The sequence below is a fragment of the Gymnoscopelus microlampas genome (assembly GCF_963454915.1).
Source record: "Gymnoscopelus microlampas genome assembly, chromosome: 1".
In the NCBI taxonomy this organism is placed as follows: domain Eukaryota; kingdom Metazoa; phylum Chordata; class Actinopteri; order Myctophiformes; family Myctophidae; genus Gymnoscopelus; species Gymnoscopelus microlampas.
Window position 1 is genome coordinate 30023098 of NC_139962.1, and position 144179 is coordinate 30167276.

The 144179-nt window shown below is 40.7% G+C and overlaps 5 protein-coding genes across 8 annotated transcripts; 3 read left to right on the forward strand and 2 right to left on the reverse strand.

Moving 5' to 3' along the window:
- The first annotated feature begins 876 nt into the window (after positions 1–876).
- Positions 877–77034, forward strand: myo1ea (myosin IEa). 2 transcript variants are annotated; one of them, XM_084063252.1, is made up of 29 exons: positions 877–1198; positions 21752–21895; positions 23498–23587; positions 25124–25218; positions 32903–32990; positions 37284–37373; positions 39457–39588; positions 41505–41639; positions 42634–42766; positions 45109–45305; positions 46156–46233; positions 47372–47458; positions 47559–47645; positions 49427–49594; positions 50935–51020; positions 56758–56839; positions 57114–57220; positions 58363–58461; positions 59903–60047; positions 64147–64261; positions 64406–64575; positions 64674–64819; positions 69040–69186; positions 70424–70581; positions 70712–70804; positions 71749–71998; positions 72685–72720; positions 74075–74244; positions 74825–77034. In XM_084063252.1, exons 1-29 carry the CDS (start codon positions 1196–1198, stop codon positions 74899–74901), a joined length of 3408 nt encoding a protein of 1135 aa, XP_083919378.1. In that variant the 5' UTR covers positions 877–1195; the 3' UTR covers positions 74902–77034. The 2 variants fall into 2 exon arrangements, with proteins under 2 accessions (XP_083919378.1, XP_083919379.1); XM_084063253.1 differs by lacking the exon at positions 72685–72720.
- A 729-nt stretch (positions 77035–77763) lies between these two features.
- LOC311048023 (zinc finger protein RFP-like) lies at positions 77764–80176 on the forward strand. Its single transcript, XM_084061016.1, has 2 exons — positions 77764–77865; positions 78371–80176. The coding sequence occupies exon 2, from the start codon at positions 78596–78598 to the stop codon at positions 80003–80005; it is 1410 nt and encodes a 469-aa protein (XP_083917142.1). The 5' UTR covers positions 77764–77865; positions 78371–78595; the 3' UTR covers positions 80006–80176.
- A 2856-nt stretch (positions 80177–83032) lies between these two features.
- Positions 83033–85308, reverse strand: LOC311050979 (UDP-glucuronosyltransferase 2A1-like). Its single transcript, XM_084065276.1, has one exon. The coding sequence runs from the start codon at positions 85304–85306 to the stop codon at positions 83729–83731; it is 1578 nt and encodes a 525-aa protein (XP_083921402.1). The 5' UTR covers positions 85307–85308; the 3' UTR covers positions 83033–83728.
- A 5764-nt stretch (positions 85309–91072) lies between these two features.
- LOC311050988 (UDP-glucuronosyltransferase 2C1-like) lies at positions 91073–92632 on the reverse strand (the record flags this gene model as incomplete). Its single annotated transcript, XM_084065287.1, has 1 exon — positions 91073–92632. Exon 1 carries the CDS (start codon positions 92615–92617, stop codon positions 91073–91075), a length of 1545 nt encoding a protein of 514 aa, XP_083921413.1. The 5' UTR covers positions 92618–92632.
- Positions 92633–99585: 6953 nt separating this feature from the next.
- Positions 99586–144140, forward strand: rnf111 (ring finger protein 111). 3 transcript variants are annotated; one of them, XM_084065234.1, is made up of 16 exons: positions 99586–99682; positions 104987–105990; positions 110535–110667; positions 124406–124560; positions 126712–126912; positions 127614–127765; positions 127886–128113; positions 131039–131303; positions 132984–133356; positions 133853–133978; positions 134798–134906; positions 137081–137161; positions 138001–138096; positions 138389–138481; positions 138934–139034; positions 141077–144140. In XM_084065234.1, exons 2-16 carry the CDS (start codon positions 105117–105119, stop codon positions 141195–141197), a joined length of 3108 nt encoding a protein of 1035 aa, XP_083921360.1. In that variant the 5' UTR covers positions 99586–99682; positions 104987–105116; the 3' UTR covers positions 141198–144140. The 3 variants fall into 3 exon arrangements, with proteins under 3 accessions (XP_083921360.1, XP_083921362.1, XP_083921361.1); XM_084065235.1 differs by lacking the exon at positions 99586–99682 and adding an exon at positions 100462–100650; XM_084065236.1 differs by lacking the exon at positions 138389–138481.
- The last annotated feature ends 39 nt before the right edge of the window (positions 144141–144179 follow it).

The window sequence follows — 144179 nt, forward strand, 5'->3', positions numbered from 1 at the left end:
CACACACAAACTACAAATGTACTAATATTTCTGTCCTCTATCTTTTTTTATGCTGTGTTTCCATGTTGTATATATGTTGTTAAATAATATAAATTTTTAATGTTTTTTTCTGATTACATTTGTATTTGTATTGTATTTTAGTTTTTAAATAGGTGAGATCAACTTTATAAACCCCAAATTCTTCTTTTTTTTTTTTAATCTCACCTGCACTATCTACTATTATTATTTGTAACATATTTTGTGGTCTCTTTTATCATTGTTTATTTGCTTCTGCAATAAACAATATTATATCATCATCATTTTCCAAGAGTGACCAGGCCTAGAGTCAGCATTATTACAACAATGGACAAACAATACAAAAACAATACATATATGTAACACACACAAATCAATATCCAGTTAAAGTGCAAAACAGTGCTAAGTGCACATTTAATGGGGGTCAATAGCCAATTTCAAACTGGAACAACCTGGCACTTAGAAGTGATCTAGTATAAGCCATTTAAAAAGACATACTGTACATCATAAATGTAGTTTTAAATACAATTGTGTATTTTTTTTAAACTTGCCACTTAGAAGTGTTTTAGTATGAGCCATTTAAAAGGCATACATCATAAATGTATTTTTAAATTAGATTTGTGTCTTTTAAAAAACATAAAAGATTTACGATCTTATTTTGAAGGCAACCGGAAACCTTATTTCTGCTAGCTCGAAAACCGGAAGTCCAATTTCTGCTCACGGAACGGAGCTGGGACTCGCTTCTTTTGGGCTTGTTTTCATAGACCCCGGTTGCTTGTTTCTCTCTCAAAACCTGGCAACGCAGAGCGAGAGGTCTAGACGAGTGCGATCATCAACCCCAGTGATAGTTGAACAGAGAACAGTCCTTTACCTTCTGTCACCAGTGTTCTTGTAGTTTCTATCGCCTCCAAGCCGAGGAGGAGCATCATCTGTGCGTTGTCCACTGTCCAGGGACAGGGAGACTACAAAGACATCTGCTTCTATGTGGATGATCTGTCCTTGTTTTTCGGGGGTAGTTTAGTTATACTACTGTGGCTTAGATGCTAAATAACGATACTTTTTCATGTAGTTGATAGGCTATATAACTATCATTCACACTGTTTTTTTTTAGGGGGGATAGAACGGGAGGACGAAAAAGGAATACTGTCTGCAACTGTTCTTTACAAAGAGGGGAGAGAGGATGGTAAGTGATGATGGGCTTTTATTCTTATTTTAAATTGTTCTCGTGTTCCTTGTTGTAGTCATTGAGTTATCACAAGTTGTCACATTTTAGATCATTCATCCTACCTTGTTTCCCCCTTTTTCTTCTTTCTCTCTCTCTCTCTGTGTTTCTCTCTCTATCTCTGTCTTTCTCTCTCTATCTCTCTGTTTCTCTCTCTCTCTCTCTCTCTCTCTCTCTCTCTCTCTCTCTCTCTCTCTCTCTCTCTCTCTCTCTCTCTCTGTTTTGTCAGTCCTGGATTTATGGACTTTTTGGATTTATGGACTTTTTACAGAGTAATTAGTAAATACTGACCCAAAAGGTCCTGGCTTTCACTTGCTTTCTGCCCTACAGAGATAATGAATGGCTTCCAGCCTCCAGGCAGATAGACATTTTGTCACCGAACATTATTATCAGACCCATGATGACATAAAGCCCTTTTTTAGAAGGAAAACCGGTTTGCCAGGACAGGAGACAGAATGTGCTGAGTGTGTGTGTATGTGTGCGTGTGTGTTACATGGAGACAGGTTTTCCTAGTTACTGAATACCATCCCTATAATGCAGACCTGCTTAGTTACGGAGGAGGCTGTGTGTCCTTATCCTTTTGTATTTTGCCAACAATTCCCCAAGCAAGTGTCTTTGTGCCAGAGTTCCCACCGTGGCTATCAGTTGCCATGTACAGTTGAATTGATTTGTATGAAAAATGGCCTAGAGCCTGTTAAGGTAAATTCCTTTTACATTTAATAAGGTGACTGGTTGAACAGTGACATATCTATTATTTATGGTTTTGAAGAGTTCATTTGATTTGTTTTTGTAAATTCAAAATGAAAAAGAAATTTCCTCATAAAAGAGGTTGTACTTTTAAAGATGGTGATGAGAATGTGAGCATCACATCACATCATTCCTTTTATGCTATAGTGATTCTATTTAATGTAGGCTACATCATCCCTTTCATTTCCGACCTATAAATATACAGGTAGGCCTAAAAACCTGCTATGCATTCTGGGTTCCTACTGTATGTGTGTCAGTAAACACTGTATGGAACCCATGGATCAGATTTCCCCCCCAGAGAACTTTAAGGAAGGTTTACATAATGCATAGTGCATTTACCATAACAGAGCACTTGAACTTCAGCTAATCTGAAATTCCGGCAACAGGGATGACCTAATCATATTGTACCTTGAAATGGCATCCATATATACTTTGCAACAGTGGTTCTCAAACGTTTTCATGTCAAGAACCCCCAAATGAATTAACGTTTTAGCAGTAGACCCCCATATGAAAGAAAAATGTGCCAGGGACCCTCATACAAGATTTGTGTGATAAAATCTTTCACATTCTTTCACGATTTAAAAAAAAAAACAGCAGGTCTATAAGCTCACAACACATCGAGCTTGTAGAAATAGCTGATGTATAGGGTTGAGGTGGTTAAACTGATTTTGATGCTATACTAAGTTAGCTGGGGATCCCCTGGGACCCCCTTGAGGACCCCTGTGGGTCCCTGGACCCCACTTTTAGAGTAACTGACTTAAATGTCAGTTTAGAAGATCACTGAGCAAGTCAACATTTTTGTTCATTACAGATATACAAAACTAGAATTAACTTGCTGTAAGATAAAACGCTTTAGTGGCAGGCACTACTTATTATGCTGCTCTAAGTCTGTTGAACTTGGGCATCTTATTATTTTGACTACTGCTTTGTAGGGGTATTTTCCTGACATGTGTGCCTAATTTCAGAGGATGTGACCAGGACTGGTTTTCTCCTTGTGAGGTAACTTTAATCACAGTAGAAAAACAGTCTAAAATCCTAGGCAATGACAGCGTTTTTGAACATAATAGTGTTTAAGGAGAAAATTAAATGTCTCAACTACGAAAGATGGACAGAGCCAGGTTTCAAGAACGGCTACGAGAACTCGAAGTGAAGTCAAAATAGTGTGGTCGTATTTCTCATAGGCTTTTTGAGGGCATGACCAAGCTCCATTACTACCCAGTGGTGGGAGAAGTAGTCAGATTGTTTTTCGTAAGTCAAAGTAGCAATACTACAATGTAGACATATTCTATTACAACTACTGTTTTACTTGAGAAAGAGTACAAAAGTATTGGCATCAAAATATGCTTAAAGTACCAAAAGTAAATACTCATACAGCACAAGTAGAATTGTCCCATTTCACAAGTTTTTCATAAGTTTTCAATATTTGTCAAATCTTTTGAAAATAGCATCGTGAGACGTTGTGAACTTGTAGATCTGCTATTTTCAAATAGCCTAAGTGTAAAATAGGGCTTAAGTGGTTAATATACTTTTTGAAATAATAATCTAAATCTAAAGTGACAGTTGTAAAGTTTTCAAATAATTCTAGTGGAGTAAAAAAAAATACAATATTTGCCTCGAGAGTTGTAGGGCAGTAGAAGGGTAAAGTATTGAAAAATGTAAATACTTAGTAGAGTACAGTAAAGTAAAAGTATATCAAAATTGTACTTGAGTACAGTACTTGAGTAAATGTACTTAGTGACTTCCCACCACTGCCATTAGTTGGCTAGAAAGGAAAAAAAAGAGCCGGTCGGTCTGTCACTCTTGACAGTCTAGAGTACCAGACAGTAGCGTTGCTCATAGGCTGCGTTTGTGCCAGATGCGGAATAGTAGGTCAGTATGACAGCATATGGTTTGCATTAGCTTCTCCTATGAGGAGGTGCATACTCGGTAACCCCCCCTCCCCTCATTTCAAAGCCTGTGTGTGCTCCATTTTCAAACCCATCACTGCTGAAGAGATCTGCTGTGGAATTCCAGCCCTCTCTCTCTCTTTCTCTCTCTCTCTCTCTCTCTCTCTCTCTCTCTCTCTCTCTCTCTCTCTCTCTCTCTCTCTCTCTCTCTCTCTCTCTCTGAAAACAGGGTGAACACCCATTCTGTGGGACCTGGGAAACTCGTTAAGCTTGTCACCGTGGTTCACTGAAACTCACACACTTCACTTGGTCAAACCCAACATGTCTTTTGGTCTCTATTGTAAAGCAGCATTTCTGCATTTTCACAAGTAGGCTTCTTGTAGGGCTGGGCAATTAACTGAAGATATTTTGAAAGTAACTGACATTTAGAACCAATAGACGACTTAATCTTACTCATGGAGGTTAATGAAATAATCGAGAAGCAAGTTTTTATATCTTACATATCAACAATTCGACACGAAAAAGTTCTAATAGACTTTTTTAAATAGATTAAATTGATTAGTCTGATTACTTAAGCCCTGTATTATACTTCATTGTACAATGACGGCGTTCAGAAATAGCTAAAATAACAAGCTCACAACGTGTCCAATCGTGATGCGTTGTTAGTTTATAGATCTGCTATTTGAAGAAAAACAAACCAAACTTTTATTAATTGTAATCGAGGCAAAAGTTATTAATATTTGTGATATTGATTTGAAGTCATATCGCCCAGCCCTAGCTTCTTGTGATTAAGGGATTTGTGAATGGTGAATCCTTCCACTGTTGCCTTGTACTAAATTCTGCCATTTAGTTACTTGAACTGTTTACTACTATCATTATACTTGAAAAACCTCCAAAATGTTCCAAATCATGATAATCTACAAACTCACAGTGCCTGACGATGTGACGCACTGTGAGCTTAGCTAGTAGATTGGCTATTTTCTCTATTTCTTAAGTGGTTAAAGCCTTTCTCTGATGAGGCTGCAAGTTCACTCTTGGTCTTTAGTCAGCAGTGTCCAGCTCCTCTGTCTAGACTCTTATCTCAACATTTTTGGGTCTGTATATATGTTTTAACCAGTCAACAAGCTCATAGTTTTAAGGTGTCATTTGGAACTCTATTTAATTACACGTCTTCCAGAAACATCAGCTGCAATTATGTTATGGCAGTAATCAAAATGTCCTTACATTTGTCTAAGAGTGCATGTACCGGTATGTGAATATCATAATATCACTTCTCTTAATAGACAAGTGGCTGTGCCATCAAGCAAAAAATTAACTTTCTTGTTTGTGTCTGGCTGTTTATTACCCAGCCATGGAAGTGCACTTCTGTTAGGTCACCACCATGCCCTGAATACCAGCAGTGATGAGAACTGCATTCCACTGCATGTTTTGCTATAAGTCCAGGTCTATAAAACTATTCATGGCATGAATTGCCAAGAGATGAAGCATCTTTGGCATGTTGGTGATGTCTTTGTCGAACGTAATTGTTACAGGTGCTGAAAAGCTGCAGGCTAATTTACCAGTTAAACTTTTAATTTATCTTTAGGGTTCGGCTTAGGGACAGGGTTAGGGTTTTTATGTTCTGTAGGTGAGGAGGCTGGTTGTCCATAAGACGGTCTGTCTGTGTGTTTGTCTGGAGCTAATCTCATAAACTGCTGGGACTGACCAGCGCCAAGTGTCTTGTGCATGATACCAATAGGCCAACTTACTACCTCCACTCATTTTGTTTTATATTCTTTTGAAATATTTAACTTACATTATTTATTTATTGGAACGTGTTGAAACTGTGCCCAAATTTGGATATGACTGATCTGATGTCATCAATACGCCAGAAAAGAACTATAAAAGCTTGGTGCATGTACCCTTATTCAAAAAGGGGTAGTGCATGCGCATTGCAATCCAAAGTCCAGGTGCTGGACAAACAACAGTTCAACAGAACAATAAATAAAGTCTGGAGCTGAGAACCGGTGTGCAGGCTTTATTTATTTTTGCACTGGCCCTACTATGGCCAGTGCCTAACAATGTCCCGCCGTTTCTCCAAATCTGGGCAAGACTGACGCCTTCATCAATATGATCATCAAAAATAAATAAATATATATGGTCCTTTCCCATTGTGGAGCCTGTCTTGTTCAATTATGCGTTATGCATAGGTTATGATGATACATTCTCATCTGTGGAAAGATCGCACAATATGCACTAATAAGCTAATGCCTTGTCAGACTTGTTTACTTTGCTTTACCTGTTCTCTCAGATCATGATGTAAAGGATTTCCTTTCATATTCATCTATTTACATGACTCCTTTCCTCCTCCACCAACATGGAAAGCTATTTAGGCTAGGCTGCTGCTGTGGAGTTCTCCTTATCTGTGTTAGTGTAATCTTGAGAGTGTACAAATGGAACCAGAGAGTCAATTTGATTCCATTTGTGAGTTCCATTAGAGTAAAATGAACACTCAGGATTTTATAGTGTAGTATCCCATCCTCATTCCACATCAGGTGATGGCACATCTGTGTCAATGGGACAGTGGGATCTCATTCTGTCCAGTGGAGGCCTCTCCTGTAGAGTCACTGTTGCTGTATCCTAGGTTACTATCGTCTTCTCACTGCTTCCCCTTCAGACAAACTCCGCTATTTTTAATGTCTGTCTTATGATTGTGTGACACTATTTTTTGAGTCATGATTATATTGACTCGTGCTCTTCTTTTAATAGCTGTCACCTGGGGGGAAAACACCTTTTTAGATGGTAAGCAATGAAAGTGGTCAAGCAGGCTTTACTACTTGAGAGACTGAAAGAGATAGGCCTGTATGGAGATATACTGTAACACCAATTTCAATTACTGTTGCCCAAAGACATGCTGTTTTTGCTGGACATTGCTACAGAGATAACACCCAGATCATCTCTGACATACTCTTCTGGTCTCGAGACTTCCATGTCCAAATAGAGGAAGAAGACCATTTTATCTTTATCTATTTTGATGCTATTGCCAGAGACACTGAACTCAAAGTGGAGGATCTGGCTAAAGCAATGTGAGATGAACCAGAGTGGCATGATTGTCTTTTTTATCTCGGCTGCGGTCGATGGATGATGATGATGAGAGGGCTTGTAATGGATTTCTGCTACTGCTGTGTGAAAGACATTTTTACCTGAGTACTTCATATCCACATCTTCCATGTGAATATTTGCTGTGATCTGTGGAAATGTAGGTTGTAGTTAGTATATTGGTTTTAATTCGCAACAGTCATTTTATGTTAGTCAGCCTATGCACAATGCTTTTTGGATCACCCAGTTGGAGACACCAGCAGAACCATGGCCATGTGTAGAGCAAGACCGATATATTGGTCTGTCCGAGATATCGGTCATTATTTGACTTTTTCGACAATTGGTATCTGCAATTATGCAGCCAAGTATCCCTATTTGTAACCACTTTCAACCTGGCGTCCTTATTTTAGGCAAAAATAATAAAATCTATAAAGCAAACTGCAGATCTACAAGCTCACAGCGATATGGCATGATGTGACGCGTTGTATGCTTTAGATCGGCTATTTTTTAATAAGGTTTCAGCGGTTAATTAAAGTTAAATGTTCTTTTCACATATTGAAGTTTAATATACTTAATATAAAGCTATCTATCAATAAGTCATTTGTGTTTATTTGTATTCATTTGATTGCTCATAAGTTAAATGTTATAAAATAACACTTTCTTTTCCTTTTAACAAAATATCAGTCAAAACATCAGTAATAAGTGGTCTAGCTAGGACTCTCCAAAATTGGGATCGGCGTCGTACCCAAAAATCAGTCTAACCATGTGCACAGCTCTGGACAACAACTGAGTCATTGGTATTTTCAAAGTCTTATCAGCTGCCCCCAGTTCTGTGTAGAAGACAGACATGAGCTGAATCACTGGAAACAAAAAGTAAAACACATGCTTTCGACAATGCCCATTAGTTTAATAGCCATGTCTTTGCTTTGCCGGCTGGCTTTGCATAAATGGACAAATCTCAGGCAGCACTGTGATGGATATGGCATGAGTTCATGCTTTATCACGGTAGAATAGATTCAAACTGCAATACGATTGTATTAAAAGTAGCCTATACTTGAATCCATATCACATGGAATAAACCGTAAAACCATAGTGCATTTTTTTTGTACATGCTCATTATTTCCCTATGCTGTACACTTAAAGGGATAGTTCACCCCCCCAAAAAATGCTAAGCCAATAATTTGATGACCAGCGGACCGGTAGGCTGCGGTTCCGGTAGGAGACACAAAGGAGACTCTTTGTATAGGAAAAGAATTTGGGGGTGAACTAAGGCTTAAGCTCTATGCTTCATTGTATGACGATTCATGAATAGCAAAAATAGCCGATATACAAGCTCACGAGTCGCGATGCAATGCATTGTAATGTTGTAGATCGGTTAATTTTGCCTGCCCGAAATAATCACAATCACAATCCCCGAAGAAAGTAACAAACCTTTTTGGAAAGTTTGATTTGTGTTATAGCAAAGACTTTTAGAGGTACAGTAGCTACTAGCTACTGTGCAACAGTGTTATTCACTCTGTCGGGATTGCATTTTCCATGAGCTTAGCAGCTGTACCGCCCCAAAACAAATATTGGCTTGTGTATAATCAGCAGGTTTGGTTGCCTCTGTTTGCCAGCTGATAGTGTTGTTAGAGGTAGTTACTATTTCACTGTGTCACAAGAATAGTGCCTTCTAATTCTTAATTCTTTCACTGGTCCCATACAGTATAGATTCTGTACATTCTAATGAAAGGGCTGGACGATATGGACAAAATTAAATATCACAATCTGACCAAATTCCTCAATATCGATATTATGACGATAATACAAATGCTTTTTTATTTTTGCATTTCTTTACATTGCGTTGTGATGCAGCATGTTATGAGCTTGTTGATTGGCTATACTTTAAAATAATACAAATTAAGGCATAAGTGATTAAAAACACTTATGCCATATCACGATAATTACGATATATTATTATTATATTATTGATATATTGCCCAGGCCTAGTACCATTCATGTTTTGAGGACATGCTGAAAACAAATCAGTCACTTTGATCAAAGTAAAAAAAAACTCCAAAAGTGAGTTAGTTGACCGTACATAAACTAACGGTGGCCCAATGTGTTCCTAGAGGTACATAACATGTCTAGCTACATTTCTAGTGGCCAATCAGTATTTACAGGGCTGTTAAACTGACTCCCATTAGGACTAATTGGTGCTCAATGTAAACTGTGGAGTGGGGTTTTATGGTTCCTCTCTTCCCAGGTATCTGAGCATGGAGGAGGGAACCTTGCATACCCTCAAAGATCTGTTTACATAAGGTGAAAGCAATGCTTTCTTTGCTGTACATCACATGCATTATGCTTTTTCCTCTACATTGTCAACCTACAAAATGAAGGCTATGCTTTTACCGGGTTGGCATTATTTCATTAACGTAATAGCAAAATGGCCACTGTGTAAATATGGTGGCGAATACCCGTACCCGTTGTACCCTTTGTCAGAGTACCCGTTGCACCACTCTGTCTGTCTGTGTCCCTTATATGACCACAGAGAGCTCTGTATATGTCTGTCTGTCAGTCTGCCATTGTCAGTTTTATGCCCATATATGGATATCTTTATTGGTCTGTCCTTGTCCCTTTTTTGTCCTTTATATGGAGATCCCTGATGTCAACTGGATCTCCATATATGCCCATATATGGGCACATGGGCCAGATCCGGGGTTCTGGACAATCGCCTATCCGACGGACCTCACGGCAGTCGGCAGGCACCACTTTTTGCTGGGTCTCGAGATACGCAGAGAACAGATATGCATGCAGATACACACGCAGATATTTTATAGATATAGATTCAGGTACTTACTGAATAAAAAATAAATTCATCCTTTTTCAAACTGTATCCTGAGGGTTTCAGGTAACATGAATAGGTTCAATGTCAACTTGTACTAAATCATTCATTGTCATAAACTAGTCTGCCTGTAACCACTTTCTTTTAAATCCACATCAGATTAAAGCCTGGCTATTTTTAGATCCTGGATGTTGCAAAGGTTCTTGGCGCATTCTCCTGAATTGGTCTTGCGCCAGTGTTTTCAGGCACTGCAGTGTATACAAAAGGCAATCTCCAATTAGTTTAAAGCAGAGGTTTTCAACAGGTGGTCCGTGGACCTGGATCCCTGAGAGTATTGCATGTGGTCCCTGAACATGTTGCAATTTGTTTTTTTCTTCTTGTTCCATGGAACAGTGCATATTATTGACCTGGTAATCTCTCAAGAACAGATTCTGCTCTGCGTTTGACCCATGATGACACGTCAATGTTGTCAGTTACTGGGAAGTCGGAGGTCAAGAAATTCAACAGAAAAGGGAGTCAGAATCTCAAGAAGGGGAAGTGTACCGGATTATTATTAGGAAATGTGGCCATATAATTGCATGTGTCTGTGTAGTCCATGGACCATTGGTTAAGAACAGTGGGATGTACAGTATAGACATGGGACTTGCAAGTGTTACCAAAGCACTAATCTTAGTTCATATCCCGATTCCCCACCCAACACAACAGTGGTCCCCAGGTTGATTCTTAGTCAGGGTGGTGGTCCCTGGTTCACAATCAGTTGAAAACCCCTGGTTTAAAGCACTTGTCTCAATTCCCACAATAAAAAAACTTGTCCCCCCCAAAAAAAACTTACGGCACTCCCTGTCCAAGTCTTCAGTGCATAGAAATGGTCCACCCCAGACTCCTTTAACACACTGTAAACCACTTCAGCCTGTATACTTTGTTGTATGGCCAATGGAGAAAATAACCTCTCTACAAGCTCACAACACGTCATGACACAACGTGTTGTGAGCCAGTAGATCTGATATTTTTACTATTTTAGAAAAAATTGACTTTTTATTTAATCTCTTAATCATTATTTTATTTATATTTGTATGCATTTTCGTTTCTATTAATTGCCTCTATTGTGCTGCATTGAGACCTGTTCTTTTTGGGGCTCTGAGTTCTGTTTTTCATAAAGTGTGTTTTAATGGGCCAATTAGTTCAGACCATAAGCCATGACTGCTGCTGGGACAAAAAAAAACCTCACTAATTCAGCTGGAAGTTGTCTAGGAAGTATATAGTCCTAGCTGTAGCCAGCCCTATAGGCTTGACTTTTGCGATTGACTTCTCCCGTGACCATGGGAGAAAGAGTTCCTACTCAAAACCTCTTGGTTTTGTAACCAGAGGTTTCTCACAGCCCTCAACAGGTAGACAACAAACCAATATGTTATAGTAGCATCATACAGATGGATGCTGATCAAGCCAAATCAATTTACTTTGGACAGAAGAACAAATGTTAATTTTTGTTTTGGAAAATTACACCTAGAATGACATGCCCGAAATATGGACGCCAAGTTGAAAGTGGTTTAAGGTTTTAGAATGAGAAATTTCCTTTTGAAAGACATATACTTTTGAATACAAAAGGACAATTTCAGACTGGATAAGTAATCTATAATTGACACCCTCATAAGAAGATTAAAGTATTTGTATTCACTTCAGACATCAAAGTCTGGTTATGATCTGAGTAATTTGAAACATGAGCCAACATCTCCTTTGTGGCACAGAACAACATAGATGAATGAATGAGCACCCAGTGCTGCATTTTGGTTTATTTACGTTTCAGTCAGCAAGAGAAATACTTGACCTTTAAATTACTGCCCATTGTGATGCCTTCCTGGTCTATAGGTGTCCATGTGTCTTTCACCTTAAACCCCGGTGAAGAACAGTCATTTATTTATTTTATTTATTTAATTTGATTATCCAGAAACCGTTTGAATTCAGTATTTGACAATTGTATTTTCATAAGGATTGCCTGTTATGTGTTACTGCTCAGAAAGGTCGAAGAATGCAGACTGAGATTGTTAAAACTCCCCCTTCTCAATTTACACAAGGCCATTATGTCCTCTGTCTCTCTGGGGAGTACATATGTGCCCTGCCCTGCCTTGAAGGCCCGGCACTACCTCACCAGGACCTCAGAACAGACACTAGTGGTAGTGCTTGTGGTGTAAAATCCTATGAAAACGATATCTCTATTCTCATTTGTATTACCATATGCCTTCAGCTGTCTATATCTCAAATATCTCAGATGAGTCACAGTGTAAGAAGCTGCATGGGCAGGTAACTGGATTACAATGCCTGCTTGCCATGCATTATTGATGACGGTGCCCCAATTACACAAGAGTGACCACAGTCAATTTATGAAAAGCAAGAGAGACGGAGTGAGACTTGAGTTGACAGAGTTGGTTCAGTGTCCATTTGCATTCAACACCGCCCTGTGCAGGTGTTTATGGCTCTCAGAAAAACAGTCAAAGGCTTTCGTCAATGCAACTCATATTTCCATTCCCATGATCTGACGGTAGCTAGCAAGCACTGTTTCCACTGGCTTTGACTCACTGTCTCTTCATTATTGGCAAGTTATTATTGCCTGGTTATGCAACGCAGGCCAGGTCAGAGCTGTTTTGACTGTGGTGAGACACTCATTAGTCTTGGTGAGTTTTCTGAGGCTTGGCGTTAGATGACTGGCACTGCTTCATGCTGCAGAGGTCCTAGGTGCCCATGCACCCAGGCCAGTGTATGGCCTGCCATGGTGGCCTGGTCTAGTGAGGGCCCAGTACCATCTGGAAGTTTCCAGAAGAGGTTGGTGTACGTATCTGTGACCCTAATGAATATCCCATTCCTCAGAAGTCTGATTCTGGCACAGTGTGGTGTTCACACTGTGGGTCAGCGTACCACCACCACCACCACCCACTCTCTGTAAGCTTCTGGGACACCTCTGGTCTGACTCATCTACTGAGATTGTTCTTTCTCTCTGTATCCCTCTGTCTCTTTCTGGTTGTTTTGCTTTCATGTTGACCTGCCAAGATGAAGGGCCAAGTATCACAGTCAGTCCTTTAGCTCTTTCTGGCTCAAATCTACTACTCGATGAGTGGTTTAAAGGACATTGCCAGTCTAATTCTTACTTCTAGCCATTTGCAGAGATTGCCCCTGTCTTCAGCAATTGTTTGTGGACATAAGCATAAGCAGTGTATGCTTTGGTAGATCCCAGCCTACATTTTTTTTTTTTTTTTTTAAACTTTGTCTTGAACTTTTGTTTTGTCACACAGACAAAACAAAAGTTCAAAAAGGACATTACAATAAGGAAAACAAAAAACAGAACGAAAGAAAAAGACATAACAGTAAAAAAGAAAAGCAATTCAAAAAAGAAAAGAAAGGGACAATACAGGGGGGGGGGGGGTATACACTATTCATTTACTCTTATACATATGCCATTTCTCCCAACGTTTCTCAAAAATCTCTGCCTTAATCCTTAAATTATAAGTCATTTTTTCCATAAGACATATTTCTTCAATAACATCACACCAATGTTCCTCTCTAGGAGGGTCTGTTTTCAGCCATTTCCTTGTGATGGCTTTTTTAGCTGCCAGTGTCAAGATTTTGAACAGGTAAACGTCCTCGTGTCCTATTATGTCATCTGGTGTCAAACCGAGATACAAAATCCGGGGATCACAGACAATCTTGTAGCCCATTACTGCCTCCAAAACCCGGAGAACACTGCCCCAGAATGACTGTATTTTCTTACATGACCAGAAAATGTGTGAATGATTGGCGTTCGGATGCCCACACTCTCTCCAACAAAACTGCTGTTTACTCAGTTGTTTGCTTTTGATTTTAGGTGTAATGAAAAAGCGTATTAAATTCTTCCACCCAAATTCCCTCCATTGCTTAGAGTTTGTTGAAGATTGTTGCGTGGAACACATGAAACGCCACTCACTCTCAGACACCTCAATATTAAATTCAGATTCCCATTTAGATTTCACATACATTGTATTTCTTCCATGTTGCTTCTGCAAGCCTCTATACAGTTTGGAAACAATCCTTGAAGGTGTTTGTTTATATGCACCTGTCAAAACACCAATCACTTCATTTCCTTCCACTGATATCTCCTTTTTAATTTCTGTGTCATAAAAATGTCTTAGCTGAAAAAATCTGAACATGTCACCATTTTCCAAGTCAAACTCCCTCTTGAGTTGATCAAACGATTTGTCCCAGCCTACATTTTAAATGTCATTCACTGCAATTCATGTTGAAACAGTGTGGGAAAACATGATAGTTTAAATAAGCTTAGTATAGGTAATTCACCCCTTTGAAAGTCAGTACACACTGTTTATATTATCTAATAATTACTGTATTACTCTTCTCTAATACAATGGCTGCCATTGCTATGTATCGTAGTACCCAACGCCTTTATTTCTACCTTGTCCACAGCAATGCCTGGCCGTCTGTCTGTTTGTCTGGTAGCAAAGTAAACTATAGTTAGACCGGATTGGCAGATTTTCATGAAACTGGTGGGAATGATCTGTAGGTGGTCCCAAACAGATGGTTACCTTTCAGGTCGAAAAGATTAAGGTAATAAGAACAGTGTAAGTAAAGGATGGGCCAAATGTTCATACAACTTATTTGGAATCCATGATGATCAATCCTCGACATGTTTTACTTTTATGTAAAAAATGTCAAGGTTACAACCAAGGTCAAGGTCAGAATGGCATAGTGGTCATAGCTTGGGATGAGAGAGATGTAGAACAAGAGAATTGGGGGCAGGCAGGGTTTGCACCTCCTGAGCCATATTTAAACTGCATATTATTGTTTATTTGACCACTAGTTGCTCATTCAGGGAGTAGAAGAGGAGCTAAATGCTAATCTTGGGATCTGGGCATCTTGAGTGAGACTGGGATGTCATCTGATTTGATAGAAAGCAGGGTGGTGTGGCAGTGAATAAACCCTCTATTGTTTTCCAGCATGATAATCATTTATCACCTTGAGGACAAACATGTTTGTTTTTGTTTTTATGGCATGGCTCTGCAAAAGGCTAGCTGTGTGTGTGTGTGTGTGTGTGTGTGTGTGTGTGTGTGTGTGTGTGTGTGTGTGTGTGTGTGTGTGTGTGTGTGTGTGTGTGTGTGTGTGTGTGTGTGTGTGTGTGTGTGTGTGTGTGTGTGTGTGTGTGTGTGTGTGTGTGTGTGTGCGTTTGTCCAGAGCTAATCTTGCAAAACGCTGGACCGGTCAACGTCAAACTTTGTATGTATGCTGCCAAAAGGCCACACACTCATTTTTAATATTTATTTAAATAGTATTCAATGGGGCTCTGATCGGGGTTGAAACCTTGGCCAAATTTGGAGTCATATACCTCATAGATATGTTATAGACGACTGGTGTTTTAGATGACTGACGTCAGCAGAGACTTGCCACATGAAGACTGAGATCCACATTGTTCCTTCATCTCTTTTTATGGAAGTGAAGTATATAGGGGTTAAGTGGGTAAACATAGTTGTAACAGCGTGAGTACTGAAGACTTGTGCTGCTGACTTATTACTGCTGCCTGCTACTCGTTTTGGAGGGAGAGGAATTCATTCTCATGGCTTCTATCCAGCTTTGCCACAGAGGACGGCCCAGAAACATAGTCTCAACACATGGTCGGCTGTGTGTCAAATCTAGGGTTGGAAAAGGAGAAACAGCATGAAAGAGAAATGGGGGGAAAAGTGCCGCTTATGATACTGAATCAAACCCAGCCATTTCCTGTGCCCAGATCTCAGCTCTGCGCAGCACTCTCCATATATGGTAATGGTATTTTCATGAAGGGAAAGCCTGGTCTTATGGATCCATGGACTGGGTGCACAAATTCCTCTGGATTCACTTCTGTGAATGTTTTGGTCACATTGCGTGATGGTAACATCGCGATTCTTTTTAACCTTTTTTCCTCAGAGGGAAAACAAAAGCAAAACAAATGTGTGCTCTATTCTTTAATGTGTCTTTCATGTCTCTAGTCGTGTTACTGGCGTTTGAAACTTAACCTTTTAACTTAAAATGTATTTTTTACGTAGCCTACATTGCATTTTTATGCGATAGAACATCAACTGTCTCTCGTTGCTTAGTCTTAGTCTCTGTAATGTTGCTAAACAGTGCTCATTGCTCAGAGAGGCAAGTCTTTGGTTCCATGGTGATGCTGCTATGATAACAGACTCCAGTCCTCCCATTTATCTCTCAGGGGAGTGCGTGTGTGTGCGAGAGAGAGAGAGAGAGAGAGAGAGAGAGAGAGAGACCGCGTGTGTGTTTTGCTTGTGTTTGCTTTTCTGTGCGCGTGTGTGTCTTTATGCTTGCACAGACATTAGTGTGCATTTTCAGAGACCAGGAGCATAGACCTAAGTCAGCCTTTCTTCCATTTTTCAAGACAATCACTTAGCATCTCCTTGTCGCTCCTTAATAACTGAGCATTATGTTCTCCTGGTGGAAACTCCTCGCTGCTGTCATTTGAAAAGAAGTCATTGGACACGCCATGTGAATCAGAGGAAGCACATGGGAGTCTACACCCTCCCCAGACCCAACAATAGGGCTGGTTGGCAGCGAAAGGGACTGCAGTGCAGTGAGTTCACACAGGGATTTTGGCAACGGCTAAATTGGGGAGAAGATGTCATTGAAAACTACTTGGACGTGCAGACCCTACCCACATAACATCTCTTGTTCTTATTCTCTCTGTTTCTGAGACATGCTGAATCGTTATTTAATTTCTACCGTGACCTTGATTGTGACCTTTTACACTTGACCCTTTCAACCCAAACAACCGAAACCTAATCATCTCTTTGGGCTAGCCTTCTGATAAGCAAATGTATTGAAAACCCAACCATCCTTTCTCAAGTTTTGTTGTTCACGGTCACTCTCAGACAGGACTGATTGCCACACATACAGTACATGCGGGCAGGGTCAAATTTGTCAGTCAGAGGCAGGATATTTTGCACTGACTGATGTCAAAGCTAAAGAAAGCATCGGTCTTAAAGGAGAAATGTGCCCCAAACTTTTTAAGACGATATTTCATTTCATTCATTCATCCACTTTCAGTTTAAAATGTTATTATTATTATTTGTTTGCAAAAACAGCAGATCTACAAGCTCACATTGCGTGCCATCGCGACCTGTTATGAGCTTGTAGATTGGTTATTTTTGCTACTTTTGGCCAACACTATTGTATGACAAAGTAGGGCATTCATTTACGAAACATAAAAAGGTGAAATATGGAGATGAAAGGTTTCTGCCCGACAGCGACGCTGTCTTAAACTTAAACATCTCTAACCTGCTGCCTAAACACCACCATTTTAACTTTATGCCTAAACTCATTAATATCTAACCTAATGCCTTTTTTTCCTTTTCTTTTAAAAAAATGTTTTAGTCGTTATGCCAATTGATTCCTCCCCACACACATGTGTGTGTTGTCACTGCTGTTGTATCCTACTGACTCACCTGCCAGTGAGGAGCCCTCACTGGGAGGACGTAGAGCCTTTGTGCTACTCCTCCCGCCTAACACTCCCCGCTGACAGGTGCTGTTCCAGCCCCTACGAGTGCCTGCAATGACCAATATCACGGATTCGAACACACAACCTCCGTGGTGGTGGGCATGGACTTTTTTCCACTGCACCACTCAAGCGCCCCCTAAACAACCCTTTTAACCACATACCTAAACATCTCTAACCTAATGCCTATACACAACCATTTTAATGTTGGGTTGACACTTCTCACCTCTGGTGAGAAGTATCATGGGAAGGAATGATTGCCGGTTCAGGAGCCACTACCTAATTATTAATGTAAGCTACTGTACCTAACAAGCATTCTGTACTGTAATGCCTTGTTATTAGGTAACTGTATACACATTACAATTCAATACTTTCAATACAATTCCACAGTATTATTACTGATCCAATACATTAATTTAGTCACTGTGAACGTGTATTGCATGTATTGTTTGGTTTTGAAACTCAATCATTTAAGGTTCGAGAAGGGAGTTTGTGACCAGAAGGTTGCCAGTTCCAGCCTCCTGGCTGACTGAACGGAGTATGGCATTTTACAATAATCAGTTATAATAAGGGGGGGGGGGGGAATATCCAATCTAAGCTTGTAGATCTGTTTTTGAAAAATGATAATTGTTTGCAAATGTTGAGAAAACAAAACAAAACAGAAGAAGACTGTGGTTGCATCAAGGCATCTCCCAGGCGTCAATGTGTATGTCACCCTCCCTGTCCCCTGCTGCTCCACCCCTAGGACATTGGTGTCAGTAATAAAGTGCTCTCCGGCTACTTGACTGGTTAAATAAGGGTTAAGACAAAACAAAACAACCTCCCATGTTTCCGGCTTACAACCTCTCCCTCTTGAATCACAAGCGGAGCAGGGAGAGGGTGTATTTAGCGTGCCCAAAATGTTTTCGTTTGGTAGTCGGCCCCGATGCTTGCTTCACTTTTGTTATTTGAATAAACGGTTTCATCCAAGAAAGGGCTGGCTGTAATAAGGAAGTGCCGGGGGATGGTATGAACTGTTAACCGCCTAAAAATAAAGAAAACACCAGAGAGAATTGGTGAAATATAGTACAGTTCTAGCTGTTTGTTGGTGGGATATAGGGTGCAGAATTCTGGCATAGTTAGATTAAGTCAGTTCCTCAGAGGATAAGTAAACATCAACCACTTAAAACCCCCCAGGGGTTTATACTAGGCCCTTCCTTTTTCCCACCAAAATATCAATGCTGATTAACGTGTCGCATTTTGTGATCATATGTTGTGTGCTTGTAGATCTGCTATTTTTGACAAAGGTTTGCCCCCAGTGAGACGCTAGGGTTCATGTGGTTAATTAACACAAAGCATTTCTGAAGGATTACATGGTAAGGATTTGTATGCTATTGGAATGGGGTTATTATTTTATATCCCTTCTACAGAATTCCAAGCATTGATGTAATGTAATCTAAGGCACATGGTGAAGCAACAACCTATAAAGTCAGAATTGTTGTTTTAATAATAGTATTTCATTGAAGGTTAAGATGTGAAACAAATAAAATAAAAAAAAATCGAATCATGTGGATCTCATGATCTGCATAAGAAGGATGAGGCTGCAATGTGGATCTTGGACTTCATGTGACCAGCCTGTGATGTCAGTCATCTATGACACATCTATGCCACATAGACTTCTAAAGTTAAATATTTCAAAAAGTATAAAACATGTGAAAAGAAAAACAAAGTTTGGTGCTGATTGGTCCAGCAGTTTGCGAGATTAGCTCTGGAAGCACTGCTTCAGAACCATGCCGTATGCATTGTAAATCCTCTAGTCAGAATTTTGTTTTAGCAAGACCTTCATCTTCTCACTACCTTATCACTTGGTATTTTAGTATATCTGTGTGTGGGTGTGTGGGGGTGTGTGGGGGTGGGTGGGTGTGGGGGTGTGTGTGTGTGCGCCTGCGTGCGTGTGTAACTACTGATTCTTGATATCCCTCCAAATGTTCTTCCATCGTCTTAATTCATTCATTGTATTGTAGGAGGTTGGAGTTTGAGAATGACATCAACTTGTAATGCACATTCACACTGACAAGTAAAAGGAAAAAAACATCCCTCATCTGGGCCAAAAAGAGTTGTACAACATAATGGGTTCCACCTGGAAAAATAAGTAAGCAATTATTGTCTGCTTGCCTCCTGAGTGAAAATGCCCATACAATTAGCCTGAGAAGCAATTAACATTCTTTACCATGTCACAGGCTATGACTGAGTCTATAAAGTGAGTGGTTTGTGAAGAAAACACACACACACACACGCTTGAGAATATTACGGCCTCATTGGTGGAGCAAATGGGACTCCTTGATTTTCTACACATTAATTACTGTTGGCTTGGCATCAACAGGGCTACTTTTGCACTGTAATATTGCTTAATGTTCCTACAATATCATTATGGTTTTGCCCTTTGCTGTTTTGGTTTACTGACTCATGTGTAAAGACTACTGTGTTCTTTGGTTTTAATCACACTTTTTAATTTGTGGAGTGATCGTTACCACTTAATGACTCACGGCTATGATAGCCTTTAGGAATTTGAGCTGTGGATAATTTCTAACGTTGCGATCTGTAAGACTTCTCCGGTCTCAGCATCTTCAAAAGCCTCTGTGGTAAAGTCCACACAGCTATTAAAACACATCATAGTCAAAAAAGTATTTCCATATATTTTTTGTTGTTGCTTTTGTTACAGGTCAATTTAGAACCCCAAGTTTTATTATTATTATTCAATACCGTAAGTCTGTTGTCTCTTGTTGTCCAGGCTTCTGTGGCTGTTCTGATTTTGAACTTAATGTAACACACAAACGTGAGCACCTACCAGCTTCTCATGGCTTTGCTTGCACCCCTGGTTCCGACACTTGTCTTTGTTTGCGACGCTGTGGTCGTCATTTGCTATTGGTTGAGCGTTCAAATATAACACAACAGAACAAAACAAAACCTTCATTTTGACCACAGAATCACAAATTGTCCAGTTTTATTGCAGCTGGTGGAGAAACCTGTAGTGTGTTTTAACCATCTCTGTGCACAGTTTCCTGTCTCTCTACTCTGTCCTGTCTAAATAAAGTGAAACAACACAAAACAAAACAAGAAGAGACTTAATGTAGTAGAAATGCCATACATTTTTATAGATTGTAGTTAAACAAGAAAGCAGGGAATGTAGCATACCTTTTGTGTAGAGGTGTTTTATTGAATTAATATGTTATACTTCGTTGTGCAATGGTGTTACGCAGCAAAATAGCTGATCACGATGCAGTAACATTTTTTAAAATCTTCACCTACTCAGTGTAATGCAGTGGTTCTCAAACTTTTTCATGTCAAGGACTCCCAAAATGATACAGCATGTATTTGGCCGCGGACCCCCATCTCAAAATATTTTGTTCCAGGGACCCCAGAAACAAAGATTTGAGTTTTACAAAGATATACATATTCAAAGATTTCACACATTTTTCACGATTTTTCAAAAATAGCAGAGAGCAATGTATTTTTGAACAGCCAAAGTATAAAATATGGTTAAAGTGGTTGAAAGGATTGTGACGCTGTATTAACACATTATGCTGGGGGTACCCCCCCCCCCCCCCCCCCCCCCCAAGGACCCCTGGGGGAGCCCAGACCCCACTTTGAGAACCAATGGTATAAAGACTTGCCCAACATAGCGAGGCCAGGTTGAAACAAGTGCTAAAAATAAACTCTCATCTTCCTGGCTTGCTCACAGTCAGAGTCAGGGTGTCGAGAGTTAAATGACGTCATGTTTTTGTGTCCAGTGTTGACTAATGCTTTGGACCGGCCCTGTGCCTTTGATTGGTTCTCCAGCCAGGAGAAAGAGACTCACACCTCATCAGAACATTGTGCTCCGTTTAACACAGTAGCCAGATGACGTTGACTCACAGCTCATGATGATGAGTGACCTCAGCCCTCTGGTGCAGTGGTTCCCAAACAATGGGTCGGGACCCACTTTCGGGTCGCAGACCCATTTTTGTTGGGTCGCGCGTAATCCCTTTTTGTTTACATTTCTAGCAACATTTTTAGTCAAACATTTTTTTCCAGAAGAATTTCAGAAATGTATAATAAACGTATAGGTAAACACAGCTCGGCATCTGCTTGGCTGAGAGAAACGTGGGACGTTAACATTTTGTGAAAAACAGATGTGTTGCACAGCGTTAATTAGATGTACTCACCAGTTTCTTCTTAATTTATTTGCATGTGTTTTTAAAAATATGACCCATTCTGAACTGATCGTGCCGTCTCTGTAAGAGTCTCGATTAAGGCTGATTAACCACTTTCAACCTGGCATGCCTGTTGTCTGCAAAATTAGAGTTGTAAAATAATGCAAATCTATCATACAACACTAAGGTGTTTGTGGTGAAGTATACGTTAGCCTTTAGGCCATGCCATTGTACCATTGTGTTTGCATGTGAACTCACAGTTGTGTGTTATTGTGTTGTGTGTGTTTGCAGGGGAGCCGGGGCCACTACCGGTACCACTGGCAGAGTCACAATGTCAAACACAGCGGCGTGGACGACATGGTGCTGCTCACCAAGATCAACGAGGACGCCATCGTGGAAAACCTCAAGAAGAGATACATGGATGACTACATCTTTGTATCCTTTTCCTCACATTCCCACTAGTTCACACCCTGGCGAGGAATAGCTGAGTCCCGCCGCACTCACTGCTATTCCCAGAATAGCTGAATGGTCATTCACAGTGTCATCGTAGCTCTTGAGTAATAGACTAGTGTTTGAGGGAGTCTGGGCCATGTGCTGAGAGAGAGGGGGGGAAAAAAGACCCTTCTGTGTCACTGGCCGGACCCCTGACTCCCGATCCCCTCAGTACAGGCTGGAATGAATGCTAATCCCATTCGCTCTGTTTTGAACTCAGTAGGGCTGGGCAATTAAACGAAAACATATCGAAACCGATATTTAGAACCAACAACCGACTAAATCTTGCTCATGCAGGTGAATGGATTAACCGTGAAGCTGTAAAACATTTTTAAATACAATATATATATATTTCTTATCTTACATATCAACGAACAACATTCTAATATATTTTTTATAATCAACTAAATCGATTAGTCTGATTAACCACTTAATCCTGTGTTATACTTTGTTGCACAATGGTGGCGTACATTCACCGATCTACAAGCTGTAGTGTTGTGACCTTGTAGATCAGCTATCTTTGCTATTTATTTATTTTTTATATAATCTTGACGTCGGATCGTCCCGTCCCTAGATTTCAGCATGGGGCCATATGTAAGACTGGAGCACTCATTTTCCTCAACAACAGTGAGGTTTTCTTTAAAATTACGTCACTGACTGTGTCTCTGTCATTCACACATACAATATCTCATGACTGGGTGATTGTAGAATAGACAGAGAAATGTATAGAGGTGTAGAGCATTGCCTCAATGCCATCTGTTTTCTTTCAGCATTTTTCTGAATTATGAGTTTAATGAACACAGGCAGCTTCAGACTTGAGCACTGACTGAGTCAATCCTTTGACTGCTGCGGGCAGCAAATTGCAATAACACCAGTCTCCCTCCAACCACAAATGTATTGGCCTGTGGGTCAATGCAGGGAACCCTCAATACCAGCTTTATTTGATGCGAGGAGCAGCTTTTCGGGCTGCAAGGACACAGGCCCTCCACTATTACGTACTGTGTCTGTGACACATAAACACTGGATCTTTATAAGGCTCTGGTCCAATCATGAAAACATTACACACATACTGTAGCCACTGCTGTGACGTCATGGTCCAAATGATCACGGCTTAGGTAATTTCTTTCCCCCCATCCACTGTAATCATTTCTACGGGAAACACAACACAGTCTTGTAGAAGTTATGAAACTGTAGAAGTTGGTCTCTCAGTTAAGTTAATTGTAGAAGGATTACAACATGGAAGGTATTTGTTTCGGTTGCCTTGATAATCATGGGTCTTTTTAGAGCACTGTTTCTCAGTGTGGGGTCCGGGGACCACCATGGGTCCAGATGGACCCATATGGGTCTGTAACTCTGTACAAACAGAACTTTTTTTACAGGATTTTACAGTGTTGATTGAGGTCCCAGAGTGTATTATATCATTATTGGGGGTTGTATTATATCAAATGGGAGTCCTTGAAATGAAAAAAAAAAAGCTTGTGATTTTACTTCTGTGGTGTTTTCTGTGTTCTTTGTGCTGTGGTCCTTAATATATAACTTCCTCAGACATACATCGGCCCTGTGCTCATCTCTGTCAATCCCTTCAAGCAGATGCCATACTTTGGTGACAAGGAAATTGAGATGTATCAAGGCGCGGTGAGTAGAAACCTTTCGTCTAAAGCCTAATTTAGAATTTAGATGTTGCACGACGCCGTCACTTGCCGAAAAAAAATAACTGATCTTCAAGCTAACAACACGTCGCACTGGAAGATCAGTTCTTGATTGCAAGTGACAGCAGAGTGCGATGGAGTTTAACCCATTCAATCCGGGAACGCATCTGTCAATTTAGATTTCTTTGGGCTATTGAAAAATAGCAGATCTACAAGCTCATAGCATGGCACCGATTGCCGCGCTATGAGCTTGTAGATCTGCTATTTTTGAAAAATCATGAACATTTTTGCAAATATTTGATTTTTTCTTGTTTTTAAGCGGACATTTTTAACTCAAATCTTTGCTTCTGGGAGTCCCTGGAACTAAATATTTGACAAATGTTTGCTTAAAAAAATATATGTTGAAAGATTTGCACACATTTTCAATATTTTTCTAAAATAGCAGATGCTGTGCTATGAGCTTGTATATCTGCTATTTTTGAATAGCCAAATAAATCTAAAATGGCACAGATACTTTCCCAGTCTAAATGGGTTAACCACTTTCAACCTGTTCACTATTTTGGGTATGTCACTATATGCGAACAGAAATATTAGTTAAACAAAGTGATGTTTCAGTTTGCTCTGCTGACCTTTGTCAGACAGTAAGCGAAACGGAAACTTTGTTGTTTTTAACGATTTACCAGATTAAGTATTTCTTAATTGGTAGGGAGTTGCACTTCTGCCATCATGGATCCATCTATACTTTTTTAAACAGCACCTCTAGTTTGGGTTATAGAGAGGGATGAAGATTTGAGATCGCAAAGGCTTTGAAAAAGCGAAATGCAAATACTTTCCAGTGGGGTGACGTAGATGTTGAGATGAGATGAGATGAGAAACTACAATAGCCTCACCCATTCAACAAACTTGGCAGTGCCTCCATGTGATGTGCTGTGTAACACCAGTGTTGCAAAGTAACTAAGTGTATATTTGAATACAGGACTTTTACTGAGAGTATTTGTACACTGTGGCATCGCTACTCTTACTTAAGAAAAGAGTACTTCTTCCATCACTCTTTAACAGTAAAGTAACTAATTACATTTACTCAAGTACTGTACTTAAGTACAATTTTGAGGTACTTTTACTTTACTGGAGTATTTCCAATTGTCTATACTTTTACTTTTACTCCACTACAATTATTTGAAAACTTTAGCCCTATTTTATACATAGGCTATTTGAAAATAGCCGATCTATAAGTATTGTAGATCTGCTATTTTCAAGCATTTTAGTACTTTTACTTTTGGTACTTTAAGTCAATTTTGAATTCCCGACTTTTACTTGTAACAGAGTACTTCTACATTGCAGTATTGATACTTTTACTTAAGTAAAAACATTTGAGTACTTTTTCCATCACTGCTGTTTAAATCTGTATTCAAACAGTTCTTGGCCTTACTGAGTCAGAGACTTTACAAGTCAGAGTTTTCCATACATGGTGACAGATTCAGCATTTGACTGTGTTCCCTCTTCTTTTTATATCATCCACCAGGCCCAATATGAAAACCCTCCACACATCTATGCTCTGGCGGATAACATGTACAGAAACATGATGATCGACCGTGAGAACCAGTGTGTGATCATCAGGTAAGCCCTCCTCCAATCCATGCTTTGCCTGCTACTCCTAATCACAGTACAACGTGACCTCCCACCGTGGCTGTCTTTGTGCTGAACTCAGAGTTTGTGTGTCGGCATGTCTGTCAGAATGCAGTGGTGGAAAGTAACTAAGTACATATACTCAAGTACAGTACCATTTTTAGATAAAGTACATTTACTTTACTTGAGTATTTCCATGTTTTGATACTTCAAACAGTACTTTACTTATACTTTAAACCCCACTACATCTCAGAGACAAATTTGGAAAAAAATACAAAACATGCATTAACCACATAAGCCCTATGTTATACTTCAGCTAAACAGCCGCGATGTGACACGTTGTGAGCTTGTCGATCAACTATTTTCGAATTGTTTGTACTTTTACTTTGGTACTGTAAGTATATTTAGATGCCAATACCTTTCTACTTTTTACTCAAGTCAAATTCTGAATACAGGACTTTTACTTGCAACAGAGTCTTTTTTTCATAGTGTAACCTATAACTTTTACTTGAGTAAAACATCCGAGTACTTCTTCCACCACTGTCAGAATGTGCAGTGCAGGAAAGAGAGAGACAGAGCCGCAGGCAGAGACAGAGATGAGATGGTAATCTGTGTGTGTGCTGTTGTTGTGACACAAGTGAACTGTTCCTGAACCAGTGAATGTGGTGATGACGGCCACAGGGGAGGGAGGGAGGGAGGACGACACACACCTAACAGGTTCCACCACATCTCCGGGTACAGCTGACTGGCCACAATGTGGGAATGCAAAAAATGTTACTTCCAAAAGTATTGGCATCAAAAGTAAAAGTGCTCACACACACTTTTTGAAGACATAAAAAAACAGATCTACAAGCCCAGTTATTCTTTTTTTTACGGGTCCATTAAGGCAGTGGTTTCCCAAAGTAGGGTCCTTGAAGGGGGTTCCACACATACAAAAAAAAGAAATCCTGGCACAAGATATTTTCTGATGGAGCTAAATACACACTCATTTGGGGGTCCTTGACCTAAGTTTGAGAACCACTGAATTGAATTGTTAACCCATTAAGACCGGGAACGCATCTGTGTAATTTTAAGATTTCTTTGGCTATTCAAAAATAGCAGATCTACAAGCTCATAGCCACGCTATGAGCTTGTAGATCTGCTATTTTTGAAAAATCATGAAAATATGAGCATATCTTTGAATATATATATATGTTTTTTAAATTAAACATTTTTAACTCAAATCTTTGCTTCTGGGGGATTCTACAAATGTATTCTAAATCCTAACCGTTTTTTTTAAAAACTTATGTTGCTATAATCAGAGAATCTCAAACCTTTTCATGTCAAGGACCCCCAAAATGATATGTATTTGGTCACGGACCCCCATCTCAAAATATGTTCTTCCAGGGACCCCAGAAGCAAAGATTTGAGTTAAAAACGGTCGCTTGAAAAAAATATATATTCAAAGATTTGCACTAATGTTCACTATTTTTTTTAAATAGCAGATCTACAAGGTAGATATATAGCGGGGCACTCGCTGCTATTTTTGAATAGCCAAAGACATCTAAAATGACTTAAATGGGTTAAATGAACACGCAGGATTGTACTGTGCATAGTGGCTGGTTGTGGACTCACTGTGTTGGGAGGATGTGAGGGGGAAACCAGTCCTAACTTCTATTTCTGAGATGCTTCCTGACTCCACAAAACAAACAGGAAGAACACCTGGAGATGGTCAAGAATCGTTTTTTCACTGGGTTTTTAGGGAGAGCTGGGTATTTGTTTTCTTTTCTTTAAGTCTACTTTTCCTCTTACCTCTCATTTTTATGAGCAGCGGTCATCAAGCAGTCTGGTCAGATGGGGCGAGGGAAAATGTCGATCCAGTGTTGATTTTTCTGCAGCTTATAGCTGACGCAATGCATTTCACGGGGCGAGCTTTGTAGGGAAAAGTGTGGAGTCATGTTCTGGGCTTTTATCCTATGGGCCAGTCACCTGAGCGTGATGGTTACTGTAATGCTTACCTCATGACGAATGACCCCTGGTTCAGCACTTTCCCCACTGTTGTTTGGCCCAGCGAGCAGTTGCTAGTTCAGTTTCCCACATAAAGGCATACAAGTGGATTTTGTGATCAAACCAGATCTGCAAACAAAGGCATGGAAGTGGTTTTGTGATGACCCAGATGAGCTGACAAAGGCCTCCATGAAATTGCTGTGCCAGCCAGTGTGGTCAACATCACACTGTGTTCGACCTCTACTAGTTATTAAGAAAACGTGTGAATCAAGATGCAGGTTAATGCAGCGTCCCCCTGAACTCAAAGGCTTGAACTCATTGGCACTGCTGCGTTTGCATGAACAGAAATGGGTGTTAAACCATAAGTAGACGCGGCATTGGCCATTGGATCGTAAGCCAACGTCTCCGCCATATTACTACGGGCCACGTGCCGTAATTCCACTACAAGAAATATTTCTCAGTCATATACTGTACCTGGAGAGTGCAGACTAAATATTTTCGTTGTTACTGTTACTATCGATGTAAGATAAGGTATTTTGGTATATGTATATATTTTAATTTAACCAAATATCCTTTTTTTTTTTTATCCCGCAATTTTGTAACCCATTTTTTTCACACAGTGCCAATTGCCTATGTAATCCTGGGCACTACTCTCCCTCTGCCAGCCTAGGGAGAGCCCAGAACTGAGCTCATGCCTCCTTCAATGCGTGAGGAGCTACAGTAGCAAGCCGCTTCTTATCACCCGACAGGGGGGAATATCCCCGGTTGGACGTAGCGTGTGGAAGGAACACGTTATTCCAACTAGTTCCTTTCCCCTCCACCAAGTATCCTGTATCACCACATACAGTAACTACTACGTGTCTGGCATTTGAAGTGCAGCTTGCCCTGTCCAATATGGCGGCCGTGTTGACCCATCTCTCCAATGCACTGCAGTGGCCAATGTAGTATCTACGTGTATACTGTGTATATCTATGTATGAAACGCTGGGCTACTACTGTAGTAGTACTGATGTATCAAGTAGTCGGGCCCCTTCTCCTATTGTATGTTATGCATCTGTTCTATGTAAAAGACAAGTTAAAAACAACACACACACTGAGGTAAAGGTTAGTACTGTTGCAATAAGGTCCTGGGTTTGAATCCCACAGGGAGCTGCCTGGGGCCTTTCTGTGAGGAGTTTGTGTGTTCAACATGGGTTTTGTCCCATGCACCAAAAGACATGTACATTAATAGGTATAGTAGTATATGCTCCTGGAAGTCCTGGCACTGTCTTTCACCAAAAGGCACTGGCAAAAGAGCTGGTCCCCGGCCGCTGGAGATTAGGATGGCTTAAATGCAGCGGACAATTTCCGGTTATGTGTGAATGTACTTGGCAAATAAATACACTTAACACTTATATAAACACTCTCTTCCAGGCTGAGGTGCCTTTGTTGTTTAGTTCTTTGTGCGGCCTGCCCTGCACTGATAAAATCGAGGAGGTCTTTGTACCTCTTTTATAGTTTTTAGTTGTGTCAGGAAATTTGACAATAATCAAGTATTCCCATTCTTATGTTCACATCTGTTTCTGCTTGGATTGTGAAATTGGACTTTAAACAAAGATGTTACCACATAACTCATAATATATAGCTCACGTGCAAAAATAAACACACTACAACTTTGTAGTGTGGAAGTCTTGGAAGGGAACTGTACATGTGAACATACATGCACATTTATATACTTCAATTTCCCTGGACCACATGATACCTCAGATTAGAAACTGCCAGTGCTGTAAGTCACTTTTCAACATACATGTCGCTCATATAGATGATGCAAGTAATGATTTATTGCAGTTAATTACACAACCTCTCTGTATTCCACACAATGTGGTTTAACTTATTACCATGTTTGGGCAATAAATCATTTGAGGAAGTTGACAATGTATTTAGCATCTGAATGCTACAATAATGGGACTAGCCCCCCCAGGAGACTCAAAATAGGATGTGATTCAAATTCCAGCCACAGCCTGAACAGAAAAACAAAACGAAACAATAACTTCATTCCAGCTGCATTGCCACTGTTTGCACATGGAACTCAGGAGGTTTCTCTGACAATGAAAGCCTGAGACAAAGATGAATAGAGAATAACCCATTGTGTCGACAGCTTCTACCTGGAAATGTTGCGTAATGAGATGTATGATGGTATAGGGAGACTCGCTGTATAACGCGCTGGTTCTCAATATCAGGTTTGGGTCCCAAATGGACCCTTTCGGGTCTGTAACTCTGGAGAGTACTCTCAGAGTTAAATTAATACTGAGGATTTTTCAGTGCAGATTGGGGGTTCCAGATGGAATGGGCTCTGGTAACCTTTAACAGTGCAGCTGTAGTTTCTCAGAATGACATTACCAACCTTACGCTCCTTCAGGACAGGATAAAAAAATTAGATCTGTAAGCTTCCAACGCTTTTAGATCAGCTATTTTTGTCTCTTCCAGGCCGAACGCGTGGCAGAGACAATGTTTTGCAGCCTGTCTGTCTGTCCGTCCGTGCGTCCGTCTGTGTGAGCAGCTAATCTCCGGCACCGTTGGCCCGATTGCAGCGAAACTGTGCACACACACTCCCTGGGTTTTTATATATAGCGCCACCAGGAGGCCGATTTTTGCACAAAACATTTTTTATATTACTCCTACAAATGTATCCATACATCACGCAAATCGGTACACAGTATCTCTATAGTCATGTGATCAAGACTGATCTGTCCGATTTTTCATATTCCATCCTGATTGGCTAAGACTGGCTTCCAAAGTTTCCAGGATTGGTCCGTTTTGAACAAAATACCTCAAATAATCAACACAGCATGCGATTTCCGTGAAATTTTGCACGCACAGGCCGAGGCCGAGAAAGAAATGACACTTGAACTTTTACAAATCAGCCTCATGGTGGCGCTATAACAGGCCGATTCGTGTTTTTACCTATAACTGCACTGATCTGCGTGAATCTTTGCACGCACACTCCCTAGAGGCCAAGGAAAACATCTTCACATCTGCCTTTAATAGCGCCACCAGCAGGCCGACCTTTGTAAAACACTAATTATATCTTCATTATGACCACGGATATGGTCTAAAAGTGTGGGAAAATATATTAATTTCAGCTTGTCTTTAAAACATCAGTCTGTCCAAAATCAGGATCGGCATTGGACCCAAAAATGTGGCATGGGTCGGGCTCTAGTGGTTTCTCAGAGAGGCATTACCAACCTGACGCCCATTCAAGACACAGAATAAAAACACACTGCACTGACATCCACTTCCAAACCACATTATGTGAAATTAACTAGCACCCTGGCAAAGTGAAAGGGAAGGAAGAAAAAGACATGTGTAGGCTGAGCAGAGACAGAAAAAGAAAAGAAACTAAATGTGACAAAGCATGTTGAATGTTATGACTGGCGTACAGCATCCCTCCTCCTAGATAGATTTAACTTGTTTTGTTTCTGAGGTGGGATTTGCTTACATGAGCCAAAAAAGACTTTAGCGTTGACACAGGAAGTGGAGTTTCTGCATATGCAGTCAGAAGCTGGGATTTCACCTAGTTTTGCAAAGAGCTTTTTCATCAAAGGGGAAATAAAGTGAATTATGATGAAGTCATGAGTGCGGTTTGTCTGCTGTAAAACACAACAGTGTGTGTTATTGGAAGTTGTTGTCATTGTACAAAATGCTAGTTCCAGCCTATTTCATTGTGTCACATTATCTTTCAGAAGAGTGGGCACCAATCATTACTGACTGTGATTGATATACCCTTAAAGGGAGAGTTCACCCCCCAAAAATAATATTTTGTTTTTGTCGCATTCCTAAGCCAATAATTTGATGACTAGTGGACCGGTAGGCAGCAGTACGGTAGGAGACACAAAGGAGACTCTTTGTGTCTCCTACCGTAACCGCTGTTAGGAAATTAGGAATGCGACAAAAAATAAATAAATCCATGAATTAAAGTCTCCATGGGGTGACTAATCGATAGAAAAAAAGTCATTTTAGGGGTGAACTATACCTACACTTTATCTATGGTGTCCTTATTTTGGGCGGGTCATTATAAATAAATAGCAGATCTTGTGGGCCTTTAGATCGGCTATAGGGTTTAAGTGGTTAAACAGTCATTTTTTCAAAAAATACTGGGTCTGTCTGGCATGCAAATGATGTTTAGCTTATGATGCCTTCTGAGGCTAAATAGTTTTAGTATAACAATAATACACAATGCAACTTGAGAGATCCTAGATTTTCTCAATGAATTTATTTTCTTTGTCAAAAGAAAAAAAAGATGTATACATTTTTGACATGTTTATGTTTGACTTCAGATGGGTCAGTGAGTGTAGAGAGATAGGAAACCAAGGGCAGAGAGATGGAGACATGCGAGACAAGACGGCGGTCGGATTCAAACTTATGTCCTCACACTCACTAGGAGCATAATATCCTTACTGTCGAACTGAAACCTTGTATCTCCATGTTTTCCGTCCCCTTTTCCCCTACTTCGACATACAACAGTGTCACTCAAAAGTAGTTCAAATAGATCTACAAGCTCACGACGGGTCGCTGTGTTGGGTCGTTGTGAACTTTTGGATCTGACATTTTCACTATTTCCAACAAGGGTGGGTTATACAAATATTTAACCAATGAAAAGTATTTAAAGAGCTTGTGACTAAATAAAAACTACATTGGCTCCATTGGGACACAGGTTATTGTTTTGTTTGTTTACACAAACTGACTTCTAGACCATATTATGGTCTGTTCCTGGCAGCTGGCAGGAACACCTCAAAATGAATTTCTAATATAGGTATGCAAATGTTACAAACAATACAACTGTGAACAAGCTATCTACTACAGTACTTCTTATGAACTGAACTCAGCCGTTAGATCACCTGCTGTACAAAGCATGCATGGAAGAAGTCAGTTCCTGTTCGGCTGAATGTTAAAATGGACAAAATAAGTGAATTAGCAATAGTACAGTAAGTGCAAGTTTGGGTGCCAGGCATGCTGGTTCCAGTGTTTTATAAACGTCCACCCTCATAGAGTTTTTACCCGCAACAGTGTAGCTGGTGTGCCCTGAATGTCACCACTACCACCACTACTAAGAAACATTGGGTCAATGGTGGAAAGTAACTGGTGGAAAGTACATTTACTGTATGTTCTTACTAGTGTAAGTACAATTTTGAGGTACTTTTCTTTTACTTGAGTATTTCCCTTTTCGATACTTTTTACTTCTCCGCTACATGCCTGACAATTTGTTTTTGACAGCTTTAGTTACTTTGCAGATTTGGATTATTATTACAAAACATACATTAACCACGTAAATCCTATTTTATACTTTGGCTATTCAAAGATAGCCGATCTACAACCTCACAACCTCGAGTCGCGAGTTTACTTAGGTACTGTATGCATATTGATGCCAATGCGTTTGTACTCTTACACAAGTAATAGTTTGTTTGTGTGTGTGTAAGGAAGAGGTCATATGTACTCCATCTAGGGCTGGACGATACGACTTCAAATCAATATTATTTCAACACATGGTAAACGTGTAGATAATGTATTTTCACCATTTGACCTACAAACTTAAGAAGTATGTACGGTTTAATCAGTTAAGCGAGCGTTGGCAAACAATGGTGTCGGATTGAACATCAAGGAGACCTCCTCTTAAAGGTCCTTTAAAGCTCTCTGGTCTGTTTGTGTTCCAGTGGGGAGAGTGGAGCAGGGAAGACTGTGGCAGCTAAATACATCATGGGCTACATCTCCAGAGTGTCTGGAGGAGGACCTCGAGTACAGGTGAGAAGAACTGTGTGTGTGTGTGTGTGTGTGTGTGTGTGTGTGTGTGTGTGTGTGTGTGTGTGTGTGTGTGTGTGTGTGTGTGTGTGTGTGTGTGTGTGTGTGTGTGTGGGTGTGGGTGGGTGTGGGTGTGTAATACTATAGTTCTGAGGAGCAAATGTATAAGTAGATTAGTACATGCCCAGAGGCAGATTTAGGCTTACTAAATCTGCCTCTTTACAATGAGGAAATGATCAGGTTAGGATTTGGCATTTAGAGGTGAGGTTTATTTTTGATTTGGAGTTATGTCTGATTTATACTTGTCACAGGCTGAAAATAGCCGATCTACAAGCTCTGAGCTTGTCTGACTATTTTCAGCTTTTGGCTTAGGGATAAAAAATAGAAAATTAAAAAAATGTCATTCATAAAATTGCCGTCCTAAAATGTTGAGTATAGTAATATTTACACGTCCGGATTCGGTCTTATCTGTCACAATGTGATCTTTCCTGATTCGCCACATCCCAATCACTTCAATAATTTCTTTTATATTATGCACAAATAATCAGACACGCAGAGACTACAGTATCTGGTTTAGGGAGCAGATATGTATGCAAATATTAAGTCTAAGATATGCCCACAGTTGTGTGAAAGACCCAGAGTTATTACAGGCCAAAATTATATTGAATGATAAAAAGTCAGTAGCCAAAGAGTTAGAGGAACCATCTATACTATAGATGGTTCCTCTAACTCTTTGGCTACTGACTTTTTATCATATAGTATTCAAATAGCCAAAGAGTTAGAGGAACCATCTATAGTATTCAAATAGCTAACTATGAATATTCTCTCATACAGTAGGTAAGTATCATAGAGCAGTGGTTCTCAAACTTTTTTGTGCCAAGGACCCCCAAATTGATATGTATTTGGCCGCGGACCCCCACCTGAAAATATGTTGTGCCAGGGACCCCCAGAAGCAAAGATTTGAGTTCAAAATGTTAGCCTTTTAAAAAGAAGATTGAAAGATTTGTGCACATTTTTGAGATTTTTCAAAAATATCAGATCTACAAGTGCTTGTAGATCTGATGTGACAGCTTGTAGATCTGCTATTTTTGAATAGCCAAAGTATAAAATATGGATAAAGTGGTTAAAAATGATTGTGTCGCTTTATTAACAAATTTAGCTGGGTACCCCCCCAAGGACCCCTGGGGGTCCCCGGACCCCACTTTGAGAACCAATTTCACAGAGGACAGAAAGCTTGAGTTTAGTAACAATTTGAGATGTAACAGTAATGAGGCGGCATTTAAAATGCTTATCAAAAACAACAGCTGCACCCCACCACGACCAATTTGTCTGGGCTGACTACCAGCATGTTTTAAACACGTTGCTGTCAAAAACATAAAATTAAGCTTGGTGGAAGCAATAACATCATTCATTTGAGAGTGATCAAACATTTAAAATACCCAATCACCTCATATAGGCCTACAACATTAAGCCTGTTGCTCCATCTTCTAATTATATTGACCTTATAATTACATTGACACCTGTTGTCAGGCTTAGGACAAACCGTTTTAACGCAATAACATTCAATAAACAGTCAGTAGTGGGACACATGGTTATAGCATAATAATTGTCTTTAAAAATGGGTCTTAAAACAGGAATATGGAACGTCACATTATGTCCATCTACACACACTGTCAAGGGCGCCGATAGTGTGGGTGCCTCGGGGCTAAAGCACCCACTGTGGGTGAGGAGCACTTTTTTTTTTTGACCAGCCCACTGGGTGCTGGTCAAAAAAAGAAAGATTTCTTAAATTTATTTTTTTACTTTTTTGCTTCGCGCGCGCAAACGGGGCACACATGCACGCGCGCGCAGTGCCAGGTTGGGCACCCGCTAGAGCTTATAAATATCGGCGCCCCTGCACACTGTCATGTGAAATGTTTTGTGACTTCTGGTGGATTTTGATTGGCTTACGTCAGTCACAGATTCATGGCCATGTGTGATGTGAGGACAGACCGGCATAAAGTCAGAGCGAGACTTGAAACAATCCCATTGTCTTAGCCAACCATTCTATTTCCCATTCACCAGTGGTGTAAAGTAACTAAGTACATTTACTCAAGTAGACCTACTGTACTTCAGTAAAATGTTGAGGTATTTTTTTACTTTACTGGAGTATTTCCAATCTCCACTACATCTCAGAGGCAAATATTGTACTTTTACTCCACTACAATTATTTGAAAACTTTAGTTACTTTGTAGATTTGGATTATTACCTCAAAACATACATTAACCACTTAAGCCCTATATACATTTCGGCCATTTGAAAATAGCTTATCTACAAGCTCACAATGCGTCGCAGCTTGTAGATCGGCTATTTTCAAAATCATTTTATACATTTTAAATCTTGAAATGGGACATTCTGCCTAATGAGTACTTTTTTACTTTTGGTACTTTAGGTACTCAAGTACATTTTGAATTCCGGACTTTTAACTTGTAACAGAGTATTTCTATATTGCCGTATTGATACTGTTACTTAAGCAAAACATTTGAGTACTTTTTCCACCACTGCCATTATTCACCTATTATAAGTCCATCAGAAGCCTCTTCTTGCACCCTACTCACCCAACCCCCTCAGCAGCCATCTGGCACCCTACCGATCAGCAGATGTCCCGGTGCAGAAGCCACCCCTCTCCTCCACATTCAGCCCATAACACTATATAGGCCTTACAGTTTCCAGTGTGTAAGGATCAGACGTGGATTAGGAAAAGGCCTCCAGACTGATGACTGTTAGTCATTGTCAGCTAGAGTTATTTTCCACCCGGAGAATATTACACATGGCTCATGGTTCAAAGTCAATATAGCTGCTTTTAGTCTAAATAGTTACTCTGGGATACTGGTATCACAATATGTTTCATCTCCACGTCCAGAAATCATATTCATATCCACCATTTAACCCATTAAGACCTGAGGCCAATTCTAAAAATGACAGTTTTTTGAAAAAAATATAAAACATATTTTCCCACAATTTTTCAAAAATAGCCAAAGAAACCTAAAGTGACACAGACGCGTTCCAGGTCTAAATGGGTTAAAGATTCCTCAGTGTGATAATAATACTGGGCTAAAGTAAATAATGTGTGTGTTTCTAAAGCACATTATCAAAATCTCCTTTTTAGTAAGAAATGGATGTCTATGGTTTGATTAAACGAAGGTGGCTATTGTATTATTCTGACCTTTTGTCTCTTCTTAAGACGGTATTAATAGTACCTAACACAAGTATGATGAACCGTGCCATTTTTGCCAGGGCTGTTTCTGGATAGTTTACTGCTATGCTATACTGTAAAAATAGTTCCTAAGTTGAACTGCGCTACTTCTGTTTTCCTTTCCTAAAGGACAAAAGTTCAGGAATGCAAAAGATTCCAGGAAATACTACCACCCCACTTCTGTGTACAATAATGCAAGGGAGAATAGAACATCACAGTCAGCGTGCTGATTTAAAACTCATGTGTTTCTGACATGCAGATGGCTCATGGGAAAGATAATGTTCTCCAGGCGTGTGTGTGTGTGTGTGTGTGTGTGTGTGTGTGTGTGTGTGTGTGTGTGTGTGTGTGTGTGTGTGTGTGTGTGTGTGTGTGTGTGTGTGTGTGTGTGTGTGTGTGTGTGTGTGTGTGTGTGTGTGTGTGTGTGTGTGTGTGTGTGTGTGTGTGTGTGTGTGTGTGTGTGTGTGTGTGCGTGTGCGTGTGTGCGTGTGTGTTGTTCATTCATGTCTGTTTGTGAGAAGTTCCAGACATGTTGTGTACACATGGACCTGCCGTGAAGGGTGTGGGGGTGTAGTGTGTATGTCTGCCTGTACATCACCTAATAGTAGGATAGTACTAATATCACAAGTAGTATTAGGATTATTTCTAATATTATTTACTTTTGCCTCGACTACGATAATTATTATAAAACAATTATAAAAAACGATTATCAAAGAATTGACAATAGCAGATATACAAGCTCACAACGTGTCACCTCGTGATGCTTTGTGAGCTTGTAGATCAGCTGTTTAAATTATTTTTGTATGCCACCATTGTACAACTAAATATAATATACTGGAGGCCTTAAGAGGTATATCAGACTAATACATTTAGTCAATTATGAAAAATCTATTTTTTGTCGATTCATTGGAAATAATAAAACAAACCTTGCTTCTCCATTATTTAATTGAGAAGCAAGGTTATTGGTTCTAAATATAGGTTTGATATATTTTGGGTGAATTGCTCAGCCCTGCCTAATAGACACTGAAGCTAACGTCTCACCTTCTACGTCTGTCCCCACACAGCATGTCAAAGACATCATCCTACAGTCCAACCCCTTGTTAGAGGCCTTCGGCAACGCCAAGACCGTGAGGAACAACAACTCCAGCAGATTTGTAAGGCTTTTTCTTTTCTTTTTTCACTTTTGTGCTGTTCTTCCTTTCTTATTTGTGTTTTTACTGTTTGGGAATTGGGCCTTGACTTTTGCCCTAGCCCGATTTGAAACGGTTTTGTCGTGAACCAAAACAAACATAAGAATGTTCACTTCAAATAGAATGCAGGGAGAGGGAAAGAAGGGGGAGAATACTGTAGTGAATTACAGACGTGGTTTTCCGACTGTTTCTCTCTGGGGATCCACATTTTGAACATTTTATCACAAAGCTTATTCAACTACTTTCAACCTGCCGTCCCTATTTTGGGCATGTCATTATAGGTTATAGGTACTTTTCTAAACTACGCACAAATAGCAGATCTACAACCTTGTATATCGGCTATTTTTACTGTTCGTCTTATGACAAGGAATGTCTGTCCAAAACTGTTACTTTTCAGGAAAGTTTCAATGGATCCAGTGCAGTTGATATTTAGTTGTGAATACTTGTCATTGGTTCAATATGTATACGACTCACAGACGTACTTGACCACTTTAACTTGAATACTCAATTTCTTTCCAAAATAGCGGATCTACAAGCTCACAACGCGTGGCATCGTGACACGTTGTGAGTTTGTAGATCGGCTATTTCTGCTACTTTTGCACGACACTTACGATTAAGTAGAGCATGAATTCACGGGAAAAAATACGTTGAAATACGGAGATACAAGGTTTCTGCCCGATAGTGACGATATACAGTAAAGTCTTAAGTGGTTAAACCAAGGGACCTGTAAAGACCATGTGCTATCAACACCGCCAGTAGCTTTCACGTTATATTATAAATATGAAGTCACATTGTATTGCTTCAGCTGCTTTACTCAAAGACAGATCTACAGCATTGCTACATACTTAACTCAAAAACAACTTTTGTGACCTAGCTTTGGCTTTGAGCCCAGACTTTTGGAAAAACAACATTTACGCTTAAAGCTTTTCCTTTTTTCTTATTTTCTTAGCTCAGGACTTTGTGAATGATGTGGGCCCTGGTTAACCAGAATAGTGCTGTAAGGACACGGTGTACACAAAGAGTGGGAAGCACACTCCAGAACCGCTGAGGCACATATACTACACTGCTTACAAAGGGAGTTGGTTAGCGCTGACATAGAATTAAGGGCAAACATTATATTGCTGAGAATTTACCTCGTCAGGACTTGCACAACAAATCTTAGTGAATGTTTTTTTTTGTCTTGTGTGGGGAAACAAATTAAGTTTGCCTCTGTTGGCGTGACAACATGACTATACTGTACTTTCAATAGAGTCTCTTTGGATTAAAAAAGTGCACTCACTGCAGTGGCAGCCCACAGTTTGACTGGGACTGGATTAGATATTCCTACATTACAGACTTATTTGGAGGGCAGACAGAAAACGGGGGCAGGTCTTCACGTGCACGCACACACGCACACGTGCACGCACACACGCACGCACGCACGCACGCACGCACGCACGCACACACGCACGCACGCACGCGTGGCCTGCAGGCGTACGCCCTTGGTACAGACCTTGACATTATTACCCCACACTTTTCTTTTTTTTCATTAATATTTTTATTGGAAGCCAGGTACAAGATCAGTTCACTTCAATATCCTATTGAAGTGAACTGATCTTGTACCTGGCTTCCAATAAAAATATTAATGAAAAAAAAAAAAAGTGTGGGGTATGATCACATATATCAAGCTTATTTTTAAGCTACATGAAAAGAAAACTGTCCATCTACAGCATATGAACATTCGTCTTGGTATAGGGCTGGGAAATTAACTGAAAATATATCAAAACTGATATTTAGAACCAATAACCGGCTTTCTCATGTAGGTTAATTGAATAATCGAGAAGTAGGTTTTTTTCTTCTTTTCTTTTTTTCTTAAATATCAACAAATCAACACGGGGGGAAAAAATGGAATACTTTTTTTATAATCAACAAAATATATTAATTGTACAATGGTGGCGTACAAAAATAAATAAAAATAACAGATCTACAGCCCACAACGCGTCGCAATGTGACGCGTTGTGGCCCAGCCCTAGTTTTGGGTTTCATCTTCCACACTCTCATCCTCCAGGGAAAATACTTTGAGATCCAGTTCAGCTCCGGTGGGGAAGTAGACGGAGGGAAGATCTCCAACTTTCTGCTGGAGAAGTCCCGCGTTGTCATGAGGAATCCAGGAGAGAGGAGTTTCCATATATTCTATCAGGTGAGGCATTGTGGCTGTAGGACGGTGGTGGAAGAAGTCATCTGATCATTTACTTCAGTAAATGTAGCAATACCACAATGTAGAAATGCTCTGTTACAATTAAAAGGCCTGTATTAAAAATGTATACTGGTGTAGGAACACGGATATCTGTGACATAATAACACATCCATGAACAATCTTAATCATGAACCCTAGCGTCCCTATTCTGGCGCAAGCATTCGGCCAAAATATCAGATCTACATGCTGACAATGCATCGTGATGAAGCGCTGTGAGCTTGCAGATCGGCTATTTTCGGCCATGAGATTTGGACTAGTGGAAAATAGTAGCGAACCAAAGTATCCCTTGGGGACACCGGTCGACAGTGTATTTAGGAGTTTCTGAGTTGGAATTTTCATGGACTGAAGGACAGTGGACCACAGATGGATCAGAGGCCATGTGAGAGACGTTGAGGACATCATGTCCTTGCTGTCAGTGGAAACCTTGTATTGTTTTCAGGAAATGGAAAAAAAGAACCCGCGTTCCAGTGATTCCGATGTAGTTATTATTATAGTCAGAAGCTCTTGTTAATGCTTTTCATTGGCTAAATATTTATAAAACCAACAGACACACTATAACCGCCTTCCTCTTCCTTCCCGAAATAATCCTTATCCTTGCTTCTATTATTAATGAAAGAAGGAGAGCGTGCTGAAGAACTGGTGATTTAATAACAAAAATAGATCCAATAAATTCACGTGAACAGCCAACAACCACCCGTAGTAACAACAAATATCACTCTTTTTAGCGTGACCGCTTTTCCTCTACACCAGCACAGAAAGTAAACAAGAGAACAATCCTATCACTCCTTGCCGGCGCGCTCAGCCCACCAACAACTTAAAGGAACATACCACCTGTGTACACAGCATAGGGTTACAACACTTAGCTACTTTCACTTACACAATTCATGAATACCAACACGCCTGCCCCAAAACACAGTTGCCCCGAGGCAAATCCGGCGGTATTCACCTGGTATTCCTAAACGTAACCTCAGTAAACTATGCCTAAGCAAACCTAACCTTATTCCTAAACGTAACCTCAGTAAAACGGTGTCAAAACCTAACCTTATTCCTAAACTTAACATCAGTAAAACTATGCCTAACCCTGAACTTGTTTCTAACCTTATCCTCAGTAAAACAAATATAAGAATACAAGAACCGCTGGTCTGCGAAAAAAATGGGGGCGAGTCTTCCGGTTAACCTATTCATGCATTGAGAGCTTATCGGCTATTTTTGCTACTTTTGTGTGACACTGTAGTATGACGAAGTAGGGCATTCATTTATGAACAAACATAAATATGGAGATACAAGGTTTCTACCTGACAGCATCGATTTGGCTACTGAAGTTCGGGAAGAACAGCTTGACCATCGTTTAAGAGCTGAATGATGGTCAAGCTGTTACTTTCTGAACAACTCTGTCCCTGGCTGGAAGGGATGCGATGGCTCATCCTTCCCATTACAGAACTTCCTTCACATGCAAAGTGGAATGTCTGGAATAGACATTTCACATTAGAATGGGACAAAATGGGTACAAATAGGGAAAGAATTTGAGTTTCAGTGGCTTTTATTATTATCATTATTTTATTTGATAAATGTTTTCCAGATTGGCTATTTTCGCTAGTATGAATACATGCGTGCCTTCAGATTTTTACTTGCCCATTGGTGGACAAAATGGGTACAAATGGGGAAAGAATTTGAGTTTCAGTGGCTTTTATTATTATCATTATTACATTTAATAAATGTTTTCCATATTGGCTTTTTTCGCTATGAATACAGGCATGCCTTGAGATTTTTACTTGCCCATTGGTGTGCCACACAAAGTTTGAAAGCCACTGGCCTCACTCCTGCTCTTCAGGTGTGTAATAAAGTCTTCTTTGTTGCAGTTGATAGAAGGAGCCAGCAGTGAGCAGAAGAGCAGTTTAGGAATCACCAGCCTGGATTACTACACTTACCTCAATCAGTCTGGTTCCTACAAAGTGGACGACATCAACGACAAGAGTGACTTCCAGGAGACTGTGGTATGTTTGCTCCGTTTACACACAAACAAAAAAATGGTTTAATGCATGGCTCTTCAACAACAACGTTGAAGACCCTGGTTTTAACGCACATCCCCCTATCTTGGTGCTGAGCCCAAACTGCAAGAACAGTCAAATAATTTAGAATTTCTGTATTGCTTCCACTTTGTTAATCCATTAAGATTGGGAACGCAATTGTGTCATCTTAAGATTTCTTTGGCTATTTTTTGAAAAATCGTGTGTTATTTTGTGCAAATTGAATATATATGTTTTAAAGCAAACATTTTAACTCTGATCTGTGTGTGCTTCTGGGGCTTCCTGGAATAACATTTTGAGATGGGGGTCCACGGCCAAATACATATCATTTTGGGGGTCCTTGATATGGAAAAGTTGGAGCACCACTGATATAGCAACAGTTAGGATGTTGCTGTTAGGATTTAGAAAACACTTTTAGATACGTATTTGGCCGCGGACCCTCATCTCAAAATGTCTTGTTCCAGGGACCCCCAGAAGCAAAGATTTGAGTTACAAATGTTCGCTTTAAAAAATATATTTGCACAAATGTTCAAGATTTAAAAAAAAAATAGTAGATCTACAAGCTCATAGCGCGGCACAAGGTGCCGCACTATGAGCTATTTTTGAATAGCCAAAGAAATCTAAAATACACAGATGCATTCCCGGATTGAATGGGTTTCAATCCTATATGGATCTTCTTCAGGTTAGAAACCCTTTTAACCTTCCACTCAACTTCCCGTCTGCTCTCCTTATGTGGTTCTGCTCTCGCTCATGCATCAACAAAGCATTCTCTTGCCCGCACGCTGGTCTTTCTACCAATCCTCTTACATTTTCCACTTCAGACCACCTCCACCTGTTTTTGTTTACCAAGTAAAACCACAAGGGGAGTAATTAAAGGACGTCTTGGCTTGGTACTATGAGAGTAAGTAAACACATAATGTAGCCCCCGGTTTAATGTGTGCTTTTTCCTTTGTTTTGCCAGCATGCCATGGAAGTGATTGGCATCTCAGGGGCGGACCGCGCCCTGGTCCTGCAGATAGTGGCTGGAGTCCTCCACCTCGGAAACATCAACTTCAGGGAGGCAGGGAACTACGCTGCTGTGGAGAGCGAGGAGTGTAAGTGTCCTTTAGATACTCCCAGATGCACCAAGAGTCGGGCTGGGTGACATGGCTTCAAATCAATATCACGATTATTTAACCCACCCATTTGACCTGGAACGCATCTGTGTCATTTTTTTATTTGAGCTAAAAAGCATTATTTTACACTTTGGCTATTCAAGAATAGCAGACCTACAAGCTTGTAGCGTGGCACCAAGTGCCGCGCTATGAGCTTGTAGAGCTGCTATTTTTTAGAAATCGTGAAAATTTGTGCAAATCTTTAAATGTAGATATTTTTAAAGCGAGCATTTGTAACTCAAATCTTTGCTTCTGGGGGGTCCCTGGAACAACATATTTTAAGATGGGGGTCCACGGCCAAATGCATATCATTTTGGGGGTCCTTGACATGAAAAAGTTTGAGAACCACTGATATAGTAACATAGGTTTTTTCAAAAAACTGTTAGGACTTAGAAGACATTTTGTAGAATCGGTCTCAGGACGATTTTTTTTTTTCTTTTTCAGGCCGAGATTTCAAAATCTCGAGATTTCAAAATCTCGAGATTTCAAAATCTCGTGATTTCAAAATCTCGAGATTGAAATCGCGAGATTAGTGAAAATAGCAGATCTACACTGTAGAATCCTCAGTGTTTCTTTCACTCGGAGCGTGCACAAAAGGAACCAAATGGACAATTTGTGCTCTCTCTGAGTTACAGACCTGTAAGGGTCCGTCTGGACGGCCCGGCGGTCCCCGGACCAGACTTTTTTAAACCAGTGACGACACTACATGTGAGACTGTGGTTTGCCAGGCCACAAAGCCACATTCTGTTGTGTGCAGACGGAGTACCAGCGCTCTGTAATCTCTTCCTTTCCTGTTCCCTCCTGTCTAACTTCCTGTGTGCTTACCCTGCCGTGTGTTCTATGGCTCATTTATACTTGGCTGCACCGCCCTTTCTCTCAACAAAAATGACGTAATTTCAGTTGAATATTCATAATTTTCGTCAAGCGACATATCGTACGAAATGTTTTCCGCTGGCTAGACCGTTATGAGCTTCTTACACACATCCTATCCAGCAACGTGTTTCCCCCAAACAAAACTCAACACAAATCAATTCACACTCAGCAGAACAAAAACATGATTCATCTCCGCTTGAACGAAATGTTGAGTCTGCCACGTTGTACAAATACATGCGTTTGGAACAGCTACTGTACTTAGTGTCCAAATGAATTTGAGCTTGAACTTGTCTGTGATAGGGTATCAAATTGTGTTATTCTCTTTTTAGTTTTTTGTTTTCATTGTGGGGTGTATTGTCCATTTTTCTGTTGGGAATTTAATTAGGGTTTGTGTTTAAGGTGGTTTGATTCCAGTGCTTCTCCGATGTTGTGAGATTTTGAATAATTAATAATTAATAAAGAAGCCCTTATCTCCATTAAGCGTACACTGCAGCTCATATAATACTTATCACAATACATTTCTTATGCCATATCTTTGAAGAAATCTGACCCACAGAGTTGTTCATCTTCAGATCTGAGCATTGATTTTGTTCACTATGTGGTACTCAATAGCCTCCAGTCCATTTGCATCAGTCCATACCTTTATGCTTATGGCGGTATAGTAACACAAAGCCTCTGCCCCAGCTTCACAGCTGATAAATGGGTCCAGTCATATGCTATTCCTGCTAACTTCCCAAAAGTGGGCTACTGCACTATTGTGATGCATTCCCAGACACTGCTGGACTGCAGGCCTTAGAGCCATTTCCTTCAAGGGGAAGTGAGTCACTGTAATAATGCAGGGAGGCGCTCTCATGGGACAATGTCAATGCCAGGTTAGGACTAATGATCCTTGGCCTGCTCAAGCCTCTTTCAAGGGCCTAACCCAGTCGATGGAGTGTGCTGCATTCTCTGTAATACTAAACTTGTCTGGTCTGTATTCTTTCCAGAAGATATTTAGTTTGGACAGTGAGTGTATGATGGCTCACGTTTAGTGCCCTATTATAGACCACAAATATGAGTGAAGAGACTACACAATAGAAATGTGTCTGTTCATGAATGTGTGCCATTGATCAGTCCAATCCAATGAAAATGGCGCATTACTAACCACTTGAACTTGCTGGCCCTATTTTTGACATGTCATTGTAGGCGAACATTACCAAAATTGAAAAATCCTATATTAAAATTGCCTTGTGGGTCGATGTTTGGTTGACGGTGGGCTTTGACCGATATTATGTGGGCATATATTGATGACATCAGGATCTCCATATACAGCATACTGAGTAGTTTTTCCACCACGGAATATCAGGCTATTGACAAGTGTTTAATCCTCTCACCACTGTTGCTTTGTGGTCTTTGTGCTCTTTGTACAGTCCTGGCCTTCCCTGCCTTCCTGCTGGGAATCGACCAGAAACGTCTGAAGGAGAAGCTGACCAGTAGAAAGATGGACAGCAAGTGGGGCAATGCGCTGGAGTCCATTGACGTGACGCTGAATGTAGAGCAGGCGTGTTACACGCGTGACGCGCTCTCCAAGGCCCTACACTCACGTGTCTTTGACTACTTAGTAGAGGTATGACTGCATATGTGTACATCATGGAGATGTGGTTGATTTATAGATTATAATCTCTGTTATGCTAATAATGCTTCTTGGCCATAACTTTTATACCATTGAAAGGCCTGTTTCTTTTCCCCTTTTGAATGGTGGCCCATTTGTAGGGAACATACAAGAGTCAATAGCAACAGCAGAATAAGTTGTTTTGCATTTTTCATGGGCGCAAACCCACATACTCAGCTGTGCTGCTCACCCCACAAATCCATGTTCCCTACATCCGGCAACGCATCTCTGTCATTTTAGATTTCTTTGGCTATTCAAAAATAGCAGATATACAAGCTCATAGCGTGGCACCGAGTGCCACGCTATGAGCTTGTAGATCTGCTATTTTTGAAAAATCGTGAAAATTAAGTGGTGCTCAAACTTTTTCCTGTCAAGGATCACCAAAATGATATGTTTTTGGCCGCCGATCCCCAACAAAATATGCCCCCCGGAAGCAAAGATTTGAGTTAAAAATGTTGTTTAAAAAATATATATGTATTCAACACAAATGTTCACGATTTTTCAAAAATAGCAGATCTACAAGCTTGTAGCGTGGCACTCGGTGCAGCGCCATGAGCTTGTAGAGCTGCTATTTTTTAATAACCAAAGTATAAAAATAATAGCTATATAGGTTAAATAGCTCAAATCTAAAATGACAGAGATGCGTTCCCGGATTGAATGGGTTAAAAGGGAAATAAACATTCCAACGGTATAGAAGTTATTGCCAAGAAGCATTGTTACAACAGAGACATAATCTACCCAACACAAATTGTATTATGTTGAGCTTGATCAGGTCGTTATATCTACAATGTTCCTTGCGTTTCAGTCCATCAACAAAGCCATGAAGGACCAACAGGAGTTAAACATTGGAGTGCTGGACATTTATGGATTTGAAATATTCCAAGTAAGTTTCAGTGATAATTATATGTATATGTTTAAACCTTTATTTATCCAGGGTAGGTTTGCGGTTTGCTGTTTTTTCCAGCAACATCATGCTTCACACACACGCACACACACACACACACACACACACACACACACACACACACACACACACACACACACACACACACACACACACACACACACACACACACACACACGCACACACTCATTTTCTTAAGTAAAACATTTGAGTTCTTCTTCGCGCTACATGGAACAGTTTCTAAATCATTGCAAGAGCTCTTAATCCTCCCATCAGTCATCAAACTCAAAGCTACTGTGTATTGCATGTTTAGATAACATTCTCAAAATAATAGTGGGCTCTGTTTGGCTATAGGCTTACAGTTCACAGGTCTCCTGCTTAAATACACACAACTATTATTAACAAATCATAGATAAAAAGTCACCATCTGTGTTTTGGTGCCCCGATGTCCTTAAACAGGAAGCTGCAGAATGTTAAGACACAGTAACAGGCTTGTAGCCTCAGGCCTGAGGCGCTGTGTGTTGAATAGTACATTCCTTTCTGTAATACTACCAGAATAAAGATGACTAGGATTTGTCAGTGATGTCACAACGAATCATCATCTACCGGAATTGCTTAAAACACACTGTGCACTTGAACCACAAAACGCGTAATTATTGCGTCATCACAGTGGAGAGTGACAGGAAGCACGGAGAGAGTAGGGGGGTGACATGCAGCAAATGGTCTGGCCGGCTGGGAATCAAACCAGGGAGTCGTTGTCAGGCATTAGATTCCATGTGGTATGTGACCTAACCATTCTGCTACCCCCCCCCCCATTCAAAAGAAAAGGAAAAAATAATAATTACATATTTTCAACTGGTTAGGTTTAGTCCCATGAAACTGGGAGGTTTCCCACGAAGGCTACACACAGTTGTAATTGTTAGTGACATCACTGTCCTGTCCTTGGTGTCAATATCCTACACTAAGGCTGACTGTTGGGTAGCCTCGCTCTTTAAACAAAGCCCATTCAGAAAGGTCTGAGCATATCCCTGTGCTCTGAATAAATGACTGACAGTATTCCCTGTGCTGTGTTGTGCATGAAAGTGAACTGATCCCTGTATATTTGTCCCCATGTTAGAAAAACGGCTTTGAGCAGTTCTGCATCAACTTCGTCAATGAGAAGCTACAGCAGATTTTCATTGAGCTGACATTAAAAGCTGAGCAGGTACAGTAAACTCCGTCCCCTCCCTTCTTTTTCAACATTGTGTCGTTCCAGTACTCTCTTTACTTGTGTTATATTCTGACCAGAACATATGTGCCTGTAGGAGGAGTACGTACAGGAGGGGATCAAGTGGACTGCAATTGAGTACTTCAACAACAAGATTGTCTGTGACCTCATCGAGAGCAAAGTGGTAAACACAAAACATTTGACAGATAAGTCACACTACACACACAGTTTAGGCGAAATATGTCAAAAATGGTCAAATGTTGAAAAAATAGCTGATCTACAAACAAGCTCATAATGCGTTGCGTTTTGAGCTTGTAAATAGGTCATTTTCGCTTTTCATTGTCCAACGAAGTGTATTATATAGGGCTTAAATTGTTCTATTGATCTATAATATCTCTCATGATCGATGGTTTACTGTCCCACTGAGAGGTGTGCTACGAAACCCACAAGGGCTTAAAACAAGGGCCGTCTGAGGAAAGCGACATCTCTGTGTCACTGCCTGAAATTACATTTGTCTTTTACACAAGTCTAGACCCAATGTTAGACCAGCGGTTCCCAAATGTTCAGCTCGAGACCCGATATAAATAGCCAATCTACAAGCATGCGTCATATTTGTTTTAATTTATGTTACTTTTTTTTCCTTTTTAAAAAAAATATTTCTGAAATTCTTCTGAAAAATGTTTGACATTTGCTATTGTAAATTTCAGAAACATTTGTAGGAAACTTTAGAAACAAAGAAAAAAAGTTGTATTTACTCGCGACACGAGGGTCCGTGACCCATTGTTTGGGAAACTCTGAGCTAGACCAATGACAGGTTTCCATGTGCCTTTTCAACAGAGACTTGTGTTCTGTGAGTTAGGCCCACAACCACACACACACTGCAGCCACTGTGTCCTCTTTAGGGCACTTATCAGCCATGGACAGAGGCTAGCCAAACAGGGCAGCGTGTGCAGCTGTGCAGCGTGTGACTTCATCCTCTGTGTGGCCGTGGTGGGATGTTTTGAAGCTTGTCTGTTACATTTTTCATTGCTTGTTTTTTACATGCATTATTAAATAAAAGTCAAATAGAGATTTGTATCTCAGTCTTCATATCTGTGTATACAGTAACAGATTATATACTGTATCAGGAGACTCGTCCTTCACTTGGAATGGTTTAAGACTTAAACCATGACTTAAACTTTAAGCCATTCTATTTGACCAAAGTATGATAGTTTCACTTCATTGGTCTGCATGTTTGGTTTTCAATGATGAGTCAATCATTAACCACTGACATCACGTGACCATCACCATACCAGTGTGCAGATACCATTTGGCATCCAGTCTTTTCCCTGCATTTATATCAATAATTGTCAAATAGGACATTGCAGCTGTGAGTTGTTAATCTTTTGAAAAAGTGCCACTAGAAAACTCTAGAAAAGATTAACACCATTTGGGTTGATATGCTATAAGGTATATTCAAGGCATCCAGATTGAAACCGACATGGTTTCATGATTACTGATTAACTGGGCAGCCAGTGTTGGTCATTGATTAACTCTTGACTTGGGTACAACTTAATAGTACAAACTAGATGCTAAACCACTTTAAACCTGGCATCCCTATTTTGGACATGTCGGCATAGGCGAAGAGTGTGCATGCATTCTGATCTGTTGGATCGGCTATTTTCACTATTCTTGACCATTTCTGACAAGTTTCGACAACGGGGCTAGTGGTTAATCCCAAGTGATATATCGCTCTTAGACCAAGTGGTTCTCAAAGTGGGGTCCAGGGACCCTCAGTTCCTTGAGGGGGTTCCAAATGGACCATTACAGCTGTGTAACTCCGAGAGAGTACAAATGGAACCAGGTGGACCCTTACGGGTCCACCTGGCTCCATTTGTACTCTCTCAGAGTTATGAGGGGGGTCCCTGATATTAAAACGTTTGAGAACCACTGTCTTAGACTAATGACTTTTGATTGTGAACCCAGAACCCGCTTGGCATCATGAGCATCCTGGACGATGTATGTGCCACCATGCATGCAGTGGGCGAGGGAGCTGACCAGACCATGTTGCAGAAGCTTCGTGTCGGGATCAACAACCACGAACACTTCAACAGCTGGAACCAAGGCTTCATCATCCACCACTACGCCGGCAAGGTCTGTCTGTCTGTCTGTCTGTCTGTCTGTCTGTCTGTCTCCACACACACCAGTCCTGTATTCTTCTTTGTAACTGTCAATGCTCCCCCGGCCCCTCTCTCCCTCCCTCCCTCTCTCTTCCTGTTGCTATGTGGATACAGGCTAACAATCTGACATATTGTAAATCTTAAATTGCCTTGTGAAGTTGTGGGTGGACGACAGTGGGTGAGCGTCACAAACGTAAGATCCGCAACCAACTCATTGGCTTTGTGGGTTGGCCAATGGCCAAGCTTCGCGTAACGGAGCGGCCTGAAAATGTAATATTGTAAATAAGCGACGCGCCAATCATCCGTCTCCGTCTCTCCCTATCCGTCTCTCTCTCTCTCTCTCTCTCTCTCTCTCTCTCTCTCACTCTCACTCTCACTCTCACTCTCACTCTCTCTCTCTCTGATCGAGCTCTGGTCTGACATCACACACAGGACCAAAAACAGAAACCGTTGCCTAACAACACTGATTTGCGTTTACGTGGGGCATAATCCTAGCCTGACACTCTGAATTTTCATTTAGTTTCACTCCATTATTCAGTCTGAAAGCCCTCTACGTGCAGCCGTTTTCTGAGATGGGGGCGTGGCCAAAGTGGCTCTCTTTAGCGGCTGGTTAGATTTTCAATCGAAAAACCCTGACTTTCTACATCGTCACCAGACCCTGAATGCGAGGCCAGCGATTCAGGGACTGGAGCCAGGCTAGCATAATCCAGGCACACAGACAAACAGACAAACACAGACACCTTGAACTTTATATAGAATATACTGTAGTTGTTGTTGTTGCCTGTTTTCGTGGCTATGGGTCACTTTGTCCCATGTCATGGTCCAGATGTGTGCTAGTCTCGGCCTGGTACACATGCCACAGGCCTAATGGCTCGTGACCTAAAGGGACTGGGTGGGTGGGGGTCTGGAACATTCCTTGTCCATTGTCAGACTACAGAAGAAACAACATTGATCGATCTGTGCACTTAGTGTATATCCTCTGCTTCTTCGTGAGGAATATTGTTAACTGATGTTGGTTGTAGAGCTGTGATCTACAGCACCTGGGTTTGGAAAACGGACTCCTTTTCCGATAGTTATTAACCGCTTTCTACATGGCGCCCCTATTTTGGGCATGTCATCATAGGCAAAAAACTTTTCGTGGAAAATAGCAGACCTACAAGCTCACAAACGTGTCACGTTTGTGAGCTTGTAGATCTGCTGTTTTCGCTGTAGATCTGCTATTTTCGCTGTGCGACACATTCATAAGATGGTGTATAAATCAGGCGTTAGTGGTTAACCTTTGGTGACCTTTGCGTGGTTCCCTCCCTCCCGCAGGTGTCGTATGACGCAGAAGGCTTCTGTGAGAGGAACCGTGACGTTCTCTTCACTGACCTCATTGAGCTGATGCAGAGCAGTGAAATGTAAGTATCTATATTCCTTTGGCGTGTTAAACGGCAACACGTGAGTAGGCCTCTATCCCTCTATGTTACTAGTAACTACATATCTAATAGCCTGATCACAATTATTTGATATAATAATTATTTTGCATAATTGTCAGAATCTTTTCCATTCATCTGCTGAAAAAATGTGTCATGCATTTTCAAACATTTTCAGCAGATCTATAAGCTCGCCGACATGTTGTGAGATTGTAGATCTGCTGTTTCCACTATAAGATGGTTAAATATGGCCATATTTTGGCTATACTACGTTATTTATTTTGATTATTGGTAGAGGTCATTGACAATCATTGACAGTCATTTCTTTGTATTATATTGAAGTTATTTATCATATCTGCCCCGAACATTTTTTGTTTAACGTTTGACTTATATGTTCCAATGTTCAATGTCAAAAACTCAATTACATTTTGCATGACAATGAATCCTCCAGTAAAATGTCATGCTAGTGACAGCCCCACGCGTTGGGAGAGAGTTCTGCGTCACGCATGTGAAAAAAGGCTCTTCCGTTATGATGCATGTGGATACAATTGAGCGTGTCTGATTGACCCTGTCAGGCGTCCAAAGGGCAGCTGCAGACCACTGGTTTACAATAGAAGTGTGCCGAGTCGGGCTGTACCCTACCCCTTGCCCCCTCCGGACTCACGTCCGGCCCCTCTCTCCAGATAATGTGTTTTTGGCAGTGGTGTAAAGTAACTAAGTACATTTACTCAATTACTGTGCTTAAGTACAATTTTGAGGTATTCTTTTTACTTTAGTGGAGTATTGCCAATTTTCAATACTTTTACTTCTACTCCACTACATCTCTATAAGGAAAATATTGTGCTTTTACTCTACACTCTACACTACAATTATTGGAAAACCTCAGTTACTAGTTACTTTGCAGATATAAATTATTTAGCCCTATTTTATACATAGGCTATTTGAAAATAGCCGATCTACAAGCTCACAACGCGTCGCATCGCAAGCTTGTAGATCTGCTATTTTCAAACATTTTAGTACTTTTACTTTTGGTACTTTAATTATATTTTGATGCCAATACTTTTTTACTTTTACTCAAGTAACAGTAACAGAGTATTTCTACATTGTGGTATTGATACTTCTACTCAAGTAAAAAATGTGAGTACTTTTAACACCACTGATTTTTGGTGCCTGCTTTAATAGTCAAGACTTGCAAGCTGGGTCTTCTCCCTGGGGAGCCACCGTGTTGAGGAGTCTGGTCTTGTGGTCTCTTCAATGTAGCCATCTGTCCCCAACACCCAGGACGCCCCGAAACACTTTTGTGTGAATGTTTTGTCGGGGCTTCAAAGGCACGTGCTCAGGGACGTAACGGACATAATCGCACAGACACACGTGCACGCACATACACACACACACACACACACACACACACACACACACACACACACACACACACACACACACACACACACACACACACACACACACACACACACACACACACACACACACACACACGCACAAAGGCGTTTGCATCGGCCACATACAAAGGGAGCAGTGGGGAGGAAGGAAGCAGGCCTCATTCCTTAGAGCCTCACATCTAAACAGAAGAAAAGAACGAATGACCAGTGTTATCAGCTGGAGGTTATTAGTAGTAGCATTCTGCTCCATTTGCCCGTGTGCCGGCTGAGCTTTTATTATGTCTCTGGATGTTTTTTATTAAGCGCTTCAAGACTAAACAAATACCATTGTTACTGAAAACTAGAAACATTATGGTACTGTGATTCTGTTTGCAATGCAAAGTAATAGTTGTCTGATGATGATTAAGTACTTAACGCCAATTTTCATCGGTAGGCAGGTTTGGTCATTTCTTTATTTTATTTTATTATTAATGCGAGAACAATGGCTTCTATTGTAGCAGGTTAACTTTCCAGGAAGAGAAAGGCTGTAGTTTCTATTAGTTTGGATTCCCCATCAATGATGTCACTGATAGGCAGGTTTCTGAAGTGTTCATAGCCCTCCTCCGAGACACGGACCGAGTAGACAGAGATGGTAACATAATATAACTAGAAAATATTGTTCCTTGAAGAAACAACGTGGGCTCGCTTTAAAGCCAAAAAATAGTAGTTATAAAAAGTACAAATTCAGTTGGACTTGGTATATCTGTCTTTGTGTTGTGTGTGGGCGTAGACTTGCCTCCGGTTGATCAGATCGGGAGCACCCGTTATCATTCTCCTAATTGTCATCAGTTACACACCTGCTTGCATAGCTGATGGTAGCAAGGGGGTGGAGGGGTATAGGGGGCGCGAGTGATGGGTGCGGGGTGCTCTGCGATTTCAGATGGTTTACAGTGTGTGTGTGTGTGTGTGTGTGTGTGGGGGGGGGGGGGGGAGAGTTGTGTGAGGTTATGTTGACCGATACACACCATTAGTGTTAAGTTGGAGCTTTTTTTTTTAGTTAAATTGGAGCTTTACAAAATTATTGCCATTAAAATTTCACCCATTTACACCGATGCCGGAGAAAACCATCTAAGGCACCTGCCCCCATCGGAAGCAATTAGGGGTTCAGTGTCTTGCTCAAGGACACTTCGACACTAAAGGCCTTTGCAGACTTTTTTTCAATCGAACCCAGTTCGATTTGTGCGTCTTTTCGCATGCGGTAAAAACTGATTGACTAATTGCGCCCTGTCTGCAAAGGCCTTAACTCTGGGGGAGCCTGGGATCGAACTGGGAACCTCACAGTTGCCATCCGGCCGCTCTACCGGCCACTCTACCCCTGAGCCACTGCTGCTCCCTGTACTCACACTTTCCAAACCACTGCCAAGATTTTTCCAAAATAGCAGATCTACAAGCTCATCACGCATCACATTGTAGATCGGCTTTTCTTTTGTATAGTTTGCATGACAGAGGGGGGTATGTGACGTGGTGGGAGGTGGAGTATGGGGTGTATGTGTGTCTCTCTGTGTGTGTGTGTGTGTGTGTGTGTGTGTGTGTGGGGGGGGTGGGGGGGGAGTTTGGAGCTTACAGTGTACAAACGTTTTAGCATCCAAAATATACTTTGAGTACCAAAGTAAAAGTACTCAAATTTTCAGCCGATCTACAAGCTCATAACGCGGCACATTGTAGATCGGCTGTATGTGGTTACTGTGTGTTTGGTCTTAATAATAAAATCTGCAAAGTAACAAGTAACTAAAGCTGTCAAATGCTGTCATTGTAGTGGAGTAGAAGTAACAAAAATGGAAAGGAACGTAAAAGGACCTCAAAATTAAACTGCGCATGGTAAGCACTTGCATAGTACTTGAGTAAATATATACTGTGACTTTGCCACAGTGACTTTACGAAAACACGGGCCATTTCTCCTCTGTCCTTCTCTCTCTAGGGGTTTTCAGTTGGAATAACATTGACTTTCCCATTGACTTTTTGGGGTGTTTAAAGTTAAATCTTTCAAAAACTACAAATTAATAAAGAAAAGTACAAGCATAGATGTCCACAGTAAGCTGGATTTTTTACAGTTTGAATGGAGTTTCTAAGTGAAAGTATGTAGGAGTAGTTAGGTGCCATACTTTTGGGAGAGAAAGAAATAGTGACAACAGCTATAATGCTCACAATGAGCATTAGTGTGTAGTGAGTACCAATTATATGAAGATTAGGTTGAAAATGGTGCTCCTCTAAGGCCTATGTATTTCGTATTGTATTTTTTAGATTTTTTTTTTTAGCCCTTAATATTAATAACATGCCCAAAATAGGGATGCCAGGTTGAAAGTTGAAAGCAGGGGTATTTCTTAAGCAATAGACAACTTCTAGTTAGGAGATGACATTACTTCAAGTATCATATGAACTAAGTGTTTGCGTTAAACCCTCATCATGACAGAGGCCTACAGGCATTTGTGTGTAAATACAGCAAAGGAAGTCCTTTTGAAACTCAAAATCAGTGCAGCAAAATCAGTTTTCCTTTTGCACTACTGCCGATTCTCTGCATTGGATTGAGCAAAACCTGAGGTCATGGAATACTTGCAAGTATCTGTTACATGCTGACCAGCACAAAGGAATGAGGGGACAGTACTAGAGAGTGTTATATGTACATGCTAAAAATAACAGAATTGAGACAAATATATCCCCCTTTAAGATCTAATTAAGAGGCACGGGAATGAAAATCAGCCAGCCTTGACATTTTTTATTTGACTACATGTGTTGTGTTGTGTTGTTTGACAGTCAGTAGCCTGAGGGAAATGAGTTTTACGTGCGTTATTACAGTACACACACTCTTCTCATTCACTTTCATTGGCCAGGTTGTCCCACTTGGTCTGTTTATTCAAACCAGCCAACTCTGTGTAACGACTGTGTTGGTACACAATAGTCTGATGCTGCTTGGGAAACTAAGGGAAAAAACTATTCTTGGTCTACAGCCTTTACTAATAATCCTTACTTTTACCTGTATTACCATTTCCATTCACTCATTCAGAGATCCAGTGCAGATATTCTTTACAAGGCGCAACAGCATGGCTGTTATTGTTTTTAGTTCACCATGTGAGTTTTTATGTGGTGTTTATGTCTGTGAACCAGACTTGGAATTTCACGTTTTTTTTATAGGCAAGAGCACTTGGCCTTTGGTTGGTTGTCTAATTCTGGATGGCACAAAGGCCAAATGACAGGGCAACAAGGCCATCAAATAAAACAATGATTTTAAGCCCACGGAAATAATACATTTAACTTGTTTTTGTCATTGAACGTTGGAACATGTAAATAAAATTGGCATTTGAAAAGTTTGTCTTTTACGCTTTGTAAACAAAAATACAGGGCAGATGTGACAAATATCTTAAATATACATTGACTGACAATGGCCGTTACTAATAATCAAAATAAATAATGTGCTATAGTTGAAACAAGACATCTGTTTAATAATGTTAAATAATGTTCAAAAATAGCGGAAGTACAAGCTCACAACCCACGGGCTTAGATTGGCTATTTTGCAATTCCTCAACAGATGAATTTACATGTCGTCTCTGTTGGGTTGAAACCTCATTATGTCCAAAACAGTTACTTTTCAGGATTGAAATTCAAAAATAGCAAAAGTAGCAGATCTATAAATTCAAAACGCATCGCTTCGCACCACATTTTGAGCTTGCAGATCTGCAACTTTTTATGCTTTTGTGTGACGCTGTAGTATGATATGATAAGATATGATATGAAGTAGGCCATTAATTTACGAAAAAACACCAAAAAATATCGAGATAAGGGGTTTCTGCCTGACAGCAACGATGTAAATAGATCTCAAATAATTGCCATCAGGGGATTTTGTAATAATTGTATAATTTTTTAGGCACCAAACTGAGGGGGCACGGCGGCCATAGCCTTCATGGCCTTCATTACATTTCTGCCCTGCTGGGGACAGATTTCTGTCATTGCGATAAGCGTGATGCAGTCACAAAACTTTAGAGTGTTGTTCAGATCATAACGACGAAGATCAAGTTCAATGCTAACCCTTTAGCATTGCTACAGCATGCTAATAGCAAGGTGGACACGTGAACTTCTCACTAATACTATGCTGATTAAAAAAAGGGTATTTACTATTGCACTATTTGACCATTACATCATAAAAATGAAAAAAATCACCATACACAGCGATCTGGCGTCACGGCTGATGTGATCCCATTACAAAATGGTCTCTAGTTATTTCTATTATGTATCTTGGTTTGGTTCTTGACTCACCAGCCTTGGTTGTGATCACTCCTTTGCTCTACCAGCCCTTTCATTAGAGCACTGTTCGCTGAAAACCTCAACGCTGAAAAGAAGGGTCGGCCCACAACGGCAGGCAGCAAAATAAAGGTAAGTTCAACCAAGTGTGTGCATGCATGTGTCTATTAGCAGCTAATAGATTATTATATATATATTACCTGCACGTCTCGGTCGAAAACAAATCACTTTCATTGTAACTCAAAGTAACTGTAATATTGTTTACTGTTTTGGTAATTGTAATAATTACACTACTAGTTACTGGGGGAAGTAATACTATTATAGTAATATATTACTTAGTAAATAGTTACTGCCCAAGCCAGCACTGACAGCATCTCTTTTGATCTCTGACTCGGCTCTCTTTCAGAAACAAGCCAATGACTTGGTGAGCACGCTGATGAAATGTACTCCACACTACATCCGATGTATCAAACCAAACGAGACCAAGAAGCCCAAAGACTGGGAGGAGAGTCGGTGAGTGTCTGATTCTAGAAATTACTTTTCTGTTTGCCTTTTACCTTTGTAAACACATTTGCACAGGGCAGATAACTTAAATATACACAGAACATGACCGACAATGACCAGTACCAATAATCTAAATAAATAATCTACTATGGCTAAAATAGGCCATATATAATAATAAAACAATTCTTATAGTGGAAATAGCCGATCTGCAAGCTCACAACGCATCGTAATTGCAGATCTGCTATTTTCAAATAGCTGAAATGATTAATGTTTGTTTTGTAATAATGATAATCTAAATCTTCTGGCGTAGCAGTATACTTTTTCAAAAATACTGTAGCAAAAGTAGCAGATCGACAAGTTCAAAACGAGCTGCGTTTCGAGCCGCGTTTCGAGCTTGCAGATCTGCTACTTTTGCCACTTATCTGTGACACTGTAGTATGCTGAAGCAGGGCTTTCATTTGTGAAAAAACACGAAAAGTTAGAATATATGGAGATAAGAGGTTTCTGCGCAACAGCAACGAAATGTACTGGGTTGCTTTCCACCACCGTGCTGACCCAGACTGGCGTTGTATTGTTCAGGGCCTAATGGCCTTCCTGTTGTGAGCTGGACTCAGCTTGCCTTGTTTAATTAACAGCGGAACCGCTGCCTTCGCAGGAAGCCTGGCTGCATTAAGGAAAAGATAGAGTAACACAACATCTTTTACATACAATAACCTGGAATATCCCTCTCTTCCAGAGGAAGTGAGAGCTTCATGTGCAGTGTATGCTCAAACCTTTTCATGTCAAGGACTCCCAAATGAATATGTATTTGGCTGCAGACCCCCATCCGAAAAGGTTTTGTGCCAAGTGCCAAATTTGATACTACAGTATATTATGAATTAATTAATGGCTCAATTCCACACCATTTGCTTTGCTTTTAAATTTCAGTAATAGTATAATTCTTTTCCCTTTTTTGAGGTATTAAAAAAGGTCTTAAAAGTAATTAAATTTGTACTTTAAAACTGCCTATCGCTCACCTACTCTCTCTCCACTGTACCTATCAAATATGGCCAAAAAGACCCCAAAAATAGGGTGGTGGGGGGGAGTGGTTAACAACACCCATCCTGCAACACCCTCTGACACAGTCTATCTGCTCCTTCATTTCTCTTTAGAGTAAAGCACCAAGTGGAATACCTGGGTCTGAAGGAAAACATCCGAGTGAGGCGTGCTGGTTACGCCTACCGCAGAATCTTCAGGAAGGTCCTCAACAGGTACCGTACCTTTCAAACGTTTTCATGTCAAGGACATTAGATTTCTGTAATGATATGTCCACGCCCCACCATTGCCATGGCGATGACCTTGAGTAGTGATCCTCAGCACCTGAGCTAATCTAGAGCCCTATAAAAGCAACCTGTTTGTCTGTGATCCACTCATATAGCACTGACGAAGGTCCCAGGACTGAAACGTTTGCTAATTTTATGCACCCCTCACTATGAGCACAGAGCACTTTATGAGCATATCAAAATAAAATAAATACTATTTTCTTTGTGTCTGTCGAAGGAGTCTTCCTTAATATTTTATGCAGCAAGCAAGTCTTTTTCTTCCAGTTTTCATGTCAAGGACCCCCTCAATTAGTGTTGTCGCAAATTAATGCATTTGGCCACGGACCCCCATTTGAAAATGTTCTGTGCCAAGGACTCTCATGAAAATAGCCAATGTACAGTGTATATAGGGTTAAAGTGGTTAAACTAATTTTGCCGCTGATGATTTTGGTCCGCAGTCCGCTCATTAAGAACTACTGTCATTCCTTACATCTGACGAATCTCTCTGTAGAGACAGAGGACACACTGGATGTGAACTTTTATAGACCTTCAAAGTGACAGTAGCTGCTAGCAAGCCCATTGTCCCAGTCAGCAGGGCAGAGGGGGGCCAAGTGACTCTATCCTCTCTCTTTCAGGGTTGGCCTTTGAAGGCAATCAGGAAACGCTTTGTGAATGTTAGTGTTGGCAACAGTGACAGGACAGGCTGTGTGTTTGAAACCACTGACGAGAGACCCTTCTCCATGCACACAACACAATGGGCTCAATGCTGCTGTTGTCGGTTTTACTGTAGTAAATTCCTCAGCATATGAGAGATTTGACTTTAAAAAGCATAACTAACAGGGCGCTCGGGTGGTAAAGTGCCTGCCCACCAGTGTCCAGCACGGAGCTTGTGGGTTTGAATCCAGCCTGGTGCATCCGGCTTTGTCGAGCGTCTATATGAACACAGTTGGCCCGTGTTTGGGGGAGGGAAGCCGGGTGGGGAGGGTGATATTGGTCATTGCACGTACTCCTACAAGCTGGGACGGCACCTGTCAGCAGGGAGTGTTGGGCAGGAGGAGTAGTCCTCCCGGTTGGGGTCTCCTCACTGGCAAGTGAGTCAGTAGGATACAACAGCAGTGACAACACACAAATGTATGTGGGGAGGAATTAATTGGCATAACAATTAAATTGGGGGAGAAAAAGGGCAAAAAAATATATAAATAAATATATATATGTACACACACAGTATAAAGCATAACTACCACAGAAGTTAGTTTTTGGTTTGACTAATATAACCTTAGGGCTTAGGCCTTTGCTGATGATCTCCAGCCAAGTCCAACATAGTTATCCAAAAAGGATTTTGTATTCATGTATAAAGACCTCTTGTTTGGCTGCTCCTTCCGCTCCTCAGGTACGCCATCCTAACCAAAGAGACCTGGCCGACGTGGCGGGGAGACGAGAAACAAGGAGTGATTCATCTCCTGCGCTCCGTCAACATGGACAGCGATCAGTACCAGCTAGGGCGCACCAAGCTTTTCGTCAAAGCACCCGAGTCGGTAAGCTTACCCCTCTGTCCTCCTCTCAACCACTTAACCACAACATTATTAACAACGATCTTAAAGCTAACCGTGTTGCCATGATAAGTTCTTATCGGCAAGCGACACTACAGAGTATAAATCAGGCTTCAGGCCGTCCACATCCTTTGTACTTCATGCAGGAGTTGCCCTGCACACTGTGTGCCTCCAGAAGAAAGCTCTTAGGGAAAACGTAGCACAAGTTTGCCACCTCGTAGCAAAATTACCACTTAACTCGCAACCTCCTCAAAGGCTCGTATGGGCCGTGAATTCAAATTACACGTCCAAATGGCTGCTGGGACGCAGAAGCCTATTTCTGTCAGGGTGGGGATGTACTGTAGAATGGGGGTTGAGAGGGGGCGGGGACAGGGAGGGAACGGGGGTCTCCACATTTTCACATTAAACACCATAAAAGGCACTAGTGTCCCAGAAACTAGTCCCAATCCCTATTCTACAGGAGGAGGGTTTTTATACGTCACATCAGCACTGAGTCAACACCGCTCTGGAACTGAAGCACAAGTGCGAAGTTGTGGTCACAGAGTTGGTGGGACATTGTAAGAGCTCGAAGTTTTCCACCATAACTGCACTTTTTTCATGACTCCTATGAAAGCTGCGCTTGTGAGAAGTCTATGAGGTCACTTATTAACATTTTGTACACACCGTGCGCGCGCACCCACACACACACTCTCTCTCCCTCTCTCAGAGAGATTCATGTCCATATCCTAACACACAGACATCTTAGTTGGTTTAGGTAGTAGTTGAATCAGGTTGATGGGTCGTCCTCAATGGCTGCACTTATTCCTCTGTGTGTGTGTGTGTGTGTGTGTGTGTGTGTGTGTGTGTGTGTGTGTGTGTGTGTGTGTGTGTGTGTGTGTGTGTGTGTGTGTGTGTGTGTGTGTGTGTGTGTGTGTGTGTGTGTGTGTGTGCGCACACGCGTGCGTGCGTGCGTGCGTGCGTGCGTGTGCGGCTGCCCCAGGTTGACTCCTGTGATTGAGGTTTTGCTTATGAAACACAAATATCACACGTCTAGCTGCTGAAATGAGCTGCCATGCTTCTAAAAACAAAACCGGTCTCTCTGATAAGGCCCTGACACCAAGTCATTAGTTCAGGACTGCAGTGTTTTTTTTCACTGTGTCGCTAATTAAATAACATGTGTTTGACTGCGAGCCAGATGTGAGCCCAGTCACTATTCTCAAGATGAGCCTGTCTTCCCGAGTGCTGATGGATGGACTGCCAGTGTTGGAAAATAACTAATTTACTCAAGTACTGTACTAAAGTACAACTTTTACTTTACTTGAGCGTGTACATTTTTCAATACTTTATACTTTTTACTCCACTGCAATTATTTGAAAACTTAAGTTACTAGATACATTGTAGAACAAACATTAACCACTTAAGCCCTATTTTATACATTGTTTGTTTCAAAATAGCCGATCTACAAGTTCACAAGCTTACTTCAGTAATTTGGTAATGTAGGTATACTTTGATGCCAAAACATTTGGACTTTTACTCACGCAAAATTTAGAATACGGGGCTTTTTACTTCTAACATTTCTACTTTGTGGACTTTTTAGGGTCTCTAAGTGTCTCAGAAATGTCACAAGTGAGGAGTCACAGTACAGGAGACTCCTTGTTTTACTGATGTCTCATCACTCACTACCGCCCTCTAGCTGAAATCTCCTATCAGTGTTGATACGGAAATTGTATTGACTGAATTCCTCATAATGTGTATTATTGTTGTCTTTGTTCATGTGTAATTTACAATTGCTAAAAACTGCAGCCAAAGCAACTTTGGCTGTTGGTTGGGAATGTATTTGTTGTATAACAATCCAATATTTGATTATGTGTTTGTGTATCTGGGATAGACAAAAAGTAAAAAGCAATGTTCAAGAAATGTACAAGCTCACAAGGCGGGGTGAGCTTCTGAATCTGCTCATTTCACTATCTTTGCATGACACAGGTGTGCGACGAAATATATTGTTGATATATAAAAACTTTAAAAATAAAAACACGCTTCTCGATTATTCAATTAATCCCAAAAAGTGATCGACAGAATAATCACGAAGAAAATCATCGATAGTTGCAGCCCCTAAATCAAGCCTAAATGTAATCCTCAAAACGGACCAGAAAAAACCCAACATGTAGCACTGTTTTGTCAGGTCTTTCTCTATAGGTTGTGTGTCCTGTGCCAAGCAGAAGGCTGCGTGCCAAGAGGCTGCGTGGGCAGGATGTTTAGTCTGAGTGGGCACAGGGCACAGAGACGGTTGCATGTCTAGAGGCCCGTCAGGAAATGACGGTCACTGGTGAAAAGCCGCTGGTCTCATGAAGCTCATTCAGCTCAGGAAGTAGGGATGTATTCTGGGAAGCAACAAATCAATACTTTACATCATAGACCTGATGACACATTGCTCCGCTTTGTAAGGATTAAGATATGCTACGGAAAATGACAGGCCCCCCCAAAAAAAACACGAATGAATGAATGAATAAACTTACTTGAGAATTTGCAGTCCACACCAATAAGAATGCAGTTATAGTTATTACTTTGTAGCAGACTTTGAATGCACAAACTGAATTTGAACTAGAATTGGTATTTGGGTTTTTTTGTTTCGATTTTTTATTTGAATGATAATTGGAGCTTGATTTGGAATTAGAACAAATTAGCACAAAGAGACCCCCCCCCCCCCCCCCCAAAGAAAAGAGAGCAAAAACGGAAATGAAATAAGAGACAATAAAATAAATAAACAGAAGATAAAAGCAATGAAACACTGTTATAAAAGATAAAAGGAGAGGAAAAAGTCTTAAAAACGAAATACTAAACACCAAGAGCCATCAGACATATGAAAAGACTATAAAATGAGAACAGTTAAAGACTGAGCAGATGTAAGCCTTAGTAGAGGTTTACATAAGTCTACATGGTCTGCTTACCAATCACCTGCAAAAAGAACCTACATTATGTCAGTGTTAGAAGTTATTATTACATAACATTTGAATTGATCTGTTCTTTGGCAGTGCTCTGACATTGGTAAAATGGCATTTAGCAAGCTTGTTTGAACAAAAAGACAAAAGCAATAGGACGTTGGTTCAGCTGTTGTTGATATTGTGGTTCTACTGTATACCAGTGTTTCCCAAACAGCGGGTCAGGACCCATTTTTGCATCAATTAATCTTTTGGGTCTTGAGCTAAAAGGTTTGAGAACCCCTGCTCTTATACAAAACAAAGTCCAAAAAAACAGGTGATGTAATGAGAACTATAGAATGCTTTTACTCATGGCAAGTTATTTGAAGACACTCCACAGTAAATGTAGTGACAGTTGAAACAATTCTACTCCCTGCCTCTTATTACAACATTCCAGCCACACCTGTGACCTCGGAGTGGCCAGGTAAACACTGGGCTAGGTGAAAAAAACAAGCAAGAGCATCTGCTGCAGTGGTTCTCAAAGTGGGGTCCTTGTTTCCAAACAAAAATGTTTGGAAACTTTTGAATAATTTTGTAATTATAAATCTGCTCATCTGGAGTTCCCTGGCACAAAACGTTTTCAGATGGGGGTCCGTGGCCAAATACATATCAATTTGAGGGTCCTTGACACGAAAAACGTATCTACTGTACATGTGCACCAGCATTCTGGACGCACATTTTTGGACAACCAAATACAATCACAAGATCATCAGTGAAACTGACAGCCAAAGCATTGGGCTTGTGTATTGAACTGGATACAGGAATGTACAGTATGTATGCTCAGTCATCCCTGCATGACGCTGTTACTGTGTTTGGGTGTGTCCGTGGAAAGTAACTGAGTAACTGTACTCAAGTAATTTTTCTTTTACTTTTTCAATACTTCATACTTCTACTCCACTACATCTCAGAGACAAATAGTGTGCTTTTTTCCCCCCTCCACTACAGTTATTTGAAACCTTTAGTTACAAGTTACTTTGTAGATTTAGATTACAAAACATACATTTTGTCTATTCTAAAATAGCCGATCTACAAGCTCACAACACGCCACATCGTAATCCGTTGTGAGCTTGTACATGTTCGAAAGATTGTCACATTTTGAATGTGTGTGTGTGTGTGGTTCTCCACAGCTCTTTCTATTGGAAGAGACAAGGGAACGCAAGTTTGATGGCTACGCCAGGACCATCCAGAAGACTTGGAGGAAATATGTGGCGCGCAAGAAGTATGTCCAGATGAGAGAAGAGGGTGAGTGATTTTTATTTTATTTTATTTTCCTCTTTTCTCCTCTTTTCTCCTCTTTTCTACTCTTTTCTACTCTTTTCTTGTCTCGTCTCCTCTCCTCTCCTCCTCTCCTCTCTTCATGCAATATGTTTTGGGTCTCCTCCTCAGCCTCTGACCTGCTACTGAACCGAAAGGAGAGACGGAGACACAGCCTCAACAGAAACTTTGTGGGCGACTACCTGGGCATGGACGACAGGCCTGAGCTCCGACAGTTCCTGGCCAAGAGGGAAAAGATCGACTTTGCTGACAAAGTCACAAAATACGACCGCCGCTTCAAGGTGGGGCTTCACGCAGTGACTGACAGAACCCATATTTAAGTTTGAATGCAATAACAATGAGCCACACATCATATTTTGTTGTTTTCTGTTGTATTTAGGGGATCAAGAGGGACTTAATCCTCACGCCAAAGAGTGTGTACCTGATTGGGAGAGAGAAGGTGAAACAGGGACCAGAGAAAGGTCAGGTGACGGAGGTCTTGAAGAGGAGGATTGAAGTGGAGAAGATCTTGGCAGTGTCTCTCAGGTAAGAATCAAGTTATGCAAGCAATGGCCAAAACAGCTGACCGACAAGCTCAGAGTTGAAAGCATGTAGATTGTTGTTTTCAGCTAAGATATTGAGTGTAAAGGGGAAAAAGAAGGGGGCTTAGTATACACCCCTGGTGCACTCCGGTCAACAAAGTAAGGTTTAAAGTAGTTTTGGGTTTAAGCCTGATTTATACTTTGCTGTACAAAGGTGTTGCTCACAGAAAATAACCGATATATAAGCTGACAATGCGTCATGATGTGATGCGTTGTCTGCAAAGGTGGTTTTAAAATGACACAGGCAGCCTGTTAAAAGCTTTCACGTGGTCAGCAAGCAAATAAATGCATTTGTGTTGATGGTTTCTGCTATGAAAGCATATTTTTGCTATCAAATCATATTTTTATGCAACTTCCTGATCCCCCCCCTTTCCACAAAATGTAAAGTAACAGTTTTGGACATAATAAAAACCAAACAACAAACAAAAATAAGTGAAGAATAATGTCAATAATGGTTTAAGGAACAAAACACACATCACTACCAGATTTACCGGTATTTTAAAAGCATAATAATGTAATATATTTGTTATCTCCAATATTTCTCTATATCAAATCAGAGATATTCTGATATTGTTTAGACATGATTGCCCAAACAGGATATATGGTATATTTATATGATATATATTTATATTTATGTAATATATAAATATATACTGTACTTTACATCTACCCTGTTAGGGCTCTACTGGCTCTCATTTGCAACAAAGAAGAGCCAGTAGTGCCATCTGGTGGCCATATATCTACAGTACAAAGCTCAGGCTGTTTGCTGGTCCAGCTCTGTCTCCTGTCTGGCCATAGTTCAGTGCTTCTCAAACTGTTTAATGTCAAGGAACTCCGGTTTGGTACGCATTACATAAGCTTTATTTATATAGCACTTTTAAAAAACAGGTTTGCTTATGTATGTGAAGTGCTTCACATACATAAAAACAAACATGAAATATAAAGGCAATTCAAAAACAGAATTAAAAACAAAGGAACCAAACATTAAGAAACATTAAGAGTGAAAGCAAAAACTAGCAGTCCATTCCTTCCAGCTGACTTTTAAAGGCCAAGGACCCCCACAACTCTGAGAGTGTAAGGGTCTAATATTGCTAAGAATTTTTACTCGAGTAAAAAGTATCAATACCACGATGTAGAAATATCTCTTACAAGTAAAAGTCCTGTATTCAAATAAATTGTTAAAAATAAATAAATAATAATAATAATAATAAAAGCTGATCAACAAGCTCACGTAGATCATGTGCCACATCACTATGCATTATCAGCGGCTATTGTTGAATAGACAGTATAAAATAGGGGTTAAATAGAGTTGGAAGATTTGAAATGGAAACACAGAACCCCTTCATAATGTGTTTGCAATTCAAATCTGCTGCTGAGCCAATCAAATGAAGCTACTCTATGGGACACTGACCCGGAAGAGGAAGTGTTCATGCCACCTTCTGGAAAAGGGAACTACATCTCTATGCACATCACAGTCTATTGATTAATGTGTGTTTTGCAAGAATATTAATCAAAATCTACTTAATAACTTATAACATATAGGCCTAATAGTAGAGTAAAAAAGTACAATATTTGCCTCTGAGATGTAGTGGAGTAGAATTATAAAGTATCACAAAAGGCAAATACTAAAGTAAATGTACCTCAACATTGTGCTCAAGTACAGTACTTGAGTTAATGTACTTAGTTACTTTCCACCCCTGCATCATAGCTACCACATTGCTTCAACAAACTGACTGTATCAATCTCCTCCAGGATTGAATTAAAGAACCTTTCTCCTCCTGAATCAGAATCAGACCTTGAAAATCAGAATCAAATCAGAATCAGAATCAGGCATTGAAAGATGTACTTTTCAGTGCCTCCATGGAGTGCCATTGTTTATTTTTTTCATGCTCTTTTCCCTATATGTAGCATATGAATCCTACCGTCTGTATTCTGGGCATATCGTAATATGCAAACATTCGGTGAATTTGTATAGATTGGCTGTTTTCGCTATTTGACGTACAGTACAACAAAGTATCAACAGTTTAAGCAGTTAAGACGTACTAAATCTATGTGTACACAAGGTTTTGTATGAGGTCCTTTGTCTGTGATTATAGCCAGGAGGCAGTGGGGTGTTCCCCAAGCAAAACAGTATATTGTTGCTGTCAGGCAGAAACCTTGTATCTCCATATTCCATACTTTTTCCCTTCATAAATTAATTTACTTCTTCGTTGAGAAGTAGTAAAATAGCGGATCTACAAGCTCACAATGCGACACATTGTGAGCTTGTAGGTAAAAGAAAGTGGAAGTTGTTAGGTCTGTCTGTGGGTTTCATAAATATTTAACCAATGAAAAGTATCAACAACAAGAGCTTGTGACTAAATAACTGCATTGGCTCGGTTGGAACATGGGATGTTTTTTTTTTTTTACGGTTTAACGGTAACGGTGCCGGACATACAAGGTTTCCACCCGACAGCGACGATACAAAGGCCACTATATATCTAGCAGAGAGAGACTGGGTAGGCAGGGGCCCACCATGTAAAACGTGTGGGTTTTTTCAGAAAGGCAAGAAGCTACTTCAAAGCCCCCAGTCTGGATTTTCAATCACACAAGTCCCCATGTGCCTGTAAATGTCACACAAAGGGGTATTACAAACATATGGAACCGATTAAAACCACTTCTCGTGTGTGTGTGTGTGCGTGTGCGTGTGCGTGTGCGTGTGTGTGTGTGTGTGTGTGTGTGTGTGTGTGTGTGTGTGTGTGTGTGTGTGTGTGTGTGTGTGTGTGTGTGTGTGTGTGTGTGTGTTGCTTCAAATTAATTCAGTCTAAAACTGTTGTTGGTGTTTTTTTTTAGCTCAAAGAAATAGGAGATCTACAAGATCTACAACACATCAGCTGTCATTTGCTGTTTTTGGCACGGTCATGCGTCAACATATAAACAGTGGCGGACATCCTCAGTACTTGAGTCATAGTATAGCTCTGTCAAATGTGTACTTGAGTAAAAGTACTACTACTATACTGCTATTTTTTTTTTTACTTAAGTACAGTACTCAAGTAAATGTACTTAGTTACAGTCCACCACTGCGTATAAATCAGGCCTTTGTTGTTGATGGGAGCCGTGCAGCAGACATACAGATCATAATGCAGTTGTTAAGAAATACAGCAGACATACAGTACAGATCATAATGCTGTTGTTAAAGACATATAGCAGACGTACAGGTCATAATTCTGTTGGTAAAGACATGTGGCTTTTTGAGTGGCTGTGTGAACTGGGTTCATGGGTTAATTTGAACCAGGTGGTTGCAGAGAGAGAGAGAAGGAAAGCAGCGGTTGTAAAAAGCTCATCAGAGAAAACGTCTCTTGATTGTGGAAGAGCAAAACATGACCGTGAGTCACAGACACACTGTATGTATGCCAGTGGTTCAGTCACTTTAACCCTATAACCAACAAAGCATAAATTAGCCCTTAAAGGATCACTTCACCCATTTTCAAATCTTCATATAATTGGTACTCAATAATGCTCATTACAAGATGGTAAAATTTCAGTCTACTCACTCTGTGTCTCAGAGGACGGCTGCGTACAATTCAGGAACCTGCCTACCAGTGACATCAACGGTGTTTTTTAAATGAATGCAAGAACAATGGCGTCTAGTTCGGCATAGTTCACCATCAGTGATGTCAATGGTAGGCAGGTTTCTGAACGGTCCCCAGCCCACCAATGAAACGCAGAGTGACTATAGACGGAAATTGTGCTATCTTATAATGAGCATTAGTGAGGACTAATTATATGAAGATACGGTGGAAAATAGGTGAAGTGCTCCTAATGTCAACATAATGTATTTATTATTTTATTTATTGTCGGGTGGAAACTTTGTTACTTTTGAGGAAATGGAAAAAAAACAGCCTGTGTTCCAATGGATCCAATGCGGTTATTACTTAGTCACAAGCTCTTGTAAATACTTTTTATTGTCAATATTCATAAAACCCACAGACACACTTTCATTTTTCAAAAATAGCTAAATTGAGCAGATCAGATCGGCTATTTTCGCAACTTTAGCGTGACACTGTTGTACGATGAAGTAGGGCATTCATTACGAAAAGGGAAAAAAGAGAACAAAATTACGTTGAACTGGAGATACAAGGTTTCCGCCCGACAGTGATGATATATTATGTGCTCCTCTTTCAGCCCCATGCAGGATGACCTGTTGATCCTACATGAGCAGGAGTACGACAGCCTGTTGGAGTGTGTCTTCAAGACCGAGTTCCTCAGCTTATTGGCCCGGAGGTTTGAAGAGAAGACCCAGAGGAAGCTACCGCTCAAGTTTGGTACCACGTAAGTACAACAGTACACCTGTTTTTGTTTTTTGTTTTCTTCTTTTTTTAACCCATTGAGACCAGGAACGCCATCTGTGTCATTTTCAGATTTGAAAAAAGCATTATTTTACACTTTGGCTATTCAAAAAATAGCAGATATACAAGCTCATAGTGCGGCACGAGTGCTGCGATACAGACCCTCCTCCAAAATGAGGTGCTACATCTCAAGGGGCTATCCTTTCAATACATTTCTGAGTCATGTATGGTACACAGGTGTGTAAAGCAGCGGTTCTCACAGTGGGGTGGTTCCAGGGGGTCCTCAGCGAAGTGATTGATAGTTAGGAACCAAATGGACCCTTACAGGTCTGTAACTCTGAGAGTGTACTCTGAGAGTGTACAAATGGAGCCAAACGGACCCGCAAGGGTTGTACACTCTCAGAGTTAATGGGGACCCTTGCTGGTCCGTTTGGTTCCATTTGTACACTCTCAGAGTTATGGGGGTCCGTGGCCTAATGCATACCGTGCCAAACTGAGGGTCCTTGATATTCAGACGTTTAACCACTTAAACCTCATATGGGTAAACCGGAGCCCCACAGGGCTCAATGCTAGTACTATCTTTTCTGTTATTGTGGGGAAAGCTGTCGCTGAAAATAGCCGATCGACAAGCTCACAATGCCACACAACGTGTCCAGTTGTGAGCTTGTTGATCTGCTATTTTTCAGGGAAAGCTTTCCCCACAAATCAATACGGATGCTGGGGTTTAAGTGGTTAAGAAGCACTGAACTATGGCCAGACAGGAGAAAGAGCTGTACCAGCAAACAGCCTGAGCTTTGTGCTGTTTGTAGTTAGACCAGATGTGGCCACCTCTTCTTTGTAATTACAGGATAGATGCATGTATTCATATATCATGTCGTTGCTATCGGGCAGAAACCTCTCATCTCCATATTTTAACCTTATGTTTTTTTTCGTAAATGAATACCCTACTTGATCATACTACAGTGTCACACAAAAGTATAAAAAAGATCAGATGCGTGTTTGAGCTTGTAGATCTACTATTTTTGCTATTTTGGAATTTGGAATCCTAAAAGGTTACAGTTTTTGACATTATGAGGTTTCCACCCGACAGCGACGATAGACACAGTGTGTCTATCCTAGTTATGGGGGTCTAATTTGTACCAAATTGTACCAGGGGTCCTTGAAATTAAACCGTTTGAGAAGCCGCTGGTGTAAAGCAGGTGTTTTGCGCTGTTCCTCAGACTGGAGCTGAAGTTGAAGAAGGAGAACTGGGGCTTTCTGAGCGGCGGGGGGTCCAGGCAGGTGATGTTTGTCAGCGGACAGGGAGACGTGGTCGTCCTGAAGCCCTCCAGCAAAACACTGCAAGTCAGCATCGGCCCCGGACTCTCCAAGAATACACGTAAGCATCACAGACCATAGAAAAACAACACTTAACCAAGCCCTTCATGAATAGTGAAAATGTTTTCCTTTTAAAAAAAATCTCAGATAGAGTTGTTAGATGCTTACTTAATTAAGAATGTCATTCCCAGGTCCCACCAAGAAGAGCTTCAGTCACAGCCAGTCTCACAACACGTCCAGAACCCACCAGAACATCCCCTCCCGGGCTGCACCCGGACCCCCAGGTACCCATCCTTACCCCTCATTTGAACGTCTTATCTCGGGTCTAATTTAAGCCTAATTTATACTCTTTGACAGTACGACGGTTTCACTTGCCAAAAATAACTGATCTGCAAGTTGACGACGCACCACATCGTGGCGTGTTGTCAGCTTACAGATGGAGTATAAACAGGCTCCAACTTCAATGGAAAACCTGTTATTTTAATATTTTCACAGAGTGCCCTCTCCGACCGTCTTCCAGCACAACCTAACAAACACATTAGGGCTGCAGCTCTGTTATTATCTTAGCTATTATTCTATCAATTACTTTGTCCATTCATCGAATAATCGAGAAGCGCTTTACAAAATATATATCTCTGCTGTCAGGCAGAAACCAGCTAACTCTTTTTTTTAAGGGAATGGGGAAAAAAATGGAGTTAGGAGTTTTTGATCATCATTGGTAAGAACAGCTGAATGGACCTCCAAGCTCACTATGAGGTTGGAGGTCAAAAGGGGGTGGAGCCTGGAGTCAGCAAAACCAGCTAACTCCAGCTAACTCCCCACCCCCCTTTGGTGGAGTTAGCTGGTTTTGTCAGAAGCACTTTTTACTTTTTACGGGTTCAATATTTGTTTTACCAACACACAGACGTAAAGGGTGTTCAATAGCACTGATTTATGGAAAAAAATGCAAAAGAGTCAAAATCAAGCAACAAAATCGATGAACCACTTATACCTTATGTTATACGTACTTTGTCAGACAATGGTGTGGTGCGCAAACAGTTAAAATAGCAGGTCTACAAGCTCAGCTATGTTAATTATTTTGAAGATTTTTGAAGATTATTGCCTATAATGACCCAAAAAAGGAATCAATTATTAAATGATTATTTTATTGAATTTAACAACCAATTAAATGGATTAGCTTGATTAACTGCACCCCTAAAACACATCTCTCTGTCTTTGTCCTGCCCAGTGGCCCAGCACCAGAACGGGGGGTTGAAGAACACCAACCACATAGCCAACCAGAGGAACAGCTCGCAGCATTCCAACCAGAGGCCTCCTCCATCGTCAGGCCACCACCAGGCCAGCCGTCCCTTCCTCCCCACCAACGTCGCCCAGCTGAAAGAGCGAGGAGGAGGAGGCAGAGGAGGAGGAGGAGGAGGAGGCGACAAGCCGCAGCCCAATCTAGAATGCCTGAAGGTCCCCGAACAAGGAGCTGCCGGGTGAGCAAAACCATAGAACCATAGAGAGTGCAGTGGTTCTCAAACTGATTCATGTCCAGTGGTTTCAAGTACTGTACTTAAGTACAATTTTGAGGTACTTTTACTTTACTGGAGTGTTTCCAATTGTCTATACTTTCACATCTACTCCACTACATCTCAGAGGCAAATATTGTACTTTTTACTCCACTACAATTATTTGAAAACTTTAGTTAATGGTTATTTTAAAGATATAAATGATTACATTATAAAACATACATTAACCACTTTAGCCCTATTTTATACCTAGGCTATTTGAAAATAGCAGATCTACAAGCTCACAACGCGTCGCATCGCGAAAACATATTTTGTGTTAGGGTGTTTTGTGTACAAGATTTAAACTGCCTAAACTGAATTTGATGCTAGATTAACAAATTTAGCTGGGGACCCCCTCAAGGACCCCCGGGTCCCCAGACCCCATTTTGAGAACCACTGCCATAGACATTCATAGCCAGAAGAGTAACTTATTATGATTGATTAAATGGCACGTGTGCGTGCGAGAGTGCGTGTGTGTGTGTGTGTGTGTGGATTTGTTTTGATCAATATGGTAAACTGCCTCACTTCACGTACACTACCACATACGTTCGTCTGCACAGTAGAACCTTTACAAAGACATGCACATATAATTTGGATAATTTGTTCCTTTATAGCAATGGAGGCAGTCGATCAGCTTCAAATGGAGGAATGTGAGTTTGCATATTCAGTGTTTTTGGTGGTGGGTCAGGTCTAGGAAACGCTCTCATTAGCATGATGTGTCGTTTGCTTCTTCTAGTGGCTTGTAGATGTCTAACGGCAAGAGCTGTTCTACAATAAAGCTGCTTTTGGCCAGCGACACCCTTGTGCAATGCAGTATAAATGAACCACTTAAGCCCCATATCCTCACTGTCGGACAGAAACCTCTTATCTCCATATTCTAACTTTTGTGTTTCTTCGTAAATTAACGCTCTACTTGATCATACTACAGCGTCACACAAAAGTATCAGAAGTAGCAGATCTACAAGCTCGAAACGTGGCGCGAAGCGACTCGTTTCGATCTTGTCGATCTGCTACATTTGCTGTTTTTGAATTTGAATCCTGAAAAGTTACTGTTTTGGACATATGAGGTTTCCACCCGACAGAGACGATATACTTCATTGTACGACGAATAGCGAAAATAAGCGCTCTACAAGCTCACTATACGCGTTGCATTGTGAGCTTGGTAGATCAGCAATTTTCTCTGTTTTTGAAAATGTTGGAACATTGTTGAACATAAATAAACAATGTTGCCTCAAATTAGCCTCCTGGCTTTAGCTGTTCTTCTGGCTGGAGTACACTATTCCACTGGTACTGAACGTCGGGTCCTTTGGACCCCTGGGGTGGTCCCTGGACCGCCACGTTCAGAACCAGTGCTCTGCCTCTGGTCAGAAGAGACTGCATCATTAGACTCAAAATATTCAAAAGGTCTTTATTCAAGAAATAAGAACTTATGAATGAAGTCACTAACTATTCCACTGCTTATTACAAACTACTGGGATCCAAACTGGTGTGATATCACTTGTGGCAAAACTTGCTTGAGCTATCCTGAACTGGTTTGGTGTGTTAAACAAGTGCAATCCATTAGCTGACTTTCACACTGTGTGTAAAACTGAAGTCCTCTGGGTGTAAAAATAATCCTTTGTTTGTGGCAATGTGTTGGGCACATTTCATTAGAGCTGCACAGCAGTGGCTTGAGTTGACCAAGTCTGAGCTGGGATATTAACATAAGCATTAGTTTCCTCCTGTATGTGTCTCCCTTACGCTTGATGTACTCTATCGCCGTGCGATGAGTATAAATTGAGCTTTAGGCACACATCTTAATCCGTTGAGACGTTCAGTTTCATGCGTGTGTACACATTTTCTTCTCCATAAAACCATAAGTTTACACAAACTCACATGGACACAGCTGTTGCTCGCTGTAAAGTGGACAACACAGTAGTGAACTGAATGAGCGCCAGAACATTTTCCCCGCTGTTGCCAACAGTCCTGTGGTCTGCCTCTCTCTCTCCCTTGTCGTTCTCCCAGAGCCCACAGGCCGTCGGCCAGCCGTCCTACCCCAGGAGGAGGGCGGCCAAAGCCGGCGCCCAAACCCAAGCCCCAAGTGCCCCAGTGCAAAGCACTGTACGCCTACGACGCCCAGGACACAGACGAGCTGAGCTTCAACGCCGATGACGTCATTGACATCACCAAAGAAGGTGAGCCAGTCACAAAAACGACAACTGTCACTTGTGTTTCTTTTTACGCCAGTGGTTCTACAACATTTTCAAGATTAGCAAGTTGTTAACTCAGTGAGTGCCATTAACGTGTTTCACGTGTTTTACCGCTATGGTGCAACGTGTTTCATGTTAACGTGTTTCACATGTTTTTGAACGGAAAAAAAAGAAAAAGTATTATTATTTTTTTTTTAGAACCCAAGATATCATTATCTGAAGATTTGCAGCTCCATCCACTCCTTGTTTAACTTATAACTGAAAAAGGCTGTATCTCGCTTCCTAAGCACTTTTTTTTTACTTTGAAAAGAAATATATATATCAAAATCGTACTGGCCAGAAATAGCCAGAAATAATTTGGGCACTCAGTGAGTTAATAGCGCCCACTCTATTAGTTGCGCAATAGGCACATTTCAACTCTTGTCGCGGACGGGCACGTGCGCGAGACGAGCACAAACGTGTCAGTTTCACGGAAGTGGGAAAATGAAAATTAATGACAAGGCACGTCAATACCTTCCCGTGTGATAAGCCCTTTAAACAACCACTCTCTTTCTGTGTTGATCAGACGCGTCTGGATGGTGGACAGGAAGACTGCGGGGAAAGCAGGGTCTTTTCCCCAACAACTACGTCAGCAAGTTGTAGGACCTGCCCGGGGAAAGGACAGAGCACCAAGGAGAACAATGTGTGTCTCTGCAGACTCTCCCAAAGCCAGGGCTGGTGCTAAGAGTCAACCAGAGGAAAATGGCTCTTTTCGACTACAAGAACTATGCGAACCGTGCCATATCTCACGGGTTCTGGATGTGTTTCCATACGGCTGGGTTTCAGATTAGGTTCTCAGAACCACATTTTTGGCCCTGCTCAGGGGGGTAGTACTAACACTGAGTTCTTGGAACCCAGAACTCAGAACTTGTGCTTTAAAAATGTTTTCAAAAATAGCGAAAATAGCTGATCTACAAGCTCACAGCACATCGCAGAAGATGGTGACTGTGAGCTTGTAGATAAAGCTATTTTACCTTTTTTTTGGTTTATTTTTAATAAGGTACCCCCTGTTTATAATGGACACATGAACCAAAAACAAAACAACACAAAAAACATCACAAAACTTCACGGGTTTGTGGAACGTTTCAGATTATGGAAGGTTCTGGGTTACACTTCTAAGTCGAAAAGAGCCAAAAGAAGAGAGCAGGAGAGAGCCATTGTGAGAGTGTTTCTACACAACAGCTCACATGCTCTCCACTACGGCTGAATGTACATTTACTCTAGAAAAGAGCATCAGGTTTGAAAATAAGGTTCTGCTTTGAAGACGAGACTGTTTCACTCCAGGGACTGCTTTTTTTTTTTCTTTTTTTTTCTCTCGCAGCCCTCCTGAGGACTGAACAAAACTATTTATTGTATTTATAGCTTTCTACAGTCTCCTTAATGTCATTTTCACCATGCTGATGAGGTTTGGAGCTCAACCGTTTGAAGCTTTGAAATGAAGTCTTATACATCATTTGTGGGACCAGGCTGTGATTGTATTTTGATGTCCATTTTTAGGTGAATGTTTGATTACAAATCAATGGTGGTGTTCAAGAGAGTCACTGTCTCGTTTGAAATTTAATCAGTTCACATGCCAGATTGCTCAGTGTGTCGCGTTCTGTGCTGCTAAAATGAGCGTACAATATAGTATTGTATATTTATTTCATCACAAGTCAAAGACTAATTACAGGGAATGGACATTTTTAATAGTTCATTACACTGTGATTTTGTACTGTGCTGTGCTAACACTTTCAATTTGAAAATGTGTACCATTATGGAATGGCTTTTAATTACCAAAGCAATGTTAATTGTCATTGGTCGGTTTAGCAGACAGTAAAATCCTCAGTGTTGATTTAAATCTGAGAGTGTAATTTGTACACTCTCAAATTTAACTTAACACTCATGCTTTTACAGTGTATCAAAAGGAAGACAGCTTTTTGATTAGGAGACTTTTAGCTGGAAAAGGAGGAATCTAGCCCCCCTTCCCTTCACATTTTTATCATGTTTTTATGTCAGATTAGTTGTTAGCCCCAAAGTAAATGCCACATATATTCTGAGCATACTGTCAGTGGTTTATTAGCACTTTATTGGTATAGGTACTCCCTCTGACTCACACAGACTTCTAAAAGCCAGTAAACCATTATGAAGGAGTAGGACATATTGCCAAACTAGGAACAAGCCTAGTTACAGAAGAATAATTTGTTTACATAAAGATTATAATCCAGGTATTTTTTAGAACTATGTATGTATATCTGTTGACATGTACGAACACATTTGTTGCTGGTAAAACATTTAAATTAATTTTTAGTCTCCGCAGGACCTGTGTGGTATTTTCTCTCTGCTTTTGATATTCGTGGGGGTGTTTTAGATACAAATGCACAATAAGAGCCAACAGACTAGTGACGGTGTTTTATTTTAATTGATCAAACACAAACTTGTTTTAGGTGAAACAACAGAACGGCATCTTTGTTGACATCACATAAAACTTTCCTTGTGGCACTACAAACAATTTCCCCTTTGCTTTCTGCTCCAGTTTTTTTTCTGTACATCTTTTGCACTGCTTTAGCATTACTTAACACATTCCCTTGTATTGATTTGATAGAATAACATTCTGCTCTGGTCATTTAAACTGCTGGGTCTTCTGTCAATGATCTTCTTCAACATCAAAGATAGTTTTGTCCTGGATGGTTGAAGACATCCTCGTGCAATATGAAAAATCGCAGATAAGTCTTTTAATAAAGCATGTAATATTGTGTAAAAAAAATGTTAAATGGTACATTTATGTAGCACCTTTCTCCACAGTGCTTTACAATGTGCATTACATCCATCCATTCACACACACATTCACACAGAGACGGCGGAGGAAACCATGCAAGGCACCAACCTGCTCATCAGGAGCAGCTTCAGTGTATGCGGGGATCCAACGGGACATTTCCAGTGGTGGAAAAAGTACTCAAATGTTTTACTTAAGTAAAAATATCAATACTGCAATGTAGAAGTACTCTGTTACAAGTAAAAGTCCGGAATTCAAAATTTACTTGAGTAAAGGTACAAAAGTATTGGTATCAAAATGTATTTAAAGTACCAAAAGTAAGAGTACAAAAATGTTTGAAAATAGCAGATCTACAAGCTCACTCGTGAGCGCGGTCACGACCTCCCCCCAAAATATTTGAGAACCACTGGTTAAAATAATTTTGAAAATGTGAAGGAAGTGAGTGCAAATAAGCAACTATACTTTAGAGACAAGCCCAAATACGCAACTACACTTTAGAAACAAGCCCAAATACGCAACTACACTTTAGAAACAAGCCTAATAAGCAACCACACTTGTTTAGAAACAAGCCCAAAAAAACACAACCCACAACTACCAATATTTACAAGCAACTTTAGAGAAAAGAATCCCAAAGTCGCTAATAATAAGCATAATAAGCAGACCTGGCAACACTGAGTGAAGAATGTCAAGGGTTAACAACTAAAAAGGAGGGAGTTCCTCAGTGACGCAAATAGTGAAATGAAAGTTAAACACTCAGTCAGAAAGTAGCGCACTCACAAAACACTCATTCAACAACCTTCACAAACAGTGGAAAGGTGAGTATCAGCAGATATAAGGACTTATTTTTCAGTAATAACCTCGGATCAAGAGAAGACTGTCTATCATAGATGTATTTTATCGATTTTGATATTTGCACAAATGAAAGTAAAAGTCATACTCGTCTTCCAAGGCTAATAGCTAATGCAGTAACAGAGATTGTTATATTAAACTGTATCCACACATATCCCCCAGTCTAATGTTTCAGCTCGTATGAATGAATGTTAATTTCCATTAAGTATTGTATACAGTACTGTGTGTGTGTGTGTGTGTGTGTGTGTGTGTGTGTGTGTGTGTGTGTGTGTGTGTGTGTGTGTGTGTGTGTGTGTGTGTGTGTGTGTGTGTGTGTGTGTGTGTGTTTGTGCGCGTGTGTGTTAGTGATAGCCAATCGCTACAGTACAGTAGCCTGTATAGTATCTGTGTCAACATTATTGTGCTCTGTTCCAGATCAGATTCATAACTATTATGCTGTGAAAAGTTATTATTCTTTTTATTAATTTTCAGTGGGTAGAAATGGCGTCTGCCAGTATTCTCCTGTCTGAAGAGTAGTTCCTGTGTTCTATCTGTCTGGATGTGTTCACCAATCCAATCGCCACACCGTGTGGACACAACTACTGCAAAACCTGTATCACACATTACTGGGACACTAGTGATGTGTGTCAGTGTCCACTATGTAAAACAACATTCTGTAAGAGACCAGACGTCTTTGTCAATACTTTTATTTCTGAGATGGCTGATCAGTTCAGGAAATCCAAACAGAAAACGTGTAGCACAAACTGGGAACCTGCTGAACCAGATGAAGTGTCCTGTGACATCTGTACCAAGCCCAAGCTCAGGGCCGTGAAGTCCTGCCTGATGTGTCTGACCTCCTACTGCGAGACTCATCTGGAGCCGCATCTCAGAGTCACACCGTTAAAACGACACAAACTAATCAACCCTGTAAAGAACCTGGAAGACATTCTGTGTAAGAAACATGACAGACCTCTGGAGCTGTTCTGTAAGACTGACCACATGTGTGTTTGTCAGTTCTGCACCGAGTCAGACCACAAGTTACATCAAATTATATCTCTGGAAGAGGCATATGAAGGGAAGAAGGCTGAGCTGGGAAAGACAGAGGCTGAAGTTCAGCAGATGATCCAGGTGAGACAAGTGAAGATTCAGGAGGTCAAACACTCAGTACAGCTCAGCAAGAAAGATGCAGACAGAGAGATAGCAGACAGTGTGCAGGTCTTCACTGCTCTGATGAGCTGTGTTGAGAGAAGCCAGGCTGAGGTCATTGATGTGATTGAAGAGAAGCATAAAACAACAGAGAAACAGGCTGATGGCTTCATTAAAGATCTGCAACAGGAAATCACTGAATTAAAGAAGAGAAGCTCTGAGCTGAAGCAGCTCTCACACACTGAAGACCACCTCCACCTCCTCCAGAACTTCACATCCACCTACACTCCTCCACCCATCAAGGACTGGACAAAGGTCAGTGTCCCTCAGGCTTCATATGTGAGGACAGCTGTGGCTCAGCTGGAGAAGACACTCAGTCAAGAGATGGAGAAGAAGCTGTGTGATGTTGCTGAGATGAGGAGGATCCAGCAATATGCAGTGGATGTAACTCTGGACTCTGATACAGCACACTGCAGACTCATCCTGTCTGAGGATGGAAAACAAGTGAGTTGTGGAGACGTAAAGAAGAGTCTCCCAGATAACAGAAAGAGATTCTCTCAATATCAGTCTGTCTTGGGAAAACAAAGCTTCTCTTCAGAAAGGTTTTACTATGAGGTTCAGGTTAAAGGGAAGACTGACTGTTTTTTAGGAGTGGTCATTGAGTCCATCAACAGGGAGGAAATGGAATTACTGAGACCCAACAACGGTTACTGGACTATAACGTTGAAGAATGGAAATGAGTACGTGGCTCTTGCTGACCCTCCTGTCCTCCTCCCTGTAAAACAGAAGGTCCAGAAAGTGGGGGTGTTTGTGGATTATGAGGAGGGTCTGGTCTCCTTTTATGATGTGGAGACCAGAGTTCATCTGTACTCTTTCAGTGGATGCACCTTCACAGAGAAACTCTATCCATTCTTCGATTCTGGTAATCATGACGGTAACTCAGTTCCTTTGATCATCTCTCCTGTCAATCACATTGGTTAGACTTTTCTTTACATTGTCTAAAAGAGAGGTAATATATAACATAGTATTCCTTTGTAAATTAACCACTTTACATTACTTTACTAGAGGAAATCCTATCTGGCAGTGCAAATCATAATGTTACGTATGACTGTTTCTGTCACCATTAAAAAAATACATTTCCTTAGTGTTTAATAAAACAAATATATGCAAAGCATTGTATGTATGTGTGTATGTGTATTGCAACAAAGAAAATGGCGCCCGAGATACAGCCGCCTCATTTCTAGAGGTGTCTACCTTTATATGTTTTATATCCACCTGTTTCCTAGGCTTTTCACTGTGTTCCACTTCCTGTCTTTTGATCCAATGAAATCCAATGAAACCTGTCAGATGACTAATGATATCCAATGAAATCCGACAGGACGTGGAAAACACACAGCCAAGAAACAGGTGAATAGACCAACGAAGTCCTGACGTCACTCGTTCATCCCCAGGTTCGTAAAGTAATTTCTCTATGGAGAATAACATTGGGTCATCTTAGAATCGTCTCATATAAGAATCGTGGTCCAAAAATAAACAAACTGTCTCGGCGATATTGTCAGGGAGGAGGTTCTGTATCGTTTATGATAGTCAGTCACTTATATTTGAAACAGTCTGCTTCTGGCGAAAATGTAACTAATTCGGTGGAAGTAACATTAGCATTTTCTCACCGTCAGTTGATGCTTCATATCCATGAGAGTCAAACCGCCGGGGTCATTTGTTTATTTTTGGAACACAGTTCTTATTTGACGCGATATTAAATACGTCTATGGGAATTCAGAATGGGGGTGGAAAACTGCGAACCAGGTAGACAAACAAAGGATGTGTAAATTACGTCAGACTTCGGTGGTCTATAGGTGGACATAATGAATGTAGTATGCATCTCACATACTATGTAGTAGCTACTAAGCTTTCGGACATACTAAAAAGTAATTTGGCATACTATGTTAGTATGAGATTTAGGACGTGGCCAATCTGGCCATACAAGTACACCACATAAGTACTAGGTCTTATGACTTAACTTATGACCTGAAGGCGACCCAATGCTGTTTCGCTATTTTGAGTGGCCAAACAGCATTGGCCATACCTCCAGGTCTTAAAGAGGTAAAAAACCAAAGCAGGAAATTGGATTGGAGAGACTGAACCCAAGGCCTGTTAGGACCCTGGGTCCTTGGAACTTTAACGAGGTCCTTCATTACCTATACTTTGCAGCCACATATATACTATGTCACTAAGGTGACATAGTATATGGTAATATAGTATATAAGGTAATATATATTGTAACCCTTATTGATTTATATTGGCACAGCATATTTGCACTTATGTCATTTGCACTTAATTAATTGGCACAGCTTAACTTGCACAGTCATGATTTTTGTTGTTTATTGAATGCACTTCACTGAACATTTATGTTTCCTGTTTAACTGAGATTGCCACTCAGCCAACGAGTGTTCCACCTGTGGAAAGAAATGTTTGGTGATTGAATCGTGATGGACAAGTGCAATAAAAGTGTAATATGTTTCAGTACAATAGAGATTAGGTGCAATATATAAAATGTTTATGCAAGATGTGTCATCAACACTTATCCTTTGGTAAGTCGGCAAGTTACAAGTACAACAATAATTTGTTGTGAGGTTAAAGGGATAGTTCACCCAAAAAATAACTTATTTTCTATCGATTACACACCCCATGAAGCCTTGAATTCATTAAGATGTTATTTGTAAAAGTCTTATATAAAGTATTTATAAAGTTGACACTTCTGATGTCAACTTTGAGTCTCCTACCAGAGACATTAGCATCTTCCCGCCGGTCATTAATTATTAATTACAGATTCCAGAACAGGTTTATAATACTGTAGCAGAGGAACAAACAACAATACACCACAACAACGCCCAATGAGTCAAAAAAGGAAGGACATTATGTAACATGCATAGGAAAATCCACAGGGAAATGTAGTCCCACCAGGAGAGGGCAGTGTTGTTTAACGTTCTACCAAGAAAACAAAGTGGCCATATTGAAAGATATAATACTACTGCTGCTGCTGCTGCTGCTGCTGCCATAGATATATATAAAGGCTAGATGGCTCAAGGGGGCGGCGCAAGCGTAGCTCAACCGCGGCCATCTTGCGACGGTCACTCATAACATTATGTCTATGGTGCATATACTTTGAAATAACCATAGCGTGCTCAATTTTCATCCGATTTTCAAACGGTTTGGTGTTTTGTAAACACCAAAGATGTAGTTATGCTACTGCATACTTATAATTATAATCATGTTTTTTTTTTTTAATACAATAATATCATAACTACATCATTGGTGTTTACAAAACACCAAACCGTTTGAAAATCGGATGAAAATTGAGCACGCTATGGTTATTTCAAAGTATATGCACCATAGACATAATGTTATGAATGACCGTCCCAAGATGGCCGCCATGTGGCGACGTCGTACTCCATTGGCCAGCAGCGCGGGTGAGTCATCTAGCCTTTATATATATCTATGGCTGCTGCTGCTGCTACTACTACTACTATTACTATATAGTAGTAATATTTCCCTGCATTTCTCTACTTAACAGATCCAGTTAACTCAGTAATCCTGCTTTCTGGAATACAGTGTATGGTCCAGGTTGTGTTTTAGAAGAAAAATGTGACAAAACGTGTAGTTTAGACATAGACGTGCGTGGAGGCATTGAATACGTCCATCCATCCACGGTCCGTCTGTCCATCCCAACATTTGAAAGCGATATGGAAACAAGCCATAGGCTTTCTTGGGTTTAAAATCCTCTTAGCAGACCTTGTATTGAACTATCACTCAATCAAAGACCTTGAGGGAATTTCATGACACTTGGACTCAATGAAGTAGGTGTTTCAGCTATCCAGCCTCCATCATCTTGAGGTATATGGAATAAAATTAAAATAAAAAACTTTTAATTCTGAGTGCGACCCTCCACTTTTTGTTGAACATTTTATTAAGACAACGTACAGAGTGGTCAGAGCGTGGTGGTAACAGAAACAACTTCAAGTTGGTCCCTGTCAGCTTGCTTTGGTTGCTTGATTAAATCATTTGATTCACACACACTTCAGTCTGAGCAAAAGACTGAACACACTGCCTCTCATTAAATGCTGAGGGTTACAGGGACAAATTAACAGTCAGGAACAAACAGTAGCTGGGAGGAATTGCCAGGGAAAACACATTGAATCATTGTTTAATTTGTTTAATCCAAAATGAATAAACAACTCATTATGGTGGTAATGGCTCAGGAGGTAGACCGGCCACTTGGGAATTGGATTTATCCTGGTTTTATCAAATTTGATTTATATTTATTTTTAAACACAACAAAACATACGACTCCAGCAGCAAACGTTAAGCACATTAGCAAAAAGTAGGCTATTATTAAAATACTATGTCCTCAAAACGATCCTAAGTGCCACGGCATTCTGTAGGTGTAGGACTTTAGCCGACCTTTCTGAGAAAGTAGTGGTAAATAAGTCCTTATGCCTCAATAATTCAAATAAAATTGATTAAAGGGAAGTGCCACTCTGGTGTCTTGTATTTGTAGATAAGCCAAGGCCATACATTCTGAATGAAAAAATAATAATAGTAATAATAACAATACTTATACCAGGGCTCTACACAACAACAAGCCATGGCCCAGGGACGGATTAAGATTCAGGATGGCCCCTGGGCCAATTCTCTTTTTTTCCACATTTAGTCAGATTTAATCTTTCTTCTAACACACACTCTGGAACATAAACATTTGACAAAGGTAGCAAAAGTCAGCAGTATAACAAAGACAAATACTATCAAGAACAATATGACATCTACAGAGTGGTAAGAGTACCAGGGCATTTTGTAGGAGTCTGTACGGAGGTGAGCAGCTCCTTTGTGTCTCATAACAAACTCTATCCAGAAGAGGGCGCTGTCCAGCGGCTTCATTGGCGTGTCTCTATGCAGCCTGGAGAGTCTCTGCATGTTCATCCTGTAGGAAGGCTCATGGAGAACCTCCTCAATGCCTTTGAGAAATGTGTCTTTGGTCATAGTAAAAATGTCAATGATCTTTGCTGCACCTTTTACTTTAATTCTAAAGAGGTTATCACGTTGATCAAAAATCAATGGGAGTCCTATAATAGGAACTCCATAGTAGATGGCTTCATAAATACCATTTGTTCCCCCATGTGATATAAACACTTTGGTCTTTGCATGTCCTAACAGGTCATTCTGTGGCATCCAGTCAACCAGTAAAGTGTTGTTGCCCAGAGTAGCTGGCCTGTCACCTTTATGCTTCCAGATGACTTTCTGAGGGAGTTGGGCAAAAGCTGCAGCTATCTCATCTGCTAAGTCATGGGGAAGTTCTCCAACCATAGTCCCCAAAGACATGATGATGACTCCATGTTCCCCAGAACTCTGGACAAAGTCCTCCAGGTCTTGAGGAAGAGGTTTAGCAGGTTTACACTGGAACCCACCCATATAGATAACATTAGGCATGGTGGGGCGTGGGAACTCAAACACAAAATCGAGTCTAAACAGCCACAGGTCTGCGGCTTGAAACAGGGAGAAGTAGTCTACATCGGGACCCAAGTATTTTGCCAACAGACCATCATAATGTGGAGTAATATAATTTCTAATCATTAATTCACCCAAGGCAAAAGTCACTATGTTGATTATTCTTTCCAGAAAGTTCATTTTGTCTGATAGCTCTGCCCCTGGCAATGGAACATAAGAAAGAGGACAAGGTGCTATCTTTAAATGGCCGTCACCGTGGCTGGTCCATCTCACATTGAAGACTAGTGGTAAACTAAGGTAGTGAGCAAGTATAGCGCCGCCTGGCAGCACAGGGTCAGTCAGAACCAGGTCATATTTGGCATCCTGAAGAGATTGCATCAGATCTTTGTTTTCAAACATGTATTCAAGCATTTTACAATTGATCTGGTGCATTTCGGCAGCCTTTTGTACGTATTCCATTTCTATCTTGAAACGAGTCCAGGCAGATTTTCCTTGCCTCAGGATTTTCAGAAGTCTAGGTGTGAATGTCTTGACAAAGTCCTCATCAAATGCACCTCCAATGTCAATCGTGATCAAAGTGTAGAACGGTGAGGTTTCCTTAATGTACACGCTGTCATTTGGTCGCACAACTGAAACCTGGTGGCCTCTTGCATGCAGCTCCTCAACTATGACCTTCATATTCACCCAGTGACTGCCCTCGAAAGGAAAAACAAGAACTTTACCGCCGTGAGCAAAGGCTGAACACAGGAAGAGGACAGCGATCCAGGCCAGAGGGAAATGCATTTCTTCACTCTAAAAGCAAATGAAGAGGAAATAGTACATATTTTTTATAAACATTGTGTAAGATTAATGTAATGGAGTACTGTACAAAAGACTGAGAATTAATTGACGATCATCAAAGCTTTGTTTTAATCTGTGTGAAACTAACAAAGTGGTCCTCTGTTACTGATGTTTGGCACTTTATAGCATTTTAGACAATTGTATTTTGCACAATTAAGTCATGATTTTAAGTATTTATTGAATGATAATAATGAGGGGCAAGTGCAATGTGTAATCTAATGTATGAGTGCAACAAAGAGAGTAATGCTGAGTGATGATTGAAAGCTTAACATGGAGTTTTATTAGATGTTATGAGAGTTAATGTTATATGTATTTATGTATGTGTTTTATTCGGTAATCTACCCCTTGACATGGAGTCCAAATGAATTGCCTCCAGCTGAGTATAAAAGGCTGCCAGCATCCAATCTGGGAACCCATCGTCAAATAAAAAGGAAAAACAGCGTCCCCAGTGTTTTTCACTTTTGCATTGGCGAAGCTCTGAATCTGTTCTTTACTTGAGAGATTAGCCAGCAACTAACATCACCAGTTGGTGGTAGGATGTCAGCTGGACACCACCATGTCGCCTGTGTGGAGAGCATCCTGTGTCATGTATTTTTTGTATTGTCGGTGTACAATCAGAATAAATACATCTTTTTGGTTGCACCCTATCAAGGCCTCTGTACAAACTCCAACCGCAAGTCAGGTATTCTAACAAACTGTTAACCAAATGCACTGTTTAGGTTGCACTTACAGTAAACATAAGGAATCTTGTTTTTAGGACGTATTTTGATACTGAAAATATTACAAGAAACATTTTAACATTACAGTGTGACTGTACTACTGTACTGTACTGTACTACTATACTGTGAACCAATTATGATCTATTGGTAGATTAAGTTTTATAAAACCAAGGCATGCAACTTACATACAGTACAACGAAAGAAGGTTTTTCTTTTTGATTGTGCAGCACTTACCTATACTATATAGGGCCTAATAACATGTTTAATGTATAATATAGTCCAACACTCCATAATGTTACCTTTGATAGATAATCTGTAGCTAGTTCTCTTCACCAGTCGTCATAGAAAAGAAAGACAACTAGACTGTTTTAGTCCTTCAAGTTAACAACTTGGGTAGGACTTTCAAACTGTAATGGCATGTTGTTAAACTTTCAGCAGATAACAAAGTTGGCCAAAGGGGAGTAAATCTAGCCTGAGAAAGACTCTTTGGGGTTTACCTGGCTGTAATGTAGATATAAAACATGTCACATCTGTTAACTGATTAACGGAGTAAAAGGTCAAAAATATTCCTGTATGCCTTGCCATTTATTCTGTGCGCCCTCTTAATGACATTTTAACAACTGTAGGCTATACAATATCAATATTTGAACAAACATTTATATTTTACTCGGTACGCAGAATATTTTATGTCTTTGATTTTGTTTGAAAGTAGTTCTAATAAACGCAACCTGTGAAATTAATATTATTAATTAATGTAATGTTACATGCAACATGCTAATGTTAATAACCCCATATTACTGTACGACCTGACCATGGAAACCCTGCATGGCACAACTTGAATAGATGAGACTCCCCTCTTCCTAGTGTCTTTCTAGACCACTGTTACCCATTGGGTCGCAGACACATTTTTATTAGCCTGGTAAACCCTCCCTCCGGAAATCTCATTTCCATTGAAATCAAATGGAAATGAGATTTCCGGAGGGAGGGTTTACCAGGCTACATTTTTATGGGTCACGAGGAAATATCCCTTTATTTTTGGTTTCCTACTTTTTGTTTTTAATTATTATTATTTCAAAACATTTTCAAAAAGAATTCCAGAAGAATGTAGATTTTTTCATAAATTAGGAACAAATTCAATGATTTTTCAAAATAATTTCATGAATAAATAAAAGGAAATAAAAGAAATTCCATAAATTAGAAAACAAATGTTTAAGAAGTAGTGAAATCTACAAGCTCACAACGCGCAGCGATGCGATTCTAAGATTTGTTTAAATAAAAGTGTTTTGAAAAGTTTTGCCCAGGCCCGGATTGAAGGGCCTGTTTTTTTTTAAGACGATTGGTTTGTTTTACTTCCTGATTCCTGTCCCGCCCTAAGACCTCATGTAAGACCTGAACACTTTGTAAACAGCAGCAAAAAATAACCTCTGCATCAAATGAACCAAACCCAGCTGCTGAAGCCTAGATAAAGATAAAATAAAATCATATAGGCTAAATTCAACACACCTGTGGATTATACCAGGGACACATGATTAGCTCCCCCTCGGACACACCTGTGGACTACACCAGGTACAATGACTTTTCTTTTTTTTGCTGCTCTCCCTCATGGAGCTACTTGCGGATTATACCAGGGTCAGTCCACCTTCAGGGACATGCACTGACTTTTGTCTTTTTTATTGTGCTCTTTTTTCTCTAAGCACCTTAATGTCCATAAGTATATCATGCACAGTATACATATATTGCTGCTATGCTCAGGCACCTTAGTTTGTTTCTTATCTCAGGTACTTTTGTAAATATGTAGATAACTTGTTTGGCCTTTCTGCTGTTCTCTTGTTTGATCTCCTTCCCACTTACCCCCCAGCCCTCTTCTTCTTCTCCCTCCCCCCCTCTTCTTTCTATGGAAATTAACGTTGCGATGGGAATTATGTAAAAAAACGAATTTCACCCACTTTTTACCTTTTAAACCTGTGATGTGACAATAAAACTGATTCTGATCCTGAGAAAGATAGGTCAATCTTTATGGTCAACCTCAACCTCTGCATATCTTTCTTTAATTGCATTTAGCCTATATGATTTTATTTTATCTTTATCTAGGCTTCAGCAGCTGGGTTTGGTTCATTTGACAGTGACGTAAAGTAACTAAGTATATTTACTCAAGTACTTTCCTTAAGTACAATTTTGAGGTATTTCTACTTTACTGGAGTATTTCTAATTTTCAGTTATTTTACTTCCACTGCACTACATCTCAGAGGCAAATATTGTACATTTTCATCCACTACATTTATATGAAAACTTACTTACTATGTATGTATATATCTATAGTGATGTATATTGTATCGATACTTTTACTACAATATGGGAACCCATCGTCAAAAATAAGTTAATAACAGCGCCCTCTGCTGTTGTTTTCCTTTGCAGCTAGGAATCTGTTCTTGAGAGATTACTTTTACTTAAGTAAAACAATTGAGTACTTTTTCCACCACTGCGTCAACACTTATCCGTTGGTAAGGTGTCAGGCATTGTATTTGTATTAAACTGCACTTTCTGCGCTTTTTTTGGGCAAACTGTTAATAAAGTAGGCTATTCAATCAATCAATCAATCAATCAAGTATTCAATCAATCAATGAATCAGGCTAGAATGACTGTAGCCCGGTTTGGAAAGCGAAGGGTGAGGTTCCAAACGGGGCTAGAATGACCGTAGTCTACTTGTGAGGTTAAACGATCAAATACTGTAAAAGTTAATTGTGTAAATATACAACCAATGCAAGTCATATTTGATACAGATTAGGTCAATAAGTATTACAGATTACAGTATTATTACAATAGTTTATATTGTGAAATAGGATCGGAGGAACAAACAACATACCGTTGCGCAATGAGTTCAACGGAAGAAGAAACAAGTAATACAGGAAAGTTTAGGTCTACCAGAAGAGGGCACTGTTTAATTAAATATTATTGAAAGAATAATACAAAACATATTGTAGATCTATTTGTCTATCATCTCGTGTCAGTAAAGTGCAATTTGATGAGCTTAATATCGAAGAAAAGATTTATTTTTACACTAAAAAACATAAACTTACCTATTAAGGTAAGAGAAACAGAAAAACAAATCACTACAGTCTTAGTCTACTCAAAAACAGGAGAAAATACATTAAACAGAAGTGCTACCACACCCCTACCAAATTCAGGCTGTTAACAGCAGAATTATGTTTCACAGAAAAGGAGAGAGAGAGAGAGAGAGAGAGAGAGAATTTGAAGAATTGCTGATTCGACTGCAAACTTGCTATGTTGCACATCTCTCTTTACACATTTCTTAGCAGGTAGGTCAAATTTCTTTTGGCAATGGAAATGTATCTTTCCCATGCCAATAAAGCCCCATTGAATTGAACTGAGAGACAGACAGGGACATGGAAAGAGACAGAGAGATCCACAGCACAAGCACAGAGAAGATTAATGACATACATGTTCATATATAACCTCAGGGTTGAAAACACCCTATGAAATACAAATGGTCAAGCCCTTTCTTTCAGCTTCCACGCCTATACCTAAAGTTAAGTTAAAGTTAAAGATTAGACATTAACACAACACAAACATACCTGTGTTGTGTACAGGTCAGGATGCCCCAAACATAACTAGTCTACTCTGATCCCACCAGGATAACAAAAGAGACCAAACAAGATTTACTGGTCTGGAGGCACAGAACAACAGTTTCAGGTCAAACTAGAAAACGGGTTCTAGCAGGTGCATTGGGCCCCTCAACATGCGATTCCATGGGGTTGATTGGATGTTGCAGTCATGGCATTCTTTGAAAGAAATAGGCCCTTGTCACTGATTTTGGAAGGCAATGACAGGCAAAGAGCATAAAATATCAAAACCCTTTTTGACACTCATTGTCACATGCCTCATGACATCATGATGACATTTGTACATCATTTAAAAAAATAAAATTAAAAAAATAATAATCACGTTTTGTGTGAGTCGCTTTTGGCTCTGACTTGTTTATAGGCCCCAATGTGTGATTGAAATGTGACATCTTTCATGATTTTTACACTTTCTTGACAAATCATTTTACATCTGCTATTTCCGCCGAAACAGGCCCAACCCACAATACAGACGCGATTCAGTTAATGTGTTCTTGCTGGAGAGAGAGACAGAGAGCACGTGCACGTGTTGACATGAGATAAGCTGGCTTAGGGCGGGCCCATTCACTCTGCTTACTTGTGAAGTGGGGTCCGATGCTGGTCCTACATTTTTGGAGGGATTTTGTCACCATTGCTCAAAGAACGACTTATCAGGGCAGATATTGAAAATACAAACCACCTTTATCACAGTAAATATTATCTGTGACACCTTAAGCCAGGTTTTGGTCATAGGATGTAAAGTAGAGTTGATAAACAGAACGTGCTGTCACCAGAACCCAGAGTTCAAAGACCAGACCGCATGATTGTGGGAATCAGAATCAGGGTTCAGGAGTTAAAAGACATTGTGGGATATGAGACGGATAGAAAAAGAAAATCTCTTTTGACTTAAAAGGCTATCGATATTGGATGGATACTGATTGTCTATGATGTGTAAGCAATACGCAGCAACCGCTCTTCCACTGACCTCACAATGCTTAAACATTGTCAAATCAGGCGTGCAAATCTGGCTTAATTTTTTAATGTTTTTAAATGTATATGAAAAAGTACAACACAAAAAGAAAAGGTGTAATTATAGTATTATCAACTGCTTTCTAATAATAAAGACAAGCATAGTTGCCCTGATTGCCTTGCTGTACATTTACCCTTTATTTGATTGGTAATATGTTATGGCACTGGAGGGAGATATGAACAATTTCCAATGCAAAAAAAACTAAAACAATTCAGATTCCTAACGTGCACTTGTTTTCATGTTAAACTGAGGTTTATTGTGCCATAATTCTACATTGCCTTGCTGTATGATTTACCATAGTAATATTGAGAAAATATGATATGTTTGGCAGAAGGAGTTCACGTCATTCGTTTTTAATTTTTCTTTTTAAGCATTTCTTAACACAGACATATTGGACAGATGCAGTGAGGAGAGAAGTAACCACTGCAACCGCTGCCAGCAAAGTCACAACCACATCAACAGAGTAGTAAGAGTACCAGGGCATTTTGTAGGAGTCTGTGCGGAGGTGAGCAGCACCTTTGTGTCTCATAACAAACTCTATCCAGAAGAGGGCGCTGTCCAGTGGCTTCATTGGTGTGTCTCTGTGCAGCTTGGAGAGTCTCTGCATGTTCATTCTGTAGGAAGGCTCATGGAGAACCTCCTGTAATGCTTCAAAGAAGTTGTTATCTTTGTCCACTTCAGCCATAGTTAGAAACTTAACTGCTCCTCTCTCTTTGAGACGCTGGAGGTTGTCATGTTGGTCAAAAAACAAAGGTAGACCCACAATAGGGACACCGTGATATATGGCCTCTTGAACTCCATTTGTACCTCCATGAGCCACGAATAGCTTTATCTTTGGGTGTCCTAAAAGATCATTCTGTGGCATCCAGTCAACCAGTAAAGTGTTGTTGCCCAGAGTAGCTGGCCTGTCACCTTTATGCTTCCAGATGACTTTCTGAGGGAGTTGGGCAAAAGCTGCTGCTATCTCATCTGTTAAGTCATGGGGAAGTTCTCCAACCATAGTCCCCAAAGACATGATGATGACTCCATGTTCCCCAGAACTCTGGACAAAGTCCTCCAGGTCTTGAGGAAGAGGTTTAGCAGGTTTGCACTGGAATCCTCCTATATAGATAACATTAGGCATGGTGGGGCGAGGGAACTCAAACACAAAGTCAACTCTCATCAGCCACAGGTCAGCCCCCTGTAATAACTCAGTAAAGTCAACGCCTGGGCCAAAGACTTCATTGCAGACTGATTGATATTGGGGTCGAATCATTAACATATCCTGAACTTGCCAAAGAGAGTAGAAAAGTAGATTTTTTACTCTGTCAATGAAAGTCATTTTGTCTGATAGTCCTGAGCCCGTCATTGGAACGTATGATAAAGGTGAGGGTGCCATGGCAAGATGTCCTTCACCACTTGTTACCCACCGGACATTATAGACTAATGGTAGCTTAAGGTAGTGAGCCAATATTATACCTGCACCCCATGCTGGGTCAGTAAGAACCATGTCATACTTAGTCTCCTTAAGGCTATTCATTAATTCAGTGTTTTTTAACATGGTAGTGGCCATGTTGCATACCATTCTATGATTGTTAAACATTGCATTAAACATCTCCACCTGCAAATTTGCAAAGTTTAACAATGAGCCCTCTCCCCTCTCGATAGCAATTAGATTCCTAAGGATCGGATTAACAAAGTCAGGGTCAAAGGCTTCAGTGACAGGAATGGTGATCACATTGTAATGTGGAGAATTCTCTGTGACGTACCAGCTCCTTGTGGTCCGTACCACCGTAAGATCGTGTCCCTGGGAGTGAAGAGCTTTGATGAAAATGTTCATGTTCACCCAGTGGCTTCCTTCCATAGGAACAATCAGAATCTTGCCTCCTTGACATAGTCTCCATGGCATAAACAGAACTGATAGTAAAAGATATGAGCCCAGGCTACCAAGAAAGGCTTTCATCTTTAAGCTGAAAAAAATAAAAAATAAAAACAGGTTACCACAATTGAAGAATATGGTTCAAGTATTTTGTTACTGTTCCTTTAGATTAATGTAACCTCAGCATTCATCTATAAGCTTGCATATCAACATACCTGTTTTGCATCAAGCAGTCACACTTATTACTTAGGCATTGGCGTCGAAACGTTTGAATGTGAACTGCAGCTGTAAGCTCCAGCCAAGTACACATGAGAGGATTATACATTAACTCTTTCTTGAACACGTTTTTTTTTTTCATATTTAAAGGGGTATTTCACTTTAAACAGTTTAAGTCTCTTGATTCAATATTTAGATATTTGATATTAATTTAAACAGACATAAACCCATAGTAACTTCAAGATTAATTGAAATCACACGTTTTGGTTCTGGTGACTGATATTGTCCTATTTTAAAATTCATATTTTTTTTTTTTTTTTTTTTTACCAAAAACACAATACAAAACATTATTAAAAAAGTAATTAAAACACAAATTAGGACAATATCAGTCACCAGAACCAAGGACGTGTGTTTTCAATGAGTCTAACATGATTAAAATAGAGTTTATATGTTACAATGGGTTTATAAAGGATATAGTCTGATCAAATGAAAAATAAAAATAAAAGCCATGCACATAAAAGCTTGAGTAGACCTAAAATGACCCCAGAAATGTTTTAAAGTGAAATACCCCTTTAAGTGTCACAAGAATGTTTGCACTTAGAGGGAGGCAGGAATGAGGTACCACTACTTGTACACTAAAGTGTACTTTGTACCAAAAAACAAGTTTGTATGTTTACTTACAGTAATACTGTACAGTACAGTTTGTATGTTTAATTAAGTACTGTACATTTCACATGGTAAACTAGACTACTGTAGTTAGTATTGTTGCGGTCGTACAAAAACCTTGTATCTCCATATTTCAACTTTTTATGCACAAAAGTAGTGAAAATAGCAGATCTACATGTGTTGTGAGCTTATAGATCGTCTGTTTTCACCATTACACTTTCAGAGTTAAATTAACACAGTGGAATTTACAGAGTACATTGGGGTTCCAGAGATTATTTGTATTTAATTTTTTATCAAATGGGTATCTGTGGCTTACTGCACATCAAACTGGCGGTCCTTGGCTTGAAATTCTCTCTTAGGGTCCTATCATGCAGCTCCAACTACACCTTGGTTAACTATGTGTAACCATGGCAGAAATATAACAGATCATGTAACTTCGACTACGCCACTTTGGGAGTTTCACCCAAAGAAACAATTAAAGTGCTAAAGTAACTATACTGAAGTGCAACACAGGTTTGTTTGTAAATGACTGGAGCAGAGACGTGCTTCTCAAGATAATAAATAACATTTATTGTAAATGCCACAGGATGATATCATACTACGGTTATACTTTAGACAAGTTAATCACAATTTAATCACAAATTAATGTTAAACGAGTAGAAAACACTACAATAAAATATACCAGTGAAAGGCCACGGTCAGACTATGGGGGAGGAGAGACAGGGGAATTAGTACAGTGAGAGTTCAAACACTTCAACACTAAAAACACACATACACACAACACTAGGGGTGGGTTAGGTGCACACAAACCACACACACGGCATGCAGTGAATAGCAGAAGTTCTCCCCCACAGTGCGACTGCGGTCGCCTCCAACTAGTGGGGTACAAGAAATGGCAATTAGATATAAACAGTGGCTGTTGGATAATCAATGCAAAAGTAAAATACAATACATAAGAAAGAACTAACAAAAAGGGGCAAAGGCAGCAATGGAGCTAAGGAGCGCCTCAACAGTCAAGGTCTGTCTATACTGCCGGGGCACGGCAGCATACAGTGGCACCATAGCAGCAGTAGCCTACAATATCTGGAGAATACAGGGGCCTCCGGTTATGTGAGGTTTGGGCCCTACACACACACAGCCTCTTGGCCTCTGCTCTGATCCTCAACACTGAGGCAGAGAGGAGGGCGCCTGAGGAACATTACAGTCATTTAGCAGAACATAGGACCATTAACCATAAATACCATGGTCTAAACAATAGGTTAAAAGCAGAACCACACTCCATTTCCTACCTTGCTCAGACAAGCCAGTGCATTACAGAGAGCCAAGCTAGAATGAGTGCGTGAGCACCAGGCTTTATTCACCTGTTTCCTAGGATGTGTGTTTTCCACTTCCTGTCGATTTCATTGGATATCATTGGTCATCTGACCAGTTTCATTGGATTTCATTGGATCAAATAGGAAGTAGAAAACACAGCCTAGGAAACAGGTGAATAGGGGAGGGGATAATCAGTGACCACCTACACCTGTGTAATTGGGGCATGGACACAGAAGCCTGAATGGGGACAGGTCTCCCTGTTACATATGCATCTTGATATGCATCTAATCTGTGTAAATGTTGCGGTTGATTTGCCTAGTTTCAACAGCAACTGGCTTAATGCCAGATCACAGCACCTTACAAGCTTAAACAAGTGTGATAATAATGACTAATGCAGCTTCACCTACTGTCCTTCCAAGTTGCATGGAGAAGGGAAAGAAACTCTAATGAGATCAAAACTGTAGCAACCCTTGTAGTATAACTACAAGGGTTGCTAATTTTGCATTTCAGCTTGTGGCCTTCATCAGGGTCACGGTCACCATGAAGCACATTACAACATTAAAATACAGTAGAACACTTTTCAAAAAGGTAAAAGAAAAGAAAAAAGAAAGAAAAGAAAAGTAAAGAAAAGAAAACCAAGATCGTTTACATCCACAGATTCCATGCAAATATCGGCCAATGAGGCATCTATAGTATGGTCATGTGGCTTCCGGCCAATCCTTTTCTCAGACTAGAGTACTGTTTTCCAAACAGTGGGTCGGGACCCATTTGTGGGCTGCGGATCCATTTTCGTGGGTCACAACTCGGGAGTGAATATCCCTTCTTTCTTTTTTCCTAAATATTGTCATTTTAGGAAAAAAATAAATAGCTGCTCTACAAGCTCATAAGCTCAGATGGCTATTTTGAATAAAAATAAACCAAAAAATTATGAAGTAAAATAGATAGATGCTATTTTCACTATTTATGAAATACGACTGAAGTGGTTGATTCATAATGTCAGACCTGGGCCCCCAGGGGTCGAAAAGGCCAGGGGGTCTTCTAGAAAATTGGGCCAACTGAACTGAGACTGAGACTGGTAGATTTTATGTACAGGCAAGGTAAGCAACTGCTGTACCTGAGACCCAGGTCAATAAGGAGCCCCTGAAGGCTCATTCAAGATGGTCAGAAGGACCCAATGGGTTTTTCTGCGTAGGGTCCCAACAGTAACAACTGGTTTCGGCAGCACGTGAAGTAAACTACAGAGGCACCTTGCAGCTTGACATCTCTCCTTTCACTTTTCAGCATGCAGTCAAATCAAAGAGCTGTGGCTGCCTTTGATGTTGCAGAAAATAAAGAGCTCCAATGATCTACTAAAAAACAACACAACTTCTGCAGCTCTCTTTAAAATGCTATCTCTATAAGTCCAAAACCAAAAGTCAGTATTCTAGACCCAAAATGGCAGTTCTGCTGCACCACCTAGTGGAAGTCAAATAAGCAATTGTGTTTCCTCTCAAAGCTCTTTGCTACAACTGTATCAGATAATCATGCTACAGACCATTTTCACATGAAATAGGATAGACAATTGTACTATTTAAGGTTGCATTCCACAGTGGTGTTGAGAGAGTGGCAACAACAACAACAAGAGTCCAAAATGCTTTATCATAACAGCACTCATTCCCGGAAGTCCTCTGGTGGGCCATTTAGAATGCATTAGAGACAGAACAGCATTTTTGTTTTTATTTTTGCCTTGTTGACATAATAAAAAAAAAAGAAAATCTATGTTTACCTTATTTAAAAAGTGTATTGCATGCTGTTGTTTATTGCTTTAAATTGTTCTTAAACGTATATGGTACTCAAGAGCAATTATATCCTAATGTTTATTGATATATTTAGCTGGGAAGGGAAGATACGTTTAAAAATTCTAGACAGCAGAACACATTAAAACATATTTATACACATAACATAAACATATATTTTATCTTTTTACTATGCACTTCTTCAATGAATTTGTAAAATAAATATCTAATAAACTCAGAAACTTGACTAGCATGTCAAACATTTTGTCTTTTTTTTTATTTGCAGTGACCATTCCCCTCCTAAGGGGTCAAGTGGACCCAAACCATGCCAGGACAATGCCCCCCAAAGCATATTAGAGTCAGACCCCCTCACTGTCAGGCTCAAGCATTCAGGCCTGTAGAGTTTGATGTACACCACACATGCACTTGCCCACTTGTGGAGAATATGGTGAAGAACTAGAAAAATGTGCTCCTCTGAGCACAGGTCTTCGCCAGGCCAGGTGGCTAAGTTTGGAATCCAGTCACAGGTGGAAATGGGCGAGGCTTATTCGGGGAGTTGCGTAATAATCCAAGGAATCCAAGGGTAAAATAATTTTGATAGTATGACCGGTTCAAGACCGGTCAAAATGTGAATCTACCTGTTATAACGCCACCATGAGGTCGATTTGAAAAATGTAGGATATTTCTTCCTTGGCCTAGTGGGAATGTCTGTGCAATGTTTCTTGACAATCGGACACTGCGTTCATGATTTGAGGCATTTGGTTCAAAACGGGCGGACGGGCGGATGGGCGGGCGGACAGACGGACAGGGGCGTCCTGTCGCCTGGCGGAGACAATAACTCATCTGACCATATCACTTTTTCCACATCTCTGTAGACCAGTGCCTATATGTCTTTTTGCACCACTAAAAATCTGAATATGTCTTTGTAATTGCACTGTACTGATGCCGGAGTGCAGGAAGATTGGTTTCAAGCTCAATGCCAAGAAAACAAAAGTAATGGCATTAAACACATAAACACAGAGGACAGAACCATTGCTACTGTCAGCGGGACGGTGCTCGAGGTAGTCGAGGACTAATATTTCTGTGCCTGGACTGTCTCGAGGGAAGAGAAGTTCAGGAGGGCATTTGCCTGGAGAGCCATGTACGGGATGAGGAGAGTGTTGAAATCTGATATGGGAGAAGACTTCAAGAGGCGGCTGTTCATGGCTACAGGCTGAGACGTGGACGCTCACAGTACAGCATGAAAAGGCCCTGGATGGCGTCTACACAAGAATGCTACACATGGCACTTGAAGTCATAAGGGAGGACCACATCAGCCACGTGGACCTCTACGGGCCACAGACATGGTCAGGGAGGGAAGGATGACTCTGGCTGGGCACGATGTCAGGCACCCGGAACTGATGGCGAGCCCACTAACACTGTGGGCAGGGACGTGCACAGATAGACTCTAGGTGGTGCTAGAGCCCCTGCCCTTTGCCCTCTTGACCAGAAGTGCCCTTTTGAAAAAAGGGCACAGCAGGGGTCTTCAACAGGGGGTCCGGGACCCCTAGGGGGTCCTCAGAGTTACTACAGGGGGTCCGCCAAATCTTTATGTGATATGATTTTTATTTTTACCATAACCACTCGAAACCTAGCATCCCTTTTCTGAGGAGAACTTTAGCCAAAAATAGCAGATCTACAAGCCCACAACGCCTCGCGCTGCGAGGCGTTGTGGGCTTGTAGATCGGCTATTTTTGGCAAAAGGTAGGTAGAGGGAAAAAAGATCACATTTTGTACTTAAGTAAAAGTATCAATAGCCTACTGCAATGTAGAAATACTCTGTTACATGTACCAAAATTAGAAAGTAGGCCTACTCATTATGCAGAATGTCCCGTTCCACAAGTTTTCAAATGTAAAATGTATGAACATCTTTTGAAAATAGCAGATCTGCTTGTAAGTCTGCTATTTTCAAATAGCCGAAATGTATATACAGGGCTGATATAGGGGCACCACAAGGATCTGTCATCTCACCAGTCATGTTCACCCTGTATACAGATGACTGTAGCAGCTCAGACCCTAAGATGCTGTTCATCCAGTACTCTGATAATACAGTTATTGTTGACCAACAACCGCATCACTGGAGTAATGGACAGGTTTGCAGAGTGGTGTGAGAACAACTTCCTGGACCTAAACCCCAGCAAAACTAAGGAACTGCTGGTGGACTTCAGGCGTGACCCGCCCACTCCCCCGGCCCTGGAGATAAATGGCCAGACAATAGAGCGCGTTGAGGAGTATAGATATCTTGGCACCACCATCGACCACAAGCTCGCCAACACTGAGAATATTCTCTCTAAGTGCCAACAACGACTGTTCTTCCTGAGGAAGATGAAGACCATCAATCCTTTGTGGAATCCATAATGAGTTTCAACATCACATCATGGTTTGGTGGGATGCGTGTCATCAACCGGCAACCTCTCGACAGGGTTGATCATCGGGAAGAACCAGGAGCCACTCAGCAGCATCCACAAGAAACGGACAGTGAAGAAGGCCTCTCAAATAGTTGAGGATAACACACACCCCCTTCACACTCATTACAGACTGATGCCACTTACCAAAAGGGGCTTAGCCAGCATTGTACCTACCTCCATCAGACTGCTGAACACCTAGGTCTGGTGGATGTATGGTGTATGTTGTGTTTTTAACTGCAAACAAACCACAAACAAAGTTAAAATAAAGTTGTTTGAAGTTGAAGTGGTTAATGTATGTTATGTAATAATAATCAAAATCTACAAAGTAACTAGTAACTAAAGTTTTCTTACAGTCGTAGTGGAGTAAAAAGTACAATATTTGCCTCTGGGATGTAGTGGAGTAGAAGTAAAAGTACTGAAAATTGGAATTACCCCAACAAAGTAAAAAAAAATCTCAAAATTGTACTTGTACTGTAAGTACAGTACTTGAGTAAATATACTCAGTTACTTTACACCACTGGGAGAAGGCTCTGAGTCTGGCGCCCCTGTGTGGCTGTGAGTGGTATCGTTGTGTTTAGGCAGCAGTCAGTAGCAGAGAGCAGAGACGACCTGCTGGGTAAACAACAGTGGATGAAGCCTCGATCAACCAGGAATGGGAGCTTCGTCGAGGGCTAATAGTGAGCAATTTATACTTATATCTATGGAAAACACGCTAGTCAGATTGTGCAATGTGGTCAGAGAATGCATTGTGATGTATTAATGGTCAGAAATGACGTGAGTATCATCGGTTCTTTTGGTCAGTGAAGTGGAGCTAACGTTAGCTTGTTAGCTCTTCACCAAAACCAGGCAGTGTTGCCATGTCCGATTATTATAAGCGACTTTGGGGATTGTTTTTCCTGTGAAGTTGTTTGTAAATATCGCGTGGTTAGTTCTCTAGTCTATGGGTTAGTTGCGTTTTTTGGGGGGCTTGTTTCTAACGTGTTGTTGCTTTTTAGGGGCTTGTTTCCAAATGTTGTTGAAACCAGTGGTTCTCAAACATGTTCATGTCAAGGAAAGGACCCCCATATTAATTTGTATTTATCCACCGACCCCCCCCCCCCCCCATATCTAAATACATTTTCTGCCAGGGGCCCCCATACAAGATTTGTGTTGATAAAATGTTCCAAAACATTCCAATTGTTCCCCTCCCCCCAAAGATTTTATTTGAAAATAGCAGATCTACAAGCTCACGGGGGAGCTTGTAGATCGGCTATTTTCAAATACCCTATGTAGCGATCCCACTTCTGAACACCAGTGTTTAAAAGTGCTCATGTGGCCTCTTTAATAGTCGCTTCTATTGGGCTTTATGTTTTCCTAGACCTGGTTGCTTGTTTCTCTCTGGAAAACCTGGCAACACACTGAAAGCAGGGCCCTGTTTCGCTTCGATGTGGTTCCTCTGCTGCTCTGGACTGTGTTGTCAGTTTCACAACCCACAGCCGTTGGATCGCGATGTGTATTTAGGCCTGATCGCTTAGATCACTAGTTTATTTGACCAGCTGGGTTCTGAATATCCCAGCATTCATGATCCACTGGGTTTAATCACAGATGTGTGACAAAAAGGCCGGTGGTGGCAGATTTTTTAAATGGAACTATCGTTGGGCTTAAGGTATGTTTTGCCTTTGTTGTCTTCTCTCTCTCTCACTAGTATTATGTGCTACTAGGCTAGCTCGCTATGGCTATCTATTCTAGTTGACTGATCCTTCATCTGGCTGATTGCAATAACTATGTAATAACATATTCGTGTTTCTCCTGTAATTTGTACCAACACGAAATGTCATGTTGTATCATATGACCTCAAAAAAGCTGTGCTCAGTGATGTCATTTGGGTGCTGTGTGGTACACACAGCACCCAAATGACATCACTGAGCATAGCTTTTTGAGACCTGATCTATCTAATATTATTGTTTGTGATATGTGTTAAAATACATGGAACAATATGGCTTGCTGTTACTGCGACTCGTAGTGATTGATTGCCTATGTGAAGCAACATTACAGCAGCTCAACAGTCCTGGCTGAGAGAGGTTCATCCTGTATTATATGTCTTACTTGGATGTCCTGTTTTGTTGTTGTTATTTATACATCAGTATTCTATCGTGTGTGTGTGTATGTGTGTGTGTGTGTGTGTGTGTGTGTGTGTGTGTGTGTGTGTGTGTGTGTGTGTGTGTGTGTGTGTGTGTGTGAGTGAGAGTGAGTAGTGGGGGGGGGGGGGGGGGGGTGTGCATTATCTGACTGGAAGTCATCATGATCATCGTCATCCCCTTGGAAATAATGCATGTTGTATCCCTGCTGCTGCTCAGGGAGAGATTGCCTCCAGTGCTGTTGTTCCTTTGAGGCCTCTGTATTCATGCATGTCATTGCGCAGTCTGTTCTGTGGTATGTAAAGGGCTAGAGACTCATCAGTGGCTTGGAGAGAAAGTCTCTGTGGACCATGGCATAGGTTGGGCCTGGGGCTTCCTTTCATTGGCAGGCAGCAGCTCATTTCTTCACTTATTAGTTGACAAAAACATCTCAGTTTCAAGTCATTTAATAATGATGAATAATAACAAATGTAGTCATGATAAGCTTGATTGCCTCAAAACATCTTCTACAAAGTTCAAAAATACAAGAAAATATAATATGATACGCTGACTAATACAATCTTCCAAGTAGAACTGAAATCAAATGGAAGGTACAGAATGACATTTGTGTCATGTTATGTCAGTTAAACATAATGTTACATATTTCACAACAACACCTAGTGTGTCTCATTGCATTGAGGGAGAATTTGAGATATTATGCATTTTAATATCATGAAAATGTGGCTTGCCACATGACTGATGTCGCCATACAATCTTGCAAGTTGATCACAGTGCAAAATATGGTTGTCATCCTTGTTCCTTCTATTTAAAAAAATGTCACCTAGGCAGTTTTTTTTACTGCTAACATAATGGCCAGAGCTTATTGTTGTCTCTAAAAGAATATGTGCTCTTAGTGCAGCCATCTTGGCTGTACATTGTTTGCTATCCCCTGTTTAGGTTTGGTTTGGCTAACTCAAACAGTCATGTTGGCTATAAGACAATAGTCTTTTACTCCATTGTGGCTTTCATGAAAATGAACTAAGGTTGGTTCGTTTGAGTTTTCAAATCCATAACAATATCTGATGATGTGAATTATCTTCTTGTAATAGAACCTGAAATGTTATTCTAATCCTTAGTAGCAAAAACAAACAGCGCCCCTGTATGTTTCCCTTTCCTTTTCTCTGTCAGTCTAGTCTACTTCTTCAAAAACCATGGTTTTACATACATTTCTGTTACGTTGATATAATATACACTCCTGGGTGTTTTTCCAACAACAAAATATTATGAATTGTTTTCATGTTATGAGTGGCTTTAAAAAAACGATTCACCAATTATGGTATTCTTGTTAGCTGGCCTATTATATAGTTATCATAAACATAGTTACCTAGATATGAACATGTAAGATATCAAAATCGCAAAAGGCAACAATATGGATAATACATTTTCCCACGCTTTCCCTGCATACAGGTAAAGCCAGCCAATCACAAACATCCCTTGTTTTATCCAGCCTCAAAGGAAATTCACCCCTTCTTTCCTTTTGTGTGTCAAATAGATAAATGTAAAGACAATTCAACTCTGGCACGGAAGAGGTGTGCATGAGACGAGCAACACCCATGAAAGTTTCACTTGAACGCGCCGCCTTGTCTCATATTGCTCATGCTGCCCGACCTGCTTACTTACTTTTGTAATAAGGACCTCTAGAAGCAAAAAGTTCCACAATTTAAATATTTTTTGCAGATCTACACTATGAGCTTGTATATCTGCTATCAAAGTATAAAATAATGGCTATAACAAAAACTTTAAATGACGGATGCATTCCCGGATTGAATGGGTTAATACATTTTAAATAAGAGGAACATTGACTTGTAATATGCTGGTTTTGGAAGAAAGCTTAGTTTCTTCACTGTTGCTACACTTAAAATATCAAATGACAAGTGCGAACGCATAGTCATATCGCTATCCAGATATTTCGCATAAATATCGCTACATGACATTTTTTCCATAATTGTGCAAACTTGGTAGTACACATATGATAAAGTTAAACTTGCATGTTCTTACAGAACCTATTCAGTAACTGGGTATCTATGCTTATCCTTCTTTTGGAAACTGGTTTTGATGAATCCACAATCTGAAAACAAATAACTGCCTTTATTTTGCAGAGCATTTGTGAGGGAGGGACGATTGGGCAATAGGAAACACCACAAGTAGCTAGTAACTAAATTAGCAATCTGTGGTATAGTTTGTTTATCCTAATTTTCAATCTCAGTGCTATGGAATACCATGCAGCAGGCCAGATGATTTTGAAAGTAAAGGGTTAACTCTTATTATTCATAGTATATAAATATGACCATTATGGCTGCACCGTTTTTGGCTTAATTGGATTTTGCAAATGTTATTATATGGTTATCATTAAATTCATTGTTAGTAAACAATGTGCTTCTTGTCAAACAATAACATTCAGTGATCTGCATATAAGCTAATGACTCATAATGGGAGAAAATGTACGCACCGTTGAGATTTAATGGCTTCATTCACCTGACCTACCTAGCAACTTAAGTTCCCACAATTTTAACAGTAAATAAATCATTATTTGTCTGGGCATTTATGTAGATGTACGGTGGTCTGTTTAATCAGGGAATACCAATATACATTTTAAAAAGCTATACTTTTTTTCTGCAAATCAAAATTGTCTTGGAAACTGGCCTTTGCCTTGTGTTGCCTAAATAGTTCACCTAACCCTAGCTAAAGCCACAGACTACATCAACAGAAAGGGGAAACATTCTTTGAATGCACAAGCTTTGAAGTACTGTTCCATGGATGTTGTTGTCAAATGGCTGTCAAATGCATTATGCATTTTCGCAAATGGAGTGTGGAGATTATTTATGAAACCTGTTGGTGTGGATGGAGATTGTTTTCATTGTAATTTTCTTTTAAAAGATGAACACAATTAGTGTGCATGTACAGTAGCCTTAGAAAAGATTTGGGCCAATGGCCGTCATTAATCTCAGTAAACTGAGGGATGAGTAGTTATTGATAGTATTAATTTTGTTTTTATACAGAATGTGAGATTGTAGTTGTGTACAAAGATAATTTTGAGGCACAATACATTTTAACCATTTCTCACATTTAAGCAATTAGCAGGGTAATATAATAATACAATGTTTGTTAACAGAAGTCACACAATGAATGGCTCATCTAGCTTTGTGAAATTATATTTTGTTACCTTACATATTCTTTATTCCTTCTAGCTTTTGTTCCCTAATAGTGTGTGTGTGTGTGTGTGTGTGTGTGTGTGTGTGTGTGTGTGTGTGTGTGTGTGTGTGTGTGTGTGTGTGTGTGTGTGTGTGTGTGTGTGTGTGTGTGTGTGTGTGTGTGTGTGTGTGTGTGTGTGTGTGTGTGTGCGTGCATGTGCGTGCGTGCGTGCGTGCGTGTATGTGCGTGTATGTGCGTGCGTGCGTGCGTGTGTGTGTGAGAGAGAAATTCAGGTTAGTATTCATTGTGATTCATGCATTGCCAGCCCAGGAAACAATAAAGCAGCCTAAATGCCTCATAATTGACTCAGCCAGAGGTTATTCATTTTCTCTAGTCTTTTCTACCACAAATATTAAGCAGTCCTGGAGGTTTTTAATTTTTTTATATGTCCGCACACATACAAAATTACTAAAGAGGTGCAATATGTTAAATAATTGCATATTGTGCAAGTGGCTGTGAACAGCCACTTGCCACAGTAAGGTCCTTATCTTTACTTTTATGGTCATATAGCCCTACATAAGAAAAATACGTTTTAGGAAAAATAATATAATAATAAATAAGAATAATTGTAATCGTGTGCACCTGATATTTTAACACCCTCTCATTTTTCCTCTACTTTCTTCCATGCTCTAGGTTGAGTGAGATGACACTGATAGAATCCTAGGACCCGGCGTGTGGGTGTGGATGTGTGTGTGTGAGAGGGTGTGTGTGTGCGCGTGTGTATGTACTGGGCATTTCATCTGTGAGGTGAGGACCTGCCACCATGAAGAGTGAGGTGCCATCTGAGGCCACGGGCAGACAGGAGAACCTGAAGGAGCCACTGGTCAACCCAGAGCCTGTGGAGGCAGCCAAGAGCTTCCCTGTAAACATGGAGGTGATCGGCAAAGCAGGCAGTGAGTTTGCAACGCTGTGTGCGGAGCCCAGGCACCGGTCCCTGAGGGACACAGGAGCACGCAGAGACTCAGAGAGGAGCCTGCCTGGGCGCAAAAAGCGCAAGAGCCAACAGGCAGGCCCTTCAGACTGCTCCCTGAAGGAGGGCCACATCAGCGAGAGCTCGTTGGCCCCCCAGCGCCCCAGGGTGGAACTCTTAGAACATCCGAGCGAAGATGAACACAACGACGAGTCCTCTTTCAGTGACTGTGCGTCCTCCCCTTCGTCCAGCCTGCGATTCGGGGACTCGGACACTCTGAGCTCAGAGGACGAGGGGGAGGCCGGGGCGGCGGGGGGCCACCAACACAAGGCGGCGGTGGCGGAAGGGACGGGTGTCGGGTTACGCCCCGTCCTGGGTCGAACTCGGGGGAGTCGCTCGCACAAGTGGGTGCGGTCGGAGGCCGAGCCCGTGCTGCTGAAGCGGCCGTGTCTAAGTGGACGTCGCCCGCCCCACAGGAAGCGCTTTCTGAAGGCGGCGCCCAGCGGGACACAGCGGACCCAGAAGCAGAAGGAGCGGCTGCTTCTCCAGAGGAAGAAGCGGGAGGTGATCGCTCGCAAGAAATACGCGTTGCTCCACAGCACCAGTAGCTCGAGCGAGGAGCTGAGCAGCGAGTCGTCGTCCCCCTCCTCCACCGAAGCAGAGGATGAGCTGTACGTGGACGTCAGCAGCACCAGCAGCCAGCCCAACAGTGCTGCTGTAGCCACAGGTGAGAGAAAAGCCTGATCTATTCTCCGTCATACCATGGTGTCGTGTGCCACTTTGTGACGCGTTGTGAGCTTGTTGATCTGCTATTTCTGCTATTTTTGGAAAGTGTTTGAAAATATATGAACATTTTTAAACATGGAAACGATTTCGACGATTATGCAAAAATAATTGCGACTATATCAAATAATTGCGATGATGTAATAATTGTGACAGGCCTAACGACACCGTTGTAGGACGAAGCTTGACGCGTTGTGACCTTGTACATTGGCTATTTTCACGATTCATTGTACAACAAAGTATATAAGGGGTAAATAGAGCATTTATATAGCGCCCTTTATCCAAAGTGCTTTACAATGTGTGTTACATTCACCCATTCACACACACACATGAACACACAGGCAGCAGAGGAAAGTCAAACCATTGCTTCCAGTTCAGGGGTTCAGTGTGTTGGTCTGCTCAATGACACATCGACAGTAAACACAATAGGAGCCAGGGATCGAACCGGGGAACCTTTCCGATTCCTAAGCGGCCACTCTATCTCCTGAGCCATAGCCGCCCATTTAAAGGGATAGTTCACCCCCAAAAATAGAGATTTTTTAGTCTTTGTCGCATCCCTAAGAGACTCAAAGTGTCAACTTTGAGTCTCCTACTGGAGAGATTAGCATCTTTCCACCGGTCATCAAATTGTTGGCTTAGGAATGTGACAACAACTAAAAAAATCTCCATGAATTCAAGGCATCATGGGGTGTGTAATTGATAGAAAATAAGTAATTTTAGGGTGAACTATCCCTTTAAGACTTCAGTGGTTAAGCAAAACAATTGCCCTGTCCCAGCTCCTTCTCATGTCTGTTACTCGGTACAGATAATGGTTATAGATAAGCAAGAGGATAGGCAAATTACTGAATCAGTCTTTTGTAATTTGCAGTTACAGAAACACAAAGGAATACAGTTGTTATTATTACCAAATATTATATATGCAACAGAGTCAAAATCAGTGGCTCCAAGCACAGTAACTTTACAGAACTTGCTGTTATTTGTGCGGAGATGCATTAACACAATAGAGTCAGACCCATCGTACAGCAGGGGTAATACTTTGTTTATGCTCCATCTCCATTGTACATTGGTGTTGCACGCTGAAAATAGCCATTATACAAGGTCACAACGTGCCATGATGCGTTGTGAGACACTTTTGGTGTGCAACACCATCATATGATGAAGTATAAATTGAGCTTTAGACTACACATGGACAGGCCAAGAGTAGATTATACAGATTCAGTATTTATTCAATGCAATCACACCAGCCCGCAGTTAGTCTGTTACACCCAATTTGTTTGCTTTGACATTGAGCGATTCGCTGGCTTTTGTTGAAATGAGGTTGTGGAGGGATGGGTTACTTCCTTTTCATACAGTGCCACCATTTTGTCATTCAAATTACTTGATCGCTAACCATATCTAGTAATCATATTGTCAGTGAAAGTGAGACAAGTACCAATTAAAGCAATGCTATATTAGTCATGACTAGTTGTTATGAAGTCCATCACATCTAGTCACTGATAGTGAATTCATTGCCATTTCCAGTTTTGAAGTCTTGTCATCTTTATGCTGACTTTGGGACATTTGTCTGTTTCTGCAGTCAGGCTAAAATGCTTTAGGATCAATAATAACATTGTAATACTTACAGGAAAATTAGTTTTGCAGCAACACTAGCTAGTAATCTGTACCATACTAGTGTTGAGGTGAGCCATGTACATAAGGAAGAGGGTGAGTAGCAGTTACAATGCATGGCTGATGTCATAGATTCCCCCTTGATGTTGCAGAGAAACTTTGATGACAGAGATGGCAAAGGCTTTGCCATCAACAATATAACTTCTTGTCATGATATTAGCTTAATAGCATCACGCAAACCCCAGTTTCCCTTCCACTTTGTTGAAGGTGAAAATATATCTGCTAATGTATTCTGTGTCTGTCTGTGCCTCTTTTGAACAAGGGCTGAAGCACAGTTTTGTGTGCATAACACAAAACTACTGGTGGAGTTTGATTGGCTCTGAAATGGGTTGGGCAGCTGTTGGTCCAAAAAAAGCTAACCAATGGATCATTAGTTCAAAGGCAGTGGTGGTGAGGGACTTGTGAGTAGGTGACATTTTCCATCTCCCCTCTGCTATCTGAAGCCCCACACCTGGTCAACTGGTCGCTCAGACCACAGATCTATACTTTGGTTAGAATGCATGCGTCGACGTCGTCAGTTCCTAAATCTTCCTAACACCCTCATCTGAGTATGATGACACGGCTCAGTTCAGCATGCATCTAACAGGCACCCTCTGTTTCCTGAGCTGAAATGAGGACTTTGTCACGAGAGAACTCTGTGTTTCAAGGAAATGCGAATTACCCTTGGATAACTCTCACCTCCATCTCAGTTCATTGTATTCTTCATGTAGCCTTGACAATGTTTGGCACTGCCGTGGCCCTGAGGGGGCTGTGAAGGGGTCAGGGGAGAGGTTTGCGGTTGTGCCTCTGATTGTCATGGGAGGCAGGTGGGTGGAGAAGACTCAGGCTCCCAGCTCTGCGCTGCAGCCTTTTGCATAGAAACAGCAGGTCTCTGAGGGGAGCGAGGCTTTTGTTTACAACACAGCCATGGAGGGAGGCAGCTGCTGGAGCCAACTTTTTAACCGATGCTGGGTAGAATCATACCTGTAATGGAGCACAGACCCAGATGCACAACCGTTTGGAACTCATATACAGATTTTTCAGCCTAGATCTAAGATTAACAAGATCTCTTCAACCCATACATTAAACAATTAACACAGAATCAAGAGCACAGGTGACAGAATTGCTTCTTTTTACACAACACCTGAGTGCGGTGCACCATCTGAGATGTCAAAACAGTTGGTTGTTTGTGCTTTTGTTCAAACTTAAACCAATTACAAGGCCACTTGGAATTCATATATATTTTTTACTATTAACTATTTGTTTGTGTAACAGCATGAGTGGTTCTTCGGCATCCCAGGTAGCTAGGCTAGGGGAGGGTGCTAAGCAGCAGCTCCTAGGAGACCACTGGAATAGAAATGACTTTGGGGAATTGAGTTTGCCAGCATGATAAGCCTCTAGTTACGGCACACTAAGACACAGACCCTTTTAGCCCAGTACTTAACACGGCTAAGCTTTTTTTCCTATACAATAGGCTTTACGTGTTTTGTTTTATTAATTATTTTTAAAGTGTTGATAGCACTAGCAGAACAGCTTGAGATTTACGCCTCTTCCACTGCTCTTGATTTCAACATTTTAAAATGGTCAGGCTTATTGAACACCCCCGAGGTCCTGCTGCCGACAGCAAGGCCAGGCAGGGCGAGTGGAGAGAGAGAGAGAGCTGTACAGGACCAATCAGAGGACAGATCTCTTGATGCAGCTGGAGGGAAAAAAAGCCAATCCCACTGCAAACAGTTTTGAGCGGCATTTGCTGACCTATATTTCTTTTAGGCTATAGTACTACACATATACAGTATAGGGTATTGGAGAAAACGTGAAAAATCTAGCTACTCTCACAACTTGCGGTAACAGCGGTAACCGAGGGGAAAAGGAGTCATGCTGTTTGAGTAAGAATGCAAAATGAAAGTAGGACAAGAGAAGAGTACATCTCCCTCCACACATTATAGTGTATTTGTGTATCCAAGTTCGACATTATGTGCACACATTTTTATATTTAGCATTTCCCATAATATACAACATTCACAGTGATGCATAAACGTAGCAGAGCGTGGCCCAAATTGCAAAAGGAAGTGGGGTTTAAACCAGGTTCCATTTGAAAAGTTCTGTGTTGATAAAAACATCATTGGGATTGCTTGCTGTTATCTGCAGGAGTTTGCATGTTCTGTCATGGAGTTTAGGGCTGCCTGTCACCATCATGAAATCTTATTTGACGATTAATTGTCACACAATTGTAATTAACGCTTTGTGCTTTTGGCACATATGAATAAAAATAGTTTTTGGCTTTCAGGCTTCCTTAAACACAAATTGCAGAGGGCAGATGTGACAAATAACTGAAATAGAAATAACGGACATATTTAATAACGTTATACTTTCAAACAAAAAGCAAAATAAAGTGGAAATGTCCGATCTACATTAAGCTCTGACGAGCTTGTTGATCTGCAATCCCCGCAATCTTTGCAACATTTTTCAACATGGAAAAGATAACAGTATGATGATTATGACAGTTATAATGATTATCGTCTCTGTCGGGTAGAAACCTCATATGTCCAAAACTGTTACTTTTCAGGATTCAAATTCAAAAGTAGCAGATCTACAAGCTCAAATCGCGTCGCTTCGTGCCGCGTTTAGAGCTTGTGAATCTGCTACTTTTGATACTTTTGTGTGACGCTGTAGTACCATCAAGTAGGGCATTAATTTACGGGAAAAAATACAAAAAGTTAGAATATGGAGATGAGAGGTTTCTGCCCGACAGCAATGTCATGCAAAATAATTGCTATCATGCGATTATTATTAATGATTGTGAGAGGCCTGATGGAGTTTAACCCTTGGTTTTATGTTCAGGTGCTCTGGACGAGGACGTGGTGGTGATTGAAGCCACTCCAGCCCCGGCGCCACCAGTCACTGCCAGCGAGGAGATCAACGTCACCTCCACAGACAGTGAGGTGGAGATAGTCACTGTGGGAGATGGCTTCAGGTAAGCAACCTCACTTCCATAGTAGAAAGCATTTTATGTCTGTCTGTCTGTCTGTGTCTCTCACTCTCTCAGTCACACACACACATACACACACACACACACACACGCACACACGCACACGCACACACAAGAGAGTTCCTCAGGCAGGTCATTCCAAAGTCAAGGAGCCCCTGACAGCAGAGGAACGGTCACCCTTTGTCTTCAGCCTCGACTCAGGAAAAAAACCTCAGGCTGCACACAGGCTCATAAGGGGTTAATGACTCCAAAATAGAATTAGGGGCCAGGCCATGAATTGCCTTAAAGGTAAATCGGTGCAAACCTAAAAATCAATCCTAAAACAGACAGGCAACCGGTGTAGGGAAGTTCAACTATGATTAATAACCACTCTCCTGAACCTCTCTGTCAGATCATTTGGAGTGCTAGCTCACAGTTTAACATGTTTTTTTATTATTTTGACCAGAGTGGTGGTACAACTCCTTCCACTGCCCACCTCTCTACCTGTATTTCCACCCCACTTGTTATTGCGTTTGCTTGGTGCGTGACGGCAGTGGTGTAAACTAACTAAGTACATTTACTCAAGTACTGTACTTAAATACAATTTTGAGGTACTTTTACTTTACTGGAGTATTTCCAATTGTCTATACTTTTACCTCTACTCCACAACATCTCAGGGGCAAATATTGTACTTTTACTCCACTCCAATTATTTGAAAACTTTAGTTACTAGTTACTTTGCATATATAAGTTATTACATTATAAAACATATATTAACCATTTTAGCCCTATTTTATACCTAGTCTATTTGAAAATAGCCGATCTACAAGCTCACAACGTGTTGTGAGATCTACAAGCTCACAACGTGTTGTGAGCTTGTAGATCGGCTATTTTCAAACATTTTAGTGCTTTTACTTTTGGTACTTTAAGTACATTTGGATACCAATACTTTCATACTTTTACTTTTTAAGTACATTTTGAATTCCGGACTATTTGTAACAGAGTACTTCTACATTGCAGTATTGATACTTTTACTTAAGTAAAACATTTGAGTACTTTTTCCACCACTGCGTGACGGTAGGCGTCACTTCCACCAGCTTGATTTGATTATCCCGATTTCTGCTGCCAAAAATAGCAAGGCTACAGTATTAAAGTCACTTTGTCAGCCCAAATTAACATGTCTCTGTTTGTGATGGGATTTGCTTTGTCACCGGTCTGATAGGATTTCAACCTGATTTGCTTCAGCAGTGAAAGAGTCACTGTCCTGTCTGGTTAGCTATTAAGTTAAATGTCAGCCAGGTGTGGCTAATCCTGTAGCAGCATGGGGCTATCTAAACAGTGGGTAATAAAGTAACATAACGGCATGCTAAGTAGTGTGCCTCCAAGTATTAAGAAGAAATTAGTGCTGGGTGATATGGACAAGGACAGCAGAAAATATCTCAATTTTCTTGACCAAATACCTCTTTTAATATTGCGATGCGCTGAGTAATTCTTGTAATCTTTGAACATTTCTAAATTCTTTTTAAAGTATAAAATCGGGCTTATGTGATTTAAAACCAGGAAAAAAACAACACTTATGCCATATCATGATGTCACAATATCCAAAATCCTTGACGATATCTAGTCTCAAAATAGTGATATAATATTGATATATTTTATTGTCCAGCCCTTAGAGAAATGCAGAGCTCCTGTATAACTGTATTATTATTTTAGCGTCAAAGTGATGCAAAGCTATTGTGGGCTGTCTGTCTGTGCATACACATGTATATCGATGCTGTCGGGGGGGGGGAAACCTTTTATATCCAAAACTGCAACTTTACAGGAAATGGAAAAAAGAACCACGAGGAGACCCTTCTCTCTCCATAAGGCTTTAGCTCTGTTGATGTTGTGCTCAACCCTGTTGGGCGTGTGCTTTAGGGTTATTTTAGTGTATAGATCAAGCCCTGTTGATTTTGTGCTGAACCCTGTTGAGTGTGTACTTTTAGGGTTATGTAGTGTAGTTGCTGATGTCTTCTTTTCTCAGGGTGGGGTTTTTCTGTTTGAAACCTTAAGGTCAGTCAAAAGTCCTGTCTCATTGGCTGTGACTGTCGTGACTCATCCTAAAAGAGTGTGTGTGTGTCTATGTGTGCGTGTACATGTACATGTGCACATGATTATACAGTGTACTATGTTAGGAATGCACGGGGTGGGGGGGAAATGCTTATTTTATTGATAGGGGGAGGCAAATAACAGCACTAAGTTTTCCCATCTCCCATAATGAATGGCACATAAGGTCGGGCAGATGAGAGGGAGCGAGCTTGAGAATGTAAATGGGGAGGAGCAAAGGATTAACATCAGTTTGTTGATCAGTTTTGCTAATCGACGATATAAGCCAGCATTTGCAGATGAGAGAGCAGGTAAGAGAGGGCAGAGTGTGAGAGAACATGAGTGGATTTGCATTGCTTTGCTCATGGGTTCCCTGGCTCTGCTTACAGGGCCCAGTGAGTGTAGCCGTAGTGGAGCTGCATGCCTGGTTGTTTTTAGCATTGAAGACACGTCCCCCCCTCCAAAGGGGCCAGCTCATCTGATCTGAGTGCTTTCAGTGCCTCTGTCACTAAACTCGCTATAGAAGCATCAGGCCACTGCTTGCCTGGTTCTTCAATTCAGCTTTAGCCATATCAAGATTTGTCTGGTGAGGTTTATCCAACCCATGTAGGGTGTAATAAGCAATAATGGATACCTTTTTATATAAGGGAATAATGTGTAACAAAACAGAAGAGATGTGGTCACTACTCACTAGGGCAGGGGTAGGCAACTTGCTGCTCTATGTGGCTCTTAGACCCTCTCCCGTGGCTCCCAGTTGCTTCGGCAAAGAAGTATGCAAAGGAACAAGAGTTTTTTTAATCATAGTTTATTATTGAAATAGACATAACGTTATTCTTACATTCTCCTATTGCAAAGAAAAAAGTGTCGCCCATGCACCAGATAAAAATAAGAAACTAATTATTGAAGGAAAATAAAGAATGTATTAATGCTTGGTTTGTTTGCTTTCACCACCAACGTTGCTGGCTTACTGGTATACTTGATCTGCTTTGAGAAGTTAGCAAACAATAAAAAAAAGTTATATTGAAACACCAGAAATAGTACACAAAAAAAAAGCCGCTCCTGACAGGTTTTTAATAATCTTTTGGGACAAAAATGGCTCTTTTGATAATATAGGTTGCCTACACCTGCACCTGATTCAGTTCAAACGTTGGTCTTTGGGTCACAGTTTTGGTACAGTTTAAAAATATATAAATATATATAATAATAATAACTAGACGCGTCGCAATTCTGGGAAATTGCAAAGTGTGGTTGCGCCGACGCCGGTCGGGACTCCAGTATTACGCCGGGAGGAATACCGTCGGAGACTGCGCCAATCACATCGTCACGTCACTACTGAGATCGCTTGCGTTTCATTTTGAAGGGACCGACTCCCCCGAAAATCATGTTTTTGCATCAAACGGTGACATTTTGCGCATTCGTGGCACCCCCTATGGGTCAAAGTGGAAATGCTTTTGGGGACTCGTTGAGTAAATCACCCTCGACATGTGATTCAAATTTGGGATCGATTGGACGTTTCGTTTGTGATTTTTGACATTTTTGGTAAAACGGGCCCCTCCCGCTAACTTTGGAAACAATTTACGGAAGAACGGTAAGGACTATCAAAATGCCGTTTGGATATCTTTATCGCATGGGTCCATAGATCACGTGTACCGATTTGTGTGAGATTTGGACAAAATTTGAAGGAAAAGGAGCAAAAAGTGTGTTTTGAAGAAAATGCAAAATGGCGGAAAATCTATCCTGACGCAAATGGGCGTGGCCTATATGGGGAGCTGCGTAATGACCCAAGGAATCTAGGGAAAAAGACATTTTGATTTTACGACCTACGGTTCAAGAGTTATAGGCCAAAAGGTAAAGTGGGCTGTTATAGCGCCACCATGTGGCCGACTGGTGTGATTCTTTTCATAATAATTTCGCAAAAAACTATTAACCTCCCCTCCAAATCTTGTAACTGTAGCCCTTACGGTTTCCGAGAAAAAAATACTTGAATGGGAGTTTTTGCAATTCCCATTAAAGTGGATGGGGAAATTTAATGCAGAAATAAATCAATATCAAAAAATCTATCCTGACGCAAATGGGCGTGGCCTATATGGGGAGATGCGTAGTGACCCAAGGAATCCAGGTGAAAAGAAAATTTGATTTTCGGACCTACGGTTCAAGAGTTACAGGCCAAAACGTAAAGGGGGCTGTTATAGCGCCACCATGAGAATGGTGTGATATTTTTTTCAATAATTTCGGACAATATTATGAATTATCCCTCCAAATCTGATAACTCTAGCTCTTACGGTTTCTGAGAAAAAAATACTTGAATTTGAGTTTTTTCACTTTTCCATTAAAGTGGATGGGGACATTTAATGCACTAATAAATTAATATCAATTAAACTATTCAACCAATCTCTTAGCCCTATACACGCACACGATTCCCGATTTAGACGGTCATTTTGACATATGGCACAACATTGGGGGATAAAAACTGTGGGAGGAGATGCGGTTTGAAATAAAGTTTATCTATAAATAAATAAACTAGACGCGTCGCAATTCCGGGGAAATTGCAGAGTGTGGTTGCGCCGACGCCGGTCGCGGGTCGCGGCCGCCGGGACTCGAGGAACAGGCCGGGAGGAATAACGTCGGAGGCTGCGCCAATTACATTGTCACGTCTCTCATGAGATCGCTTGCGTTTCATTTTGAAAAGATCGATCCACCCCGAAATAATGTTTTTGCATCAAACGGTTACATTTTGCGCATTTGGGGCGCCCCTTATGGGTCAAAGTGGAAATGCTTTTGGGAATTTGTTGAGTAAACCACCCTCGACATGTGATTTGAATTTGGGATTGACCGGACGTTTCGTTCGTGATTTCTGGCATTTTTGGTAAAACGGGCCCCTCCCGCTAACTATGGAAGCCATTTACGGACGAACGGTAAGGACTATGAAAATGCCGTTTGGATATGTTTACCGCATGGGCTCAGAGATCATGTGTACCGATTTGTGTGAGATTTGGAAAAAAATTGTAGGAAAAGGAGCAAAAAGTGTGTTTTGAAGAAAATTCAAAATGGCGGAAAATCTATCCTGACGCAAATGGGCGTGGCCTATATGGGGAGATGCGTAATGACCCAAGGAATCCAGGGAAAAATAAATTTTGATTTTACGACCTACGGTTCAAGAGTTATAGGCCAAAAGGTAAAGTGGGCTGTTATAGCGCCACCATGTGGCTGACTGGTGTGATTATTTTCATAATAATTTCGCAAAAAACTATTAACCTCCCCTCCAAATCTTGTAACTGTAGCCCTTACGGTTTCCGAGAAAAAAATACTTGAATGGGAGTTTTTGCAATTCCCATTAAAGTGGATGGGGAAATTTAATGCAGAAATAAATCAATATCAAAAAATCTATCCTGACGCAAATGGGCGTGGCCTATATGGGGAGATGCGTAGTGACCCAAGGAATCCAGGTGAAAAGAAATTTTGATTTTCGGACCTACGGTTCAAGAGTTACAGGCCAAAACGTAAAGGGGGCTGTTATAGCGCCACCATGAGGCCGAATGGTGTGATATTTTTTTTAATAATTTCGGACAATATTATGAATTATCCCTCCAAATCTGATAACTCTAGCTCTTACGGTTTTTGAGAAAAAAATACTTGAATTTGAGTTTTTTCACTTTTCCATTAAAGTGGATGGGGACATTTAATGGCACTAATAAATTAATATCAATTAAACTATTCAACCAATCTCTTAGCCCTATACACGCACACGATTCCCGATTTAGACGGTCATTTTGATATATGGCACAACATTGGGGGATAAAAACTGTGGGAGAAATAGCGGTTTGAAATATTGTTTATCTATAAATAAAGAAATCTATAGAGTACTATAGTCTGGTTGCCCTGTTGGGCAACCACACTAATAAAGATGGAAAGCTATAGAGTACTATAGTCTGGTTGCCCTGTTGGGCAACCACACTAATTAAATATAGAAAATATCTCAAATAATTCTCACTTTATTTTGCTTAAAGGAGTAGTTCACCTCCACCGGTCATCAAATTATTGGCTTTGGAATGCTTCAAAAACTAAATAAATCTCCTTGAATTCAAGGCTTCATGTGGTGTGTAATTGATAGAAAATAAGTAATTTGTTGGGTGAACTACTCCTTTTAACACATCGGGTGCCAAACACTGAACCGTGTTTTCACAGAGTAGCGCTTTGGTGCCGAACACGGTCTGAACCGTGTTTGGTGTCTTTTTTGTTTTTTTAGTTTTTTTTTCACACGGGAGGGGCTGGAGCAGCTCTGGAATCACCCGTGGTGATTCTGAGAAGGAGAGGACAGATGGATCACCGTGTCAAAAAACATGGCGCCCATCCGCTTCCGTTCTATCTCCTTCTCTAAAACCCCTATAACTCCGAAACTTTTTACGCTGGGGAAAACGACTCATTTTGTATGCACGATCGGTCCGCCATTGTTACTCCCGTAAGAGATGTTATCGTTCCAGGCGTTAGCCAGGACCATCGGGCAAAATGGAGGCATGCTTTTTTTCACATGGAATGCACGTCGTGGAGTCTACAGCTTAAACAGCGCTGCGCAGCTCAACGGTGAGATTTCTGGCACCGAACGTAATCTGTTATTATAAAATGCTGGCACCCAATGTGTTAATAGAAGAAAGTAGAGTTTTTCCATTCAGACACATTCCAGTATGACGATATTATTCTACCTTTCATAATTTTCAAGGGCAAAAAAAAGAAGAACATTTATATCACTGCAATAAAACTCTCGGTATATAAGATAAGGAGTGAAGATGACAAGAGTGGAGATCACGTCAGTGATCAGTATGCTCATTTATTAATCTGACCGCATTGCTCGCTGAAAATAGACAATATACAAGCTCACAATGTGTCATGATGCCTGTAGATCTGCTATTTTTTTTGCAAGCAACACTGTTGGTTTCATTCGTGGGAAGGGGTTTTCTCCAGTGACACAGACACAGTACCATTTCAGCAGTAAGAAAAGTGTGTAAAGTAGTAATGCGAAATGTAATTGCAAAACTAAAAATCTGCAATTCACAAGTACGCATTTAACCATGGACGGTCTATATTAAACCGAGAACCGTTGCATCCCGATTCCCTAATGGTTGCATGTTGTTCAGAGAATCTAACAAAGTTGACCTTCTGTCAACCGCTTTGGTCCCTAAGAATGTATCTAAAAAATGACATTAATCTCTGTAGGAGGAACCCTACTAATTTGGGCAACCCTGTGGCCTTTCGTCTAGCACCGTCCTTTGGCCAAATCTTCACTTTGCTTCACAATTCATATTTTCTCAAAATCTCATGGGCTCATTGCCATGAAATTTGTTGAGCACATTCATGCTCCCTGGGGGTTGAACCCTAACCATTTGGAGTGAGCTTTCTTGCCATACCCTTTTGGCAAAACAATTTCTATTTGTTTGTAAGGAGCAGCACCACCTCTAGGGGCTGCTGGTGGGGCATCTGATCTGACTGTTGGACTCTTTCACAAACATTCAAATAACAAGAAAAACAACAATGGTGCAACTGGTAAATGGTAATTAAACTTCTCCCTCTCTTCAAAAGATATTCCTCTGTTGCCTAGACCCATGAAGCCTTTTTGTCTTTGCCAAGACAATGTATATATCTATGGTTATTGGTTAATCGATCATAGAGTCGCATCATACAACTTCTTCAGAATTTGCTAATGCCACATTAGCTTCTTTTGACACCAGACGAATCGTATAATATCTTCCTGAGCTGGAATCGGAGACCAAAAATGGCTTCAAACCAGGTAGCTGTCAATAACATTATGGACAGACACAGATCATTAGTTGTTTTCCGAATTTTCTCTTTGGTTACTTTCAGATTGAGACGCTAACAGTGTTGTGTTCTAGTTTTTTTCGGAAGGTATACGCTACGATACGATGCGCGTGGTCGTGGGTATACGCTCTCGCGTTTTCAATGGATGAAACAGTTTTTGAAGGTATACGGTAGCGACGAAAAAAAATCTCAAGGTATACGCCGTACACAGCATCTGACGGTAGAACACACCACTGGACGCTAACCCAAACATGGTTGAGTAGAGGTTGAAGGAGAAAAAGAAATGCTTATGTTGGATGTGTTACTAAATATTTATAGTGTGATACAAATAGATTTACATAAGCAACTCTTGCTCTCTGCACCCCACTTCCATTTTCTTCACTCCTATCTTCTTTTCCTCACTATTGGTTCCTCCCTATATCCGTCTTTTCCATATGTAGGTTAAGCAGTGGTTCGTTCCTCATCCCTCTATCACTGTCCTTCTCTCAACCTTTAGCTCTCTGCCTTTCTTCTCTCTTTGCATTATTCCCCTTGTGGCTTCATGTCTGGCTTTCTTTATGTCTGGCTTGAAAAGTATGTGCAAGACATGAAGGAACAGCAGAGTGTCACGGCATGTCTTATCACTCCTCTGACATCTAGAGATGTCTTGGCTTGCAGGAGAATGTAGAGTCAGTTGATTGGGGGGAGGGGGGTGTCAGTGGTCAGCAGCAGGTTGAGCAATGAATGATCTTACAGTGCAAAGGAGTTAATTTGTATGTCTGGACGGTGTATTGTTGGCATACACACTGTGCCCATGCATTTTATACATAATATGTATAAAATGTTATAAACTATATTATAGTTACTAACATTTTGAATGTGATTATTCACAGTAGTCACAATATTGCGATTTCAGGTCAGTATAAGTTATGACATTGCTTAGCAATATCTGTCCAAATAATAACATGACGGCGTGGGTTGTGCATTTAGTTATTCTGCTTGGGCATACAGCCAGGTGCCTCAGGTTGTTTACCACTTTTCAACTGCATCGTGCCATTAGCTCCTCCCCTCTCAGCTCCCCAACTCCCAGCCTTAGTAGAGCCCATAGCTGTGGTCCCAGTGGTTACCCCCCACATTACCCCAGTGCCTAGCCCTCGCTTCTCCCTGGAGCCTTCAGGTATTTGGCTCGTATCACACTACAGTGACAAAACCTCAGGTTTTTTGCCAAGCCCCCCCGGTCCCATAGTGTTCATGTTTACCGCTATGTACTGTTTTCCTCTCACTTAACCCCCCCAGGGGGCTACGGTGGTAAACAGATATTTACAAAATAATCCCAGGTCTATCTTGTGGGTAATTAGGGGCACCTCCCTAGTGGGCATTCTTGGTCCCTAGGTTCAGCCCAGAGCTGAGGGCCAATTAGACCCCAACATAGCCCCCAATCTTCCCCCTCTACATGCCACCCTCATTGTGTGTGTGTGTGTGTGTGTGTGTGTGTGTGTGTGTGTGTGTGTGTGTGTGTGTGTGTGTGTGTGTGTGTGTGTGTGTGTGTGTGTGTGTGTGTGTGTGTGTGTGTGTGTGTGTGTGTGTGTGGGGTTGTTCATCTGCTAACCCAAGTTTTTTTTATTATTATTATTTGTACTACGTTGTACAGGGAATTGAAGAATGGATCCCACTGAACTAAAGGGAATCCCCCTCTTATCACTAGCAGTGGTGAGAATGGCATTTCCTGCTCTGAACTGCATGAGTATATATGGACTGTGGATGGAGTCACTCTGAACAGGCTTATGTAAAACGACTGCTTCTCAAAGAACAGGTCTAGAATTTAACTAAGAACTATTCTATTTCTCGCTCCTATGGAGTTAAATCCTCATTATTGTATATGTATTCACCCTGAACCTCCCCAACCCTCCCAAACTAGCTTGTTATTGCCTAACATTCTAACCAGTAAGTGTCTGAACATACTGTATGTATCTGCCCGTATATCAGGAAGATCATCCCTTGGTTGAACTAGCTGTGCTGCAAGGCACTAAGATCTGACTGCTTCCATTTCTCTTATTTTATTTAGTTATGTATTAATTAATTATTCAAGTTGCCTGGGAATAATAGTGCTATCCTCTAGTTGCATATTGTTGCTGCAGGTGTGTCCAAAACCGTTACTTGTCAGAAATGAATACAATAACCTGTGTTCCAATATGTCCAATGAAGTTATTATTTAATCACAAGCTCTTAATGTACTTTTCATTAGTTAGATAGTTATAAAGCCCACAGACAGACTTGACCATTTTTTGTCAACGAATTGCAAAAATAGCCGATCTACAATGTTGTAAGCTTGTAAAACTATAAAATAAGGCTTAATTGGTAACTAAAGCTTTCAAATAATTATTGTGGAGTAAAAAGTACAATATTTGCCTCTGCGATTTAGTGTAACAGAAATATGAAGTATTAATGAAAATACTCAAGTAAAGTAGAAGTACCTCAACCTTTTACTTAAGTACAGTACTTTTTATTTATATGTTTATTTGACAGGGACAATACAAAAAACAATGAATCAGTTATAAAAACATGAAACCGTTGCAATTGTACAAGGGGTTTATAGCCAAGGCTAATTTGCGACCCCAGTCCCTGGTTAGACCTTTCTATACAAATTTAAATATCTACCTAAAAATTCTGTTACAAAAAGCACATGCATGAAGCTCTAATCTAAACAAGTACAATAACAATAACATTCCCAAATTACATTCATGAAAGCAGTGACATTTACGTTTAAAAACGTGCCTAACATTAGTGTTCACAGCTTTGGTTTGATTTCAGCCAGTATTTAACCTTTTCATTAAATATTTTGAGATCAGTTAGTTTTTTTATTTCAGTTGGTAGGGCATTCCACAAGTGTATCCCTTTCACTGAATAAGATGACTGACCAAAAGTGGTGCTGCGCATTGCTACCTTGTGGTCTCCATTCGCTGATCCCCTGGTGATTCTATTAGTACCCGTCCCTTTCACCTGAGGACAGAGTACATCTGGGGCAAGATCATTAACACATTTAAAAATCTTGAGTTAATGTACTTGGTTACTTTCCACCACTGGGGAGAAGCACACCTTATTTCCTGGCCTCTCACTCTCGCCTCAGTGAGCGACAGAGCGACAGGAGCCTTTTTGAGAGAAAATTAAAAGGAGGGGATAAAGGAAGGGTGAGAGAGGTAGAGTGCAGGGGGTGGGAAAGTGTACGATAGAAATGCAGGGGGCGTGTATTTAGTGTTGAGCTAAATAATAGTAGCTCTGAGAGAACAAAACGTTCCTGTTTTCTGTAAGCGCAGTTTCTAACACGGATGGCCCTTGTGTACATCAGATATTTAACATAGCAGAGAGACAAGTACATTAAATATTTTGGGAACTTCACTGAAGCGTTTAAAATAGCAACAAGATAAGTAAAATGTGGTTTCAGGAATCATTTTGGTAGCTGTTTTTCTTTATTTCCTTTGAATCTATGGTGTATGTATTTTTACTTTGAGTTGTGTGTGTGTGTGAGTCTCTCTCTATCTCTCTCTCAGAGTTAGCTTCAGTGCTAGCCATGTCAGCTGGCTCTTATTTACATTCCAGTCAAGCGTTCCAGCAACTCCGAGAGACGGGCTGGTTTGGTGCTTGCTATTCAGAAAAACAACGGGGGCCACCATAGACTGACAGCGCTTTTTTTGTCACTTATTACAACATGAGCTGTATTATTAAAAGAAAATGACATTTTCAGTACTATAAAAATAGAAATGGCAGCGCATTATTTTTCATTTGCCCTCAACATAAATTGTAATAATTGATAGGACATATCCTTGTAGTTGAAACATTTCACATATGACTCTTGTTGACCACCCACCAAGGTTTTGATCAAAACACCACTAGCCTATTCTCAAACCTGTTGAGAAAGGTGAGTTTTATTTGTTGGTTCTTGTGTTAAGATATACTCCGCAGCCGTAAGCAAATCACTTCAAAGTGGTAAAGCTAGGCAGTAAAAGAATAAAAAATCAAAGAAGGAAATCAATATTTGACAAATAATAGGATTGTGTGTCTGAGTTGTTGGCAGTTATTCATCACACCTGACGTGACCCCGTCCTAGTTGAAATCTGACAATAACTGCTGGTCGACACATTCAAAGTATGTTTTGTTAGAATGCAAAAGGAGATTTTGCTTGCTACCTCCCTAGAATAATGGCTTAGGGTTATCCTAACCTTTCAACTATAAATTCCAACCCACTGTAAGAGATCATTTAAATTTCCCTATACATGATTGCCTGGCTTTTAGGCATAAATGAATTACAATGTAGTGTAAAAACACACCCATTACATCTACCCAAAGAACAAGCAATGGTATGGGAAATTAAAAACAATTATATTTGGAAGTTTAGTTAAATAACGTTTATTTATATTCATGTTTTCCTTTCTAAACAAGATAATTTGACTTTGAGCATTGCTGCTATCCCTCCCATGTCCTCCTGTGGGAATGGGATATCCTGGCGGCATCTAATTCAATGGCCTCTGCTTCATGTGGGCTTGAGAAGAACGACTGTATTCAATGGGAAATAAACACTATACACAGCAGCTGTGTAACAATAATTTCAGCAGCTGTGTAATGCGCAATGTCCGCAGTTCCCTTCTGGCTGGGAGAACTGTTGTTGCATCATGTCACAACCCCCACCCCCTTTTGTTTTGTCTTTCTAGCCTCTCTACTGTCCTGTACTATCAGGAATATAAAAAAAGCAGAAATTACAAATAAATACAATCTTTAACAACTGTATTTGTGGTAAAATGGACTCAATGTTTACATTGATTACACTTATTTTTTGTCTCTTATGCAAGACCAATGGTGCACATTCAGCTTTCAGTTTATATTAACATAATGGCTTATTTGACTAAATTCATCTAAGCAATAGAATACTAGCTATGGCATCAAGCATAAGAAATCATCCTTTGAGAGAGCAAGTCAGAATTTTACTTTGAGAAAATATGTCTTCATGGCTTTACTTAATTTGTAGCAATCAAATATCTTGACATATCTGATAAATATGACCAACAAATTCAGACATGAGCAACATATTTGATTGTTGAATGAGGTACAATTCAGCCTTCACCCTGCTTTCCTGTTCATGCATTCTGAAGCCTAATGTATGCGCCGTCACGTGACGGTGTTGCGCGCCAAGAACGCCCAAGAATAGCAGACCTATAAGCTCACAGTGTGGCGCGTCTGCAATGTGTGCGCCGCGTTGTGAGCTAGTAGATCTACTACTCTCGGCACGAGACACTGTCGTGTGATGAAGTATGAATCAGGCTTCATGCTGTCGGTTGTCTGTCTGAGGCGAGGTTTGTTTGCCTCAGCTCTTGTTTTCATTTAATTCCTCAGTGAATTCATTCAGACAACATTTAAGAGTTGGGATGATCGCAAGACCTGCAGTATATGCTCTAATCTTAAATAATGCCAAATGCAGTTTATTGGCCAGAAATACAGTACATTGATAGATATGTGTGTTCATTCCCACATGGAGTGATGGTAAACTGTGTGCTGTGAGTGTTCATGTACATTGTTTTGGTTTTCGCGTCACTGGTCAGACGTAATCGTCATCACAGAGGAATGACGTGCTCGGTGCATGTTTTCCATGTTTCTTAAAAAGCTGCACAAGGGGTTTCTTGTCCTTACAGGTCTGAAACCTCGTGACAATATTGTCCTCCTCTGCCCCGGTGTACCACAGCCTTCTAGTCAACACACTTCCAATCTAAATGGCCATGAGAAACCAGCAGCGGAATAGTAGCAGAACTGAAAACCTCCATGAGGCCTTTATCAGAGTTCCCTTACTTACTGGACTGTATCGGATGTCTGTTTGTCCACAGGTCTCGCTCAGTGGGAGGTCTGAGCAGGATATGGACGACCAGTTGTTCCCAGAACCGGCTCCAGGAGCCACGCGGACGCCACCGGCTCTCCACCGTCATCCAGCCGCTGCGCCAGAGTGCCGGGGAGGTGGTAGACCTCACTGTGGATGAGGATGGTAAGAATAAGCCTTTAGCGAAGTCCGGTGTCTAATTTATGGTTTTCAGCTGCCTCGATTCTCGTCTTTCTTTCTTCGGATAGAGGCGTTTTTCTTCTTTTTTTTTACTTCAGTGCTCTCTGTGAGTTCTGACCTCTCCTGATCAAATGCACTGTGGTTTCTGTAGCACTGCAGCCTGCACTCACTCTGAGCTTTTTGTTTGCTCCCAGCGTCCATGACGTTTGTTGCTTTGTGGAATTTCATAGAGCAGCACGTTCTTCATGCAGGATTTAATCTTATTGCTATTTATATATTGTGATATTAACCCTCAATTGTATTTAAATGCATGTGATATGGATATCATATCAGACCTAGTCCATAAAAGAACACAGAAAAATATCCATAATCTAATTGATATTTTTCTGGGTGAAGCCCTGAGGTGGACGTTAGGTTTAACTGTTCATTTGACAAGAATAATACAGAGAGCCATAATCTTTTTTAATTTCATCACTTTTATGCACTGAAATATTATGTTGTGAGACTATGATAAATAAAAGAAACCTTTTTATTTGATATGCTGAAATATTTCCCCCGGTCTGCATACAACCTGATCGAATTGTGCCTTGGAGAGAGAGTGATATTCCTTTAAACAATAAACTGATACCAATAAATCTGTATTTAATTAACCACTTAAATCCTATACATTATTGATCAGGTCACCCAGTGGTCTGTACAACTACGTGGCACCCTACTTTTTTCCCTATTCACCAAATGTCTTTGCCGAATATAGCTGATCTATAAACAAACAAAGCGCCACCATGTGAGCTTGTAGATCTGCTATTTTCTCTGAAAGTTTGCCTATTTTCACAGAGATTATGACATGACCACAATAGGGACACTAGGGGGTTCGTGTTGTTAAGCTTTCCAGCCCTGATGCCTTTTGACCATGTGTGTGTTAGAGTTGGGCTTCAGGCGTTTCCATTTCTCTGCATGCATTTGATATTCTGAGAGACACATTCTGTCCACTTGGGGCAGTATACATACTAGTGTGTAGGGATCAAAACTACTGTATGACTCACTGACTAGACTACACAGTACAATCCAGGCTTTTAGTTTAACTCTGAAAGTGTCAAATGCACTCACCACGTATGCACTCACCACGTATTGACCGCTGAGTTTTAAGCACCCAGTGATGAGTCATTGATATATGAGGATAAAGGGAGCCTTGGAAAGCATTGTGCTTTCCTCAACCAAGTCTCGTTTGTTGTAGCACTATTTCACACACCGTACAACAGTCCTGATTTCATCCAGATAAAGCGTTTATGGGACTGTCAGCTCCAAGCCTATGACTGATAGCAGAATAGCAGGAGCAGTGTGAGATATTAGAGCATTTGCATTTCTTTGGAGAAATTAATTTGATTCTGAAAGGCAGATGGATGAACACACGCTGGAATACTAATGAGTTCTGCGCCTGTCTGTCCCTGGCTGCCAGCACGCTGCACTGCAGCCACTATCCGAGCTGAGCTCCAGCATGAATGTGCCACCCCGTTCATATTACAATTATTCTTTGCCATGAAGTGTGTGTGTGTGTGTGCGCGTGCGTGGACAAACTTATAACATCAAATCGGTTAATTTGGGATGCATACATTGGTGGGTCAAGGTTAGATCAGGTCTGGTTAAGGTTAGGAGAAGGGGAATGGAAGTTAATGCTATGTCCCTAATGGTTTGCAAAAATATTTTGTGTGTGTGCGTGCAGAATCTAGCAATTGACTGCTTTGAAATTAACATACTAAACGATTGGCAGATTTACCCAGGAATATAAAACAAAACTAAAGCAACTGCTTGCAATAAGTAATCAAAAAACGAATGTTTGATGACAACAACCATGAGCACACATCCTAAACCTTAAGACCACTCGGACATTATTTGTGCACAAAGCCTTTTTGCCACCTAAACCTTAAGACCACTCGGACATTATTTGTGCACAAAGCCTTTTTGCCACCTATTTGAACTCGGATTATTTCACATTTGTTTCGTAGCGATTATTCTATTCTATTTTTTGATTGATTGCAATAATCGGAAAGGCACATTTTCCTTCGATACTATGTTTAATTTTTTAATATATATATCGATTTTTAAAATACATTTTATATTGACTTTTCTCTCCACCAGATCTCTCAGTTGTGCCAACCACCTCTGGCAGCGTTCACCATGCTCAGACAGTCAGGTCATCCTCGTCATCCTCGTCCCATCATGCCTCTACCTCAGAGCTTAACGACGCCGCAGGCCCTTCCACTAGCTGCTCAGGCTCCGCCCCTGACAGCACGCATCATGCTCACGGGTCTAGTGGCTCCACCCGCACAGCCACTGATGGTAAGACCCAAGCAGGCCGTGGCGTGGCTTATCTCAAAACATTTTCATGTCAATGACCGCCAAATTGATATGCAATTTGGCCCCCGGACTCCCATCTGTAATGGTTTTGTGCCCTGGGACCCCCATAAGAGAAGATTTGTGGTTAAAACATTTCTAAATTATTCAAAATGTTTCAAAAATAGCAGATCTACAAGCTCACAACGTGGAGCGTTATGAGCTTGTAAGATCTGCAATTTCTAGTATAAAGTATAAAATAGGTTTAAAGTGATTAAACTGATTGTGATGCTATTTTAACTAGCTGGGGACCCCCTGGAACCCCATCAAGGACCCTTGAGAACCATTGGGTTATCCTGTTCTTTAATTGTAACGTAACAACCTTAGACAAATTCCTTGTACTGTATATCGTCTCTGTCGGGTGGAAACCTCACATGTCCAAAACTGTTACTTTTTAGGATTTAAAAGTAGCAGATCCACGCGTTTTGAGCTTGTGGATCTGCTACTTATGATGCTTTTGTGTGACGCTGTAATATGATCAGGTAGGGCGTTAATTTACGAAAAAACACAAAAAGTTTGGATTTGAAGATAGGAGGTTTCTGTCCAACAGCAACGATATGCAAAAAAATACCTGGGTATAACTTTTTTTTTTGGGGCGATTTGTCACATTTTAATGCCAACTTGCTATGTTTCATCTCATTCACCAGATGATAGCAGGCGAAGTTTGTCGAGTGCAGCTGGAGGCAGCGGTGGGACGGCCATGCCCAGACTGCCCTCCTGCTGCCAGCAGCACTCTCCATGCGGAGGCCCCTCGCCCGCTCACCTGTCCCTGAGCCACTCACACTCCAGCTGCTTGCAGGTAAGGCTGCAACCATCCAATTATTTTTCCAATTAAGATTTTGAAAAGTTGAAAATAGATATTTTTCGAATAGATCAAATTCGATTAGTTTGATTAAACGCTGCACCCCTAACTTGACAGGCGTCATCCTCCCAGCAAACCGGCGGCTCCCAGCACAGCCACAGCCACAGCAGCGCTCACCACTTCCTCCACCACTTGCACCACCCAACCCCACAGCCCGCAGGCTCCGCCCTCCCCTTCCCAGAGCCCAGTTGCCCCGTGGAGCGGCCCACCGCCCTGCCTGCTGCTGGGGTCAGCAGCAGCAGCAACTCTGGTGGCAGCGGCGGCACGGCCCAGTACCATGACCAGGTATATGTCTGCACTACGGCCGCACCCGTCCATTGTGATTTAACATTGTTTCTCTAGTTCATATATAGCCCAATTAAATAAACTCATCAAAGGCACCGCTTCCTTCACACAGGGTGTGATTTTTGATCAGCTAAGAGAAAAGGCGGCCTTTACTTAGTGTTATGAGAGTCGGGGAAACGTAGTCATTATTTTATGAATGATGATGATGACCAATGTCCTTGTGTGAGAATGTATGTGGAAAATAATACCAATATTGCTCCCTTTTATTAACACATTGGGTGCCAGAGGTTTATTAAAATATTATACGTTGAGTGCCTGCATTTCTTCCATCCACTTGCGTTATACGTTTCGTGCTGTAGAAACCCTGACGCGGAAGTGCATGTAAACAAAGCGTGCGTGCGAGACGGCGGAGGGTCCCGACTAACGCCTGGAACAATAATATTTCCAACGCGATCCTCCATTGCAGCGTGATCGCCAATCGAAAACGGCTTGTTTCCACCACGTTAAAAAGAAATGGAGATATTAACACATTGACCACCAGGCCCGTAGCCTACGGGCCGATAAATCCAACCGTAAAGCGCCGATCCCGTAGCCTACGGGCTGTGGTGCTTTTTCCTTTTTTTCAAAAAAAAAAAAACTTTTTTCAATTTTCGACACGGACCATTTCATTGTAACACCACCGGAAACAGAATTACTCGGGATCCGGTTTTGCCGATCCCGTCGGCCCTCGTTGTAATGACGAAACTGAAACCCTATTTTCTCCTTGTAGTTTTTTCTCCTCGGTGATCACTGTTTAACATAAACCGTTCTAACTACAACATGGATGCCCCGTTTGACACGTGGTCTTCACTGCTCGAACGAGGCAGATGTCCGCGATGTAAACAAACAGTGCACAGCTCAATCTTACTGATTTTAACAAGGTCTATGGCGACGTAAAAAAAAACAAAAAACAACAATAAAACGTTGGCACTGGTGAGTACATCATGAGATTAACCTCCGACCGGAAGGATTTTTGACATGGAGCCACATCCAGCCTCTTCTTCTCAGAAACTCCTTGGGTGATCCCAAAGTTTCGTTTTAGCGCCCCACGTGGGCCCCTCGTATAAAAATAGAATTGGGTCAATAACGGTCCGGACCGTTTTCGGCACTTCTCGTTTGGATCCTCAAAAACGGTCCGGACCGTTTATGGCACTCGATGTGTTAATGGTGGGCCTCCAGATTGAAAGGAAATCAGCCGAGAGGTATTACAGTATGGTTGAACATGGTTATTGTTGTGGCTATTTTTGTTAGCTTTATTAGCTTTATTTTTGTCTTTATTTTTCAAGGATTTGTGGTTCGTTGAAGATGAGTTCCGCCATCTATTTAAGTCATAATTCTGTGTTCCTGAATGGTACTACGCACACAGTCTCATTCAGACAAGTCTGTGTCAAAGTATTTGTTTTCTACACAGCAGAAAGGAGACTAGCAGTGCTATATCCCATACACTGGCATATTGTAGGTGATTAAAAGGCTTAGAACAAACCTCCAGCGGGCCTATATAGGCAAATCGCTAAGATTTTAACATAAAGGTTTCAAAGGATATTGTTAGAAGCCTTCCCCGAAGCTAAATGTGCCGCTGAATAATTCAAATTGTGCTAATTGTTCAGGGCAGGATTGTTTTATTTACCATCAAAGCCTGACGGTGAACCAGGCTTATTAAGAAGTATTGTTTAGTTGGGGCCTTGGGGTCTCTATCTGAGGTTCTGGTTAGCGGCATTCTTCTGAGCCTCCTCTGACCCTTCTTGTCTTCCTCTCAGTGCACTGGATCCTCAATAATTGATGGCATCCAAAAATGGGTCACCAAGAAATGGTTTACATGTTGGAGGCATTGAGTTAAAATTCCTCGGCCTTTGATCAGGGGTGACTAGCAGAAATCACCCTCAGCTTTGGTATGCCTCAGTAGGTAGACTGTTTTATGTTTCGTAAAATACATGGGAGTTCTAGTCATCTCTGCCAGGAGATCATGCACTCGCCAGTGTGCGTATGTGTCCGCAGATAATCTTGCATACTACTTCGCCGATCAGTGTTATATTCCGTGCACTCGCTGACATCTCTTCTGTGTTTGTTTTTGTTCACAACGTGTCGCATCCCGACACATTGTGATTGTAGATTGGCTATTTTCGGCTTTTTAACGTGTTAATTCATCGCAATCGTAGTATTGATTTGATCATATCGCCAAGCCCTACTGCCTAGAATCTATACTTTTATAATTCTTCTACGTTATCCACATTGTTCTGGTTATAGACAACATTTGGCAGCATGCTGTTCTTCTTGTTCTGTGAACGTGTAACTACAGCAATCGCATGGCTTTAAAGTAGGGTTACTCAGGTCCGTTTTGATTTGTGGTTAACCCATTCAATCCGGGAACGCATCCGTGTCATTTTTATGATTTCTTTGGCTACGAGTGTCGTGCTATGAGCTTGTAGATCTGCTATTTTTGGAAAGAAATCTTGAAAATATGTGCAAATCTTTGAATATATATATTTTTAAAGCAAAAATTTGTAACTCAAATCTTTGCTTCTGAGGGTCCCTGAAACAACACATTTTGAGATGGGGGTTTGCGGCTAAAATACATATAATTTTGGGGGTCCTTGACACGAAAAAGTTTGAGAACCACTGATATAGAAACATATGTTTTTCAAACTATAGGATTTAGAAGGCATTTGTAGAATCCCCAGAAGCAAAGATTTGCACAAATTGTCGAGATTTTTCAAAAATACCAGATCTACAAGTTTGTTGTATATCTGCCATTCTTGAATAGCCAAAGAAATGCAAAAATGACACAGTTGCGTTCCCGGTCTTAATGGGTTTAATGGGTCATCCGAGCGGCATGCCCCTCCCATCTCACGCCTCTCCCTCCTTATCCCCGTGTGCTCCCCTCTATAGCAGACCCTGCCAGTGGACCTGAGCAACAGCAGCGTGCGGAGCGGCGGGAACAACGGGGCCGGTGGCTTCCACACCAGCACCTCGGCCTTCGACCCGTGCTGCCCCGGCTCCACCTCCCGGCCTCCTCCCACCTACGTGTCCCAGCAGCAGGCCACCCCCGGGCCCAGCCAGCCCGCCGTGGTGGACTCCTTCAGTTCGTCCATGGTGGCTCAGCCCCAGCCCCAGCCGCAGCTGTCCTCCTGTAGACATTACATGCACCCCTCCTGTGAGTACAGTAAACGCCTCGTAGGTCTGTCACATTTATTACATCGCTGTTGTTGTCGGGTAGAAACCTCTTATCTCCATGTTTTAACTTTGTGTGTGTTTTGTTTTTTCGTAAACTAAAAAAAACACAAACTCAAAACATTGCGCTTCGCGCCGCGTTTCCAGCTTGTGGATCTGCTACTTTTGAATTTGAATCCTGAAAAGACATTTTGGACATATGAGGTTTCCACCCGACAGAGACGACATATATCGCCTGATCGCTATTATTTGAGATAATCACAATTATTTTTGCATAATCGTCAGAATCGTTTCCATTCATCTGTATGAATTAATCTGTTGAAAAATGTGATGCCACACGCTGTTAGCTTGTAGATCAGCTATTTCCACAATTCTTTATCAAATGTGAAAGTCTGAGATTATTCAAAATGGCTTATTTTGGTGTACTACATGTAGTACATTATTTATTAATTATTTACATAACTGGTATCGGTCATTGCCAGTAACGTCTTGGTATATTTATAAGTTAGTTATACTTTTGTTTATAAAGCCTAAAAGGCAAACACATTTTTTTATTTATTTATTTATACGCTCCGATGCCAAGCACAATTAAACCGTTAATCACAATTATTTGTACGATAATTCATCGTCGTCAACTAAAATGTCATGATCGTGACAGCCCTGGATCAAATAGGGGTCCGTGGCCTAATGCTTGCCAAACTGGGGGTCCTTGAAACTAATACGTTTAAGAACCACTGCCATAAATGTATATATCATCGCTGTCAGGCAGAAACCTAACCTCTTATGTCCATATTTGAACTTGTGTTTTTCCGTAAATTAAAGCCCTACTTGATGATTCTCAGCGTCACATCAAAAGTAGCAGATCCACAAGCTTGAAACTTCGAGCTTGTTGATCTGCTACTTTTCTTATTTTTGAATTTGAATCCTGAAACAGTTCTGGACACCCCGACAGCAACGATATATGAGAAATCATCGCCACTAGTATGATTTCACTAACTTTATTTTTGTGTGGCATAGAAATATCTAGCCTTCTATTTAAAAATAAATAATATAAAGCATTTGTTTGCAGAGCCTGTCTTCAAATGATTTATATAAGTGCAACCCGTGCTTGCAAAATTATGCAGACCGCTGCACTCCTGAAACCTAGTGCTAATAGTAATTAAGAGAGCCTGATGTTTAATGTGCCAAGTGCTGTGGGATCGGTACAAAGTAGGAGCAGTTAATTGCTCATTGTCCTCAGAATAGCTGTGTTTTTTGGAGTGGTGTGAAGCAGTGTGTACTGAGGGTCTCTGTAGGGGGTGTTCATGTTGGTAAGAACAGTTGTGGACAATGCATACAGTTAATATCAATGCATTGCTGTATTGAAATTTAGAACATAAAAAAAAAACATTTTTTAAACAAAAATTCAGACATTTTCAGAAATGTTCAAAAACTGTTCCATTTTGGTCCTCTAAAAACAAAAAAACAAATCATAAAAGACAACTTATAACAACATTAAAAAAAGAAACATACAGCACACAATACATACCATACTCACACAGATACAGGAAGTACAGCGAGCTGGCCTGTCTTGATTTTCTATTGTTTGTCTTGGGTGGAATGCTGCCGGAGACCAACTTCTTCCATATTTCCTCTTTCCTCTCCCTTTTTCGTCCTGACTCAGACGGGCACCTAGCGCGCTCGCTGCACCATCAGCCTTCCTCTTCCTGTCCCCATTCCCACGGAAACCCTCCGCCTCAGCCCCCGCCCCAGCCCCCTCCACAGAGCGAATACGTCATCCCCCACCCCGTCCACCCCTTCCACACGCCCCTCCCCTCCCACCCCACAGGTCACGCCGTGCCCCCCGCGCCTCCCCCGCCCCTGCCCGCCCATCACCTCTCCAGCACCAGTGCCCCGCTGACGCAGCACCTGCCTACGGACCACCAGACCCTGCCGCATCACATGCCGGCCCTGGGGGCCTCCGTGCAGCGGCTCCATCAACACGAGATGCTGCAGAGGATGGAGGTCCAGAGGCGCAGGATGATGCAGCACCCCACGTGAGTACTGACCTCACCCCACTGGGCTCAGTCTCCACACTGGGTTCAAGCCCACTAGGTTAACCATGGTTATTATAGTTTTGGATTTTTCATGAATTCATTCTTTTTTTGACTTATTTTATTTATTTACTCTTCAGTTTAGTTTTAATTCGTTTTTAATGGGAGTTTTCCAGTTTTTTTTGTTGTTTTTTTGAAACATTTTTGAAAAAAAGATTCAAAAAGCTCAGACAAAATGTCAAAATAGATACAAGCTCATAACACATCGCAAGCTTGTTATCGTAAGCTATTTTCAAAATGTTTGAAGATTTTTGACAGTGTTTGACAACAGGGCTCCTGCTGCACAACTAAATGACTGCATGAAATATTGACTAATTGAAATATTGACTAAAACTAAGGACATTTTGTGTCTTATCGTTTTTTTTGTCAAATATAGTTTTTGTTACTTCTAGTTCACTATAATAACCAATTTAACTGTGTGTTCCCCTCTCCCTTGCAGACGAGCGCATGAGCGCCCGCCTCCACACCCCCACAGAATGCACCCCAACTACGGCCACGGACACCACATCCACGTGCCTCAGACCATGTCATCCCACCCTCGCCAGCCTGAGCAGAGGACAGCTTGGTCAGTATTACCACTTTCAACCTGGCCTCCCTATTTCGGGCATGTCATTATCCTACTGTAAATGTGTGAAATATCTGTGTGTGTGTGCGTGCGTGTGTGCGTCCGTGCATGTAGTTCACGTGTCTCGAGACCGCACAACCAATCTAATTCAAACTCGACGCACGCATAGCCGACGGAGTGTGGTGCACGGCATCGAGTCGGTCGGATAGACGGGTTGTCCAGAGGCTCCGATCCGACCAATATGCCCATATATAGGCATAATATTGAGGTTCGGTTGTCCAGAATGACCGATCCGACCGACATATGGACATACTGATGACATCATGGATCTCCAAATAGATACAGAGATATCCGTATATGTGCATAAAAGGAACACAGGCAGACAGACAGATATGGGCATGTAAGGGGCAAGGAGAGACAGATGCAGAGATCTCCATGTTTGGGAATAAAAGGGACAGACTGGTATAACAGGTACTCTGACAATGGGTACAACGGGTATTGAGGCATCTATTCCCAACTTGCATCACTCCCGACTAGCATCGTTCCTGAGTAGGCCGGTACCAAATGCAAAAATAGTACATCTATAAGCTCACAATGCGTCGCGATGTGACATGTTGTGAGCTTTACTTTTCACCTAATGACATGCCCAAAATAGGATGATCGGTTATTTGATGAAATTATCTTCTTTTTTTTTGTACGTAATTGGTTAAATCAATTAGTTTGATTAACTGCTGTACCCCTAGTTCTATTTAGCTGTGGTACATGTAAGCATGCTGTTCCTGTGACGACTGACATGTCTGTGTGTATTTTCTTAAACAGGGAGCTGGGCATAGACGCTGTGGCACCGTACCCTTCAGGGCACCTGCACCCCCACCTACCCCACTACCATCCTCCCCCAAGACTGCACCACTTCCCCATCCCCTTCATGGTGAGACCAGTTCACAGCACAAATGCATATATTAGCATAAATGAGAAAGTAAACTGTTTTTATTTGAAGTATGGGATAGATTAATTATGATAGTCCCCTATTTATACCATCGCTTATTTCAAGGATGGTTTGGTGAGTTGTATGAATAATGCATTGGCAATTAATAGAAGTCTCATCAAGCATTTCTGGTGCGTACTCGACAAATCCAGAAGCCTTGAGACAGTCTGCATACATGCTTTTGACAGTATATGAGCACTATTACTTTATTCAGGGTTTATACCTGTATTAGAAATGTCCAAATTTGAGGTGTGTTATAAAATCTGAACTCCAACAGAGCATCTTCTAAACTGGAATTGTGTACAGAGCGTGTAATATAATGACACCGGATTATGCAATAAGGTTTCATAATAATGGTTTTGCTTTACAATGACTATCATTTAATACACACACAGATAATGTGACAACTTGCCAGATAATGTAATATCAAAATCATTGTATTTATATAAACTTGAACACATTTCAATGCATTTTGCACAGACAAACTGTGAGTAGCATACATGCACACATGTATGCTACTCGCATACGTACATGTGCACACGTTAGCTCTCTTTTTCTCTCTCTCTCACTATGGGCCACTGAAATCGTGTCCATACTAATCCAGTTAACCCTTGATCTGGACATGTCTATGCTTGGAACATTTAATAGGATTTCACCCCTTTTCAAAGAACTGTCTGAGCCATGTTTGCCCTGGATCGATGTGATAGATTCTTTGGCTGAAGGTTTTGAGTTAGCTAATGTCAGCGACTGTTCATTTAGTGTTATGAATCTGTTCAAAGATGAAGCCGTGGTCTTGAAAAGCAAATTGGATAACTTTTCTGAAGTTAGTCGATGGATGAAGGCCATTAACACATTGACTGCCTGAATTATTTTCACTGCCTATTGTTATTCATGCCAGAGATTTTTCAATGAAAAAACAAAAAGTACTCAGGAGCCAAGATACAAAATGTTAAAGTTTTAAGTTAACAAGGAAGTGGATGAGAGTAAAGATCTTCGAAAATTCATATCTCCTTGGTCTTTGGGTCAAATAAAAATAAAAAAAAGTAAAAAAAAATATTTATTGCAAAGTTATAGGTTTTAGATCATTTTAGAATGCTATTTAATACAGTTTTAAATTGTTTGCCATTTCGTGGGTGTGGGTGTAGTCAAATATTCGAATAATCGTTATTGATAGAATTATAGTAATCTAATTTCATTTTGGCCTCTTGTACACATCTCTAAAACACATCACTAGTGTGTGTGGGGCGGGGGGGGCTCCTTTTACACTGTTTCACACATTTTATATTAGGACATTTTTCCAGTCAGGAGATTTTATTTTGCTTTAATCCATGTGAGCTTGTAGATTGGCTATTTTCGCCACCTTTGCCTGACATTCAAGTACGGCGAGTTGAAATGGAAGTAGAAGGTTTCCACCCGGCAGCCATGAGCTCTCTTTATGTCACTCTGAGATGGTCCCAATATGTCCTCTCTGTCTGGAACAGTGCTGACACATTGACAGCATGTATATAGATAGACAGACAGACATATAAACAACAACAACAACAACAACAACAACAACAACAAAAACATTCACATTCTACAAATTCCTTCTGAATCAGTAGTTCTCACACTTTCAAGATTTTTCAAAAAGGTTCAAAAGTAGCAGATGTATAAGCTGGCAGCACGGCACGAAGGGACGTGCTGTGAGCTTGTATATCTGCTATTTTTGAATAGCCAACACTAAAATGACACAGATTTTTCCCCGGTTTTAACGGGTTAACAGTTGAGGAACGAAAACAGGTATGTAATCTGCTGTTCAGCGAGGATGCACTCAGCTGTGTATACCTACTATATACCCACAGATTGTGGTGTTTGTCATTGTGAAGTATGACTTTGAGCTGCCAGTCATCTTGTCCTCTTGGACACTGACCAAAACATAAAACTAATCAAAGCCAGTGCTGAAATTTTGAACTGGAAAAATGTGGAACTTAAAATGGAAGCTATACTGTATAAGTCAACTGAATTTTAAAAGTGATTGCTGAAGTCATCCTAGGAGTAGGACATATTATTATATTAACTTATTCCATTACAGCAATTTGTAATGTCTTTTTCATATTTGTGTGTATCCTCCCTCACAGCACACTGGCATATCTGAAGTGACTTACCCACATATTCGGTACATCTCATCCAGAATGACTGGCTTTGGAAGAACTTACGAGGTAAGATTTCAGTCAAAATATGAAAATGCCATACAATTCACTTCTAGTCTGTGTTGTGGTTAGCCAAGCCTGTGCATTGTGAACAGGTTCCAGGTTCACTTTGCCATTGTATTTTAGCCCTCTAGGCTTGCTGTAGACAGATAGGCTGCTGTGCCAGCATTGAAAATGGACAATAGTGTCCAACAGAAAGAGAACTGAGCATCATCAGAGCTGCAGTTGACCAGAAATAGAATCGAGTCCTCTTTCAAATGAACTGACAATGTGAGAACTCTGTCCCTTTTCTGTTGATCCACTTCTTGGTAGACTTGAATGGGTTTGGTTCGTTTTAAAGGATCCATATTATGTGAACAAGGCCCTTAGTTCGGTTCATAAAAAAAAAGTTTTTCACATATAGATGTGAAAAGACTCACAGATACTGAAAACCCATATCATACTAAACGCATTTAACTGGATGTGTGTGGAAGAGAAAAGGGGCTGAATAGTGCAGGAACACAGTAGCAGTACTAAATAGACATATAGTATTAACATAAGAAGATAAGATCATACATTTCTGTTTGTCATCATAATGCAGAAGTAGAACATCTTATTATAAATACAGGCACACATACATGGACAGCCTTCTGGACGGCACTCAGAAAATGCACAGACGACAAGCTTTTGACTTGTGCCTTTTATTGGATTGAATTCTTGTTTTTTTATTGGGTGGTCTTGTATGTCCAGCTGTGCATTGGCTTTGTGCAGGGCGAGCAACATTTCTTTCTCTGCTGCACAACAAAAGCAAGGTGAGAGAGAGCTGAGCTCACGGCCGTTTCTTTTGTTTATCTCCTTTCATTATTCAGGATCTTCTGCATTTAGAGGAGAGATTGGGAACTGTGAATCGAGGGGCCTCTCAGGGAACCATAGAGAGGTGCACTTACCCACACAAGTACAAGAAGGTAAGAGCATGTCTGTGTGCATGTGTGGAGTGGATAGCTAACTGTTTGTATAAGTGGATTATATGGCCATGGCATTTTATGGAGATTTTTTCAGATATAGATAGATATATTTTGCATGTCTGTTAGTTGTTCTGGGACAGAGTGCACAGTGGACTTTTTGTGCTCGTTTCAAAAGACTGATGTGTTGCCAGCATTTCGCAAAAATATTTATGTAGTAAATTGTCGGGAAAGGTTCCATAGTTTTCCAAATGTATCTAAATAAGCAATCTAACACCCCTGCTGCCCAATACAGAAGGTGTTGGAGACTGAGAGAGACATTGACGAACAGTTAACCCCTGAAGCATGGGCATCTATTGGGAAAAATATGCACGCAACCACAGAATCGGTGAGAAATAAATGAAAAAAATCAATTTGGAATCATGTCTCTGCTCACATATACAGTAGATGTTAGACTTGGGGGCCAGGGAATTCGGCTCTAATAGCATAACGTTTACCTTTAGAGATGACAGACAAGAAGCTTGTTCTGTTGCCAGGACAAAATGATCCATTCTCTCTGTCCATAAAGGAATATAACATGTTCATGTTCAATTGTGTGTTTTATACATTGTAACCCCACTATTATAGACCATATTGTGTATTGATTCATTCAAACATAGTGTTCTACTTAGCAGATATAAACATATATATTATATGCATATATATGTTCTACTATTATTCCCCCCATTAAGTAATGAGTGCTATGAGCAACAAATGAGACTCTGCTGACTGAGGCAACGCAGCTGTTTGATCACTGTGCCTGAAACGGTCCGTTTCTCCCATCTTTTTTCTGATGTACAGAGAAAGCTTGGCAAGGAGGAGGAAGACGAGGGGGTGGATGAAGATACAGAGGAGAAATGTACCATCTGCCTGTCCATACTGGAGGAAGGGGAGGACGTCAGGTAAACCAGTGGTTATCAAACTTTTTTTTTAAAGGACCCCCATTTTATTATGCATTAGGCCACGCACTCCCATAAGTCCTGATAGTGTACAAATGGAACCAAATGGACTGTTACGAGTCCATTCAGTTCCATTTGTACACTCTCAGTCTTACGGAACTTTTAAGGGTCCGTTTGGTTCCTATTACTATCAATCGTTTAGCTGGGGGACCCTCTGGAAACCCCTCAAGGACCCCTGGGGGTCCCCAAACCCCACTTTGAGCACCTTTGAGGTAAACGGCTCATCTCCCTGGCTTGTTTGCATGTTTTTCATTTGCTGTTGTTGTGTGCATGTGTGTTCAATTAACGCTCGTCAGCGAATGCAGACACGCTTGTATGTGAGGCGTGGTTGCTTTCTCACACTGACACATTTTGGAGTTGCCGAAATAACAAAATAAGCCGAAAGTATAGTGCACAGCAGAAAGATAGAAAAAAAGAAAGAAATAAAACAGTTCCCCAGTGCCTAAATATGACTGTCCTCAAGGGAAAGCTTTTAATATCCAACATTCTTTTAAAGGTTTCTGCCAATCATGTTTTAAGCTTTCACATTGAGAACAACATTAAGTACATTCTCTGGTTCTAATTGATAAAGCCTTGAAGCGACACTTGGCTATTTTTTTATATTTGCAGTGCAATTCATTTCCCCAGGCAAAATGGTACAGTACACAGTGTATTTCTGACGTGTATAAAAGGTTAGACAAATATCTCATCAGTGATGGTACTAATGTTCCTACCCAGAAGTGGTGACGTATTTTTCACTCATATCCAGTGCTAGGGTCTCTCTTAACTTGGGACTAGCTTATTCGTCTGAGAGGGCTGCTTGAGCAATGTGTGCCATATCATTACAAGATTTAAACACAACTGCAATAACCTTGAAATCATCTTTAAAACGATTAGGTGGATTAACTTCAAAACAGACGTATTATACGGTATGCTTCCCTGAGTTTTGAAATAGCTCTCAGTTTTTGGCAGAGCAGTGAGAAGGGCTTTGCAGTAATCTTAGCCTGTAAAAGCAAGCATTTTGTGTTTGCCTGAGCCCATTTGTAGAAATTGGCCTAGCTTAGCAATATTCTGAAACAATAGAATTTTACAGGGCACTCCTGAGTGTTAATTTAACACAGAGTACAAACGGAACCAAATGGGCACACAAGGGTCTATTTGGATCCATTTGTATACTCTTAAGAGTTAAAGCTGCAATCCGAAACGTATTTTAATGAATTATGTTATTTTAACCAATCTGTATGGTAGAGTATATTAATATACAATATAACTAGTATATCATCTCTTTCGGGTGGAAACCTCATATGTCCAAAACTGTTACTTTTCAGGATTCAAATTCAAAAATGGCAAAAGTAGCAAATCTACAAGCTCAAAACGCTTCGCTTCTCACGTGTTTCCAGATTGCAGATCTGCTACTTTTGATGCTTTTGTGCGACGCTGTAGTGTGATCAAGTAGGGCACTAATTGTGAAAAAAACAAAAAAGTTAAAACATGGAGACAAGAGGTTTCTGCCCGACAGCATCGACATCTGCAGTGGTTGGAGGAGGCGGCCTCCTTACGCTCACATTGAGAAATGTAGATACTGGTAGGACACCTACTGGTTGACAAGTAGTACAGCCTGAAGCTCATATCCCCCCTCCCTAGCCAAGCAGGGATTATGTCTTGAAAGATCAGTAGAAAATTGGTTTCCCACTCGGGGGAGCTGGGTTCAATTCCCGGGTAGGACATGGAATTTACGGATTGCAGATTTAAGTTAACACTGAGGATTTGACTGTGTTGTTTATACTGTCTGCTATTCATTTATTTATTGTAATGTTTTTGGAAATGTGACCAGTATAATGCAGGTTTTAAAGTGTTTAACCACGTAAACCCTGTAGCCTACTTAGTTGAGTGGAGTCCCCAAGGGAGTGTATACTAGGCATCCTCATATTTTTGCCGAATAGGGATGCTAGGGTTCAAGAGGTTAACGATTTTGTTTGACTCACCTCTCTTCCCCCCCACACCAGACGCCTACCATGTATGCATCTCTTCCATCAGCTGTGTGTGGACCAGTGGCTCCTCACCAATAAGAAGTGCCCCATCTGCAGAGTGGACATTGAGGCGCAGTTGTCTGCTGTTGAAAGTTGATGCTGTTTTTCTAACAACCCTTTTGTTTCAATTTTCTTTGTCGTTTATCATATTAATTTTCTCCAGTACTGCAGTCAACCAAAGATGGCATGAATTACCTGCTCAGCTCTAATAAGAAAAAGAAAAAAAGAGAAAAAAACAAACAAGCAAAAACACCTGACAAAAAAGCACCAAGCCTAGAGTGCCAGCTATCACATAGTACAACTGCTAGAATTCTCCATTAAAGGGGCACTTCACTCAAAATACAAAGAAATATGTTTTTCCTCTCACTGGGGTCGCTTTCCATCCATCCACATAGTTTCGGTGTGATTTGCAGAGATTTCTGCCATCAACCAAATACAATGCAGCTCAATGGCATTTTGTTTGTGGCACTCAAAGTGAAAATCTATCAGAAATCATGACCTGGTGATAATACACAGTCCTTGTTTTGGACAGTTTCATTGAGAACTATTTTCTGCTGAAGTATGCTCGCCAACTGTCTTATTGACTTAAAGCTACGATCTTTTAATGAATAAAATATTATTTTAACCAATCTGTACGGTAGAGTATGCTGTTTTTATAAGGGTATAAATTTAGATTTTATGTAACATATGTACATAGATTGTGCAACACATTTAGTTATCAATTGGACTGATGACTACAATTTTAAGCTGGCCATTGCTGTTTGCTATAAAATTGCACTGTATGTAATCTGTTAATCCATTAGCCTGCTGTAACTGATGAAACACATTGAAATTAACACAACCATTCATGTCGCCCAGTCATTTTCAATCATCAATATTCAAATAAACAGATTACATAAAGGTTGTATGTTTTAATCTCACACTGAAACGGGTAACTCTTGATCAAGTAAAGCTGATTTTAAATGGGTCTCTTCTTCCCCTGTTAAATATTGTTCATTTCAATTTGAAATGTAAACCCTAGGTGCAACTCGGACCATGACAAGCTGTTAAAAAAAATAGAGCTTTCCAGAGAATTAACAAGAATTGAACGTTAATTCTATCCTATAACTTCTAGTTATTTGGTGTGTGGATATTTGATAACCCCAAACAAAGTTTGATTATTTTAACGGGCACCTATAGTCATGTGAATTGATTCATAACCTCAAACCTGATTGGATCCTTTTAATCAAAATCAGGCGAACAAATGCTGACAGGGATTATAATATAATCCTTGTACCATATAATCATTATGGTATAATACGTTAAATACCATTTAAGTAGCACATGTACAGTAGTTTTGGAGGTGGTCTCCCTACTCTTCGATGGAGAAATTGAGGCTCTTGTTTTGGACACTGAATGGTTGACAAAGTCAATGAAGTTATTTGAAGTAGTTGGCACACCAGATTGGACATTAGATACGGCCGTCATCTATATTGTAGTTAGGAGGACATCACTGTAAATATCTCTCCATCGGCAGAAGGAGACCACAGACAAAATTAAGGGATGGCAGCTTTAACTGCAGAAATCTCCAAACCTCAGCAAATCACGCCAAAACTATCTGGATGGATAAATGCCACTCAGGGTAATGGGAAAAACATGTTTTTGTTTTGTATTTTGGGTGAAATGCCTCTTTTAAGGATTTAAATTTTTTATTGTATTTATGAAGCTTTTATGTAGCTTTTGATTGTTTCCTCAAGTGTCATTTTCTTTGGTTTTGTTTTATGCATGTTTCCTTGCAATGCATTTCTTTGCACATATAACGTGGGCTTAACATGGCCTAACAACTTGCAGGTGAGGATTGCTGCTCTGGTAAAGAAGCATTTCTGTAAACCTAATGCCTTGCTTTACTGGAATAGAATGTCAACCTCCATTTAAAAAAAAACATTGCAGGATTCATCTTACCAATCATTGTATTGATTAGTTTATGTTTAGAAGATGTGGATTGTTAGTGAAAGATGTTTTTTAAGTAAATCAAAACATTCCTAATTAGGAAAAAAAATAACCATGTCAACAGATCAGCTGCTGTATTAGTGCACACCCAGTATTTCTAGAGTGGAAATAAACTCCAATGTTCACCTCACTCACCAGAATATGCACATGCTTTGCTATACCATGACACCTGTCTCTCCCCGCACCTTCATTTTTGACTCAACACCATTAGCAAGTTATCTAATGTATTCTAGAGAAGAAGAAACTGAATGTCACAATGTTCTTTTTCAACTGGATGATTGTTGGGGTTCTGCTGAGAAAGTCTAGTCTGTTTTGTTGGGATGCATGATGCATCCCTGCAGATAGGCCCGAGATGCTTCCAAAAGGAGGGGATCTCCGGCCCTCGCAGGTATTAACCGTTTCCGACTGCCTGGGAAAATGTGTCAAATGGAAACTGAGAGTGGCATTGACTTTATTCCTTCCTTTTTCCGTTTTAGCTGTGTTTCTTTCAGAGGGAAATACAAAGCTCAGTTTGAGGCAATGATTTACTGTTTATTCTCATTAGATCATCTATTAATTCACCCTCTCTTTTGTCTCTCTGTTTATAATTATGCAGCAGTCTCCATTTTTTGCTGCTGGAGAAGAGATAACACTAATATTATTGACTAACTCACTTGCATATACTTGCACAAGAGAGAAAAGAAAGGAGTGCAACAGTGAATATGACCGTGCGCTGAGGCCATGTATTTCCACTCTGAATATTAAAAAGAAAAGGAAAAAAAATAGACTAACATTATGAATGGAGTGTTGGAATGCAGTACTTAAAGCAGGTATCCATGCATTCATTGACTTAATGGCACCAGGATCATATTCTGTGGGATTTATATTAGTTTTAAAAAAAGTAATATTAATAAACTTGGATAACTCTTTCTTGAGTCCTTTCCTTGGTGTCCTTTTTGAAAAACACATTTTTTTTTTGTCAGCAAGACAAGCATTGTAAAGCATTGTGTTTACAACCAGGTAACATTTTTGAGTAGATCATTAGCAGACCATTCTGTACATAATAAAGTTTGTTTCAAGTTTAAAAAAAAACGTTCATACTGAATAGAGG

Bases quoted from the DNA above. Each gene is read 5' to 3' on its own strand.
- myo1ea (XM_084063252.1), top strand. The intron at 41,640-42,633 runs GTATGTTTGCTC...TTGTTTTGCCAG, and splicing joins GTGACTTCCAGGAGACTGTG to CATGCCATGGAAGTGATTGG. The intron at 69,187-70,423 runs GTAAGTACAACA...GCTGTTCCTCAG, and splicing joins CCGCTCAAGTTTGGTACCAC to ACTGGAGCTGAAGTTGAAGA.
- LOC311048023 (XM_084061016.1), top strand. From the start codon at position 78,596: ATGGCTGATCAGTTCAGGAAATCCAAACAGAAAACGTGTAGCACAAAC.
- LOC311050979 (XM_084065276.1), bottom strand. From the start codon at position 85,306: ATGCATTTCCCTCTGGCCTGGATCGCTGTCCTCTTCCTGTGTTCAGCC.
- rnf111 (XM_084065234.1), top strand. From the start codon at position 105,117: ATGAAGAGTGAGGTGCCATCTGAGGCCACGGGCAGACAGGAGAACCTG. The intron at 105,991-110,534 runs GTGAGAGAAAAG...TTTTATGTTCAG, and splicing joins CAGTGCTGCTGTAGCCACAG to GTGCTCTGGACGAGGACGTG. The intron at 138,097-138,388 runs GTAAGAGCATGT...TGCCCAATACAG, and splicing joins ACCCACACAAGTACAAGAAG to AAGGTGTTGGAGACTGAGAG.